This window comes from Gymnogyps californianus, chromosome 8 (genome assembly GCF_018139145.2).
Source record: "Gymnogyps californianus isolate 813 chromosome 8, ASM1813914v2, whole genome shotgun sequence".
NCBI lineage: Eukaryota > Metazoa > Chordata > Aves > Accipitriformes > Cathartidae > Gymnogyps > Gymnogyps californianus.
This window is the reverse complement of record NC_059478.1, coordinates 18,765,220-18,909,398: the sequence shown is the minus strand read 5'-3', so window position 1 is coordinate 18,909,398 and position 144,179 is coordinate 18,765,220. Positions and strand designations below refer to the sequence as shown.

Below are 144,179 nucleotides of genomic sequence, written 5' to 3'. Positions count from 1 at the left end.
CTGCTGTAAGCTGGCCTGTGTGAAGTTACTAATAGGAAACCAGTACTAAAACAGATGGAAGAGAATCTGAGATATACGAGACTATAGTATTTTGTTATATACTGAAAAGACTGTTTATGGGCCATCCAACACTCCATTCTATCCCACCGAACACATTTAATATTAGCATGTAAATGTGGGGGGAAAAATAAATGCTATTCAAGAGGATTTCCTGTCAACCACCACAAGTACTTCACATTGTGCTCTTTCCCCAGTCCCTCATATGGATTTGTACTTGGCATCATCTCATGACTCCTGTTTGCATGCTTGACCTTGCATTCTGCTGCTACAGAATAGAGCCAATGTGACAGCCTAGCGCCAGTCACATGAATTTTCAGAATTTCTTAAATATTTCTAGTTTTTAAAAGCAACATACTGGGGTAGTACTGGTGGACCTAAAGCCAGTTCATCATTTTCTGAAACTAAAGTGTTTTTTAAAGCAACATAATACATACCACTCCCGGTAATTAGAGATAGGCTATAGCCAGAGTGAGCATGTGCCCCATACTAGTACATGCTCAAACCCAGACTCAGATCAGTTTCTGCATTCAGACAGGAAATACATGGAGAAGATGTTACCAGTGAAATCATACCCAGTCCTGTAGTTAAAGTCCACACTGGAAGTCCAGTGCATTGGCTCCAGTGTGTCACAAAGTCCTGTATCTATCTACCTCAATCCCTGCCCTCTACCTGTCTACAGACACTGCACTGCTGAAGAGTAGTTCACAGGCTCTCGTGCACCATGCACAAAATATATCAAATTTTGCACCTTAAGATTCTCTTTCACTTCAAAAAACAGTTTTATTCAAACAGAGACTGCAATATCTAGATTCATGTCAATAAGCACAGCATTACTACAAACTAATACAACCCTCTGAAGCCCAGGTCTCCATTAGATCCTGCAAACCAATAGGCAGGAGGTGTGGTATTATGTTAAAATGGTAATCTTAATCTTAAAATATTTATTAAAAACTGACTCCAAAATTTTTGGGGTTTGAGGTACATAACATCATTAGATTTTGACCAGTAGTTATATGCATGATTCAAACACAACTCTAAACATCTGAATGATCAATAGCTTTACCTTATTCAAGTATTCAGAGTTGATTTTGTAAGAAAATGACCAAAACTCACAACACAGCAAAGAAATGCAGTGCTTTTTAAAATGATACAATGGTTATAAAACAATTCACAGTGATGCATATCACTACACATAAAATGTGTATTTTGAAGATTTGTACCGTCTCTTCAATCACACTCATAGTAAGCAAAATAATACAAAAGCAACAGTACAGCATTTAGATAATATTGACATTAAGTTATATATCAGCTGCCACATGTATTATGAAGTAAACTTAAACCTACAACACTAAGGAAATTCAGCAGTAAGAAAACAGTTTTCCTCTGATGAGTATAGAAAAACTTGGAATAGACATTTATCTCACTGAATTAACTTCTCCCTAGTTACGACAGTCCAACTGCAGTGTCAAAGAATGGCTTTTGTAACACACAGGCTCAATCTGCATTCAGGCAAAACTCCCATCAAAACAAATGGGAATCTCTCCTACAGCTCTGATTCTGAAAATGCTTACACATGTGCCTAAGTTCAGGCTTAAGTAGCCCTATTGAAGTCCACAGGACCACATGCTTAAAATTAATCCCACATAAATTTGTGAGCTCAGAGCCTAAAGAGGGAGTACAAAACTGAGCCTTACATGAACAATAGCTCAGAGTTTCCAAGAGGAATTGCTTAGGAAAACTTACATTAAGACTGCAATGCCTAACTCTTCTACTCTCCTTTGAAAACCTCTTCATTTGCCCCAGCTATTTCCTGAATAGTTCAAGGCACCTGTGGGCCAGGCAAAAAAGAGAACAGAAATCCTCACTGCCTTAACTAACTCCAGGATTCATGCACTATATGAGTAGTTTTGATCCAGATGAAGTTCTACACTTTATCAAATGGCATAATTCTCTAATATGATAATGCTAGACCTGTATTCATTAGTGCTGTAGTCGATGGGGACATATGTTTATAATGGTAACACACTGTCACTTAGGAGGGAAAAGATCATTTTGTGACAGGCAAATTATTGCTAGATCTCATTAGGAATGTTATGTTCCTGTGCTGAGTTAAGACATACCAATTGCAAAGTGGTAATCATCATAATATCATCAAGATATTGCTATATTTGAATATGATATGAGCTCACCACCAGATCAGCCCATTGTCACCTACCAGCTTGGAGTACAGGGAAGATACTGCTCTACAGTGACTCATGGACAGAGAAAAAAAGTACCTACTATGACAACCTACTAGGAGATGTATTTAGTAATTTGTTTCTAGAAGTCTGTGATGTTACAATTGAAGAGTGGAATATTTTGAAAGTTTCTGAGCCTGCAAGGAAAGGTATCTGATTTATCCAGTAATGCGATCTGTCTACAGCATCTTATTCTCATTATGTGATAGCCGGTATCTGCAAGCCTGAATCAGTTATACTAGACCATTTTGCTTGACTCTGATAGTGGCAAAGGCCACTATACCCACTTGGACTCCTTTTACTGCTAGCCAGCCCAGTCAGTCTTTGTTTAATGAAAAATTGTGCCCTCCTAATGAACAAGTCTTCAGATGCAACAGAATTGTCTCTGACAAACAGAAGTGCCACAAAGGGTTCAAAGTCTCCTACATTTGATGAAATTCTCTGTCACGTTAGGGGGTGTAGATATCTAATACATAGAAATTTGGAAAAATTTCTTCTCAATTATCTTACTGTAATGGGAGTTCTTCAGTTATGAATGGCTAGAAGGTGTTTCTAAATAGATTCTAAGATGGTGCCATGTGACAGAAAGTATCTCCCTTGTTAAATGTTACTCACAGAACTGCAAGTTCATTTGTGACATTAAAAGACTGGGTTTTCATCTGCCCCCTCAATGTCCTTGAAACTCCCGCAGACACGGTGACACAGAGCTGCACAGTGATCCCCAGGACCTCACAGATCACTATGAAAGGAAGAAACGCGTTCTCTTCTTGGCAACTCTACGGACTCAGGCAGTTGTGAAAGTTGGTAATTTTCTCATTACCCTTTCTCCTACACAACAAAATAACCTAATACATACTGCAGAGTAAGCGTGTTTTCCTATGCCCAGAACAGCACAAGCACTTCAGTTACATTGGATCCAAAGACAGGTGAGTAATTTCTTTCCTGGAGACCCTAATACAGTCGTCTTCATTTCTGCCTAGGCAGGGGCAGTATGGCTCCAAAAAGATCATATCAAATTTTAATAATTGGACTGATCTAAGCAACCTTTGTTTTAGCCTGATGATTTGCCTGGCTTGCATCTGCAAATACTTCTTTATATATACTTAAATTTCAATTAGATAAGTTAAAGTTTTACATTTTTATTTATATGCAAATGATGTTTTCATTCACCTATCATATATTTAGCAATATCTAATGATCAAACAGAAATTTTAAGATTTTAAAATTACAAAGAAAATTGTCATTTACTAATGTGTTTGGCAATCATTCAGCTTCACAGCTGAATGGTGGTATTCCAAGCTTTCTGGCTGTGTCCTATTCTTCCTCCCGTGGACAATCTCATCTAATTACAGATCCTGCATTTTATTGTTTTAGGCTTTCTCCTCCCTGAGCTACACCTGTGGAAAGTTAATCACAAAATAAAATGAAGAAACACAGAATTACTAATCTGGTCCTAGATATTTCTCCACCACTACCAAAACAGTTTCCCATGATGAACCAGAGGAGCCTACTGCCATTATAAAAGTGGAACCAGCACTTCCTTTTCCTTGAATATTTCCTCACAAGTAAAAACAAAATAGGAAAGAAAGAACTGAAGAAATTGGTCTCTATTCTTCTAAAGGGGAAAATATTTTTAAAATCTGTATAAAACTTTCATTAAGGGAATCTAGAAATGAGAAGAATGTGTTCCCATTGGGTCTGCATGGAAATTTCAGGGCAATTATCAATACTTTGCAATTTATTTCTGCTATCCTTTCTCTCGTAAAAGCAATGGTGCACACCTATACTGAAGAACCAAAGCTGTCTTTAGATGGGCAATTCTTCAAGATCCTATGCTTGTAGATACCTGCTGTTTCTCTAGTACAGAATCAGCTGTGTTAGTATCGTCTCATTCAGCAAGGAACTCTTAGAAATGTCTCTGCCTGGTGCTAGGGAGCGATGATAGTTCCATCTGACCGAAAACGGTCCTGAACATCACTTGAGAGTTCAGTTGGTCTTATAAGCAATTCTCTGTCCCTGCACTCTACTGACTGTACCAGTCTTATATGGGATTTTGTTGGATCCATACTGAAGAAGACAGAAACTTGGGACCTCAGACTTTAGATTAGGAATACTGACATCCTTTCCTCCTGCTGACACAGCTAAAATAAAACACAAGTAATATCAATACTTCTAGTATCAGGCATTTTAAATGCAACTAAAACTTCCTGTAAAAAGGAAGTCAGTTCTTTCACCCTGATTTACTGCACTGACAAAGGAATCTCTCCTGATTTACATTACATTATGTGAATGAAAAATTTGTATCATATATGTCAAAATGTTACCTGATAAATTTTTTAGAATATGTCACTTCTGGGGGATTCCAAAGGAATCTGAATTTTTCACCAGAATTTTAGCATCATAGGAAAATGTGACAGTAGTAATAATACATGATATTATATACTGCTAGACAAGTTGGACAAATTACATCTGCTACTGAATAGATGTGGAAAGAGTCTGTATTAGAAAACTTCCTGCTGGGTCACAAACATGTATACATCAGTAATGGTTTGTTTTCAGCAAAGAAAAATTGCCATTGTCATATTCCAAAGTGAGTGTAAATTGTTTTATTATAAACTCCCTGTTGGTCCCTGTTTAACTGAGAAATCATTCAATCTAAATTTATCTTCTCTCTGCATGGCATTGCCGTGTGTTGGTATCACCAAACTCTGCCTCAGTAACAAAAACAGTATTCCCTCAAAAGACAGACTGCACTCTTGATCTTAAGCAACCTTGCCATACATTAACTCTTGTTTTGCCCCCACTTTGATTTGTAATCCAAGGCTCTCAATTTCACAAAGTCAAGGCTTCATTGTTATTGATTCACAAGACAATCTCTACAAACTTCCACTGTGCTTGACAATTAGACATTTATATTTTACATGTACGTATATTAATATATAAATTTTGAAAACATAAAACTATTCTCTATTTACAAGACTTCCTGTAGCTTCAAAAGAGGGAAGATCCTAGTCCAAATTAGCAATGATAGATATACCTATTCCTGCCATACTCCATTCAAATCACGTTTTAATTTGATTTCCAAGTAAGCTGACCTGCTTAAATAACGTCACTTAAATGTACACAAAACAAATATGTAGCCTTTGTGGTTCTCCTTTGCATTTTTTACTCTTCCATCACATTTTTAGCATATGATGGAAACAGGGTAAGTGACAAAGACTCAAAGAGAACCGTGAAGCAACTACTCAGCCATCATAGAGGCTCTATTTAGCATGAGAAGGTCTTATTGTTGTCTCCAAGAGCTCCACCAAGGAAGGCTTTGTTGAGGATGTAATTTTTCATGCTTAGTGCCATGAAATGTCAACCTGAAGCAAAATCAAATCCACCACGCTTACTGTCACAAACAGCTCTATTATATCAACAAGAGCACAGCTGAGAAAAGCGAATGAATCTGGGCCCCCAGTAAATACTTCTCTGCTAAAGATTAAAAGTGTTACACTTGCATTTCTTTGTATTGGAAATATTATAGGTTTGATTTTCATATGTAAACATCTGCCCACATTCATAAGGGGACAGAGTTGTTCAAAACAAAACAGGAGGATTTCTTTCATTTTCCTTAATTGGCGATTACAAACAAGCAAGGCATCAGGCAACACTTCCTACCCACTAATTTAACCTCTAGGGAATAGGAATATATTTTGTATCTTACCACTCTTCACTGGAAACCTGGAGCAATTTGTATATTTTCTTTAAGAAAGGAGATTGAAAGACAGGATGTTACTAGAAAATTAGGTGATCCAATCTTTCCTGTATCCAGCTTCTCCACATTCTCACTGCCCAAAGTGGCAGCCAGCTCAAACGGTATGACGTGCACAGGCAAGCCAAGCCAGGTGATAGGTGCTGTCTCAGAAGAAAGCAGGAAGGCAGAATTGCTTCTCTAATTATGCTAATCAAGGGCATCCTTAAAGCCTATAATTCATTCCACTTCTATAGAGTTTTCCAGAAGAGGAAAACTGAGGAAGGGCATAGCAGAAGGGTGACTCTTTCCTTCTGTTACTTTTTTTTTTTTAAAAAGAATCCATGATTTACTGGGTGGAAAAAACAGCAGTCCTTCCAAATCTCTTTTGATAATGGGATTTTTCCAGTTCCTCTTCCGCACCAGGATATTTTGCATATCTGGAGAAAGTAGAAGCCGCAAGTGGTGAAAAATGATAGTTTACTTCCAGGTGACTGTGAGGTCTTCTTCCAAATTAAGAAGGGAGTTTGCCTATTATTTTTCCACAGTATGCAGAAATTTAGGCGGTTATCTGGAAAGCAGGTGTTACAACATGGCTTTGACTCAGCTAAAACTGAGTAAGGGTTCTTTCCCACAAGAGGAAAGAGAACCCGAGTTTGCCACTGCCCTTCTCTTGCCTGAGTGCTGTTTTTCAGTTCAACAGCATGCGATGGAGAAGCTGTGAGTGTTCCTGAAGCAGTCTGCCACTCTCCACTGGCAGCTAGTAGGTCCCAGCTAGTCCAGCTGTGGCTAATTTAAGAAGTCACAGGTGCAGCAATAATCTCGCAGCAGGAACTGCGTCATTGTGGATATTCTTTTGGATATAGAACTGCAGCTACAGGCTGAGATCTGTCTCGGGTATGAACTTCCATCAGATCCTGGAAGATAGTTAAAGTAAATCTTCGGCAGGGACCGCAGAAGTTAGAGAGGGACAGAAAATTTAGGTGTATGCTGAATTTTGGACATGTGTGGTATACTGTATTATTCTGGAGTTCCCCTAGCCTAAAATGAGATAAAAATTAAGACTATTTGTAATGAAAAGCAGTGACAAGTATTCCTGCTACTGGCTTGTCTTTCCTATTGGGAAAAGCAGCATGTGAAACATTATTAGATAGTTTGCTGTAGCTGCATGATATCTGTTTATTAGAACCCATTGATGTAACTAGGAAGCATAAACATTACATTTGCCAATAAAACTATTGCTACAGAAAAGCACACATCATCACAGTTATTGTCTTCACAAGGGTATGTTCCAGAGAGGCTTACATTGGGCCAATCAATAATTTGTGGGTTTTCTGTTAAAAAAATCAGTGTCTCGTGATATTCAAGCATAACTTTAATCTTCCTTTGGACAAGCATCTAAAAACGAAAGAAGAAATGATGCATTCAAATATAAGAGCCTTACATAAAAAAAGATTTTCTACTAATCCAAGTCAAGAGCAATGAAATGCATCCAAAATGCGGTACACTTAGTGGTAGGATCTCACTTATTCCAAAGCTACCAAAATCAGAAATCTCTTAATGAAGTATAACTGTATAATTCAGATGCAAAAATGAAGAAAGTGTTCACCTTGTGAGAAAAGCAGCACAGAGACCCCATTAAAGGAGAGATTAGAGCTGGAGAATGCAAGTTAGGAAACCAATACAGATAAAATAGGAATAAAAAAGAACCAGTGCACATTTGATTTCTAAAAACTTTTGAAAAAGCACTAGTTGAGAAAAACAAAGGAGAAGAAATCAAAACAAAGTTTGTTTTCTGACATTCCCCTGCCAAGAACAGAAAAATGCAGATGATAGAAAAAAGAAAAGCAATATCTGAGGATGATGTGAACACACTAACTGGCAGGCTGGAGAGTGAGTAACTGAAGGGACTTACAAGGTGAACAACATTCTGAGTGCCAGGAGAAATTACTTGTATGTTAATCATTCACAATCTGGGAAAGAATTAAAACGCCTACCCACTCCTCAATGATCATCATTTCTGGGTTTTATTTTGGTGGGAATATTATTTAAATGAAAAAACATGAAAAGGGTTAAAAAAATAAATTTTATGTTTCACAAAACATTTCAGTACGATCATTATTCAACTAACATGAAGTCCTAACTAGAAAAAGTCCTTTTATACCTGAATCTCTGGTTCCATTTCAAAATTCAGCAAGTCAATCTATTTATTTCCATCTGTACATTTTAAAAAACATGTTTTGAATCAAAAATGTCCTTAAAGATAAGTTTCATGCCATGCTTTCTAAGGCCTCTTTCCTCCCATCTCCAATTTTGTTAATTCTAGCTGTTTGTTACTGCATAGCAGTAGTGCACTATAAACATTGCGGGGTGGGGGGCGGGTTGAAGGGGTTTGGAAAGGGCATCTGGTTCAAGGTTAAGCTGAGATAAAGCCATAACTTGCTTTAGACTTATCTATGTCTCATCTCAACTGTGCGATATGACCCTCTCTTCTTGCTGAGCTGCATTATCTGATTTTGATACTGTGTATCAGCTGACAGACTTCTTGTTGAGCTTTATTCTTGCCACTGTGGTTTCAAAAAGTGGCTGAAAAGAAGTATGGACAAATATTTAGCATACCTAAGGAAACTTCGAAATTATTTTACTAGATAGGTTTATAGTAAACTATTTGACAACAATCAGTAGTTTTCAAACACAGGAGTCCGCTGAACCTGCTTTTTGTACAATTATTCTCAGTGAAATTAAGGTTTCATTCATTTCCAGTTCATTCTTAACAGTGTCTTGCTATTTTTATGTTAATCCAGACCATTTCAAATAGACTCTGCTGTTTGAAGTGTCCTATGAAACATTTTCAAAAGTAACCAATTGGAGAAACAACAGGAGCACAAGTTAAGGTAGGAAAAAGCAGCAGCAGAAGAAAAGGCTTTAGGACCTTTATTTAAGACACCCAAACACTGTCTGAAGAGCAGGAGATGGCTAGAAAGTGTGGAGCAGGTTTTGAGAAGATTTCAGCTGAATTCTGGAACTAATAGGTAGTGATATTATCCAAGCCACCAAACTTCAAGGGGCTTTCAAAGGTTTCAGCTTTGGCCCACTTCACTGCAAAAGCAATAATGTTGATTCTAGAATACTTTTGACTTCCTGCATTACAGAAACAGCTAACAGTGCTCTACCATTAAACACTGATTAGAGCGTCAAGCTTCAGCTTACATCTGTTTTTATACTTCAGTGACCACTGAGTCTCAGTAAAGAAAGGTAATAGTTTGGATTTTGATCCTGTTCTACTCTCATGCCATAACTGTTAAAAGAAATCCTTGTCTTCTGTCTCCCACCAACCATTCTAAAATGTCTTCTCCTAAGCACATGTGTTTATTTATGAGAACAGCTTCAAAGAGTTTAAATTTTGTGTTCAGAACAAAGGACGCTGTGTTTACCACTAGATTCCACTTACGTTGCTTCTACAGCACCCATACCTGACATGCTTTGTCAGAGCTTCTGATAAAACTTAAAGTTATACCAGAGGACAACCATGGGCCCAGAAATACCCTAACTGTAAAATACTTGCTTCTGTCTGATTTGGTTTATTCAATTTCTTTGATTAAGCCTTATTAAAGGACAGTTAGGCCTTCATTACGAATGTTATGCAATATGCAATATCTGTAGGTTTTGTTATTCCACTACCTTTTTGATGGGAAAAATAAGTTTTCCTAAACCAAGACTAAAAATTATTTATGGACTATTCCCTGCTCTGTTTTTCATTCAGCATCTAAATATTCAAGGTAATCCAAAGCTTAACTCCACACATTATGAAAACTACCATTTAAAATTAATTTATGTTTAAAATGACCTATAAAACCTTTCTTCTAAACCTCGGTTGAGATATCAGTTGCTTAAATATATTCAACACCTTTAGCAGAATCCTGTCACCTCTCCTGTTCTTATTTAATTAAGAATTACTTTTGCCAGCCACAGGAGAATCAGAAGAGCTTTCTTTTGAGTTATTCACAAAGTGGTAAAATAACACATGCAGATACAGCAGCTGACAACATAAGCAGGGTCAGTATTAGGACAAACTGGCCAAAAAGAGCAGCTTTTGGTGTAATTTTAATCAGTCCTTGGGTGCATGAAATGTCATGGAGTTTCATATGAAATGAAATTATCCCTTTCTCTTAGCTTATTTCTGTTCCAACTAATCCTCTAACTCTTTATTAAACATTATCTTTACCATCTGCTCTGGGTGAATGTTCAACACCTTGCAGAAGAACTCTGGGCTGATTGGTTTTTATGGGCAACATGATCTGAGTTTTATGCACATACTTAGGATTATGTCAAGGACAAAGAGGATGAATAATCCATTAACTATAATAAGCAAGAACCCATATCAGTGCAGCTAGAACATGTGTTATGTTTCAAAAGCAAAAGATGAATTGGAGATTTGTGCATCATAAAATACCTATAACTGAGGACCCTCTCTATACTAGGACATCATTTCCATACATACACACTCCACTAAAGAACATTTCTGGAAGTGACGTTTCAGTCTTCATGAATCAGACTTTCTAGTGCTGAAATGGCATTTCCAACCCTACAGCATGCAAAGAAATAGCTCTGCTGAATTGGACATTTCCTCTAACATGGAACAGATGGTAGCAAAATACCTGCCCCATGCATAGGTCTTTCAACCACACCTACATGGTCAATAATAGAATGTTACTCTATTTTCATACTTTTTGTAAGCCTCTAAAATAAATCATCAAGGAACTGCTACCGTTTAAAGTCACAGTCTAAAAATTTACATTTAAAAAAGTAATTGTCAAAGGTTAGTTAAATGTTGCTATCAATTAGATCCAGTTATTGCTTCCACTCTTTGATAATCACAAACATTAAAACAACATTATCACTATTAATCATAATATTTAGTGTAATGTGTATCATCCTACCAAGACCTCATTTGCTGCAAAACACATAATTGTAAGAGTTTGGTTCCTTGCTCACAACATTTCATGTAATTACTCACCTCTTTCACCTTTACGCATCTGTTGCAATAATTTGTCTTCCTTTGGCTAACCTTTCAGACCAAAGTATTTACCCTCTCTTCCACTATAAAGGTTTATGATCCCATAATGAACAACAATTATGATGGTATCTGATCACAGTGTGTATATTAACGACAGAAAATATCTGGACAATATGTCTTTACTCATCTCCTTGCAGAAGGTTTGCACCAGATATCTTTGCGGTATGCCCTAAGATGTAATGACAGACTACTCTTCTAAACATTTTCAGCAATTTGCAGAGAATTATTTGACCCACAGTGAGCAGTATACTTCACTGCTATATCATTCTATACATGAAGGGAAGGATCAAGGTTTTCTACTGGCGTAGGTCATCTGGATTCTGTTGATTTCAGTAGAACTATGTTAATTTAAGCCAACAGTGTGATCGATACACTTTTAGAATCAGTGACACAGTAAGGACTCTGAGAGAGGTGGTTGTGGTTTAACCCCAGCCAGCAACTAAGCACCACGCAGCCGCTTCCCCCTCCCCCCTCCCAGTGGGGTGGGGAGGAGGAAAGGAAAAAAAAGTAAAACTTGTGGGTTGAGATAAGAACAGTTTAATAACTAAAGTAAAAATAAAAATACACTACTAACTAAGAATAATAATAATTGTAATGAAAAAGAATACAACAACAACAACAACAACAACAAAAATAAAAGAAACCAGTGGTGCACAATGCAATTGCTCACCACCTGCTGACTGATGCCAGAGCCATGATCCATGCCTCCCGGCCAACTGCCCCCATTTATATACTGGGCGTGACGTTCCATTGTATGGAATACCCCTTTGGCTAGTTCAGGCCAGCTGCCCCGGCTCTGCTCCCTCCCAGCTTCTTGCACACCTGCTTGCTGGCAGAGCATGGGAAACTGAAAAGTCCTTGGCTTAAGATAAGCGCTACTGAGCAACAACTAAAACATCAGCGTGTTATCAACATCATTCTCACACTAAATCCAAAACACAGCACTGTACCAGCTACTAAGAAGAGAGCTAACTGTCCCAGCCAAAACCAGGACAGAGGTAGACATTACTAACTACTGGATATGCTGCTACAGACTATGAGGGTTGTCCACCTGAGAGCTTTGACTGGCAACAGGAAGCTGTATTAAATCCTGGTATTCAAACCTCAGTACTCTACATGCTTAGGCTGACCAGGGACCTTGACTTCTTTCCCTGCTCCTCTAGTACCCACTAGGGCCAAAACAAGTAAGAAGAGAATCACTGAAACTTTCCACTATGTACCGTGCTCCAGACCACTGCCCTCATAGCTCATGGGATTAGAGGGAGATCAGATTAGACCCTAGGTCATTTATGATATGGAAACCTGCTCAAGTTGCATACCCTAATCTAAATCTCAAGTGTGCTAGGCAGCAGATGAAAATCTACACAATAGTTGCATAGCTTGGGTTCTTGGTAAAATTATTTTCCTAAACTTCAAGACTAGTGACCAGCTTAGAAGTACAACCTATTAATAAAAAAAAAGAGAATAACAGAGCTGAAAGAGCCAAAAATAGCATTATATTAAATGACAAACAATAACCTAGTATCTTCCTCTCCAAGTCCTCTAGCCATAGGCAGCATTCAGTGGTAGTAATAGGTAGGCAAGGAAGGATCCAGATACCAGATGCAACACTGCACATTTCTTTCCTCTCCCTTTTCATCTGCAGGAGTCCTCCACCCAGGAATAAAATAAAAATTCACATTCCTACTTCATCTCAAACACAAGCACAGAAGCCCTGAGGGGTGAAGAAGGAAGTGAAGGGGAATGGTATAAGGAGTCCTTCTATAGGCATTTCTAGCTGAGATCCCAGCCTCTAACTGTCATCATATTTTTACCCCTGTCAGAACCACACTTCACTACTTTGATTAGTTTAAACTTGCAGCCTCCCATTCTCAGATTTAAACAGCCAGTGCATTCTTCAGTTCAATCTATTATATCTTGGAATCCTTCTGTTTCACGGGAATATGTATGTACCAGTGCAATAAATGTGACATAACATGGCACATATCCTGAGTGTTGTCTACATTTCTGTCGCACATTTATGTCACAGAATTTCTCATGTAAATAATTGGCTGCTTAACACACACACAGAGCTCTTCTTAGACTAACTAGTCTTTGTGAATCCCCCAATTCAGAATTCAATGAGAGAAAGTCTTTCGAATAAAGGTATACGTAATATTCAGAGTAAATACCATTTAAGATAGGATACTCCTATTCCTGAGAAGACAGAAAAATGGGTTCCAAACACTCAAGTCTGGTCAGAGGTCTAGGCCACTAACCAGAAGGCACTCCTATCAGCTCCCATCCTAACCATTCAACTTCAAAGACTCTTAGAAAGTACAGAATGGAGTTATTTTTTTCCTGCTAATACTTCCATTAAACCTCTTCATATGAATGAAATTAAAGTTACTTTTCAGGTGTGCCTGTTGAAAAGCGCCAATTTTCAACCCAATAGGAATTTTAAAACAAAAGATAAACTTAGTATTCATTCTTATCTAGAAAGTGTCTCTCCCCTCCCCAAATCTTGTTTATGTACATACATACATGCGTGATTTACCTGAGGTAGAAGGACAGTGGGAGATGTAGAAGAACCCTCTCTAAAATAAAAACCTTGAAAGTATAAAAAAAGGAAAGCAAAAGAGTTATGTAAAGTGTTAAAGGGAAATAAAGATTTTTTACATATCTTAACTATTAGCATGAGTAATACACAAAATGGATTTGGTTTAGGTTACCAGCCTTTATCCAGATTATCCAGACTATGAGCATCTGGTTTAAGTCCCCTATGTAACCATCTGTAGTAACGTCACATGAAGGATTAGCCTTATCTGACATTTGTAATGAATATATGGATGGAAGAAGAGGAAGGAGTGTGAAATGGAGTACAATTGTTAAAACGTAAAATCAGGTGAAATCACATCTTTATTTGCTGATTCTGATAATAACTGTGGGGGTTTTTGACTTTTCAAACATTAGTGTATATATTAAAAAACCAATATATCCTTACTGATTTTTTAAAGAAAAGCAGGCATATTAAGAAAAAATAATTTAATGTATTTTTATATTTGACTTTTTAAACGTAACTAGAACATTAAATAAAAATAAAGCCTAATTCTCCATGTTCAGTTATGACAGATGGGTGTGATCACAAAAACATCAAAGGCAGGCTTATCCTAATCCTGTAAAGTGGTAAGTGCCTCCTGAAAGGTCCTGAGTGCCTTCTAATCCTACTGAGGATAGGCTGCAAGTGCATCAAGAGGTAATGGGAATAAGTAACAAGGGTAATAGTGGGCTTTCCTGTCCATAGGAGGAACAATATGTATCAAAAAGATCTGATATGTTAAGAAATAACCTGATTTATCTAAACATAGAGATCAGAAAGTGGGAAGATGTGTGTTTATTTTCCACACTCTGTGAGCTTATATTGTATGTATAGCATGGCCTTAGGCACCGAGCATGCGGCTCTAATTCAGAAAATCTGGCTTCTCTTCCAGGCTCTGTTATTTGCACGATATTGCACAGTGCCCCAGGCCAGTATCTTTACCTCCTGGCATAAGCGTCTTCTTTCCACAAACGGTGAAATTGAAATGACCCCTTCTCAATAGATCACGACGTTGTGCAAAAGTGACAAGACATAAAAATCTATTACCATGATTACTTTTAATGCATCAGAATATATGATGAAAAAGCTAATTTTTGAAGCAGAAAGAGACACTGAAATTAAATCCTAAAAAAGTTTTGATTTGGGGGTTTTCCCTTTGGGTGCAATCAAATATTCAGGACAAGGAAAATGAGAATAAAGGATCCTATAAACCTGGGGCAAGTAGCACTACCTTTGGAAGAACAACTGAATTGGAATGACTGTCGATCAGGTCAAGTTCACCAAGAAAAATCTTTTCATCGTAAGATGGCCAGGTGAAAGGTCTAAATGAAGACTGGGGTGAGCATTTTGAGACTAGGTGATATGAGAACATAGTAAATAGTACTGCAGTGGAGTGTAGCAGCTAAACAAACAAGCTATATTGTGACAATGCCAACCACTCCTCCCCAGTTTAAAACAAGCCTGCTAAGTCACGCAGCAAAAGTACCTTGTGCAAAGTCACAGATGATATCTAGGGTAGCTTAAGAGCTAAGTCTCCGCCAGTTTTATTTCATCTCAACAAAACTCTAGGATGATTCCTGTCAGTCATAGAAGACATGGATATCTCATTTGCTTTGGTGAAATGGCCACAATTAATAGCTGATACTAAAAAAAAAGGCTTCTTCATATGTGGATTATTAGATGTCACATGTCCATGAGGTACCTTGATGCTTTTTTGGTTTTTTTTCAGATATCCAGATACTGATGTTACCAGGCAGAATGTCACTAATGACTACATTTTATAAATTTGTGTGAGACATTTTTATAGCACATGCTGTATTGGCACCATTGCCCAATACTGCATGCAATTACTTTGTTGTTGCTGTTGTTGCTGAGGGCCAAGCTCTAACAAATTAAATTTAGAGAAGGGAAATAGGCTTATATGCAAATGGAATTAAATGCTGACACAAGGATAAAACAGCACTGGATTTAGACAGGGCTCTCCCCCCGACTTTTTAACCAATCATTAGATTTAAATTGAGCAGACAGATTCATCTTTGATTTAACTCCACTGTAATCAATGGAACTGCAGCAGGGATGAACCTGGAGCAATATGTTTTTGACAGTTTTTATGCAATGGCTATCCAGAATGAAGTAGATGAAAGATTTTTTTTTTTTGGCTTATAATTTATGAAATTATTTCCCCATCCCCAAATCCCTACATCAAGGAAATTAGTTAGTACATAAAAATGGATAAAGTAGGCAGCTGCACGCCAAATACCAACTGCTGACCACAGGCTCTGTACCCATAAACCCAAAGCCAAAATATTTATCTGACTTACCTGTGATCCAGAAAGAAAGTAAGTACACCTGTGATCCTGTAAGTACAGCTGGATAATTGCATGGTTTCTCCTCAATATCACTTGCACTGTATAAAAACAATGAAGTACATTTAGTGTTTCTATAGTATTAGTATCACATATAAATAATTGCTGAATTTAGAAAATTATGTTCTTTGGTGATCTATGGAAGACCTAGGAAGAATAACGACTGTTGGTCTGATCATTGCATTAGACGAGATCCATATTTCAGTAAACTTTTAGAATCCCTGGTTGCATTTTGTGCCTTTACTACGTGACAGCTCCTATACATGGCTTCCTCCCTTACCTGTCTCCACTGGCACTTCTCGTGGAAGAATAAATTGTTTATCAAAATACTTTGTAAATTAATGTAGGACCAAAGGACTCTGGCAACATGCACTGTATATGGAACTAATGAGGAACTAGGGATCATTGCTCGTACCAATCTGACAGACCCTGATTTTTTTGGCACCTTGTTTTTTGGCACCTAATCCTCTTCATTTTTCTCTCTCTTTCTAGTTTTTCATTGCTTCTTTTCAGCTGACAGCTCATTGCTTATTCATTTATTCATGGGTCTTATTTTTTTGGTTTTGAGGATTCTTTATTCAATGGTAAGTTCAGAGGAATTACAGTTTGTTATTCCACACAGCTACTTCTCTGTATTAAAGCCATCAAATGATACAGAGAACTTCTGTACAGGCATGAAATTTTACCCTTATTGTGTCACAGTTTTCACTCTTACATTACTTTCTCCCACACAAACAAAGTTCTAGCTTCTTTTTCACTGTAGACATATAATGTTATTTTAGGTAACTGCTAATGGTTAACCACCTATATTTGAGGGAAGCGTAACAGACTTCCTACTGGCTCCTATGACACGGTCACCATCAGCCAGAGTTTGCAGATGATCTGGCTGAAATATTAGAGTAGTACAGTGCTTTTTACTTTGAGGCCCATGGAGCCCCTGGGTCCACAATAGGTAATTAAGAGAAGTCTGTTGTCAAGAAATAAGTCCATGCATCGAAAACATTTGTTAACTGCTACAGTAGAGTGATCCTCAGCTGGCAGAGTAGCCTTGGGACTACAGGTTCTCTAGGCAAAAACAGCAAAGCAGACAAATTTCAAAAAGCAAAACTAATTTCAAAGCAAGACTCACTTCAGATCAAATAGCCTTAGCAAAACATCTATTTCCTTTGTACACCTTGGCTTACATACATAAAAACAAGAGGTAAGAATCAAACAAGACAAACACCTAGTATTGCACTTAGAATGGTGGGCTTACTGATCTTTGTTTACATTTGCTGTTCTGTAGCAAATCACTAGGGACTTAGTAAAACAGTGCTTATCAGTACTATTATACTAAACAAAGGTGCTAGAATCAGGTCTGAAGCATTCGAAGCACGTACAAACTTTTTTCCTTTCCTCAAACATATGTATTTCTTTCTTCCCCATCCATCCATCCATCCAAAAAAAAAAAAAAAAACCAGACATTTGCTACCAACGCATTTTGCTTACTGGAGATTTTTGAAAGCGTAATCAGAATTACTTTGGTAACATGCAGTCCTATCAAAATATGAACAACCAAGAATTACTGTAGTATCATGTATTTTAATGAAAAGCTAATTCCGAAAAAAAATTTAACTAAGTTATGAAGACATAAGCCAATAAAAAGTGAGGAAACCAACTGCTTTCATAATACACATCCAGCTTTAAAAAGCAAGAGAAAATACTACCTTTGCAAGTACATAACTGTATAACTTACAGGAAAATTAAGATTTTACAGTTCAGCTACTAGTACTTTCCAGAACTTGAAGCATGAAAACCTGAGTATTCCTCTTTTTTCAAGCCGTAAAGGTTTCAAGTTTTACCCCGTTCATATTTGTTCCCACCTTCCCATCATTTATATTTCATTGATTTCAAAACACAGAAAATGGTCCATCAAAATAAAACATTTTATAGATGTTACAAACTGTATTACAATCCTTCTAAATTTTCACCATGGAAACTACAGTAATTTTCAAGTAATACAACTTTATGCTTACTTTCTGGAGTTCTAGTTCTACACATTTTGTTCTGTTTAGTGATTCAGTATGATCTGTAGAGTATTCATTCTTCTTATGTGAAGAAAGCAGAGTTAGAGATGGTAACTAAGATTTGCATGAATTCAAGGGTCTAAGCAAAACTAAGATACAGGATGTCTGTTACTTAAGAAGTCAAATCTGCATTAAACTGCCCCTTTGAATATTACTAATATCAGTAAGAAAGTTTTCAACTCAAGCATTATAAGGATAATTTTTTTCCTATTCTTTCAACGGATGAAAAACAAAGAGCATTTTAAGGAGAAAAACTTGCATCAGGTCTTATATCCAGAAAAAAAACTTGCTGGATTACTATCAGCCTCATAGAGTAACATTAGCAGCTTGCCTTGAAACTTCAAGGTAACTGGTCCATTAATTTTTAGATCTTTCTTCTACTCTAGCTTTGAATTTCTCCTTTTTGTCTACCAAAATACCCAAATTGATTTGTAGTTGCAAGAATGTTATTCTCCACGTGCTTCTTATGTCTGCAAAGAATCAGTTTCAAAACCAGTTAGGGCATTCAAACTGAAAAGAGGCTGTCCATATAATGAGTTAACCAATTCACAGACATATTATAGGGTTTTACGTTGAAATAATAAATAAAATCAATCTATTTAGTGATCTTTAAAATGCCTTTCAGTTCTGCAGGGTGACTGGCTGCTGTTCAGTGCAATCTCTCTGCTGCTCTGGAGCCCCCTGCCGTAACGTGAATACATACCTTGCCGATGCCAAGGCAACAGGGGCGGCTGCCTTCGCCTGGCCCCTTCATCTGGAAGAGCTAGCTAATTAAATCCACAGCTGCGAATGGTGCACAGCTCTCAGATGGACATAACATCTTGTACTCTGAATATTCCCTCTTCATTCTTCCCCAATGCTAGAACCTTATCTCAGTCTCTCACCCAAACTAAATGATATTCCTAAAGAAAGTTTTATATTACTTTGGGAAGAAAGTAGTAAAATGGTGAGTCAGAAAAGAGTCTTTATAAAAACAAAAGGAAAAAAAAAGGATTCAAAATATTCAAGTATGTAAACATCATAGTAATTAAATGAATATCCAAAATAGAATTCAAAAATGAGTTCATTGTGAGAAACTGCCCCATTAATTGGTGAGCAGCCACAACATAGATAGAAAAAACACATACAAGTACAAGGAATCATCCAAACACAGAATCTGAGAACTATTCAGTGAAAGCATTTTACCACCTCTAATATGATGAAACATCCAGCTTGCAAATACATAGTTCAAACAGTGGGGGGAAAATAGTTACATTTTCAACTCAAGTTAAAATGAACTGTTGGATGGCACTGAACTGTGAAACAGGAAAATCTGGATTCTGTTTGCAGTGCTGTGTCTGACTTATGAAATTTGAAGAGGTCACTACTTGACTCTCTGCCTCAGTATCCTTCATTCCTATTCTCGAGACTGGTGAGCTGCAGAAGGTACGGACCAGTTCTCACAGTGGGCACATCTATGCCAAAATCGGAAGAGTGACAGAGCGGTGTAAGTGAAAACATTCCCAGACTAGCTTTACCCTCACTGGCCTGCTCAACTATCCTAGTGAGATTTAGTCACCCCAATAAGCACTCGGGATGTCCGGCAGATTTTTGCATCCTGTGCTGTAGTCCATGTTTCCTGTCAAAGTCCCTTGATAAAGTTTCTTTCAGCTGTGCCTACCAGTCCTTCACTCCCACCACTTAGTTACAGTGTGCAATAGTCACTTTGTACAGGTGGCACCTGGATCTCAGCTCGATCTCTTAGGTACCACTTTACAACACACAAAACTAGGTGCTGCTGAAATACAAGGAACTTTCTTGCACTGATGATTTGTTGATGAACTAGCCCTGTTTTTCTTCAAATTTGGTGTTTAGAAGCATTTCCTGCAATTCTGAGCAATTCATACCCCATCTGCCTAGAGTGTAGGTCCCTGCAGTTAGTGTATTGAGCAGTCAAAGAGCCAGTCTGTGCTCTCTACACCAGTCCCTGCAGCACAGACACATACCTGTAACATGCCAGGTAGCAGATGTATTGCCTCCTTGTGCAAGCACTGCAACAGCCACTGCACAGGTGGTTGGTTAATGCCAACAATATGATGCATATTTCCTGTGCTGAGGGGAACTGCATCTTTCAGGAATTGTATCGGGCTCTGGCAAAAAAATAATACAGCTAGGGAGAACATATTTCAATATGAGTGAGCTAATTATAATTTTGGCTCCTAAAGCTTTCTAACAGCCAAAATATAAAGTCCAGCTGGCATGTCCTTCCGCCTGCCTGAAGGAAATAATCCCAATTTATAGCATAATCAAAAATCATGTTTCCATATTTTGCGGGTTTTATAAGTTACTGCCAATACATCAGCCTATGGAAAAGCCTCAGATTGCTTTCCAAGTGATGGAGTGCCAGGAAGAAAAAGTTTCAATGTATACACATTTTACTGCCTCTGCACTGGTTTAAAAAGCACACAGGATTGCCTGGCTGGAAGTGAGGGGAAAAGAAGTATCAGTCAAGTAAGGACTTTGTGAATCACATAGCCCTGTGCAATTAAGGAGCCATTGTTAATTTTCAGATTGTCATAAATCCATTGGAGAATTTGAGACAATTCAAAAACCAATTACAATAGAATGAAGAGGGGATTGGGCAATCAGCTACAATGAAATCCAGCCCACAGAAACAAAATGTTGCAAGAAACCAGCCCAGAAATATGCTGGGGGAATAAGAAGCATATGGAATTGAGTGACTGCACACATATAGTCTTTTAAAGACCCAGGTTATTTGGTATGAAGGCAGAGGGTGTTGCATAGCTCTGAACACTGTTTTGCTAAGTACATCAGGTCTTACTTGTTTCAGTCAATTATACACTAAAAACGTTGAAACTACCACAGATGTACAGGGAAGCAGCTGTATGGTTTTCACTCACTATACCTGTACTAATAAATAAATAAATATCTCTCGGAAAAATACTATAGCACTACTTGCCCTGAAATAGCATTTTGAGTATGCACCTGCAAGGGCAGATAAATTTTTCTACATCTCATAACCAAAACATTGCACCACAAATAGCAGTTTGCAATGATCAAAACAGCATTCATGTGTCTATTTTTAAGTGATGTTTCTTTAAAGATATAATTACGATTTTGATTACTTGTGCACCAATGTAAACTAAATGAAACATATTCTAGGTTTTATTGAAAAAATGTATGGGACCAATCCTACAAACTTCATGAGCAAGTCTTAAATGATCAACAACATAGGCTTCAGTATGACTCTTTATGTATGTAAGAAGTTTATGTAGTAACCCTAAATGACTTAGAGCCTAGACATGCAATCTTGATTAATAATCTTGCAAATCAAGGATAGGAAACCACATTTACTCTTCAGGTGATACTCATCTTGTGGGATCCGTAGTACTTGAAGTGTTGTAAAGCTTAATGTTGGTTCAGATTCTGAGATTGGAAGTCAAATAGGGTACGCCTCCTGCATTCTATGGTGCATTGTGATTTGAATGCAATTTTCTTCGCCGCACTCATCCACTCTACATTTATATGCTCAGGTATTCAAATTCCTTCAGTTTAAGCCAATGCTTGTCCAAGCCACTGTGTCTAACACCAGAATCTAGATGGAGAGGGCTTTGCTAGCTAAGTGCCTGAAGAAACTGCTGGTTTCAGCAATTTCTGCAGTTGCAGAAATTCTGTAACGTTCTTTCAGTAGTTCAGAAATGTGCAAACTTAAAGCATGCTTTGGATGGCAATGAAGACAGAATGGAAACCTGCCTCTACACACTTCCTCCTACTTCAGCCTTTGGCCTTTATAACACCTTTGGCCTTTATGCACACTGAGAGAGGCACAGGGAACAGCTGAAGGGTTCTTCAACTGTTCCCTGTGCTTCTCCTCAGTGTGCATTACATAACTACACTATAAAGGGTGTAGTTTGAAGTACCAGTACTTTTTGACCTTCTAGTTCAATCTATTGCTGCATTATCACGACATACATATCTGTTAAAATAGCAAAGCACCTATCTGTACTAATACCTAGTTATTTACTAGCAACTACTGCCAGAACCCTAATTTTCTCTCAGGATCCCTGAGGATTTTCTCTCTTATAAGTTAAATACAAAATTCCATACATCTTTATACCTTGACTGTCAAGGTATCTTAACTACATGTCCTTTTGAGATAACATTTCCTTGGTAGGGATCAAGTTTGTGGCCAACCAAAGCTGAGGAATAGCAAGCATTCAGGGACAGGAATCATATAGCAAATTTACTGATAAGATTATACAAGTGAGGGCTACCAGCACCACGTAGCAGTGAAAATAGCCTTCTGCATCCAGAGAAAGAAAATGCCAGGCCACTGAGTCACATGTTTGGTGGTAGTGGCAAGGATAGGGGAAGACAGAATATTCAAAAGGCCATCACTGTCACATGGTAGGAAGGAATGGACTGGTTTCCATATGGACAACAGCACCAACTAGAGCAACCACCCCTAGCACATCAGAGGTCTTAACTCAGATGAGCTCCTGAGGGAGGATGCAGTTCACCAGGTCTGGGGCTGCAGGGATTGCCAGGGTCCTCTCCCTGGGGCTGGGGCAGGTGGAGGCAGTGTCCTTGCCTGCAGCAGTGAGCTAGCAGTGTGTCTGGCAGTGAAGACAGCCCACACCTTCCTGGACTGTATTAACAGCATAATCAGCAGATTGAGGGAAGGGAATAGAGACTCATCACTTGTTAGACCACATCTACAATATTGTATTTGGGTTTGGGATCTCTACCACTAGAAAGACACTGGTAAACCAGTGAGCCACCAACACGGTCAGGGACAGAATATATATATATATATATATAAAAATATATATATTTTTTTTTTCTATTTTTTTTATATATATATAAAGGAATTCCATGGAGGGTAACTAACTGCACAGAAACCGTCATAAGCATTTCTTGACTCACAAGTGGATGTAGGCTAGAAAAACATATAGGTCAGATATTTGATGTATATTTTCATATTTTTCTCTAGATGGGGTTTTGGGGGTTTTTTTGCTACTGTTAGAAATAGGATACTGGGCTAGACAGACCTTTAATGTGATTCAATATGAAAGTTTTTATAAAGATTATTTTCAACTGTTTCAGTAACATGCTAAGTTTACTATCTCAAATATCCACACAGCATAACTGAAAAGTATCCCAATAATTTAAAGGGGTTTGGATTAGCTCCTGTTTTCCATAAGGAAAGTATGAGGTTCAGGAGACTGGAAGACAAGATGAGCCATAAGAGAATCAATCTGCAGACATGGTCCACAAAAGTTTGAGAACTACCAAATCACTAAGTACTCAAAATTGTGTGCAAAATATGAATAAAATATTGATTTCATTAAAAATGTTAAGGACTACTTAATTCAACAACATTTTATATGTTTGCATATTTATTTCCAAATTTGCATATCTGTTTGCATATATCTTGTAAAGCTGAACGTTAATTATACTTTAAAATCATGTATAAATTGTAACCAAGAATGTTGTATGAATTTTGGAAGTAAGAGACACACTCAAGTACCATTAATTATAAACTGCCATTTAAAGCACACTGAAGCAGACCTCATATTGAAAAAATATTGAGCCCTTGACAAATAAAAAAGGCAGCAAGAGTTATTAACTGGTCTAGCTGATTAAATGGCGTCTCCTACAAGCATAACACAGATTTTTTTTCTTCCTCCTTCTCCCTCCAGAGCATGGCTTACTTTTACTCAGAAGAGACACATGACAATTTGCTGGCCAAGATAAATACTGCTATATGCTGCAAGTATGATACACTGGTTTATAATTTCTGTTTAGGGCGATTCTCTTTTTGAAGTTTTCTTCATATAGAAATGACAATCAGTAATATGTAACAATAGACAAATAAAACTTCATGGGTTACTTTAATGGACTAGTGTCAAATGAAATAAGTTGAAGTCATTTTATCACATGCTAATTAGATTTGTGAAATGATTCTGAGTAATTCAAAAAGCATTTACACAAGGTCAAATCTCAAGCAGCTTGCAAAAACCTAGACTTGCTAAATATACGAGATATGGTGATCTGACTGTCACTTAAAGTGGCAATTAGAGACAGTCAAATTTCTAATAGTTTTAGATATAAATCCAAGGTCAGGTATCCCAGTAATCATGAAGAGCCAGGAGTTTCCTAAAAAACTGTTCCTTAAGAATATTGCAAAAGTATTATTTGCTCTTGTTAATTTTGAGAAGATGTATAGGAGATCCATTAACATTGAAAGAGCAAAATTCAAACTTACAGCTTGGATAGAGAAGGCTTGGCAAGTTTATTAGTGCAAATCAGTGTTGCTGCCCTTAACAGTTACCTGTCTCTGTGAAAGGTCATCCCCTTAAGCAGGGACAGCAGAAAGGTAAAAATCCACACCTCGCTAGTCACTCCAAACCTGACATCTTAATTTACATTAACAATGAAGCTGAGTTTGCATTAATCCATCAGGTTGGAAAGTATATAAGCAGAGATACAAACTCACGTATCTTGTTCTGCTAGCTTTGCCTCAGGGGTGGTAACTTCAGTGCACGGAGCAGAATGACAGCCAGGAGCAGTGAAGTCTCAAACTTCTGCATGCACTATGCATACAGAACCACCTCCATCAGCTTTAGTGATGTTGCACATACAGATTGAATTTGGCCTGCATAGGTCTGGTCTAACACTGGCATGTTATCAGCCATTCACACTCCTCGGTCAAGCAAAGGGAACTTTCTTCAAATCTATGGAAACTTCTTTGCGTGATCTGTATTTCCCATTAAAAATATAGACCACTACAGCAAGAGGGAGAGCCAAAAGATGCGTCACAGAGATACAATTCTGTGGTTACTACTGTGTTAAAGTTTGATTACAGGAAAATAGCTAAAGAGCAGCCACATTATACGCACAAAACTCTCATTTAATTCTGTGTTCTGTGAGACGCCTATTCTGCCCACACATCCTTTCTTCTTCAGCCCACACTTGAGACTGAGCAAGTGGTTCCATTAGAGGACAGACATACTCTAGCACAGAGGACTACGGTTAACATTTAATCTTGCTTCTACCACCATGCAACCACTGTTCACATTTGCAGAGCTGAGTTAGATCTGCCCTAAATTTTAATAGCTGTGGATTCATGGTATAATATGTCAGTGGTAAAAAATCAGGGCCAATTTTCTTGCTCTCTGCAGGAAAATAATGTGAAGCCCCATGAGTTTTGACTTTCAATTTTTCATGATTTTCTAATTTTTCTGATTTTTCTTTTCCTTTTCACAAAATAGTCTGCAGAAGGAAAGAAATGCCCTGACTCCTGTGACCTTTCATAAAATCACATGCCAACACTTCTAACAGTAACTGATTCTTGGCCTTGGTTCTTTCTCCTGTATCAGCCATGTAAGTATTTAAAAAACCAAAACAAAACAAAACAACAAAAAACCACCACCACCACCAAGCCCCAAAAGCACAAATGAATAAAGTATACTTTTATCAACACAGCTCTGAGTTGTTAGTGAGTATTCATTAACCTGTTTAGATCCTGAGGTCAGCTGTATTTATATATATATGTGTGTGCAAAGTAAAGCAAGATAGTAAAGCGCAGAGCTTAGAGAACTTAGTTTTTAAAATTAGCAACCAGCACAGCATTAAGCATGGCTGTAGAGAGCAAAAAACTTCCACCATGGTTAAAAATGTAATGACTAAGTTACCAGCCATGTGATGATTTTCTTCCAGTGCCCATGTCCTTCACCTACAACAGTGGAACATTTATTTTGAAAATAGGGAAAAGGAAAAGGGTACTTTGGCTTCTTGAAACTAAGACATTCCTACAGATAGGAGAGAAGAGAGGAACGTGACAGGATCCTGTAAATTTCACGGCTGTAATTTTCCATTCTAATGAGGATCTATAGAGAATGAATTACTATAGCACTGGACTGGCAATAAATAGTTCTTCCTCCTGATAGATTACACTCTAACGGCAACAAAATGTCATGGTTGAGGCACTAATGAGTATTAGAAAAGCCATCTGTTTGTAACAGTAGCATTCTGTAGTTCCTGTAATAGAAGGACATCATATTGATATTTTGTTACAGAAGGGTCTAGAACTAGATTTTTTGAAGAATCGGGATCCAAACGCAGGTCTCTGTTGTAAAAGTGCCAGTTGCAGGGATAAGCCAAAATCCTGACTCAGTGCTATGCACTCCTCAAACTCTGGTATGACTTTAGGTATCTAAGTATAGAATCCATTTCTTTTGCTGAGCTTTCATGATTACAGTTATCTATTCAGGTAAACATGGAAGGAATATGGCAGAATGATTTAAAAAGATTGCAACACATGCTAAACTAATATAGCTCAAACTTTAATTTCCTCTGTTCCTTTATTATGGTTTGCTACTTTGACACAAAACAGCAATTGTATCAGATTTGGGACTCTGTAACTAATGAATAGGTGGTAGTAGTATTAGTTAATAATGGTTCAGAAAGAGTAATATACCAATTCACAGTTTGTGTCATCTATGTTTAATTTTAGTGTAAGTAAGTAGGTAATTATTTAAGGTCCGATGATAATCATTGTAGTTTGGCATATCCAAGACTTACAAGACTAACAGAGGTAAGCTAATATCTAACTAAAATCTTTTTCTTGATTTTTCAAGACTAATTATCCTCTCAAGTGTTTTAGCAGCAAATGAGTTTCCTAGCTGAAAGTAGTATATCTGCAGCCATCAGTTCTTCATTTATGCAAAAAGTACAAATACCAGTGTAGTTGTTGGTGATTTTCATATGCAGCATGCCCTAGATGGCTTCTTTAAAGTATGAAGCAAAAAGTGGAAGACCTGATAAATGTACTAACTCCATACTATTTAGCAGTCTAATTTTCAGTGTGATTCCCAATCAGTGAAAGAAATGGAGACAGAGGAGAGAGAAATGTAACTTTCTCCTTTTTCAAATTAGAATAAAGAATAATTAATATAGAAAAAATTCCTGTGAGAAAGTAGAGGGAATTTTTTAGGATGATTGCTGTACTTTGTCATTGTAGTCTTATGAACAGACCATATTCTGATCACATTTCATGAAGAACTGTGCAAAAGTAAGTTTCAAATTTTACAGGACATTTTGGTCTCATTGATATTTGTAAAAAAAGGTCTGTACTTATTGCAAATACACCTTTAAACCATTAAAATGTTAGGTAGCTGAGGTTGGAAATGAGCTACTACCCTGTGCTTTCAGGTACTCTACAATGTGTGTCTCCTAGCCTTGGTTCTTCTAAAGGTGCAAAAAAGGCCATGGGCCTTAAAAGATAGCCCATCAACTTTTGGACTAGCCTGCTGGCTGCAGTTGTGGCCATGATAAAGAGAGATCTCAGGCAGAGTTTTCTGCATTGCTTCCATTTTACAAGGAGCCCTCTGAACATAACAGTGATCCACAAAGCAAAACATAGGGGTTGTGCTCTTTTGCTGGTTTTATATATTTTACAGAATGCCAAGACAATGTTGTTTTACAAGATGCTTAAAAGTTTATTTTTTGCTTGTTGAAATACAAGGGAGACCAGGTTTTGCTCAGCGCTAATCAGAGGGGATGGTAGTGCTGAACCTTTGTAATTTTTTTTTTTCTCACAACTGTTTTTACTTAGCATTTGAGGCATACTGAATATACTTTTGTTATGCTTGTTATAAACTTGAAGACAACATTTTATGTAGTGTATTATCAATTACTCCTGCTCATCTCTGTGAATTCTGCCTGGAAAAATATAAGGATATAATATATAGACAGTTTGTAGTGGCAGTCCACCTTTTCATGCACTCTCACATGCACAGAAAGCACTAAACCAACAAAACCCCATTCAATAATGTCAGGAAAGATAGTCTCTAATCTTCAATAGCTTGATTTTTGCAACTACCACACACTAATCTAAGTGTGATAATACTACTTCATCCTTGAACACCCTGTTCTATAATGATGTCAGTGATGTCAGCATTGCAAAGGAAGGGCTGTAAGGCCATTTTAACGATCCTATCACCTGCTTTCCAGCTAAGTGTCACTATTTCAATGGTCGTAGAAACACTCACAGCAGAGCCTGTCCAAAATTCAGTAGCAATCACCTGATATGCTTAACTTTGTATAGCTTTGAGGTTTTTAAACTGACCATGTATTACATTCTAACATGAAATTAAAATGAGGCTAATGGAGAGAGAGAGAACATGAGCAATAAGAATCATTCATGAGCTGGATACGATAAAACTTTTGCTGAATGTATACAGGGTTGGCAGACTGAGAAATTCCTGTGGACAGATTCCTGTGGACAGATCTACTCTGAGCAATCTGATCAAGGAAGGGGCAGAATCAATGCCATTGTGTGTATGTAATAGAACAATGTCTTAACTACATAGAAAGAGGTTTTCCTTCTTTTCTTTCCCAATATTGAAATGTCCAGTTTGATGAAGATAAAACAAATGTTACTGGCTTATTCAAAGATCAGTCAGTTGTACTAATAGAAAAGGCAGAGTTCTCTTGCTTTCAGAAGTGCCTGTGCAATATATGACACCAGAGAAAGCACAGAGCTCAATGACACTCGCGCTTGTAGGATCGCCTAATTTGGCTCTGACATATGAACGCATTTACGGCTTTGTAATCTAGTTTTCAGATGAGTTTTGCAAGCTAACTGTACACACAGCCTCATATTTCCAAATGTTGTACCAACCTAATTAAAAAAAAACAGAAAATGAAGATTGCTTCCTTAATGCAAGATACTTTTCTAAAAGGATCAGTATGTGAACATAAATGTATCCATAGATATACAGATATCCAAATGTATCCGTCCTTAGAGTAACTGCTTGGCTGAGTTGAAACCAACGCACAAGGAACTCGGAAGGTGGGATTCCCCCCAGCTGTATATTGGAAGCCCCTGGATACCTTTGTCTTTGTCATGTTCTGAAAATTATTTCAGCTAGGGGGCGTTCAACTAACATTTTTTACATGGCTGCACTTTTGACATTAACCTGTTAACAGCAGACGTGAAAGAAGCCTCCTGATGACGACTATGAGAGAAAAACCCTAAAATCATCACCTATTCTGTGCCGATTTTAAATTTCTCCATTAGTCTGTATTCAAGGGCCTCAAACTTCACTGTGAAGTTGTAGCAACACAAGTAAATAAGTATTAGTATCTCATGCAGAAACATACCTGCCATTTGTTCATGCTATAGCCATACTAAAGGCACTCTAATACAGGGATACCCGCAAAGTTCTCCTATTGTCAATGTGGCAGTGATGTGCATTATACCAATACAACGAAGCCATAATCCACAGAACAGATTACAGCAGCAAAAATTTTGCCAGTATAACTCCATGTACACAAAACTTCTACTGGCATAAAACAGAGATCATACCTCATGTTACCCCAGCTTTCCTACTTGTAACAAGTGACAGCAGTAGCATAACTATAACCTTAAATATTTACCAATGCAACTATTTTAATTTGAGATATTACATTTGGGGTATTTATGGGGGCAAAAGCTTCATATCAGTTAAAGCTTGGCTTCCCTGACCACATGTCACATGTGACTCCAGGGCACCAGCACCTCCACCTTGCTGCTTACATTTCCTTGGTGGAAGGAAGTCAGAGGCAGTTTCATCACGTGTCCACCCACCAGGCTCTGCAAGAAGAGAACATTTATTCCTGCCTCTTCAATGTAGGCAAGATGAGTGCATCAGCACCTTTTAACTGGCTGAAATAAGGGACCCAGAGTTCAGAGTGTTGGACCCTTTCTAAGCATCTATAACCTGGACAATCAACAAACAAGACAAATACAGGTCTATAAGCATGGGTTAGCTAAGGGTAGCCAGGCACTGACGTAGGGCTAGTTAAACACTGAAATTTGCTTACAGAAACTGTAAACTCTTCAATACTGGTAATTCTCTGTCTGGCATGTCATAGGTTGAGCTGACTGTGTTGGGGCAGGGGGTCTGGTTAAGAGAATGCTATGAAGTCCATATTGTAAGAGATTTCTTTTGCCGCCACCTCCCCCTCCGCAGATTAAGAATACAGGAAAATACACATTGCAGCAGGTGACTCATTACATTAGTAGATGCCCTGTATTAAATTTTATATATGGAAATTTCCATATTTTCATGGGTGCCACTTTAAGAAACAAAATACGCTGAACTTTCATTGTGCTGTGGGAAGCAAAGCTGAACAGCACATCAGCAGTTATGGTATTACATATGGACTTTTGCTTCCTCCTGGGAGTTGTCTTCCTTAGAAACAAAGCTGATTCCTATTTTCCACTTTCCTGATAGCTCTGTTCATGCATAGTTTGTACTATGGTAGGAACTATTGTGCACCCTTCCCTCTCCCTCCCACCCCTGCATACCCACACACTTCCTCTTTTCCAGAACAAAAGCCTTTTCCAATTATTTAAGGAATTTCACAAAATTATATTCCCTATCCTTATATAGTGATAAAAATTATGAAAGAATTAGTTCCAAAACATACTTTCAATAGGGAAAGTATAATTGTTACCCAGGAGCTATGTCCCTACCAACTTCATGTTTAATCTTAAAACAGTCATGAGAGAAAAGCTTTTGGGGAAGATAGGCTCCCATACCCAGTTCTGGTTGCACTACCTGGGGGTGAACACAATTTGATTTCAGAGGATTACTTATGCAAGGATTCCGTAATCAAAACTTACTATAAATTCTGGTTACCTTCAGATATTCCCAGTTACTGTCTTATGGACCTACCATTTGGGATTTAGTTCACAGTTTGCAAGCAGTAATGATAGAAAATCAAGACAGGGCAGGTTACTACAGCTTAGCTATCAGACTCCTTGAAAATACACTCTATAACCTTTAGAAAAACAAACTTCCAATAAACACAAGAAGCAGGTTCCAGTCTATGATCAAGAATTCTCTTATCTCTTAACCCTGGTTCACAGGCTAATGAGACTACTTTGAGAAAACTGTCTTTAAGTGTCTCCCCTTTATCCTTTCCAGAATTCTGCAGGCTGTAGGGCTCATTACATGTTTCTCATAATACTGACTAGCCCCTGCCATAATCTGTCTCCTTGCTGCCTGAGTGCAGGAACTCCTCACATGAAATTAAAGGGCCAGAAGCACAGGACGTTTCAAGAAGGGCAAGGAGGTGGCAAACCTCACTGACTCTACAGGGAGCAATTGTTATACTTTCTTAAGGGAAGTATTTCATCTGCTCAGGAAGTCTGGAAGATATACTTCCTGGGAGAAGGTGGTTCAGTGCTGATAGAGGTGCTAATATAAACTGTATATGACTACTGTTACAATTTTAAAATTAAGAAGTATATGGCCAATCTTTCAGCCCTTGCCCTCTCCCAAAGTCAGTATTTTACTGTTTTTAAAGCTTTGCGTTGACACAGTGCAGACCAAAGGCAAACACTACAAAATACAAGCACAGACCTAGCATGTCACTTTGCACAACAAAAATAGAATGGGGAAGAAGTGCTACAATGCCATGCAAAACATTTCCAGGTCTAATTAAAAAAGAAAAAAGAAGACAATTTTAGACTGAGTGAATTCTCCTTATGCTAGAAAAAGGAATGGATTCAGACCCAGGCACTGGAAGAAAAACAGTGCCATACAGTATTACATGGAAAAAAATGCCTTAGCTAAACTCTGTAGCATTCTGTAAATGAAGATTGAATGAAGAATTGCAAGCACCTGAACACTGAAAATTACTGTCTTTTGTTACAATCCATAAGAAAATAGCACCTGAAACTGGAGGCAGAATTTTTTTTGGAACATCTTATGAACTATTAACTTGGTTTAAAACATCTAGCCACACACACAGAACAGGAGGGGAGTACTTGAGATGAGGGAGTTGTGGGGCACTGTACTACAAAATACACACAGAGCCACAAACTGATCTGTGATTAGCACAAGGCAGTGGAATAGCCCTTGATAATCAAGCCTCAGAATAGGATCAGACTAAGACCAGAGCTCTTCTTGCCATTAGCAACCTTATTAGGCAAAGCACCACCATTCCCCCCATTTCTAAAAAAAAAAAAAAACCCACTTATTTTTATTGATTATGCCTTTCTTTTTGAAGAATAAGTTTTCAAACAGCATGGTGGAGCTTAATCAGTGCTCACTGTAAGCCTAGTTCAACCTTCAGTGAACTCAACAAAAGGATTTTCCTTTTACATTAATGGAGCTGAGTAGGCCTCCCTGGACCAAGTTTACAGAGAGTACATCTCTGTAAATGCAGTCAAGTTGAAAACAATGGCACTGCTCATATAAGTAATGACAATTTTGTGCAAGTAATGCTCATAGGAAGGAAGGTGTTCAGGATACAGCCCTATTGATAGCTTTTGTGGCACAAAATCACCTCAGCAAAAAAGAATAAGGCTGCATATACTGAAGTTTAAAAAAAGAGGAAAATATACTTTGCTATATAGCAGACAAAACTAGAGTGTCTTTGGATACTTCCTTATCACATAAACCCCAAAATATCATGGAAAAATTCACTCAGCAGTTTCAGTCATTCATCCAGCATGAAAATAAGTGTTATTCAGTTCATAACAATTTGTGATGGTTCTGAAACAATAAAGAAAACATGCAAATTACACTGATACAATAAAGACTTGATTATGCAACTGCTTTGCCTATTTCACTGCAGCAATAAGCAAGCAAATAGAGACTGAATGGAACACAATTTAGCAATCTTTACTGCAAAAGAATATTCGCTTGTGTTACTGGTTCAGCTACTTAAAATAAATAATTTTGGTAAATCATTATCATTAGGGGACCTTATTTAATGAATTTTCACAAGCTATGTCACAAACATCCTGAGAGTAGTTTCATCGTGTTTGTGCTCCACTTCCAGATTTTCAAGACAGAATTGTTTTGCTCTCCAAAGAAGGCAGAATACTTTTTACAAAACGTGTTCAATGAATTTTTAAGGGGTCAGCATTCCATTTTTCAGAACTAATATTTTGAAATAATCTTTCCTAAGTACTTTCTAAGTGAGAATACTTAAGCATATTAGAATTTACAAGTATATTTTAACTTCATTAGAGCCAATGGAAGTTAAGTACAGGCTTAAATGGGGGGGGGGTGTGTGTGTCCTGAATCAGGACATTCCATTGTATTTTAGATTAAGAATAAGACAGAAGAATGCTGATTACACTTCAGGCAGCCTTCAGGGTACACATACAAGATATTCTATACAAAACATGGCAATATAATATGCTAATAAACTCAGTTATTTTTTTCCTGCTGTGGCAAGAAAAGACACTAACAAAGCTGTTTATGGGGGTGATACGAGGAAAAATGTATCTTCTATTCACCTACACGAAATCTAAATTTAAGAGAAGGTTTCTCTTCCCTGATTCCTCCTCCTCAGAGCCATGGACCTTCCCACACCACTCTGGGTGAGAATCCACAGTTAAAATTTGATTCATTAATGCTGCTTGAAGCATCATTAACTCATCCTTCATGCGCTACGAGCTGCATCAGAAAGGATCACAGAGTACTGGTGCTGGCCAGCAGCCAGTGACAGCATGGAGAGCAGCCAGCCATTCTGCTATGGACTGGAGGGGGTTCCTGAGAGAACTTTAGGGTTCTTCCGTATTTCCACCTCTATTACAGCCCAAGATCGCCTACTGACTTTGCATGTACAGCCTATGGATACAAAAGGCTATGCTCCTCTTGCTGTATTTATGTTGTTGACTAACAGTTATTTGTTCACTAAATGCTTTCATAAAGTGACCAAATCAGCAGTAAGATTTTTATAGAGTTTCATGCAGCTTAAGTGCGTGAACTTCTTTTGGCCAAATCATATCCACACATGACTTTGCAGAATTGATAATTTAAGGTAATTCCTGCTTTCCTTGCAAGCTGAGAAAAACAAATAGAGGAATTAACAATACTATCTTGTCCAAGTTCCCTTTTTAGGAAGAAAATAATCTTCTTTGTCACAGTTTCCTGTACTTTAACATACTTACCAATGAATTACCGGATTCAGTCCTGAAGCATTCTGTAGCAAGATTTGGAAAATTTGTACATACATTATGAAATGAAACCAAGTTACACATGGCTTCCAAGAAAATAAATTAATCCGAGCTTGTATGTAAGAGAAATAGGCAGTATGGGTTATGGAGAAAAAAAATGCACTTTGGCATGGTACAACAGAAGTAGGCAATATTACCAATACATCATTCTCTCATGCATATTTATAAAGATCCATATGTAAAAGCTCCCACCCACAAATGCACAACACACAAAAATGCATAGTTCTTTGGGAAATGGACTTTGTATAATCTGATAGAAAAACTTTACTGCGGCATACTTGAAAATAGATTGAAAATTATTGCCCCACTTTGAACGTTTCCTGAAATGCACTGTAATATCAGTACAAAGCTGACAGCATCAATCAGGAATCTTCAGAGATGCTTCATTTGATTTTTCAGAGAGATGAGAAAGCAACAAAGTGACTGGACCAAGCAATTCCAGATACTTACAGCACATTAATCAATTTGAAATGAACTCCTTTTGTCTGCAGCTGTAATGGTTTAGAAGACATTTCCTAAACAAATAGATAATATTTTCTTTTCTATTACAACTTATCAAACTCTGAGACTTATATAAGAATTTAAAAAAACCACCAAACAATAGTAGTATTTTTTTATTAAAAAGCATGCTTACAAATGTGAAATCATGGTTACAGAAGTTCAAATAAAGCTTATTTTTTAAATTCTATCTGACCTTGGATTTGACAAAACTGTATACGGGTCAAGATTATGAAAGGGCTTCCATTATGTGAAGTTATCTAAGTATTGTTCAGACTGGTTTTCAGGATGAAATACTAGCTGAAGTTTGTATTTACTCCATGCGCAATCACTTTAACCTTGCTATTTGCACAGCAGATGTCTTCTTCACAAGACTACAGAAGCTATTGACTATAAATCTTGATAAGATAAGCTGTTCATTCCTTGCTTGTCAGAGTGCTCTAAAAAGTCGCATAAAAGAAAACAATTACTGAACTGAGGCAAATACTAAATGCTGATCCTAGACTTCTTACAGGGACTTCAATAGGACTTCTGTCCAAGTAAAACCAGCAGAATTAGAACCATTGTAAGAAAGTCATTATACAGAATTCGATTCACTTGTGAAATTTAAGTCATATGAGTGCCAAAACTGCAGTTACAATTTATTCTAATTGGCACCATTTCTGAAATCTCAATAGTTAAAAAGAAGATGAAATGAGCATAGTAATTCAGTTACCTCCTTTATCCTTGCATCTACCCATTCAGTCATCAGTGACACAATGCGTGGCTAAAGCAGGAGTGAAAAAGCTTGTATTCCCCATCCTGGGGGGGAAGAGAGTGGCCAAGACTGCCAACTCAATAGTTTAAATTAACAAAAGCCTCCACTGAGTGCCTTCCACTACCTCTGGAAATAGTTTTGGAAAGCAGGTTCCATCCATCTTTCTGCTTTACTGAGTTGATTAAGGAAGTTTGTTCCACTTATAAAAATGACACCAAATCAACACAACAAGAAGGATTGAGGTCTCAGACCTCCTGTTAAGAACAGAAAGGTATGAAAAATACACAGCAGATGGTATTTGGGGCACGTCTTCACAACAATGGTTAAAAAAAACCAGATGAGGTGGACTACCCTGCAGAGATGGGAAGATTGTTCCTTCATTTGGAGAGTTATTAACATGCTCAGGGCAAATTTTCTAACTGATCCAAAAAAAGTTTGGCATTTTTTAATTTAAATTAGTTGCCTTCAGAGAACTCACTGAAGGAGAAAAGTCTTATCTTCTTAATCTCTGCCCACAAGGTGAAACAGAAAACTACCACTCCTGTTATTTCAGTTGTCCTCTACAAATGAACTTTCTAGAAATACAAACCTGATTCGACTTCTACTTATGTGATGCTAATGAGCCGCTCCTGACCTTTCTGAGAAGCAGTCAGGCTATTTTCTAGGGCAAAATTGACTTTCTGTGGGACAGTAATTCACTAATGCTAACCATCAAAAGATGCATTGTGATTGAAGTTCTTTTTTAGAGGATTACCATGCTTTGGCTTACAATATTCTACAGCCTTTAGACATCTGGGAATCTCAGAACAAACAGAAAAGTTATCTGCAATCCTACATTAAAAGAAGACTTAATGGATAAAATAACCAAATAATTGGCCAATCACACAAGAATGCCATATGATAGTACCACCTTTAAAGCATATGTACATAGGGACAGGCCTCAAAAAACATTAGAATTACTATACATATACTATTCAGATAATCTGTGTATACTCAGTCCAATAAACTGGATTTACTCAATTCATACAGGTGATTCTGCACTGGCAAGACCACAGTCACCATTTGTGTGCTGCAGTTCAGTCTCCTTTGCCTGCATGCTGTTGTCAAAGCCTTCTGAAAAGCAGAGACTCCCTACTGCACTGTCTGAATTAAAAGACACAGAAATTACAGAAGTACGCAATCTCTACTACATCCCCTTTAATACTTAATTAGCTATCCAGTCAAAGAATGAAACCAAGCAAGATGATATGACTGACTGAACTGATCCACTTGGATTGTTATTTATCACATTGTTCTTCTCCAAGTGACCACAGAGACTTAACACAAGTAATGAAGAGAGCCATTCTTTGGTTTCTTAGAATCAAAGTTTAACAGATCTGCTGGTGATTTTCCTAGCTCCCCCCTCAGCCTTCCCAAATTTCTTTTCAGCAAACTAATTCCCATTCATTTTTGCCAAGTCTTCAAATTTTTACTAAGTTAGAAAAGCACGATATATCTGTTTTCAGAGACCTCAGAGTCCACAATTTTCCATATCCTCATATGAGCGGTAGACCCTACTATCTAAGCACCATGACCCAAGTGTTCTTTCATAATTGCTGCACACAGTAAAGCAATTGTTTTGAGGCCATTTCAAAGTCACCTCTTATATGGAAGAGAAGAAAATAGTCATGAGATCAGATATGTAACTTCCTGTCCTCAGAAGGTTACATGGTGACAATGATGTGGGTGAGCCATAGAATTAGGTCTGTAACTGGAAAGCATTCCTAATAGACCTAAAACCAGCAGACTGAATAAATGTGATGGTGCACATGAAATTCATGATGCAGACCTATTTGCAGGAGAATATACGCAGAAGTGATTACTGTCTTACAGCAAATAAACATGACATAACATCCTTAAAGGAGACAAATTTCAAACTAAGTTAAACATGATCTATCCATCCCTCATGGCAAAGTGTCATATCAGCCTTAGGAAACAATCTCATTGCTAGAAAGCCACAGATGTTGTTTCTATTTCTCAGTAAGTCAGGTGCATTTCCTTTAGCCTTGTTGGACTGCTATACTGCCTCCTGGTACGTTTTTGTAATGTATCACAAGTCTGTTACCTGCTAACAGGTACAAGATCATATGATCCAGATGCATCAGCCTTCCAGACTCCTAAATTGTTCAAATACAGTAATTCCCAACTTTTAACTTTGGTTTGCACAAGACATACTGATAAATATACAGCTGTATCTGTACATATTTCTCTGCCTCAGTTCCCACAAAGGCTTTTTTGGGGCTTTTAATCAGAGGTTAAATCCCATCTCTTGCATGTTGTGGGCACCATATATAGACTTTTTTCCAGAAAAGTGTTATTAAATAGGACCTGTGTGCTTCAGAAGCACATCCCTTCTTTCTGTTGGAGCTTCACCTGACAAGGCTGATGACAAACCTTTCTTTTTTTAAGCACCATCTTCTCCCCCTCTCTAGCACACACACATACTTGTTACAACATAAACAGTAAATTATTTTCATGCAAGCTGGTCCGTACCTTTTTCCAGAGATCTGGATACTTCCTACAGCATGTTCACTTCACTGACTTAATTCAGATGTTAATGCTTCCAGATAATACTTCTCCAAACCAGATAAACTTCCATGATCTTCATGCTTAGTGCATGCTTAGCTCACAAATTTCCTCTTTGAAAGAGCTCCCACACAAAGAAGTAAATTCAGACTTCAGCTGAAGTTTCAGCTGAAGCAGCAGAAGTTTCAAGGGAAAAACTAGAAAAACCCCCAAACATTGCTACATTTCCTATGAAACTTAATTCCCCCATGCATAGTAGTTGCTGTGGTTTAACCCCAGCCAACAACTAAGCACCACACAGCCACTCGCTCACTCGCCCCTTGGGGGGATGGGGGAGAGAATCGGAAGGGTAAAAGTGAGAAAACTCATGGGCTGAGACAAAGACAGTTTAATAGGTAAAGCAAAAGCTGCACACACAAGCAAAGCAAAACAAGGAATTCATTCACTACTTCCCATCGGCAGGCAGGTGTCCAGCCACCTCCAGGAAAGCAGGGCTCCATCACACATAATGGTTACTTGGGAAGACAAACACCGCATCTCCGAACGTCCCCCCTTCCTTCTTCTTCGCCCAGCTTTATATGCTGAGCATGATGTCCTATGGTATGGAATATCCCTTTGGTCAGTTGGGGTCAGCTGTCCTGGCTGTGTCCCCTCCCAGCTTCTTCTGCACCCCCAGCCCGCTCCCTGGTGGGGTGGTGTGAGAAGCAGAAAAGGCCTTGACTCTGTGTAAGCACTGCTCAGCAATAAGGAAAATATCCCTGTGTTATCAACACTGTTTTCAGCACCAATCCAAAACATAGCCCCATACTAGCTACTATGAAGAAAATTAACTCTATCCTAGCCAAAACCAGCACACTAGTGCTCAAACACACCTCTACAGTCCACAAGGAGCCATTCACAATGTCCAGTTCTACACTCTAACACATAAATCTAATGCTAAAACTAGAAAGTAGACTGAAATCTGCTGCTTCTAGTGGATGTTTGCCTCCATTGTAATCCCTTGTTCTTTTCTATTCCAAATCAGCTTGCATATTGTAAACCACCTCCTACTCACAGGAGAGGAGGGAAAACTTAAAGCCCACATTTCTACTTTGGGAGAGTAACAGGACAAAATTCAGTTCACAGAACCAAAAAAAAGAACAGAAGCAATTGAAAAAGATAAGAGTCCTTAAACACCTAAATTTTTTCCTACTATGCCTGGTTCATATCTCCAGCTGCCAGTCTGTCAAGTCTGACAATAACTGCTGTGATAGAAATCTGCTAAAGAAAATAGGATGCTACGAACAGCCTGTTTAATGAAACAGTGGGAAGCGCACATTAGCAATAAACACAGGAAGTGTGAGAAGTCTTCGCAAAAGCCAAGTAAAGTGCCACTTTTCTGCTCTGTACTTCAGCAGTCCTTTTTATTGGTTATCTTTACGATGGAGCAGAGAAATTCAGGACTTCTACATGTGGATTTATGTTAACGTAATACCATGTAATTCCACCTGTTCCAGAATAAGAATGCTTTATTCTGATTCAGATGTTCTTCTTCTAAAGCTTTGATTCATAATTTCATGGAAACATGAATGCAGACATGGAGAGCTTGCTGGACTGGAAATGTGTCTTTCAGTGTGCACTTCTGCTTTGGTAGCAGTAAATCTGGAAAGGAGCACCAAATAGTCCATGATCTGTTTTGCAGTCACAGGAGAGATTTAATGGAAATAATTTCAGATTAGCTACAATATTGGGACTGAAATTATTCCTGAAGACCACACGGTATCAGAGGTTAAAAAACAAAACAAAACAAAAAAAAATCTGAGTAGAACAATTGAGTAGAATGCTTTTTATCTGTCAGTATGGAAATATGCATAAGACAAGAAGTCACATACTGGTTTTCTTTGCTCAGAGTACACACCAGTGAAAAGGACATTGTTTACTTCTGATTAGAGGTGGATTTGAAAATCAGTCATTTTCAGTTAGCTTAGAGGAGGCCAACTATGGAAACACTGCAGCAATTGGAATATCGTACTCAATAAGAAATGTATGAAAAAAGGTTTGGGATGGGGTTAAACCTGACTGAACTAGAAAAATGCATCTATGGTAAGAATACACTAAAACCAAAAAAATCCCAAAAATGTTTGCATTTGTTTCTTTTGGGGAGATAGCACCTATGTGATGAAAAAGGGTTGAATGATCAGTAAGATTAGATTTTATTACAATCCAAAATGAAAACCTTTAGAGGTTAGCCATGCTGGGAGATCTAGAATCACTTTCTGATGAAGTAGTTAGAATCATAGTTATTTGCCCAATTAAGTCACACAATCCAGCATTAAGCTTATGAAATAAGCAACCTGATATGGTAAACAATTTAAAACCCAAAATGCCACAGGACAGATTGACAGCATCGAAACTTCATGGCCTTGGTCTCATTAAGAAGGTGCATGAGACCAAAACCTTTAGAAATTTGGGAGAAAAGCAAGCTCTTCAAGTCCAGAATAAAGCTAAAAAAACCCAACCACTCTGCAAGTCATGAACTGTCCTATGGCAGCTGTTCAGGGAAAAGGCTCAGATGTCTATGGATCAGCAGACAGGTACTCTCAGTAATTTGCAAAAAGATAAAAAGCCCAACACTTCTGTATACACCCATAACATTTTCAAAAAGACATTTTCTGCTAGAAACCAAGGAAGCATTATAGGAGCGAGGATGAAGAATAAAGAAAAAGTGGTCAATACCAAATATTTATTTACACTGCATGTGGGTAACAGCAAGGTTCTGATGAGTACGTTTTGGAAAAAAATAGAAGAGTATACATTAAATATCCTCTCCCTCAATGCACACTTTGAGACACTGTTTCCTGAGACTGCTGTTGTTTGGCTCAGGCTTGAAACAAATATGTTTCATCAGAAAAATAAGGCATTTTGGATGGGATGAGGAGTACAATGGTTTAGACATTTTTCAAGATCAAAATCAGTAGAAAAGCACAACAAAGCAACTCTAGAGACGAGCAGAATCACACCAGTACAAAGCATCGTAAGGCATACTCTGACAATGTATCTGCCTCAGGAAACAAGAAAGAGTGCAAAGATTTCATATATATATTTTTAATTCATTCAAAGGAAGTTTCTACTGTTTTAAGATAAAGCAATCTCAAAACCCTGGAGTGTTCAGTACCATAGTATACACTTAAAAAGTTGGAAATCTAAATAATTAAAAAACATCCCTCACAGCTGAGGACCTCACCAACAGGAAAAAGCTAAGTTTTCCTTGGCCACCTCCAAGAAGATACCTTACCATGCAACAAATATGACCAAAACCAGATAATCACCATTTTTTCCTAGCAAGAAACATGTGCCAGACAGAGAAAATGGGCATTCGTCAGCTGAACCATAAGCCATTTACTGTTACTGTCTAACATTGCCTAGCAATTCCCTCCAGAGAATATAGATCTAGGTTTGTAGCATACAGAGACAAAAACTTGCCAATTGAATCTTGATAACAGATTAAAGATGGGTACTTTTTAAAATATGATGTCACTAAAATGGAGTAATCGATGGCTAGATAATATTATGAAAAACCCTTCTTTCAAAATAAATACAGAGAGACTGCTAAAGCAATCGGGGCAAGAACCTAACCCCTCTCAAAATTACAATAGGCATTAATTTGTTTCCAACTAGTTGGAAGAGAAGATGAGTCCTTCTAAATTAGTCTCACTTCCCAATGAAACCTTTGTTCAGAAATACTAAAAACATGCAATTGTGTATGCCAAATGATTTTTCAATAGGCAGGATACATATCTGAATTGGCAATACTTACCAAATTCCAGTAAGGTTAGTGTAAAGGGATCACATAATTTCAAGTGACAAACTGGATGAAAGACACTATTCCAGACTAAACTGTCTTTGGGATGTGTATTCCAAAGTATTTCAAACAATGTGATTATTCAAGCAACTCTTTCTTTTCTCTTTTACAAATCCTTTAGTAGCTACCCCCCTGCCTTGAACCTTGAAAGTCACCAGTTTAAAAAAAAGAGGGTCACTGATACCTCTCAGCTTCCCCAGTCCAACAGAAGGAGGTGCAAAGGCCAAGGCTTTTTGTTCAGTTTTCTGTCAGTACTGCTGTGGATGCCAGTACCAGGGAAGGAACTCAACCACAGCAACACCAATAAAGATTATCTGCAGGAACTACACTCTTCAGAAAGAATAGCCCAAAATCCATCAGGCATTAGAAAAAGACAGAGATGGGGTACACCTAACTGGCTTTATTGCCTGAGAAGGCCTCAGCTATGTAAGAACCACAGAAGATGAAAAGCACCATTCCAATTCACAGCAATGGTAATTATTTGTTCATGCACTGTTATCAGGATGTGTTACCTTGTATTTCAAACACTGCAAGTTCAGCCCAAAGTATAACAGCTGAGGTTAAAATGCATGCTGCAAGGAAACTTTAGTTAGCATGTAGGGAAGTTATGCAATTGTGATATTTAACGGGTTCATTTGCCTGGGAAAGGAAGATAGGAACAGTGATCTGCAATTTTAAGTGACGAGCCTAAATGGGGAGAAGAAGTCTGGAAAAGTGCACTACAAGGTTTATGTTCCATTTTTCAAGTGAATAATAATAATAACAACAGTCTTGGAATAAAATGCAACTCTTCTAGTGTTATAGAGCAGTTTCTTAATATAAAAGGAGTATTCAGACATGGACTGAGAAGTAAGAACTAATCTACCAGGAAATTAAAGGTGTATAAATTATTTATGTAGCAGATTAACCAAAACTGAAAAATGAATGACAAAAGCAAAGGATAGGGAGTCAGCAAGTCCAGTGCATCTGTTACATTCTCAAGAACAGTCTTTTTTTTTTTTATCAAATACTTGAAATACTTTAAACTATTTTCTTTTCCTTTTTCTTGCTTTTCATTTTCAAATATTTTTGTTTTTCTGCAGGACTTCAGCTGCTGGCTGCACAGTTTTGGGCTCCATTCAGAAAGAGAAAAACAATAGCATGCAACCACCCTGAAACTGATTTATTGTTCTACGATTTTGCATTCTGAAGCGCCTGAGTTCCCTTTAAAACCAGCTGCACAAGGGATCACAGCAGTGGGCAGAGGGAAGTATGCACGCCTCCTCATGAGCTCCCTTCTTTTTTCTCAGAATGTGTCTTTTCAAGGTGTGCAAAGGAAGAAGGCATCAGAAATGCCTGGATTAAACCTTTCCTTGAACTTTTTCCTTTTGAATTTTCTCCTTATTTTCATATGACTGGGAAACACAGGGGTTTTAATATTGATTGGCATAAGAATTCCAATTGCTTACAAAGTATATTGACATTAACAAATCAATTAGTTATTATTATGAAAAGTACAGTATCAATGCCAGTTAAGGTTTGAATGAAACAATCTGCAACAGAAATTTATCTCATGTTAGAACACAAGATCCATCTCAGTATGCTGTACTCAGTACATGATTCACTGTGTATTTTAACTTTTTGCCAAAGAATCGGAGACATCATCTTTATGGTATTAATTATTTATGCAATCCAGCTTCTCCATTTTCCCTCCCAGCCCCAAGTAGAACTCGAACCAAAGGTATTAAGGCACTAAGACCAAGTTCTCAAAAGCAGTTCAGACACTTGGTGTCCTGGTTTTGGCTGGGATAGAGTTAATTTTCTTCTTAGTAGCTGGTACAGTGCTGTGTTTTGGATTTAATGTGAGAATAATGTTGATAACACACTATGTTTTAGTTGTTGCTAAGTAGCGCTTATCCTAAGCCAAGGATTTTTCCGTTTCCTGTGCTCTGCCAGCAAGCAGGTGTACAAGAAGCTGGGAGGGAGCATGGCCAGGGCAGCTGACCCGAACTAGCCAAAGGGGTATTCCATACCATAGAATGTCATGCCCAGTATATAAACGGGGCGGGGGGGGCCGCAGTCAGTTGGCCGGGAAGGGCAGATCGCTGCTCAGGCATTGGTCAGCGGGTGGTGAGCAATTGCATTGTGCATCACTTGTCTTTTCTTGGGTTTTTTTTCTCTCTCTTTTTGTTATATTCCTTTTCATTACAATTATTATTATATTGTATTATTATTTTATTTTAGTTATTAAACTGTTCTTATCTCAACCCACGAGTTTTACTTTTTTTCCTGATTCTCCTCCCTGCTCCCAGTTTAGCTGCGCGGTACTTAGCTGCTGGCTGGCATTAAACCACAATACTCAGACATATAAGTCTCGCTTCCATTGAAGTAAACAGTAAAAATCCTCAGAACTAACTGGAAGGAAAATCAAGGTTTGTACCTTGTCACATGTGAAGTTCCCTTGGCAGAGGACTTCCCATGGAAAAGAAGAAGAATTCAGTCTTAAATTCTTAAAATAATCATTACTGAAGGATAATAATCACTAAAGAAAAATTATCAGTTTTAGCAGTTTGCCACTAGATGGAGCAATTTAATATTAAAATTTCCATTTATAAAGAAAATCCTATTGAAGTTTCAGCTCTTTCACTAATACACCTTTCCCATTACCAAATTTTTTTTTTCTTTTTATGCTAAGGACACTTAGAAATACTGTGTCCTTGCAGATTATGCAAGTAAGAAGAAAGTTGCCTATGAAAAAACACAAATGTTTCTATATTTTACCTGTATTGCAGCAAAGACTGGAAACAGTGTGAGGTAAACTGCAATTCTAAAGCACTTCAGTTAAACTATTAATTTCATTTATCCACCAATCTACACCACATAATCTTCAGAAACATTAAGCATTAAGAAATATTAAGCAGTTTATCAGAGTATTATGCTCTCTATTCACCACAGACACCAGAACGTTTTGCTAGCAAATATTATTCCAAACTAGAAGCCTTAAGCCTACCCTGAACCTTAGCCTAACTATTGCGTATTTAGAATTCTTCTATATTTCAATATCAAAACTGAGAATTAAGGAGATTTTGTACTGGCACACGAGAAAAAGAAACTCGACCTCATTAGCCTGAGCCCCAATTTACATCAGTTGTACCTAAGATTCCTGTAGAACTACAGTGTCTTCTGTCAGTGCAAGACCAAAAGCTGAACTTACGTCCACCTAAATTTCAAATGTTAATTTCAAACAACAGTTTACAGTTGTTGCTAAAATACTTCCTGGTAACATCCATCTGTACCTTGTAATGGTGATGTGTATGTTTAAAAAACAAATAAAACACCAGTGTTGTTGCTGAACACAGCTCTGAGGCACCTAAGGAAGTAAATCCTCAATGATTACATGGGTCTTACAATCCTTCTTAAATACTGGATTTGCTGGGAAAAGGGGAAGCAATAAACAGAGTTAAGGACAGCCCACAAATGGCAACCCCCAACTGACCTCAGCTTCACCTTTTTCTTTTAAATGACTTCTGTTGTATTATACTTATGAAATATTCATATTTTTGAAGTATGATTTGATAATCTGAATGTTATGAAAACAAGTTATAATATACTGTCTGTGGTATCTAAAGTCTGCATGCCTCATAATACAGTATACAACTTTATTACCCTGTCTATTATTGCACTTTTCTAATGTTAAATCAACTTCTACCTGCATAGCAGGTGTAAATAACAACTGGATTTACTGTTGTGTTTAGGTCCATGGTGAAAATACTTGCTTTTAATATCTAGATGTGGTGCTTTCTTCTAATAATTGTTACTATTATCTACCATAATTAATAAAAAACCAAATATTAGGCTGCTTATGCAACTCTTAAGGTAATTATGCACTTCTGTCCTACAGAATTCAGCCACGGTTCCAAAGATACTGCGTACACATCATTGATATGTCCCCATCATCTCCATCATTATTATGACCACATTCAGCTCAGGTCCAATTAAGCTAAGCTCTCCTACCTCAATCAAATAGTCTTTAAGGACACTGCAGTTCAAGATTGGCCTACTAGATGGATCTCAGGATGGAGAGAAAGAATATAGGACAGGAGGAGGGTAAATCTTATTATTTTATTTTTAGATTATTACACTTCATTTTCATGCTTTGCTCCATCACTGCACTACTTCCAGTAAGGGGGTGGGGGAGCGGGGAGGTGGAGTGTGTGGTATGTGTAGGAAACAGACAGAAGAAAGCAAAGAACAAGCCAAAGAGGGAAAGAATGAGAGCACGCTGAATAAGGCATTCCATTAGAGACATTTCTAACATTTGTGTAAAAGCTGCCTTCATTAAAGCCAACATGTCAACATTGCAGCAAGCAAAGAGGTAAATCAATGTAAAGAAAATCCAGGTTAGCATGTTTCAAATATCAACCCAGTACACTTCAGCTCTCTCCTCCATTAACTCCACCTCAGTGTTTGCCTCTGGCTGACTGCTCCTTGACAGCGTAGATACAAAAAACAGATCAAGGCTCCAAAACATTTTTCCACACGTTCTTCGGTAGCTTCTAGCCTCATTTTTCTTACAAAGAAGAAACAAGTTCACTAACTACAAACTACCTGCTAGGCAGCAAACTAACTTGAAAGTGACTTATATTTCTACTAGACTATTTCATTGCGTGATTATAATAAATGGTTCAAATCCGAGGCCATACTGACAGTGCGAGATCTCAGTGAATGCATTTCAAGATACTTTGAAGCTACTTAACCCAAACTGATTCAGCTTAGCCCTTTAGACATCCAGTGTTTGCTCTATAACATAAAAACAGGCTAAACCATAACATTAACTGTTTACAAGAAAATGCATTACACTTTAAAAAAAAAAAAAAATCACTGGCATCTATGTACCTAAGCAAATTAAGAGAAGCACAAGAATTAATTGTTGTTGCTCTTTCAGATACCTAACCATTTCTCTTTTCAGTCAGAAGAGCCACTCCACAATTAACTTTGCAACTAGTCTCCAGTATAGAAATCTCATCTAAGCCTTTCTACATTGTGTGTATTTTGAGGCAACACGACAATGCCAGCAGCTTTATTCACACAAGAGAAAGTGCCTTTGAACATCCTGAAGATGCGTGAAAGTTTCAGTTACAGCTAGTTAAAAAGGTATCCCAAACGGAATGTGTGTGATTAACTTCCCTGCTCACCCCTACTATGACCATCCCACTCCAAAGTGGGGGGGGGGGGGGGGGGGGGGGGGGGGGAAGTAGAAAGAAAAAAGAAAGGAAAAAAGAAGGAAAAAAAAAAAAGAGAGATACTATTGTTACTTCCTCACTTATGCTTAAACAACAGTTTATTAAGTGGAATACACTGTAACAAGCCATCTCAGAACCACAGGGTTCAAAAGCAGTAGCACATGAATCAATGCAATGTGAAGCTGCACTAAATTACATGAGAGTTAAGTTTGTTTGCCATAGCATCAGAATAAAAGAACTGGGGTGGGGGAAGACAGGGAGTGAAGAGAAGGAAGAGAGAAGGGGAAGCAGTAACATATTTGGTATCAGCACTAACATTTTTTGAATGTGTCTTTCTCTTGATATTATTTGACGCAATTGTCATTTTCTCTGAAAGTTGTTAAGCTCTCTCCTCTCCTGGGGATGCCTCCCAGCAGAGCAAGGAGAATGCAATTAGAGCTAGCTATAAACCTGCCTGGTAACTCTCTTGTTTTAAGTGTTCATTAGATGAAGATAGATCTGCCCTTTTAATTTGGAGACATTGCATACTAAGTACAAGTTAATAACTACTTAGGACTTCAGTCCCTGACAGAGTTACATATGCAGGCTACTGTCTCTGAGAGGAGATAAAGACATGGAGAGAAAAAACAGCCATCAAGTTAATCATGACCAAAAATCATTACCATCCAAGACTGAGTGTCTGATGAAGTTTGTTTCAGGATCATTTGGGATAGTTGTTTATAATGTCCACAAACATATTAGAGCTGAAGAAAACTTTGATGTATGGACACTACTTCACCAGACATGGCACTGCAGCTGTACATGTTTTCAGGCAAAGGACTTAGTTCCTACTTCTGTCAGTCTTTGCTGTAGATTTCAAAACAGCAAACTAAAACTGGTTGAGGACAACCAAAAGTTCACGAGTCACACACATCAACTCCCACAACACAGGGTGAGACCAGTCTGTCAGTACCATGATGGAGAGGAGAATGGACACAAACTTCTGCCTTTTGCACACCCTGCTGGGAGCTGCTAGAAAATCCGCAGTCTAGTATTGCTGGCAGCAACAGACTTTCTGAAGGCGGGTCAAATCCCACCTTAGAAGCATGCAACAGAGACATCCTTGCAGCAGCCTTTCAAGCACAGACCTCCTACTTAGCAAAGACTTCTCTGGGGATGCCCATGTCTGACTCATCCTTTGCAATACGTTTCCCTTTCCTCGAAATGCAGACTAGGACTTCAGCTATGTTGTGACTCTCAAACTCTTTGTTTATTTTATATTTGTAAAGCCTTTTGTAGGAATTTGATTTTCCTAGAATCATGGAAAGTTGCACATCCTGAAGCTGCATGTGAAAATCCTTCAATTATCTCCAGAGCCCCAATTTTCTAATGTCTATTCATAGCGACTTCAGGTCACAGCCACCTACATTTCTTCAGAAAGTCAGTCTTCTTCATAACAGGATAACATGTTTTGAATCACTCTTGAATGCACCTTGCCTTGTTTTTGTAATGAACTAAGGTACTTTAGATCAGCCATCATTTGAATTAATGTGCTTGCAATTGACAGAAGTAAAGCAATGAGACCAGGAACTATCCAAAGGTACAGTTACTTTGCTTGTACTGATCTCTTATCTACATTCTTAGAAAATAAGGCCTTGATGTTACCAATGCTGCACCAGGCCCTGTTCACTTCAGTGGATTCAATGAAAGCACAAGAGTCCATCCGTGCAGAACTCACTGCAGAAACAACACCGAGGATGTTAAGCTTGATCCTATAATCAAGTTTAATTAGAATCACTGGGACTTAGCATAGGTGTAAAGATCCATCATGTTGATCCACTTGTAGGATCATAGCCTTAATGTAAAGACATAAAGCATTTTGCTATTACTTCAAAGAATCCAAGTTGATCTCCTTTAAAGAAATGAGGTCTGATCTCACAGCTGGTTCTGCACATGTAGGGCACTTCCTCTCCACAGGGTTCCACTGACATTAACTGGCATAAGGCAGATTTTCCCTTGTAAGAGAAGGAGGGAAAAGAAGAACAGGAGGCAGTAACAGGAATGAACCTCCTTCCCCTGGAGCAGTCTTTTCTCACTGACTGCAAGTCTTCCCAGGGTCCAGAATTAATAAAACAGATAGTAAGATAAGGTTTGTTGTACTCCACTCCTCATAGCATCTGCCGACTTGGCTGGGTGATAATATGCCTACACCTAGCCCTGGGTAACAGTATGTAACTACAGAAGACAAATTTTAACTAGAAAGTGTGCAGCAATTGCTAGCAGGGTTATGATTACATCACAGTAATCCACTCAAAAGTTGTAAGATTAGCTGTGCAATTAAAAAAGTAATAAAGGAATAGTTTAAGAATATGCAAAATTTGCAAGCACCACAAGAGCTAAATAAACTTACACAGTCATTTTAGTTTTCTGTTTATGACATGTCATCATCTTGTCCTCTTCACTGTCAGTGGTACATCAGTAAGAGCCTCAGAAAGCTCTCATGCTCGCTCTCAGGAGCCTTTTCTTACACGGAATTCCCTTTAAGAAACCTGAGTGAAAGGCAGGTAATTAACTTCTAAGAAATACTATGGAAGAAGTGAGTTTTCAAGAAAGGAAACAACATTTTCAAGTTAAACACATTAAAATTATCCACATTTTTGATTTTTTTTTCTCCTGTTTGGCATTTTCTTTAATAAACACCAGCAAGTTGCTGGTCTAAGAAAGATTATTATATTAATTTATTTTTTATCTCAAAGTTTAACCTGATCTAGACACATTTCTTTCTAAATCTATTGCAAGACTTATTATTGGAAGCTCTTTAAAGCAAAGCTTTCTCCTATTCCCACAATCATTTGAGAAGCAAAACAGGAAGATGAAAAGTACTATTCTTCATTAATATACTATTTTTTTCAACATCTCCAGGCTGAAGTAAACAAACAAAGAAGGCAAAGACTTATACATTTTCCCATCTCATTTTTCCTGTGCCTCATAGCTCCAGGATTTCATAAGGTTTTCAGAGGATCCAACATAGAAGGACAACTATGGGAATACAAGAGTAACACTGCTATGTCTAGAAGTCAGGGAGAGCAAATGGTTACATTATTAAAAATCTACTGTGTTGTTTGTTTTTTTCTTAAACTAATGTTGGGTCTACATTTCTTTTACATACTTGTCTTTATTCCTAAGTGAAAGAACTTAAAGAAAATGCTATCCTAAAGAAGACTTGAACTGTGAATTTTAGCATTCCCACTCAGAAAGGGGGGGGGGATTTCCTTTAACAAGTATCAATATTACTTGCAAAATTAAATAACCTTTACCGCACTCCATCAAAAAGGTCACTAATTCCTAGAGCTTGTTCTGTGCCTAAAAAGGTGGTGGGCTGGCCTAGTATTGCTCTGCCCCCACTCACCTACTAACACAGTGCATGTAGAATGGTATCTAATTTCTTCCTTCCCAAGAGCTTCATTTAGCCCATACCCAAGCATGTCTCTACATTGTTGTCCCTCTAGAATACATCACTAATTTAAACAAGCAAGATTAACCAGAAGCTTAAATAAAAACTTACTTTTTCCTGGTAGGGTCTTGCTGCTAGTAAGTATAATAATATAATAATTAACACCTATCTGGTGTTCTTCACATGTCCTCAATCTTCATTTCTATATGCATCACCAAGTGAAGGCAAACTCTTCCTTAGATAATATATAGGACTAGTTAGACTTATTCTAAAAAGTACTCTAGATTTTGGTTACAGTATCCTGGATATTTTGCTAAAGAGTTCTGTACTATGCTCAAGGGTTCACAAGGTGTGCTTTGCACCACCTGGAACACTGGAAGTCTCAGTTATTTACTTTCCCAGGTCTTTGGGACAAAGACTTTAATAATACAAACTGAAGAAAAGAAATAATTAAAGGCATTAGCCAATGGTACTAACGTCCCTTTCATTCAGTTTGCTTTTCTAGCATGTTAATTGAGTGTAGGGAATGAGCTAACAGAATAATGGCTGAAGAAATAGCATTCAGATATTTTAAGGCACAGGCTGAACTCAGGATTCCATATAATGCTAAATTCTCGGACTTACGTACTTAACTGCCTTCTATTTTGGGACTCACTCGGAATGTTCTCTCTTGCTCAATAATTCACTGTCACAGTACTTAAACGTAGCGCTACAGTTGTCCAGCACTGCCTTGTGTTTTCCAGACTCTGAAGGAAGAATGATTAAGTATCAGAGATTTAGCTAAGCTAACGTTGTTTTTTCAAACCGGTTCCTCTTTTGATTCCTGTACCACTACACTTCTGTCAAAGAATCTAGGACTTTGTCCTTCCAAGTTGTGTAAATAACATTGGGAATACAAAAGAGATTATAGGCCCCGTCTTGACAGGGATAACAATATGTTTTAGGCTACACTCAACAGGCAGGCTAGGTTAAGCACAAACTAAAGTCAGCTGCCTGTTTTAGACAGAAACACAAAGCTTCACTAACTTTGTTGACAGCCACTCATATATCCATGAATTTTCTTTGGGGCACAATCTGTGTTTCCCTCTGACTGCATCTTGTAAAATATACATGCTAGCACATTGACTCCTCCTCCTTTGCAGTGAGAGCAGGCTAGTAGATGAGCTGCAGTAATAGACCACATACATACACACTGACAAGTACGTGAAGTCACCAAGTCACAGTAATGCAGCCATTTCTGATTACTTCTATATATCCTTAAACATCTGTTCTCAAAACTAGTTCCAATGAATTTTAAATACAGTTTGGCATCACTCTATCATGCTCAAAATGAGAAATTATTGTATAAATGTCTGTCTTTGCCCCCCCCCCCCCCCCTTCTTCCACTATGTGCCCAAAACTGCACCACGCTCCACAAGTAAAGCCAACTCATGCCTTTTGACATGTGACTGCTAAACTAAGACCACTTCATACAACTGACAGCAAAGCTGTGCTAGCACAAATTTTACTGGATAATGTGAAACTTTGGCTATCGGAAAAATTGAGCCAGGAAGTCTGGTGAAGAATAACTAGGATTCCCCCACACAGCCTTTTTCACAATTGAGTCATATGCATGATTTCTGAAATGCTCCTTCTTTATAACTGTCTAAGGTATGAGTTATGTACCTTGTAGCTCTTGATCACATAAAGATGTTTACCTGATGCCCAGACTCAGAGAAGTGACCTACATGACCTCCAAAGTTAGCATTCTTCAGGCAGTTTAAAATTGCACAGTAGGTAAAAAAATCACTCAAGAACCCAAACTGCATTTGAGGAATTTACATTCACCACAGAAGGTGTACGCTTCAAAAATTTTATCCAAGTGCTGAGCCAGTTCCTGATACAATTTAACACACTTTACAATTTAGCCTCAGATGTTGTATATTCCTTTGTGATATCCAAAATATGTTTTCCTCACTGGTTGCTGTCATGTACCAATACAGCAGTGAACAGTAATTAAAATCTTGCATTAAAACTCTGTTAACCCCAGATTTATGAACTTTCGATATTCTTTGTAAAACAGTGACTGTTAGACAACTGGCAGGTAAAGTTTTCCTCCTCTCTACCTTCCCCTTTTCCTCCCAGCCTGAAATTGTCTGGCCACACAGAACAGAAATTAAGCCATTGGCTTCAAGTGGGTTAAGTCTATATGTCAATTTGGGTATGTGCAACATTATGAACTATATCAACACAGTTACTTAGGCATAAGTCAGTGAAAAAGTCTAATTTCTGTGAAGATGTGCATTGTTACTGTAGAACTAGCTTAATATTTCTTTTATGTGAAATTAACTGTGTGCAGATGTTCATAAACTTCTTTTGTACTGCATGATAGTACTTCAGATTGTCTAGTTTGTTTGGTGCTCAACAGTGGAAGTATAAGAACACTTAAAATGATTCAAATTTGCTAGGAATAGTAGTCGTAATTTCATGCTTACTTCTCCCATTCCCTTTTTCCTCAAAAAAAACCCCAAAACCAAAAAAACAACACTCCAAAATTTATCTTGCAGTTCTAGAGCAAACAGACTGCTATTGGCCTGTAGCCATACAAAGATGCACTAGCATAAACAGAACAAATGCTGATGCTTGCATGAAGATGAATCTATTAAAAATGTCTCAGCTTATAGGAGTTTGACATGAACTGCACAGATAAAAAAAACAGTTTTAATTGCTTCCACACAGCGTTTTGCATGAGTTCAATTAGCCTAATGTAACATCCAATATTAAGCTGCAATGAGAATGCATGTGTGTATAGACTAGCCAACTGAACGTACATGTTTATGGACAGGTGGGGGGGGGGGGGGGGGGGGGGGGGGGGGAGGGGAACCGACACAGGCAGGAAACTGAGAATAAACGCTAGTGTCACATGCTGCCAAGAGGGAAGAGAAACCATTTCCTCCCAGACACTCCAACTGACTTTGAAGGTCTCAGAAGCTTATTAGTCTGCAGACTAACTGAACAGTGCCAACCCTCCCCAAAACTCACCAAGCACCCCAAGTACATATGTTTAGCCCTTTAAACTAACAAGAACGGCATTAACAGCCCCCACTCACCACAACCTCCTGGGCCACTGCTCCAGGTCCCCAGGGCGGCAGGTGGCTGCCCTCTCTCCGGGCGCTTGAGACAAGCGTGACCTCTCCTTCCTGAGCTAGCTGCTTTTGCTAAACGACGGCCAGAAGGTTTTACCTGTCTCCTAGGCCTGGCGGAGCCGAGCCCCAGCAACCCCCAACACCAGGGATGTGCCACACGCCCCCCTGCCCCCGCCCCCACAGGAGGAAACGACAGGACTCCCAGCGCTGGAGCTTTACAGACGGGGGAAGTGCCGCCCGGGGAGCGCGGCGAGGCGGGAGGGAGGCGGCGAGGAGACCGAGGGGCTGAGGGGGGCCGGGGGCCGAGGACCGAGGCGCGCGCGCCCAGCCCGCGCTCCGCGCCTCGCGCCGCTCTGCCCGCAGGGGGGCAGGGGCGGGCTGCCGGCCGCCTCCAGGGAGCCCGCTCTTCCTCCCCACACACACCATCACGTGCTCCGGGAGCCGCAAAGCAGCGACGCTTTTGCGACAGGGTGACAGCCAAATGGTGCGACATCCGCGGCGGCCGCAGGAGCAGCAGCCGCGGCGGCCGAGCGCTGCCAGGGCCGAGCGCCGCGCCTGGGCGGGGAGCGCATCCGCGGCCCGGCGGGGACCGCACCGCACCGCGCCCCAGCGCCCGGCGCGACCCCCATGAGAGGAGGGGGAGCGGCGGCGGCGCCCCCTCCCGCGTCCCCCTGCCTGCCTGAGCACGGAGCGCTACCCCCGCCCCCGATGCGCCCTTAGTCCCGGCCCCGGACCCGCCTCCCTCGCTCCCCTCCCCGCCGGCGGCGGCGGCAGCAGCAGCAGCGTCCAGGTGCGGACTTCAAACCCCAGCGCAATGGCGTCCAACGCGGCCGAGAGGGAGATCCTCTTCACCGAGCTCCAGGTAAGCGGCGGCAGCGTCCCTCCGGGCGCCGCCCCAGCTCCGCTCCGCTCCCCTCCCTCGCGGGGAGGATGGAGCCGCCGCCGGCCCCGCCGCGCCCCGCCGCCCCCTGCCCGCCGCTCGGCGCGGGGCGCCCACCCCACCCCGCGGCCGGGCCGGGCCGGGAAGGCAGCGGAAGCCCGTGCCCACCCCAGGCCTCTTCCCGCCGCTCTCTCCCGAGAGCGGAGGCGCCGCCGCCCGGTCACGGCCCCACCCCGCTGCCGGCCGCGACCCGCTTTTGTCTGCTCTCGGCTCTCCCTCCTTCCCCCCGCCGAGCGGCCGCGTCCCTCCGGCAGGGCCTGCCCCGGGCCGCGCCCCCCGCCCCGGTCGGGGCCCCGCCGGCTGGGGAGCGCCCTCCGCCAGCGCGGAGGCTGCCCGCTCCCGCCGGCGCGGCGGAGCCGCTGCGGTGGCTGGTAGCTCTCGCCCCCCCCCCCCGCCCCCCCGGGCACGGCGCTCGTCAGGGCCCCGGCCGGAGGGGCTCCCGGTAGCCACCTCAACGCCTGCGTCGGGGTCAAGCAAAGAGCTTTTCCCCTGTACATTGCACCGCGCAGGAGTCGGAGCAGCTTCCTTTATGTAGGCCTTGAACTCGGAGCCTGTGAAGAGGAGAAAATGGTCCGACCAACGTTATTTGTCACACGGCAAGGGTTCTTGTCACTACAAAATACTCAAACAACGCCCCAACGCTGTAAAAGGCCCTGAAAACTCAAGGGTTGGTTGTTTCCATCCCTGTAGTTTGACCAGTTTCGGTTGCCTGTGCAACTGTTACTTTTCTGCTTGTCAGCTGCAGGGTTAGATGCAATTCGGGAGCTTCACATTTGTGCTCTTATCTTTAAACGTCAGCTCAACCTGCTAGCTCTTCCGCTTCCTTGTCCAGAAGAAAGCTTGCTTTTTTTTTTTTTTTAATTTTTTTTTTTTTTTAAATATACACCGCTAAATCTATGCAAGTTGTTATGGTTAACCAGGCAAAGAATGTGTCTCTGAATTTATTAGTTGGACAATTAGCCAAAGTAAGAAGTCCATAAATGGAAAGCATTGAATTTAATGCTTGAATAGAAATTAGAAAGGCATGCTTTAAAAAGGAGAAATTTTATTTCCTGAATGCTGGTAAATTCTCCTGTAATTTTAAATGTTAGCGATGTGCTCGCTTGAGTAACAAAGGAAAAGAAAGCACAACAGAGATGTAGCAGTCTACTTAATATTGTAGCACATGAGATGGCTGAAGGCTAAGAATCCATCTAAAATGCTGAACTTTAATCAGTGGCTCATAAGTGTCTAGGAAGAATCACTATGTTAATACGAACTTGATACGATGATATAGAAGCTGGTAAACCTGTTTGAAGTGGTGAGCTGTGTGAATAAGTAACTATGGTAGTGTTACAGGTAAGCTAAATGGAAGCAGAATTTCTGTAGAAGTACTGAGAGTGAGGTTCGGATTAAGTTAAACAGAAATGACTGGGGTTTTTTGTTTGGGGGGACTTTTTTGTTGTTGGGAATGAGGAGGGTTGGTTGTTTTTTTTTTTTCTTGGAAGATGAGACCGACAGTGATACTAATTAAAAAAAACAAAAAAAACCCAGGATGCAACCGAAGGATCTAATCCACTGTCTCTTCCATTATATGTGGTAACTTCTGTATCGATAAATACAGTTCTTTGGGCAAGACAGAAACGTTACGAAGTTAACATGGAAATCCCAGTAGGGCTTAAGCTTTGTAAATTGCTAACTTTTAGGTATTTTTAAGAGGAACTTCCATATCAGGAAGAACCACTGTAAAGGTGGTGTTTTGCTTGCAGTGGCATATATTAGCAGTGGAATGCAAAGGCATCAGAATCATTTTTCTTGGGAATTCTTCAAAACAAATTACTCTTCATATACCTGTGCACAGAAGCTAGTTTAGTGGCATGTTCCCAAAGTAAAGGGAACTACAGTGAAGTGTGAGATACGCCATTTCACTCATGTTTCTTCAGGAGGAAACTTCCTCAATCTAAAGAACTCTAACTTAAAAAGTGCTTATATGTAAGATGGGCTTTTACTTGCATATTGCAATCTTGTGCAGAAAGATGAGGAAGTTGTAGAATGCATGGCTACAGTAAAGGTTGAAAGCGTCACATGGTTGGGTTGATCTAGATCGTGAACGATATGTGGTTTAGATGTTTTGCTAATACTCATGAAAACCTACTGGACACAAGCTAAACCTAGTGTTAATCCCAAGCTTGATCCTGACATGGAATCTAAAGTGAGTATCAGTCAGTGATCAATATAACACATTGCTTATTGATATCGTATGTTCTGCATGCTCTTGGTTGTGATAGCTCTGTGTACTCCAGCGTGCTGTAAGTAGTTAAGTGTTAGGTTTGGATGAAGTTAATAAAAGTGGATCAGTAGTCACGAATCAATTGAACTCTCCTGATATAAAGATTGGCAAGCTTTCACAACTACTGACTAACAGGATGTGAAGTGGGTTCTGAGAAAATATGAACAAAAGGGCAAAATAACTAACAGCTAAGAAGAAAGTGGTAAAGCATAGATGTGGTATATGTACTTGTTTCAAAGTGTACTGGGTTTAATTAAACAGGCTTTAAACAGGCCTTAGATTGCACTTTTCACAGTGACAGTTTTATGTTTTAGAAAAAGTGACTCCATATCTGATAGAGCAGTTTCTTAAAAACCTCTGCTAGCAAATATCCAGTAGACATTTCTGTCCTGCTTTTTTACAAAATATTTTCTCCATTCTTCTGTATCTTACTTTAAACATTTCACAGACAGTTAATAGAATGTGGAAAGTATATCTTGCTTCTAAGCAAGTTTTCATGTAAGTTTGTTCAAGGTGAAAAATGCAACGTTTGTTCCTCAGTAGTTAGCAAATGCATAGTATGAAATAAACTTGTCAGTAAACAAATCCTCTTTTTAGTTTGTTCTGTTAAGTAGCTTCACCAGCAAAATTACCTGATTACCAAAGATTGAAAGATTACATAAAGCCAGCTTACCTTTTTACCTCCTTTTATCTCCAGTACAGGTTCTTTTGTAGGAGGGGGAAGGAGCTTGGGTAAGAACCAGTATTGCTGATGTTGCCTTCCCTTCCAAAATTCTGCTGTCCTTCTCTGGACTTGCATCCTTTTAGAACTTTGTCCAGCAGGTAAACTAGCCTCTCCAGTGCTTGCTTTCAGGTTAATTGCACAGCCTTTAACTCTTTACTTCCTGGTGGAAGTGGCAACTCTTTCCTCATAAAATTAAACTTTAACTTATGATGCTGTAGGCTATAAAATAAGGCATCCAGGAAATAAAACCTTTTAAGTTTTAGATGGAAAAAAAGGTGTTGGGTTTTTTTTTTAACCATTATTAAAAAAAATAAGAGTTTTTGTGAGGTGGTGTGTATTTCCAAAGATGTGTGCTTTCTTGGCAGTGATGATAGATGTCAGCATAGTAAGTTGATATGGCTGGGGTAACAGAAATTATTACTTAGAGTATTTAAATGAAGCTATTGTGTATGCAAAGTGATTGCACTTTTGTACTTCTAGGTGTTCTCTACCATTTCTTTTCTAGACAGTAATGTAAATGTTTTAAAACTTAGACTTTTCTCGTTAATGTTACAGGATTTATTTGAAGAAAATCTTTGGTTCACTCAAAATAGTGCTTCCAAAACAATACCTGTTTAACACCAGAAAAAAACAGTATATTACTTGGTTTTATTTGCTTAAATGAAATTGTTTGGTCAAGATAGAGAACTTGGGCTATGCCCTAAAGTAAATAAGTATGTAACAGACCCTCATTTGCTTCAAATGGAAGTGTTAAAGGCTCTACTTGGAATGAGTTTTTCAAACTCAGCCATAATACATATTTTTAAAATTACAAAACATTAGCAAAAATGTCTTTATTTCTGTATTGGTCAGAATAAAGGGATTTTTTAATGGATATTTTGTTTTAATGGAAGCCCTAGTCATCTGATTTCCTAAGATTCTGTACTCAAGGATCTTGAAGCATAAATTTCATGACAGAATCGTGTTTAAGGGCCATTGGTAACATTTTGTTGGTTTTTTTTTTTAAAGTAGTGATGAACAGTACCACAACTGAAATATATGTAAATTATGCTTACATGATAGCACATCCGGTATAGTTTTTAGTTTGTTTTATTTTTCCATTTCATATCTGGGACAAGAATATTCATAAAGTGAATATGATTGAAAAATGCTCAGTATTTTGTTAGTCTGCATGATATAAATTGGACAGTTGAATCTTAGATTACACAACTACATTTTGTATATAAAGCTATATAAAATTAGGCACTTGTACCTCGCTGTGTTGGGTTAAACTACTAGACGGGACTCTGAAGACCTGCATTTCGTTCCTGGCTGCTCTGCTCTCAGCTAGGTGACATTAGGCAGATGACTTTGCTTACTCACATCTCAGTTTCCTCATCTTTAGAATAGAGGTAATGATGCTTGCTTCTTTAGAGATAAAAAGTACGGGGTATTTATTATTAGCTGTGGTCAAGTGCCTAAGGACACCTTAAAAAGGTACAAGTAACCTAATTAATCCGTTTTGAACAGACATTGTAATTAGGCTGAACACTCAGCAGTAAGACTGCCTTCAAATACTGTTCAGCTAGGACAGATTAGCCTCAAATAATTTTGAATTACTCTTGTTTCTTCAGAACAAGAAAATGTCACATTCAAGTTAAAATATCCTGAACTAGTCTACTGCAGTTTAGACAGGAAAATGTGCATACAGCTGCTTGGGACTTCTCAGGTCTCAGTAACAAACGCTTCCAGAACTGGTGGCTTTAGGGAAGCACTTCAGTTTTTTTCCATTTGTGGATATATATTACTCTTTAAACAGTACTCTGTTCAAAACTTGTATTAGTAAAATATACATCCTGTTCTCAGTGGAACATAAACAGTCCTTAAAATACCTTTAGGTAGGTGCATGGGTGGGAGTTTTGGTTTTGTTTTGGTTTGGGGTTTTTTTTCATCTTCTGAATTCTGTCAGTCTGCCTGTTAACATAGGGACTTGTATATGATGTAGACTTGTATACATTTGACTGAATTTTCTTTATCAGAGCAGATGTCTTTCCAAGACCCAGATCTGGTATTTTAACTCAAGGTAAATTATTCCTGAAGGCTAGCAGAAAAGTATATTTAGTTACAATATGTGTAATAGCTCTGCTGGAACAGTTTTATACATTGTGAATGGTCATTCATTACAATGTAACCTAAAATCTGTAGTAGAATAACTAGATAAACATGTCCTTGACATTGGGAAACGGTGGTTTAAGGGCTTAATGATGGGATTAAGAATCTCTTCGTCAATGTCTCAGTGCTTTGCTGAATTAGAGACTAAGACATTACATGGCCTCTACTTAGATTCAGAGTAACAATGCCTTATGGTGTGTTATATGCTGTGCGAGGGTCTCAGTCTGCTTTTTCTTTTTGCTTTTTCTAGAAATCACTTGTACAACTGGTACAAATTGGTTGATGGTAGGCTTTTTGTTTGTTTTGTTTTGTTTTGTTTTCTCTGCATGGATCCAGTAAATGAATGGGTTCAGGAACAGACTGAGCTGAAGTGTCTCTCATGAGATATTGCTCTGTAGCATGGGCAGGGTATTTGTGTGGTACTTTGAAGCTTTAATTATTAATGCTTGTTCTGCGTTTCCTGGCACAAGCAAAGTAACTTCTTTGCTAGTGTTTGGGGGAGGAGTGTTTTGTTTTTAAAGAAATGAGATTTATGTTGTAGGACCCGATCCATGACTTCTGTTACTTTGAGATATGATTCGGAAGTACTACATTGAAACAGAAACTAGTAGTGCCATTAGTTAACAAAATGCCTTGGGCCTGTCCTTACAGCAACATTATATCTGACTAGTTTGTTTATTTGAACTGCAGCAATATAATTATGTCACACTGACACAAGTCCACACCATTTTTGTTACTGCCATTTTACAGTTACTGATTACTTACTGTTTGACAGCTCACCAGTGAATTGAACTACTTACATGGCAGTCTGGGCATGCATCCTATGGAGCAGAGTTCTGCTTTGTGGGTTTTGTTGTGGTGCTTTGTGGGGTGCTTTCCCGAACCTTCAGGAATTCTGTGACTGTTGTGTCAAACTAACGCAGTTTTGTGGCATCCATCAACTTTGCCAGTGCAACTTCTGGCAGCTGGTGAGGAGGATATGTCTGAGTTCTGTGATGAGCAGACAGTAATATGAACAGGATAGTAGTGTGCAGTTGCAGGCTTATGTTCAGCTAAATGGACCAGCTCTGCTGGGAATTCTCTGCTGTTGTACCGTGGGTAATAGAAGAGGCTGAAACCAAGCTATTTAGGCTAATGCATTTAACTTCACAAACAGGGTGAGTTGAGAGAGTTCACATGATCAGTTACTATGGCTCAGTTGTGGTACCACCAACTGTGGGTAGTGGTGATCTGATTGTATTTTAAGAGTAGGCCACACCTATTTTTCTTGATATTAGGTATAGATGCAGTTTCCTATACTGTGTATCAACATTATGCCCACTTTGGCTCTAGTTCCTGTTTGCTGCTACAGTGGTCTACAGAGCACTTCTGGAGTGGATGCACCATGATGTCAAAACTGTGCTCTCATCAATGTAGTTTGTCGCTTCTGCTGGGCAACCAGGGAAAAAACAGGAATATTAGCATAAGTATATTTTGCTAGGACAACTGCATCTATACTAAAGGCCTTTGTTATTTTATTATAGATATGTAGATAGCTATCAGGTACCAAATAAGAAATGATTGACTGGGAAGGGTTGGGTTGGGCTACGAAAGGGTAATATATGCAGATTTTTCCTGTTCTTTTTTTGTGCCATAAAGAAAAGTTGATAAGTGGCAGGACCCAGGGAGGGTTTGCTCTGCCCCATTATGCAAATCAGGAAAACTGGGCTATGTTGGTAAAAACTTTTAATGTGGACATGACTAAATTCGTTAGCTTTTTCTGCCTCCAATTCCTGTGGATTTCTTTAAGCCTTATTTTCTTCACTGGAGGTGTATTGGTTTTTAAATGACAGAGAATTTCTGACTTGTTCTCTAAATAAGTACAGATCAGAGAGCTTGAATCAAAAGCCTATCTGTTTCATGTCTGTAGTGTTATGTATCGTAGTCCGGTGCTGAAGCAAACTGGTTTTTCTGTTGAGGTTTTTTCAAATATTTGCTATCCGGCAACATGGTAGTAGGGCTTATAGATTTTAAGTTTCCATTAAACACAAGAACAAGTTAACCTGAAAATGAAAGTAGCAGAACCAGTGCTATTTCTATTGAGAAGAACCAGGGGGACAGCTTTCTGCTAACTTTCCACAACTGTTATTAGAGTGTCACAAAATGCAATAGGCGGCAGATCTGTAGCCAGGAGAAGGCATAATTAAGTCTGCAATACCAAGGTGCTAATAGATTGTATCAAAGTTCTGAGATAAATCACGGGAATAATGTGAGGCTCTGTCTGTTAGTGTGATAGAAACACTTGCAAGCAGATCAGGTCAGAAAGGAGAACTTCTCATGTGGATTACTACAACAGTAGTAGCTTTCTGAATTAGTGCTGGGCCTTAAACCCAGAGAATATTGCTCAATTCAAAAGGGTTGATATACCTTTTTTGTTAGCTTGTAAAAGTTAATACTCAAAGTACTTAAAGATCACTATCATGTACAATTTCTTTATGAAATTTAAAAATAAAATACATGTACATGAACATAAGTACATATGTAACATCCTTCTGTGTACTCACATTTGTTAGACTATTGGAATAAGTAGGTTATTGAAAGGAATAAGAGCTAATAGTAAGTGTAATTGTTATTTACCTGATTTAGAAATAGTACTTGCAAATAATTGTGGTGCATAGCTGTTCTGAAATTATTTTTCTATCTGTATGTATATAAATTTTTTTTCATATATAAACTTTATGTAACTTTTGAGGAGAAATTGAGAGTCAATGATTAAAAGAAGCAGAAAAAAGTCCTCCTTTTTTTTTTTTTTTTTAAAGTCCCAAACACAACCTGGCTAATTAAACAGGAAATAATATTAATGATATGGTTTAGTATATCACTGGCACTATAGTTTGCTTATGAACTTAGGAATTTTAACATATGTATTTTTGAAAACTGTCAAAAGGTATATTCAGTTTAGGTTTTTGTTGCAGATCACTAAGACGCAAGGCAGGTCTGTGATGTAAATTTAGGATGGAAAAGTTCTAGTTGGTTCATTGACCACGCCGTGTGCTGGAACTGGAAGCTTTGCCCATACAGAGGCTGTTTTTCAAAGAAAGTGTCAGACTTTGTCAGCTGGTACTGCTGCTGAAAACGAGCATGTGCCATGTTGTATTGCTTTACATTTGCACAGACAGCTATATGGTGAATAGATTTTGTTGTTAGTTTTGTTTTGGTAGGTTTTTTTCCCCTCTAAATTAGTTTTCAGCCAGATCAGGTTCACAATCCAGTTCACTGTGTGGCCATATAAAGGTTTGTACTGGCATATATCAGCGAACGGTCTGGGGCAGGAACAAACTGTCAGGGAGGATAGGACTGCTGGTTCTTTAGGGTGCTTTTTTTGCCTGCAATGCTGGTTTATGCAGTAAAATGTTTATCAGATTACAGGCTGAGATTTACTCTCATGTATGTGGCTTTCAGCTAGGGACTGTGAAGAGTCCAATTCTACTGCAGATGAATATACAGATAACAAACAGTCCATGCACTGTCTATGGCAATTCTTTTCTAGCTTTGCATTGTTCAAGCAGAAGGTCTCACAATATGCTGCATGTGACAGTAAAAACCTGTTTGTCTGAAAAAGCATTGAAAATAGAATTGTTTTGGACATCATGCATGGATGGAAGAGGTAGTTTCATTTAGTTTGATGTCAAAGGTTGAGAACAGTGTTAAGGTTTTGTAGCAGTACGCTAGGTGAATGTGGGGATATGACCACAGTGTTATTTGCTAGCTTTCAGAAGTTGCTGTTAAACCTTTTATGCACTCCAGGCAAGGAGTAGTTTTGAAAAAGCTTGAGTCTTTTTGTTATTTCTCTAACTTAAGTGAAAGAAAAAGTGAGTATACAATTCAAACAGATAGGATCGAATTTTGGAGTGAAGACAACTTACTGTGCAAATAATACTATAAAATTACTGTCCATAAAGATAATGAGGAGTGTGAGGTATTACAGTTTGGTATGAATGCATTTGTCAGTTATTGAATAGTTCAGTAACTGTGAGCCATTTGAATATTTAGTAGGAAAAAACCCTGAGCAATGATGAGTTGAACGTTTGCAATAACAGAATACTTCTTAATGGTCACATGAGCTTCAATTAAAGCACCACTTAAAGGACTTTGAACTACAAGATTGATGCTGTGCTTCAGAGGTCTAGCCAAATTTGGGGGGAAAAAAGGCCTGAAAATATGGTGCAGAAATAACAAATTTCAGGTAACAAAGTGATTGAATGTTTTCAAAGTTCTCATGGTGTTGAATTAGTTTTCAAAATTATCAATTCTTTCTCCTTCTCCTTGTACACATTGACAAACTCTGGGTGTGTTATCTTCATAATTCAGCTATGCCATTAGAATCTGGGACTTTTTTTTTAATTTGTGCTGTTGGGGTGAAGGATTATCTTTAGAATAAACAAGGAGAGTGTTTTTGCTGATTCCAGATGTTCCAAAGCTCTCTACTAACAACTGGCATACTTGTGTAATGTGGGCAAGAAACTTTATGCCAATCCTTAGATAAATGGAAAAAACTTGCTTCGTTCTGTTCTTCTGCCTACCTTTCTTATTTCTCTTCCACAGGAAGAGGAACATAACCTGTTTTATGATAGATTTTAGGACTTACACTGTTTACATCACTTAGGTTATTAGATACGAGATTGGAATTGTTCTTTCATCATTGTGATGCATATTATCTTATCACTTAGATTTTTAAGTAACCTAAGTCCAAAAGCCTCCAAAACTATTGTTGAGAATTTACGAGGAATGCAAATTGACTGTGTGGCCTGTTGCTTTTTACAAGCATAATATGTAAAACCATCCACTGCTTTTCTACTTCATGTGTTTGTTTATACGGGAAGACTTTGCAAAACAATTAAGTGGAATGTGTTTTAAGAGGATGTTCCCTTTATAGACAGATCTGCATATGACATGACAAGATTATTTCTTCCCTAATTCTGAAATCATGTAGGCTAAAATTATAAGACAAATGATGACAAAGAAGTGTCAGCTTTTCTTAAAAATAAAAGACAAAAGTAAATTATTAACCTCTGAAGTTGTAAGGATGTGTGCTGCTGACAACCTGTCCGGAGCACATGGGGAACTACATGGGCACAATGGGATGGGGAGACAGAATACAGGAAATTAGAGTCTAGCAAAAGATTGTAGAAGATAAGAGTCAGACTGAAGGCAGGGTTTCGAAGACTTGTATTAGAAAGTACCAAAATAAGCGTACTACAGATCTACAGAGCATTTTAAAATCAGCAAGACCTTTTTGTAGGACATGTTCTAAACTTAGTGGCAGCAGTAGAAAAGTAAAAGTACTGTAAATCGTACATGTCTGACTACTAGCGTAGCATTCTTGAACTGCTGCCCATTTAGGACTGTGCAATCTCCTTTAATGGAAGCATGTTTTCTTCAATATTTGACTTTGTTTGTTGCTTATTTATAAGCTCATATGAAGCTGGTGTTTTAGGCCGAGAATGACTGGATGTTAAAAGTTATCATTTGCAAATTATAATATCTGTATAATCAGAGATGCTTGGGAAGATTATTTAAATTTTGTTCCTGAAATTTAATCCATTATTTAATGATTTTTCATCAAGTTGCTAGGATTTGTGTCTTCGGTCTCTTCTCTCCTGAAGAGATGGAAACATGACATTTTGAAATTTAAAACAGATAGTACTCTAACATTAGAACAAAATAATTTATTTCAGAGGGTTTTTTAATTGTTGTTCTCTGCTTCTTTATTCAGATCAGTTAGTCTGAGTCAAACTAACTATTTGTTGGGAGAAAAACGTAATCAGTTTTAACTATTCATCTTTATCAAGTTGGTTCAAATATGATTCTTCATCACATAAGCCACTTCACAAAGCAATATCTAAATCTGGGTTTTTTCCTTTTCATTTTATATGTGCACTTTTCAAATAAAATGAGTATCTATGGCAAAGTACATGGCATGCAGCAGCTAGTTTTTGTTTTGGGGGGCAAACTCCTTTCTTGAATTCTGCCTTTTGTTGTAACATACTGCACAATGCAGAAACAATTTATGATTATTAATTTAAATGGTTTAGAAATGGGCATTCACCTGTATTAGGATTCTGTACAAGAGAGTGAGTGAATGTAGTCTCAAGCTTTAATTAAACTATGTTCTAACAGATTTACAAAAAAAATCCTTAGAAGTTTCTTAAGTGCAGGAGGAAAAAACATCAGTCTGCTGTAGAGTAGTATTCAGTATTGTCTTCTATTTTTCAGGTTAGCAGCCAGCACTAATATTAAAGTGTTCTTTTTTGAAGTGTTTCTTTTTGATGGGAGTAACTCAGTGACACAGTCAGGGCAGCAGCTGCCATGCACGTGGGAATTGGTTTCTTTAACTCCAGTTTGATTCTTGAACCAGATGACCTTGGGTATGAAAGAAAGGCAAGGGAGATGCAAGTTCTGCAAGTGGTCTCCCATTTTTGTAACTCTTTCCTTTCTATAATAGACAATACTGTTTTATGGACACAAAAGTAACATTTAATTTCTTTAGCATTTGTCTGCCTTCCCATCTGTTGCAATTACTTGAATTAATTTACTGTCAATTTAAGGTTTATACAGTACTTCAAGTAAACAGATTTTTAAAACTTACCTACAGGCATCCACATTCTGAATTTATTCACATACATTTTCTGAACTATGCAGTTGAATTATTTTCTTCTTGATTTCCATCTAGCATGTAATATTTTCTGCACATTTCCTTCACTAATTTTTGTCTTGCACTTTGCTAACCATGTATGTTGAAAATGTCAGATGTTTCCAATTACTTTTATGAATTTTTCCACTGTTATAAAGTAAGCTGTCTACTGTCCTGAAGTATTTAAGTGTTTCTTTATCACAGTGAATATACTTGAAGATTAGTACGTAGTTGAGTACATCTACTGGGAATTCCTGCAAATCTGGGTTACAGCAGCAATGAACATTTTGGTGGCATATACTGGGAAGGATCAGAGATGCCACTTCCTTCCTCAGGGTTAGCAAAAGGAGAAGGGAAGGGCTTGCTGTGGTTCTGGCATCTTCAGAAAATGGGGAGAACCTGTGTCTAGGCAGAAGCATTGGCTGTACCCCAGAATGTTTATAATAGTGCCAGTTCATTGCGTCCTAGCTAGGTAAAACAGTGGGAAGGGTGTGAAAAAGAAACCAGTAATGCTCAGAGAGGTCAGAGAAGTGTACAGTTAAGAGGATGCTAGCCTGAGCTAAATATAGTATCTTATTTTGGAAGATGGTGTAGACAGATTGAGACTGTACTTTATTTTTGTGTAGTTTAATTTCTTTTTTTATTATAGAGACTGCTTTGTATTTTTCTCCTTTGACTCTTGACATCTTAATAGAATGCTTGAGAGAGCCTCAAAAAACACACACCCGCCCCCCCACACACCCTCCACCTACAAACCACCCCCCTACACCCCCCTTTTCAAATACAGCTAGGAAATAGCCATGACCTCCTAAAATGTAAGTTTCTGTCAGAATATGCTGGTCTCTTTGATCAAGTAAAAGAAGTCTTCGTGCTGGTATTTTTCAGTCAAAATTTAGTTTGTGTATTTTTGTCTCCTGAAGATGACATGCTTTAGATTAGATAGCTCATTATAGAGGAGTACATAGTAGATACTCTTGGGAATGCAACAGGTTAAACTTCAACCATAAATAGCTTCCGACTGCAGTAATTTCTTTCTTTAGCTTAAAGGACTTCTTCATGAAGGTTTTGCTGAATGTCATATCTAGAGTATTTTTTGCAGCTCTTGGTTATTAATAAAGCAGAATATTCTACTTCTGTTTAACGTATTTTTCATGCTACAGTTTCGATTACTAACTAAAGGTTTTTCTCAGGCTGCTCACTAAAATGCATCTGAACTGGAATGAAGTGGAAAACTTTTAGCTTTGAAGAAGGATGTCTTGAAAGTTATGAGCATATCAAAATCAGTTACACTGGAATATTGGCAACAAATATTCCTAGAACGTTTTTTAAAATCGTGTGTGTGAAAACTACTGTGTATATATGCCCTGTAAAATACAGTGAGGCTTTTAATATTAAAAAATGGATCAATTTAGGATAAACAGAGGTTAAATACCACGTTCAAGATTCCATTCACAGGATTGGTGCTGGAAAACACATAGAACGCATGTGTAATCTTACCCACTCTGAAAAAGGAAGGGCATTGAAATCACTAACAAATATGCCTCATTGTGGGCTTTCTGAATACTCAGCAGTATAAAAAGCACCATATCATTCCCCTAGTTTAATGCAGTTGTAAGGTGAGAATTTTTTGCCATTATTATGTAAACTTGGGTTTATAGCATATCCTTTAAGATTCACTTTTATAGGCATATCTATACATGATGCATTGAAATGCAGTTGGTTTATGCTGCTTTATTTCTCTTATGTTACAGGTCTCATTGGTGCATTGGTTATTTGGAAACTGATGCTTCCCATTTTCAATTTAGCTGCTATTGAAACTGTGCTGGTAACAAGAGCTAGATGCAAGAGAGTCCTACCCAAGTATATATGTAAAACGGGAGACAACTGACTTGGGAGATGATACTGAGACTGAACATAAAAGAGTAAAACTTGTTAAATGAGCATTAAGAAATCCTTCAGCTAAAATCCTAGACTTTATTCAACGCTTCTCACTGTCAACTTCATATAAATGTCAGAGGTTCATTTTGGGTCGTGAGAAGGTAGATTTGGATTACTGTACTGCAGGTCAGTGGGGGATCAGGGCTCCTAAAGACTAAGAAAATGTAGAAAGTTTTTAAAACCAAAACTTTAAGCAGATTTGTATTTTGAAATGTAAATGTATTAAGAATTTTTTTGTAGGCCACTTAATCAGTAAGTGAAATCACTTGCCTCTTTTTCATTGCTATTGCATATAAAGCAGTTAAGTCAGGAAATTTTCTTTTTGCTTGTGTTGTAGGTTAAGACGGGCTTCTGTTTCTTCGTTTCTCTAATACCTAGGGAATTCTTAAATAGAAAATGGACATTAAGAGCCAGTGAGAAATTTCCTACCATATTTTAAGGGTCAGAGAAAGACGGGTTGCAAAAACACTATTCAAATGTATCACAGCATACATCAGTGATGCTCTGTAAAAAGTCTCAGACAAATGGGGATGTGAAGTAATGCTTCTATAAATAACTCTGTGTTCATCCATAAACTTTTACTGGAAAGGCATGGAATGAGATGCCTGCATCTCTGCAAGCGGAATTTTGGGTGTGGCAATACTTATCCCCAATACTGAAAAGTGATCTTTTCTACTGACCACCTGTAAAGATGAGGAGAGGATTTAAGGAGGCTTTTCCATCCGTCTTTTACTGCTGGAGACAAAAACAGGAGCAGCATTTCCAGCTGGTTGGAGTGTAGGGTGTGAACTTACGTAACTTCAGATGTAATAGCCAAAACTACTGTGAAAGAGTTCTCAATCCTAGAGTATAAAGACATAGTTCCTTGGTATAAGTACAAACATACATCCCTTTCCTGTAATAGCAGATTCAGCTACCAAGCTGGGGAACCCATAAGCTGTGCTGAAGGCACAGTTGCACAGTCCTAGAAAGCAAAAAAAATCTGGTTCCTTTACCAAGATCTAGTGTTTAGCCACTTGGCCTGTTGCCTGATAAAACAGATGTTAGTATTATCTCTGATATGTATTGCTGCATTTATAATGTACAAAATAGTTGGCTGCTAAAGATGATGGCTTAATTAGAGTGGAATGTAGACTCTCAGCTCTTCCATTAGTTTTGCAATGGCTAAAAATAGCTCCTGTAAAATATAGTACAGTTAAATGGACTAACATATCAGTTGTCTGTGCTGAAAGCTGGAATTGCCAGAAACAGAGGGTTTGGGTTTTTTTCAAATCATAATTATCTGTCCCAGAAATGGAGATTCTCATACATGGATCACTTTGTTGTGCTTTTCAGATTAAAGAAATTAGTGTATTGTTGTTTGACAGTGTCCTGACACTTGTATGTGTTATGGAGAAATTCCTGTTTACTAGGATTTCTTTTACATCATTTCAATGATTTAAGATTTTTAACCTGCACTGAAAGAACAGAGAAGTCCCAAATTGTGCTGACTTGTTTTTGTAGTAAGGGGTTTTAGCATTCTTCTCCTGTAGGTTAGTTAGAATGTGTAACACTTTAAGTACCACCACTTACAGATGTGGCAATAGCTAATACTGTAATTTGTGGATGAGCAGAATGGTCAATCTTTTGCATTATCTGAGATAGATAATAATACCTTTTAATTAGGTAATAGTAGCTACTATCTAATTCATTTTTATCATAATAGAAGAAAACCACCTTACAAATGGGACTGGACCTGTTTGTCATTAAGTATTAATAACTGCAGTTTGGGTTCCTTGGGGTTTTATTTTGATATTTCTGCATAGTGATTAAAACTTCTTCACAAGCAGAAATTTAACCACACATTTATCTTAATGTTAACATTACAGCCATTGGAAATGTATAGTTGCAATGTTAACTTTATGTTAAGGTAAGTATATGTTTTGGATGCATGCCCAACAAACTATCACCTTTGTCCAGTGTGCATTGTATTTGAGGAGGCGTTATCAAAGTCATAAGGCATGATTGTGACTCATGTCTGTTGACTGACCTTTTTACCTTTGAAAATCTCTTCTACCAAATTAAGTATCATATCCTGTAGCTTGGATAATACAGTAGTATTATTTTTTCCAACATCTTGAGCTATATGTGTAATATTATTCTGCTCTGAATGTTAGACAAAATTAGGTAAATATTTTATATGAAAAAACCAATAAAAGTATTTATATTGGGATGACATGAAATTATACTAATTTTCTGTAGCAGCAGAAATGCTTTATTTTAGGTGTTTGCTTTAACACATACTTCAACAGATACCTTACTAGTTATGTTTTATTTGGGGAAGGGGGAGAGTGTTTATCTGTTGTGGACAGATTACTAGTTTCTGTATTACTAGCACTTAGAGGCAAATTCTCCACAGAACATTTGCACGACCATAGCTTTATCTTAAATAGTTCTGTTTCTTCAGTAAGTTATGTTGGACTTAAAGCATTTCAGAGCAGTAAAACAACTGCTTGCGCCAAACTTGAGCTTAATGTAACTACAGAGAAATCAATCAAGTCAAACTGAGACAAGTGTAGTGATGAGAATTTCTCTCAAAACCCCCCTGTTTTAGTCTCTAGCAGTAATTCAAAATGAGTGTATTAATTTCTAAAAGAAATGGATACCATGCATACCCATATGTAGTATTTGGCAAGAATATTAAAATATACACTTTATTTTAAAAGTACGTACTGTATATATTCAAGAAATAATTCTAGGCCATTAGGATGAAGTTGTTTATATATTTACATGATACAGAAAATTACAGATATTCCCATGAAGAAAACAATAACTCCATGTTTTTTTTAAAGTGTTTAAAATAAACAAACAAAACAACCCCAAACCCCACCAAAACCTAAATCCCTTTCAATGCTTACTTTTGCTATCAACTTTAAAATTTAAGGTTTTTTTTTCAAAGCAGCCTCAAACTGTCAAACACACAAAAATAGTAATTTCTCTGCTATTTACCAGTCTTCACATTTTTATTTGTGTAATGGGATCTTAAGAATTTTTCCCCAAAGTGTGTCTCAAAAGGAGACTTAAATTTTCCAGATCAAATTTGGAAAATGCAAAACAAGTTTGTGCATGGAATTCCTGTGTTGGCAGTAGGAGATATGACACACATGCATGTCCGTTTTCGCTGCCCAGTCCAGTGCATTAAATGTACAGCTCCAGTTCAGGATCTGTGACTAAGGGACTTCTTTTCTTAAAATATATTCTGCTTCTTTGAACTTGCTTCTCTTTCATTTATTGAACTGTCATTTAATCTACCTGGTTTTCCTCATCTCTTAAACAGGAGTGTGTGTATTTATCACATTATGAATACATGCTATGATAACGTTACAGGAATTAGAAGAGAAATTATCACTTCAGTGCTTCTACTGCATGCATCTAGGTGAGGCTGCGTTTTAGGGGGAATTACTTCAGTCTTTTTGGCACAGTTCTATGATACATCATTATTGGAGATACTTCCAACATGCAGTATGGTATTAACAGTTCATAAAATCTTTTTCCCTGTATCTTGAAAGAGCTCGTTTATATTTTGACATTTAATAGAGCTTCCACTACTGTGTGTGGTCTGCTTGAAACCATATTAATTATGTAAAATGCAGTTTTCTTCTGAGTATGTATTCTGCTTCTTTGTTATACTAACTCAGTTACTGTAGCACCACTGATAATCGTTGGTACTTCACATGCACTTAAAATGAGAAGCTAAATTAAAACTAAGACAGCAAGGTCTCATAGAGAATGGAGGAATGGCATTGTTATAGACATAACTTCATATGCTGATCTTGTTCCTGGACACATGTAAATAAAAGTTGTGACAGCAGGCCCCATTCATCGTAATGGGGATTTGTGCTGTTTCTTTTGCACATCTGAAACTAGAGAGGGTAAGGTTTGTTTCCACTGTGCTGGGCTCCGTTGGAATTTTTTGGCTGGGAGTAGGAACTTGAAGTTATAGATAAAAGTGTGGAAACTGCTGAAGTGTTTGTACCACGCCTGTTGCCAGAATATCTAGTCACGCTTCTTGGATACTGTAGCCATCTGTTGATCTCGCATTCAGGTGCTCATTACTTGTGCTGTGCCATAGCCTCCCTCGAGTCCTTGTGATCATGAGAAAGGGGATTGTGCAGATTTTCTTTTAATGTCATATTTCTTTGCAAGCCTCCTTGCAGGTCTTTCTCCTAGCATAAAACCATCAGGAGCTGCTACAATGAGAAGCAGCTGAAGGCAGCATTTCTTAAAATGTTTTCCTTCCCTCACGTGGCAAGGAAATCTCTCTCTCTTAATGCCCCTTTCTGTAATCGATGTTGTCACAGTACTGCACGGACACAACTTCCAGTTCTGTAAGCAAGTCTGTGCTGCTCTTGGAGCACCTTTTGGGGAGTGTGCTCTGTGCGTTACTAAACGCTGGCCTAATCAGGGGTTGTTTGTGGCTGGAAGCCTAGATGTTAGCAAGGAATCCCCAGGGAATTTTATTACCTGTTTAGGTGCAATGTTCTGGCTGAGGCAGGCCACACAGCTTTTCATACAGGTGCTGTAGGACTGAGTACTGCAGCCCAGCAGCTATCGCGTGATTAAAAGCAAACATTCCTCTTGAAGTGTTCATCGAGGCAACAGCTGAAACTGGAAGAGAGGGGCAGAGGGGACCAGCTGATTGAGGACTGTAGGTTGGACATCCCTATTTTAAGGAACAGGGTTGGTTGGTTGTTTTTTAAATCTATTTCATCTCTTATAGATGCAGCCAGGCACTCACTGTTTGCGCACAGGAATTGAACCCCATTTAATCAGTGTCCTGCTTGAATTCATCCACGTATAATGCAATGCACTATGGATATTTGTGCCTTAAACAGCCTCTTGTTACAAAGTAGAGAGCTGTGACTTAGATTAAAATTAAATCCTGATTTGCGACATGTTAACACAGCAAACTAATGCCAAAATCTATTAAGCCTCCAAGGTTTTTTTTGTTCTTGACATTGGGTGAGTGCTGAGATCTTGACCACAATCACATTTGCTTCTGGGCAGGAGGAAATAGTCCATGTAGTTCCAGTAATCCAGACAAGCCGTCACATCTGGTTTTATGAATGACTTCGGGGGGGAAGGGAAGTTTGCAATTGATTAACATTGTTCTTAAAATCAAAGACTACTGTAGTTTCAGGAATTAATATAGCGAGCTTCAGGGACCTTGGCAGTTAGCTCAGAAAAACAACTTTTTTTTTCTTTTTTCTTCTCCTCCCCTGCCCCCCAAGGTTATTCAGAAAATTATACTAAGAGACCTAGTAGTTCCAAATCTGTACTTCCAGCTCTTCAAAATGAAATGAAAAATTAATAAACATCTAGTCTTTCTGGATTATGGTAATTTTTGAAATCATACATAAGATGAAAATCCTATTTTTATATTTGAAATGAGTATGCTTATATTAAATAGCCAAGCATTTTTTACTATACCTGTCAAGCAGGTTTTCTTATTGTTTAATTGTCTATTATCGTCTATTAAAATGGTTACTAAAATTCAAGAGCATATAAAAATGAATGCTAATATTTTTAGGAAAAAATATACACAGTTTTACTGTGAGTTTTGTTATGGTCTTTTTTTTTTTTTTTTTCCTAAAGGCAGGTTGAGTGCATGCTAGTAGCAAGTCAATGTGAAGTGTAAATAATATTGCGCACAAGTACTCATCAGCTGTTAAGCATGCTGTAGTAAGGCTTCACTTACCTTTCTATAACAATTCCTACCAGAAGTAAGCAATGTGAATTCTTGCCCTATTCAATATTCTCTGTGGTGCGTACATGGTATAACACAGTGCAGCTGTACTGTGTTCTTAGGAGCAAGTCTTTGGGAGTTGTTAATGCCCAGGATTTTAGCGTTGTCTCTTTCTTCTAAGAGGTGGCAATTCGAGAATCTCATTTTGAATTGGAAGTCATTTAATTTACACAACTGAAGCAGTTTCTCTGATATGTTCAGCTTCGTGGTAGTCTCTTCTATTCAGCAGTACCATTTCCATCATTCAGCAATTTAGATGTTTTATTCTTAAACAGGAGTTTGGGTGGTAAATGCAGTTTGGCAAGGCACCTGCTTCACCAATTATTTGGCTCAGAATTGACCTGAGGAAAAAGTGCAGGGCCCCCATGGGTTTTCATAAACAACATTACTACTCTCTTTCACCACATCAGCCAGAATAGACTCTGTGTTATTAAAAGACGTGCTCAGACCACTACCCATTATTTTCAGCAACTATAGTTAAAACATTTCCCAGGAGTACAGAAATTGAAGGCTGGCATCTTGAATTCATCTGAGTAAATAGATAGTCTTTGAGCCAGCAATCAAAGTGAGGTTGAGTCATTAGGCCATTGCAGTAGAAAAGCTATATATGTGGGTTCCTTTTTCTTTTTTTTTTTTTAAGCAGTAGTATCTAATTTGTGGTCCTTGATAGTTTATTGTAGTAAACATAGCTTCAGTTTCATTACATGCTGAAATGTTTCAGAAATCTCCGGTCTGGCTCATAAACATGTATTTTCCCATTGCAAAGAAGTATGCACCACTGCCTCTAATTGCTTTCCATACAGCCCAGAAGCAGGTTGTTACGAGCAGCACCGGGTGCCTGCTGCTCTTTTCTGCTGCTGGGGCAAAGAACTAGGTCACCAGCAGTCTGTTGTGGCGCAAGGGGGAGAAGGATGCTATGCCAAGTGGTCCAGTCCTGGGACCACCCAACAAAGATTGGCTCCTCTCTTTTAACCAGCAGTCAAAACACTACCAGAATTAAAAAAGAAACTGAGAATCAATAACTGGCTGCCCATTCTTTTGTCTTAGATTTTAAAGCAGTGAGGCCTGTTCTCTGTTTTGCCAGCAGGAGTGGTTTAGTCATTATCTGGTTCAGAGCATTTCCACTCTTAAGATATTTTGTGTTAAATGATTCTGGGAGGGAGAGTAAAGGAAGTGGCTGTGCAAAATCCATTGATGGTTTCTTGGCATAGAGAACGTGAATGATTTCTTCTGTCTTTGCACCCTGCCTGCTTGAGCAGTGCAAAGGAAAGGACCTGGCCCCCACCTCAAACTGTTGTTTCTTTTGGCGTACTTAATTTTCAGGTTGAGGGGACAGAACACCTACGTCCTAATGGATGTGAGGCTCAACCTGGGATGGAGTTTATCCAAATGGGAAAAAGAATTTTTTGAAAGAATACTCAGCTCTAACAAGAGACTTATAATAGGTTGTCATCAAATAAGGTTGGAATATCCTGTGTTTTAAGTCACTTCTCAGTTTAAAAGTAGAGTTTGAGTTTGGCATTTTGGGAGGTGCTTTTCTTAAAGAAAAAATCTTACCTCACTTCTCTTACTCAACTATTAGACGTTCTGTCCAGTTGTGTCCATCTTGGCATTATCACCATTTTAAAATGGAACGTTGCTGAGCCTGCTCGTCTCTCCGGCATGAGGATCTGTATCAAACCTTCGTTGCATCTCAGCAGCAAAATGTGTCTGCGCAGGACCAGAGCAACTTCGCTTGCAGAACACACTCTTGTTCTGCATTCACAACGACCTTCAGGGTCACTGAGTGCATGGTTGCCTTCTTGGAAGACTGTTTATTTCACAGTGACCTTTGCGCCAGGTGACATGTCTAGGTAACTAGGTGACAGGATACTTTTAGTTCAAAAGTATAATTAACTCTGGATGTCAAGAGAGACAGAAGGAGTATCGTCTGTGGCTTTTGAGGGGATTTAAAGATGAATGCTTAAATGCATAGGCAATGTGACCAGCTTCCAGTGTTAGCATCCACACTATTGAACTCTTAGCTGTCTCAGAAGCAGATTGAAGAAGACGACTCTGTATCCTGAAACCCTTAAGTCCAGGGACAAAGATGCTGCCTGAGACTGCTCAAGCTGAGGAGAACTTTAACTTAATTAGTGGAAATTTGGAATGCAAATTACTAATGATCATGGAGATTTATTTTAATTGAAGACTTGTTATAGACTCTATATCTGGAACAAGGGCTCCAAAAACCTGTTTATGGAAGAATGTAACATCCCTTTAACAGGTGGGATGTAGGGCTTGTAGAGGGATAAAAACCTCCCCTGTAACAAAATAAGTTATTGTTCAGTAGATAAACAATTAACTGAAGTCTTTTTGGGAAACCCTAGTCAAGAATATTTCTGAATTCTTTATATTTTAATTACATTGTTCTGTTTGAGAAGTGTACATTCTTGGCATAATTTTAGCATACTTCAGGTGCTATTGGAATACGGAATCAAGGTTTTCTTTTGGTTTTGGGGTTGTTTGTTTTTGTTTGGGTGTTTTGTTGGGTTTGTTTTTTTTTTTTTTTTACATTTACCACTTGTCTTTCTCCTGTGAACTCTGAAAAGTGTAATATCATGCTTTGAAGGAGGTAGATGATGAGTTTGTTTCTAGGAAGCTTGCAGAACAAGTGCAAAGGATTATGGTTTAAAAATACACACTTTTTTTATTTGCAAACACTGTTTTGATCTCTTTTTTTTTTTTAAAGGCTAAATAGTAGTATACTAATCTTGAAACTTTTTTTACATCCTAAATTTTTATGTGTTAGACAAACAGGGAAATCAAAAATCTGAATCTAATTTGGATATACTTATTACTTAAACAAATAGTTTGCTATACAGTTGCTATATGGATTTATTTTCAGTTTCAGTTGTTTCTCAAAACAAAACACTCAACACATGATGGTTGGTTTCCTTCATTATGGATATGAACCTTTGTACTAGTTGCTCATCACTATTGATTATTTAAAAAAAAAAAGTTGATTTTTTTTTTTATATGCTATATATGGAAACAATGTCATGTATTTCCCAGTACAACTATTAATAGCCTCTCTACATATGCATAATAAATTATTTATTTTAATCTGCACTAACAGAAATGTACTGACAGGAATCACAAGTGCACTTTGAGTATAAATTTGCATGATTTTTTCCCCTTTTGTTTCCTACTCACATTGTCATTTCTAAATTGCTTGTTTGTTGTCTTTTTCACTGATAGACAAATTCTGCGGCAAGATGGTGATTCTGACTACTTTTAATATTTAAGAATCTTTGAGTTGCTAACTTTTTGTACTGAAAGTAGCAGCTATGGGTAGAAATGTTTTAATAAGAGGGGTTTAAAGATGATTTAGTAAACTTGTAAAATTATAGTTGAGGACTAGTAGATTGGATCTTGTTTATGGAAGGCAGTATCACTGGAATGTGCATAGATTGAAATAGTTTGACCAGCATTATCTGTTGACAGGTATGGCCCAGGCACAACCTTCGTGATCCTTATTTCCCCAAATTCTTTCGAAAACAAACAAGTCACAGTGGACTATTTCTAGAGATCGTGTGTTCTGGGACATTCTTACAGTTTATTAGCCCAATGCTGTGCTTCTTGAACTCCTTCCTGAATGTTTTCTTCTACTCTTTCCTCTGCTGCATTGTTAGTGTTTCCAACAGCAAATAGTGATGACAACTAATTTTACACCCAAAACTTTAGAATTTTTAAGCATCTCTTCAAATACCTTACAGTCCACCCAAATATTTCAGAAGTCTAGGCAATTTCTTCATTGTATTTAAGAAAAATTACTGGAATTTTCTTCTTTTGGGTAGTTACGTACAGATCAGGCCACACGTTTACTAAATACATCCTGAATTACGACTGGAACAGATTCTAAGTTCAGGAGAGCCCTTCTTTGATCTTCACTCACTTAGCTCTAGCTAAGACTTCTTGGGTAGGACCTAGTGTCTACTCATTTTACAGGGTCCATGTATAAGACACACAGGAAGTGTTATTACATATGTAATTAATTGTATTTGTACTTTATTAATGTAGGTTCTATAACATACCCTTTGTACTCTTACTTCTCGGTGATATGTAAACATATACTAGGTACAAGCATGACCTCATATGTACTGGTGGTCTGAAGACTTTTCATCTCCTGCTCCCCTACTACACCAACTCCTATTCATCACTGCAACTTTTTTTTTTTTTTTTCATTTCAGCCTAGCTTGCCTGCAAAAGAAAGTAAGATTTTTTATTTATTTATTTATTTTATTTTTTAAAGTGAAAGGCTTTACTTGAGGGATTTCTTAAAAAATCTAGCAAATTTATTTTCCGGTAACATCTTGATAAATCTTTATAAAGTTGCCAGTATTTCTTTAAACATTTGCAAACATCACTTAGGTTTTTTTAACTTTTTTTTTTACAGTCTTTAAAAGGAATCTATTCTAATGAATGTATAAAAATTCATCATAGATAGTAATTGTTAGAAGTTAGTCTTATTTCCTATATCCATTTGGTCTATTAAAACACACAATTAAATCTAGAAAATTACAAATGTGAGTCATTAGCTCTGAGGCATATAACTGCCAGGCAAGCAGTCATGACAAATCCAGAAGTATTTAAATCTCTTGGTGTTAAAAATAGGCATAGTAAAGATGTCACTGTATTTAAAATAAGCCTGTTGTAAAATGTAACTCCAGTTAACATGTAATGTCTTGTGAGATTGTTGCTTTAGGGCAACATGAGTGTAGACCCATGGTTAGTAAATGGTCTTACAAAGTGAGTGTTTAATATACAGAGGCCTAAAGCCTCCTCGTTTTAAGCGTGCGGCATGCGTTGTCAAGAAACAGTGCTTCCTGGTAGTTATATTACTGTTTTTCTTTCTAGGGGGATGCCAAAAGTCTTCTAGCCTCTGAGAATGTGAGCACTGGCCAAAAGTTGGACTTTTCAGATACAATGGTACAGCAGAAGCTGGATGAAATAAAGGACCAAATCAAGCGGGAAATAAGGAAGGAACTTAAAATCAAGGAGGGAGCAGAGAACCTCAGGAAGGTCACAACAGACAAAAAGAACTTGGCATATGTGGACAACATTTTGAAAAAATCAAATAAGAAGTTAGAAGACTTGCATCATAAGTTACAGGAGTTAAATGCACACATTGTTGTAACGGATCCAGAAGATGTTGCAGGTACCATACGTTATTATGAAATCAGTTTTTCCTCTTAGCGTAGATAAGCTATATCGCATTTCACTTGAAAAAATTGCTCTGGGAATGAGCAAATCCATAGCCGGTGACTTTGTTACTTATGTATGCCTATTTGTTTTGATTCACAAATAAGTGTCCCGTCCCTTTGAGTTTTACATTGTTTTCTGGGGAGTACTGTGTTTCACGGACTGTTTGATGATGCTCTAAAGACTAACTGAACTTATACCAGTTCTTCACTTTCAGTTATTGCTATATTAAAATATTTTTTCAATCACTATTATTTCCTAATAGCTTTTCACTGTATAAAAGCAAATTTCAGTGGCTCTTCCAGTGACTTTCTCTGCATTATGCTGTAGGCATCAGCGTTAATACACCTTTTTATTCTATGGGGAAAAAAAATTATAACATTTGTACTTAAAAGTTTTGGGTGGTTTTTTTTAAACTTAAATCTAACTTTTAAAAACTGTTTTTCTGTTATGCTGTTTATCTGATTAACTTATCAAACATCTATTACTGTGGCAACGATTTGTTAAGTCTTCAGGCTTTTCCACAATGAAGCTACCATTTTAAAGACAATTTGAAATTGTTTTCACAGAATCACAGAATGGTTGTAATTAAAGTTTTTAATTAGTATTTTCTGTGGCATGGCAGTGAGTCAATACTAATTTTGAATGTATTTTTTAAAAATACCAGGCTTGGTATTTTAAAATGGAATGTTGTGAAAGTAAACAGTCCTTTTTCAGCTTTGTGGAATGACTTGGGAGATATTGCCAGCCTCATGTTTTCACATTGCACAGACAATGGCAAAAAGTTAATAAATGTGCAGAAGCCATCGAAGGTGTTTGTGAAGTGAATGCCAAGCCTTAAGAAGCTTGGGCAGTAAAATAAAAGACTGCATCATCCTTGTGAAGAAAGGTTGGTTACAGTGAGAATTTAGGAAAATACTGGCAGGTGATGTCAGCAATTTGTACTATCTGGCCTTGTGACATGCTGCAAAAGTGCTCAAGTGTCCATGGTGGCCTGCACAGTATTCTCTGTATTCTCTGCGTTTTTTGCTTTTGATCTTCATGAGATACAAGGGGCGGAAGGGAGGGGACAGCTGGAACTAGTGAGGCAAAGTAGTTGCTGCAGCATGAAATGGAAATGAATACAATAATATATGCTTCATAGATAGCCATTGGGTTTTTAGTAGGCATGAAGCATTCTGTTCCATATCAGCTAAGGTTTATGAAAATCCACTTCAGTGTTGACAGTTCTGTGGCTTTTAAAGGGACGGGAAGATTGGAACAGAAAGAAAATTGTATACAAACTGTCTATAGACCAAATATGAAAATCTGTGTGGACATAAATTTGTGAAGTTCATCTAGTAGTAGAACTTGAAAAGTCGATGAGCACAGAATGCTCTTGTTGGAATGCCCCCTTCCAGTGTAGCATTTTAAAACTCTGTCACAATGGGTTAATAAGCAATATTGTCCTTGTGGGTGACTCAGGAAATGCAGTAGACCCCAAGAAAGCATTTACTAATTCTAAAGAGATGGTTTGGGTACAAAGATCTAAATAATGTTGTTCAGGTCCTTAGGACGCTTCTGAAAAGGCCAGTAGTGCCCATTGCTTTTGTGAGTAACTGTTAGCAGCTAGGCTCATCTTGCCTTGTGTTCAAATACCAGACACTTCATGAAAGGCTCAAGGGATAAAAGATCAAGGCTGATAAACTTATGTGCTTCAACCTGCTTTTGATGCATGCTAAACTTCTTAGTACTGTGGTTTTAACTTTGATTCCACTCAAAGTGTTATTGGTAGATAGCTTTTACAGTCTTACTTAATTATTGAAATATGCAAGAAAAAACTTACTAATTCTGCTGAGATCGTTATATTCTCTGTATAGTATCACATCAGGTATTCCTATATAAGACCCATTTTAATAGAATATATTGCATAACCTTCTGGAAAAAAAAGTAATCTTTAATTCTTTTAATATCTCTTTTTATATCAAAGATCTACAAGCACCCACCCTCCAAAATTGAAATGCCTGAGTTTTTAATACTGTTTGCCTTGTAATTTAATTGCCTGTCTCCTTCCTCATTCATGGTCACTAATGCATGGAGGGGGAGCACTATCAGTAAACATTCTGTCTTGAGACTAATGGGTGCAAGTCATCTAGGTGGTACTCTGATTTTAAATACTGAAGTCTTAGGTTTGACTTAAGGTATTAGTGAGCTTGGCCTTTGCAAAATAAGGTTGGTAATATAAAACTGTAAACATAAAACACACCAACTGTGTGTGTGTGGGGGTGTGTGTGTGTATATATATATACATATACACACACATAATGTTCAGCAAATACATAGACACATAGCCCTAAAGATCACTGCCATCTGACAGAAGATACCTCTGGAGAGGTTACAGGTATCTCAGTTTGGGAATTCTTGCTTTCGCTCAGGATCGACAGTGAATTTAATAACCATTTACTGATGAATATGGGAGCTTCCCGAATAAGTGCATTGTTTCCACAGGTTAGCTTTATTCTGAGGTACAGCTTTTCACTTTAGCTCGTGTTTAACCTTTTTCTGATGTCAATTAGTGACAAATGATTTAAAAGAGAGAAGGAAATATGTGGGAAATTTTTAGACTGCAGAGCATGAATGCTGAAAGTAAGGTAAAGAGGGTTCAAGAGCTGTGGGAGTCAAGGTCTGTGTTCTGTTTATGTACTTTAATATTTTTTCAGGGGTGGCCCTATGTTTTTCCCTGTCTTCAAGAGAACATTGTGTAGGTTTTTGCAGGTTCTACGTAGCAAAGTCAGGACTGAGATCCATTGAGAAGTAACACTGAGAGAATTATTGCCTACAAGATGATGATCCCTTTGACCTGTCAGGCCTGAACTCTAAAGATTTTTGGACTGTTGCTGTTGAGTGGTTGAAAGGTCATTGTGGTAACTTGGAAAAGTAATTTAATCTTTCCTTGTTCCTGTATCTGAAAAGTGGGTGTGAACATATATTTGTAAAGTGCTCCAGACTTAGAGCTGAAAAGTGCTGTGCAAGCTGTTGTGACTCTTACTATTGCTTATGGTATCAAGCAGTAACTTACATTACTTTTTTAACAAACCACTAATTTGTAGTGTAACTTCTTTGTAATCAGCACAGTGTAATCAATACATGTTAAAACCATTAAATGTAGTGTTAATGAATCTACTGTAGAAAAATGTGTTTTAATAACATTCAATTTCAAGCAAGTTAAGATGTTTTGATGGTAGTTTGCCTAGAGCTGAAAGCTTTCCATGTCCTAATGCCATAGGAAATTATTTTCACAACTATTTGAAGAATTGGTATTAAAACTTAACCAAAAAGTGCAGTTTACCAAAAAGCTGTATTACTAAATGTGAGGGTAGATTTGGCAGCGGATGTGTGATTCAGAAACAACTTTTAGCATAACATAGGTATACTTTACATTATGGGGTTGCTGATGAATCTACATTTGTTTTAGAAGTAGGACTTTGTACCCAGGTCTGCCCTTATCATGCAGTGTATTAGTCATACTAGGACGCGGAGTTTTAAAATTTGTAGGTCGGCACTTAAAAGTGAAGCAGAATGCAGCAATACAAAATGAGTAGGACAAGCCTAGTGACCATTACTGCTGAAAATCTGAGAGATTTATTTTAATGTGTAACATGTGGATGATTACTTCAGTCTTAGAGAAGAAGGAATTTTGTATCTTGAAAACATAGCACAGATTAAATTGATGTTCTTTTCATGTGTCTAAAAAGTAGCAGTAGAGATTGTGGTTTTTAATATGACTCAGTGAGGTGTAAGATTGAAAGAGCTTACCTACAGCAAGTCACTGATTTAATTAGGCATATAGTTGATACAGAGGATATATATAAATTGGGAAATTAATCTGTTCCATAGAGCTGAAGTAAAGGTGGATAGGGAGGTGAGATGATAGGAAAACCTTTGAGGGAACTGAGGAGACGGGATAAAACATGGAGAACATAAAATCAAAAAGACAAGTTCATGCCTCTTTCTCCATTCTCCTAACTTCTAAGCTATCCACTTTACATCAAATTTGGCTGTAGGGGTCACAAAGAAAATAAATTATTTTGTTTAAGAATATGACTAGCTGACAGGGGAGTGAGAGAGACTGTTTTGGGGATTTTTTTTGTCCCTACAAATGACTGGGTTAATCTGTCAGACACCAAAGAGCAATTACTGGAAACTGGTAGAGGTAGCAACCAAATTGGTAGAGGTAGTGACTTTTTTAGACAGCAGATTCCACCTACAAGGCTCATATCCATAGGAATTTCATGGTAACTTTTGGGAACCTTGATGTAGAATAACATTATTGAAGCAATTTGAAACAATCTCTTGTCACTTGTTTAGTAGTTAAAATTAGCCGTTACGGAATTGAAATTCAATTGAACTTCAAAAGTTTCCAGGAGATCAGTGCTGGATGCTCTCTGAGTGCAGAATATCCACTGCTGCCTTGGACTTACTGATGGCTTAGTTCAAGTGCTGATGCAACCATCTCACTCCCTGAGAAAAGCCTGATAATGCCTCTTTCTTCCCTCTTCCAGCAATGCCTAAACGTGCATCACAGGTATTTCTGTTGGGTATGACACTGATGAGGCTAACTGCAATTAAATATCCTCAAATAAGAGTAAAATTAACTCTTTACAAAAGGGCACTTGCTGGTAATTGAGTAGCTTAGCAGCATGCTGCAGTACCGTCTGGGAACCCTAATTCAGAAAGTTACATGGGATCCTAGATTTCACACTGAGCTTATTGAAGAAATAGCGTACCTAGCATCTGGGGAAAAGTCCCCAAAGGAATGAGCAGCAGTCTCAGAAGAGTGGAGTTGTGTCACTACTCTAATAAATAAAATTTAGACGGGAGCGCTGGTAAAAGGCAATTTAGAAGCAAGAAGTTTTTGCTGGTGAGCACTATGCAAAGACTCAAACTGAAAAAGTTTTCAGAAGAGCAAAGATCACAGTTAAGTTAAACATTTCAGACTGAAAACTGCCATTGTCCTGATGCAATCCAGACATTTAAAAAAAAAAATTCAGTTAAACCATCACTATTAAGTTATTTTGAGTATATTTTCATGAAAACAGGATATTGCAGGTGCTGGGAAAGCAGTACTGCAGCTCTTCCAGCAGCCTGGATGTGTGCTAACAAGCCACACAAAACTCATTAGTGTTAAGCAACAACATTCATAGTTGTTCAGCAAAAATAACATGCTAGTTACTTGAAATGAAGTCAAATTCACTTGAAATACATCTGTTACTTCACTTGATATTCACTGTCAAGAAGAAAATGCCTAGAGGCACTAATCCATACCCCAGCAAAGCTTTTGCTGTCCTATGCCAAGCTGGACTTGAATGCTTCCAAAATGGGAAGTCTTGTACTGTCCTTATTGACCAACAAATGTGGCAAACTGGAGAATCTCTTATTTTCCCCAGTCCCTACTTACCTACTTGAGTGGAAATACCAATTTGGTATGAGTACTGAACTCTTGTTTAACTTTAAGCATATACATAAATCCCATTGATTGCAATTATCTGGATGAATTTATTACTTATTTTTATTATGAAGATGACTAAATGTCTCCAGATGAGATTTGAGCCCCTCTGTATAGTGCTTTACACAAACAGATCAGAGATAACTAGCCATACCGAAGTGATTACAACCTCAGTAGACATTGCAAAGAGAGAGGGAAACAGCTAATACAGATGTAGCTTGTAGTGCTGCTGCTAAGATTGTCAACGCTTTCCATAACAGGACCAGTTTGTCTGGCTGATTTAAAACTTTAATCTGAATTCTTCTATAAGAAGCTGCCTCAGGCTGCTTACTGAATTGTAATGGGGTCGGGGGGGGGAGAAGGAGTCACTTGGAAGCCATTTCTGAAAAGCTGTTGGTAAACTTTTTTTTTTTCCCCCTTAAAAAAAAAATAATAATAAAAATCTTTATTAAGAAACCATATTGTTCCATGTTTGGGAGTTCAGTGAGCAGCTATTATGCCTGAAGGCAAAACATGATTTCTTCCTAGCAATTAGTCCATACTGCAGAAAAGTTTCCTTTGCTGCTGGTTACTAATAAAGCATATAGTAGAACCATTTAAACTAAATGGTAGAGGGTAGTTTAGGTCCACAAGTGCAGACCAACTCTTGAGATGACCCAGGTAAGTGATGTGGTTACACCTTCACAGTGCAGACACGCAAAGGGAGATAATAACAGCTGCCTGGGCAACCTGAACCGTGGTATCTCTAATTAGTCCTTGACTTGCAACTTGAGTGTTGTTTTAATGCAAAGGAAGACTGCTTGTGTGCGTCTTTAAAAGCTGTGAAAACAGACTTCAGGAGCCCCACAGTCTTCCCAGGGATCATCAGAGGGCTGGGATCTTTAAGTGGTAGAGGCTTGCATCATAAATCTCAAGTTGGTAAATATGCATTTATACGATTAATCTACTTTTCAAGGAGACTTGACACTGACTTTCAAGTTTCACATTTGTTCTAATTTTGAATAGATTATTAGGTGAGGATTAGTTGAATGTGAAGACATAAGTGAGAGGAAAGCATGTTGTTAATCTTTGTTTTATTAATAACAGATTTAAGGTAAAGCTGTTCAAGTGCAGTTTCACAGAGAAACCAAGCCAAAACATTGAGGAGAAGATGAACGACAAAACAGATGAGGAATAACACAGATTTTTATTTTTTTAAAAAAAAAACATCTGGTATTTTCTGTACTACCTTTAAGTAGAGAGGATGCAGTAAGAGGCTTGAAGTGAAGAGTGAATTAGCAGCAAAGGAACTTAAAACTTCTCCTTACATGAAATCGGTATGTAGCCTCAGCAAAGATTGCAATTTAGGAGGAAATTACACAGCAAACTTGAAAGTAAAATGTATTAAATCTCCAAAACTAGTTATCAGAAGCTTCTACAGAAGACATATGAAATGGCAGATAAGACATGTCCTCCCCATGACACCTCATAATTAATAATTTGTAAGTTACTAGTGCAATGCCTGTGTTTTCTAATAATTGAGGATTTTAGGAACTTGATCCATCATCCTAGTTTTAATTCAAGGAAAATTAATTAAAATTGGAAAAAAAGACTGCACTGGAGGTATCGGGTAAATACTATCTTCCAGGAGACCAACTAATGTCATTTGCCCATAGAGAAGGTGTTCTCTCAGTTGTTAGGGTAGAAGAAATCAACAACAAAAAACATTATTACAGTGGACATAATTTATCCTCTTGTACAAAAAGTTTGAAAGAGAAGCCATTGGGACTGTTAGGGAAGACAGCTAAAAGGACAGTCATGTTGGAAATAGTTAAGTGCTAGGAAATAGTCCAGTGGCCACTTTTCAGTTCGCTAACAGGTCATGTTGCAGAAGCTGAAATATGAACCAGTGATTAATAGACTTCTCTGGAGGAGGATAGAAAAGTTAAGGAGTTTGACTATATAGTGATTGATAAAACTAACTTGCATTCCATTAAATTAATCCAGCAAGATGGAGATCTAAACACAGTAATATTGTCAAACAAAAAAGCTTTATCCTTCCCACAGATCGCAGTTGCTCAATAACCTGTCTGCCTATATATCCAATTATCCCAGGATTCTGTTATGATTCCAGAGCAAAAATCGTTCAGCGTTATGACTAAGGAAAAGGCTCATTTTATCTATTCTTAATTTTGACATAAACCTTTGTCATAAATTTGACCTAGTGTGTGCAGTGTTCACACTAGAATCGATGAGGATCTACTTAATATCTGTGTTTAGACCATGCTCATTGGTATTGAATATTTTTGTCCAAGTTTGTTTGTTTTTTAAAACACTTAGCTTTCTTACATTCCTGATTTTAAATCTTAATGGAAAACTGCATCTTTAATTGACTCAAGACATTCCAGAAGAAATAAATCTCCTTTGAAACGAAAATAGACCTAGCTGCAAACCTGCCTATTTTACCACTCCCGGAAGTGATTCATGTGAATTAGGACATGTGTAGGAGTCACTAGGCTTTCGTGAGGCTTTTCATCTTAAGGCGCATTTGCAGTGCTGTTGCAAAGTAGCTCTGGACAGGAGGGTCAGTCTTAGTACTTAAGTATGATGTTCCAGCTTTGTTTAATCTATAACTTAATAGAATAGAGTTTAGGATGTTTTTGGAAGAAGGGGTTTGGTTTTTGGTTTTGTGGGGTTTGGGGTTTTTTTCTTCTTTTTTTTTTTTTTTTACCTGCACACATTACATCTTACCTTTAATTCACAGATTGTCCTAGGACTCCTGATACTCCAAATAGCGATCCTCGTTTTTCTACTAACAACAGATTGATGGCCTTAAAGAAGCAATTGGATATAGAACTGAAGGTAAAACAGGGAGCAGAAAATATGATACAGATGTACTCAAATGGCTCTTCAAAGGTAAGGCTTTGGAATGCTTAAAGAACGTGAAATGACTGTGGATTTTCATATTGCTGTGGTGTGAGTGTACAGTGTATAAACAGTATGCAATTTCAGTATTTTTAGTTTGGGGTACTTTTTTTTTTTTTTAAATACTTATGTCAAATCTGCTACGCATTACCATTTTTTTGTTGTGGTTTGATACCCACTCAAGTGATTGTTTTATCAATTTGTCCATATGCAGTTCAACCTAAATAACAAATCCGGCTTACTAAATTTAGTACATCTAGTAATCTTTGATCATGTGTGATTCACTTAGCAGCAGAGCTTGGTATGACACTGACTGGTATCTGATGCTTTTCCTAGCTCCACTAAAAAAAAAAAAAAAAATCCATTAGTTTAAAGTTTTGATGTGCATGATAATTACACCGAAGGCAGCGTTGCCAAGTATGCTTCTGAAATGGTCATCTAGTTGTAGTTGGCAGTAAAAAGGTTTGTACCAAATATTTGTTTTAATAAGATGTGTATAGTATTCTGATAGAGTTGTTATGATCTGCATTAGTACACATGCACATAAAATACACATAAAGATACTTTGTTTTACAGAAGTGTGGTATTCTAGAGGTAGCATCTGATAGCATCAAACTGAAATTAAAAATAAAGCCACACTTATTTCTAGATCTGAATTTTAAACACATGCTTGCTTGCGCTCACTCTCTCTTAATAGCACCAAAAGTTCTCCAAGGAGGCAGAGGGGAAGTGTTTGCTAACCCCTAAATGGGTTTGACATACTACATAGTCCTAACTATGTAATAAAATTCCTCATACTCTAAGAGTCCCTTAACTCAACTGAAAGACAAGCCAAACCTTTTAAATGAATCAAAAAAAGAAACACCCAACCCAAAAACCAACAATCCCCCCCCCCACATATTTTATGAGTATAAGGGAGTGATAGTTCTCAAATGAGAAAGAAGGGAGGGGGGATCCTCTGCTTACCTGCCCCTTCACCCTTCATTAGTTACTCATTACCTGTTCTTTCCATTTACTTTTACTAAATCATTAAGGAGGTGAATTTCTAAACTAAGGGGAAACACAAGCATAGATCTAACAAATAGTATGTAGTAGCTTGGTTAGATGTTTATGTGTCCAGACCATAGTAAATAAAATTGAAATGTTTTAAGTTCTTAACTGACTGAGCCAACACCTAGCTAAGGTCAGTGAACTTATTAAAAAGAAGTGTTTGACTTGAAGAGTAGACATCTGTGAATTGCGTTGCTACCCCTTATAATTGATACTAACCAGAAAGTGTTGGAAAGAAACTTCATGTTTGTGAGTGAATTTCTGCGAGGGACTGGTGGAGAGGCAGATTACTTTGTATCTGCCTACAGTATGACTTTCTTATACCTCAGAAAAAATTACAGTGAACGCTGCTCACTCCCAGAAAAATGAGTTTAGACTAGATGGACCGTAGGTACCATCAAGCTCATTCTGTCCCAGCAGCACTTCTGTTGAACCAGCTGGTACTTTGGTAGCCTGATCCGAAAGTGACCTGTAACCTACTAGCCTGGGGCAGATGGAAGAAATATCTGGAGCGCACCTTATGACTAAGGGCCTGGGAATGCTGTCCATGCACCACAGTCCCTCAGCTCCTGGAAACCCTGGAGTCTACATCCTCTGGGGCCAAGTACTTAACATCAGGTACACTTAAAAATAGTAATCAGCTGACCCAAATGGATCAAGAGACATACATGAATTATGTTCCTAATAAACCCTCAGTAAGTAACCTTATAATAGCCTGAAAAAACTTAACTAAACACTCAGGCTATAATATTAGACATTGTTAGCAGGCTTTGATCAGACTAGGTAGAAAGGATAAATTCTGGCTTGCTTTTTGATTGAGGCATGTAATTGAAATTGATGATTGAATCTTGTGTTTGCAATTGGTAAATGCTTAAATCAGCCTACTAGATTGGGTGTATATAGTAAGTGGGCTGGGGAGAGCAAGCTGGAAAACACAAAAGCATTGCCAGCTGCTTCAACAAACAGGATGGAGATGGTGCGTATTCATTCTCATGTTCTTAATACTCAGTAGTGAGTTAATTTGGCAGGTTTAAACTGTAGGCTTGAGCATGGTGATTACGTTTTAAAAAGCAGAGCTTAAAACAACTCAAGCATCTGGATGAGGTGGGCAAAAGAGGCAGAAAATTCCCAGTTTGAATCCAACCCTGGTAATCCAGTAGTTCTTTAAAAAGTACTCGCAGGACCCTCTTTAAAACATATTCAACTCTTTTGTGACCTTTATTCAAGTGTACTGTATGATCTGATTTCAAATTTGTTGTATTATTTTCAGACCTAAATTTAATGGAGGGAGATCATCATTTGTTTCTTAAAAATGAAAAAGCAGTGTGTTAGTAGTAATAAACCCATCATCTCATGGGAAGGTTTTCCCTTTGTACTTACTCTACTTCTTCAGTAACATTCAGCTCAACCTATTTGGACTTAAGTGTTTCTGAGATATTGATCACCTTTCCTTGGACTTGTGTGCATTCTCTGAGATCCCACAGCAGCTTTGCAGATCAGTTTTACAGACACTGTCAGTTCTTCTATACTCTGGAGATGCCTTGAAATACTTTGTATTCAGCCTCCAACACTAAAAGAGCTGCTGAGTATAACACATCCATTTTGATTCTGAAGATGGGATTTCTGTCTCTTGAAAGCATAAGGATATCTCTATAATCCTGAATTACCTCCATTCTACACGTTGAAGGGCTGATGTTGCCCCTGAGCAAGCAAATCCATTGCAGTAAGAGGGTATGACGGACAATCAAGAGCAGCAAGATCAAAAATAAGATAAAAGTGAAGATACAGACAAAGAAACACTTACAGCGTATTTATACATCAGAATGATGCATGGATAAGGTTTAATACAGGATTCTAGAGTTGCTTGTAATCTGTTACTTAGATCCTATACTCTGCTGTAGGCAGTGATTATTTCAAAAGTTGACATTTGTATTTGAGAAGGCATTTATTTAGGAAATTCAGTGTACTCATTAAATAATTGGATAGCTAACATGGAATCTTAAAATATGAAAACTAGTGGTATCTCTCTGAAATGTTGATTAATACTAAAATGTAAAACCAAGAGTTCTGAGGCTATGGTATACAGAGGGGGCACAATTTCTCCCCATGCAGCCAAAGCCTTTTTACGTGTATATCTTGGTGTATCTACCCTGCAGAACACAGGGCAGCGTTAAAATATCTGAGTGAGTAATACATTAGGCGCAAGGTCACAGAGGAGCTCTATGAAGGTAAATTTCTCTCTTCTCAGCATACTGATTTTTCTCACAGTATACTTCATGGTGCCAGTATTTCTACCTCTGGGTATCTGTGCTACACTGCAGTTCTTTGTCTTGGTTGTGGTAAGGGGAAGAATTGAATTTCTTTAACTTCTTAAATAATTGATAACTTCATTATAAAATTAAAAATATAAGTATAAACCATGTCCATGGGAAAGTAACTTATTAATGAGGTTATAGAGTGACTACAAAATGAGTTAACCAAAATACCCTTTGGGCTATAACAAGTGTGATACTCATCTACACTGACTACTATTAATTACTGTGATTGATTGGTACTGCACAGACAGGACAAATAGACTGCCTTAAATTTTCTTATACCCCTTTTTTTATTCTTACTGCAAGTCAGATCACCTTTAAGTTATCTGGTAATTCCCAGAACATATATTGAGTGCCATGCAGCAGCCATAGAAGCACATGCACAGTTCCACATCCAAGAACCATTTGATAATCCTTTGTAAGTCAGATCTCCAGTAGCTGGAGGACAAAAAATGGTATACCCGAAAAACATGTGGATGGCTGTTTGTGCTCTTGACCATGAAATGGTATTATCAGTTAGTTTGAAAGTTCATCTTCAGAAATGTTCTCTTCTAAACTGCTCCTTGTGTTACTGCTTTTGAAAACAAAAATTGGTTAGCTTAGTTTATTTAGATGAAAAGTACTGTACTTTAAGTTGCTGATGAAATAGCTAATGAAGTAACCCTCGTATATTATGTATTTATTAATGCAAAAAAATCTTCAGCTTTGATTTGTTCAGAAGAACATACTGCAGACTTATTTATAATGTGCTGTGTAAGCTAACTTCATATTTCTAATTTCAAGATTGAAAATCAGCTCAAGTGAATTAGTACAATGATTTTCATACGGATTTAGTCTAGCAAATTTGTCTATTAGAGTTCTCATCATACTCACAGTAAATTTGAGTCATTCTACATGGGGTGGAGGTATTTTGCGCTTAATATCTTGTCCTTTCTTTAGTATCAGCTTACAAAACATTAATCTGCACGTGTAATGTTGCTAGATCATGCCTCCTTTACTCAGCTTTAAACAGATACAGTTTCCATGGGAGTGGCTTGTAGTCTTTAATCAACCAGAATATGCCTCTGTCCTAACTTAATTTCCAATAATATCCTAATGTGGTTAGTTGAATTGGTCTGCTATACTGAATGAACTACATAGATTTAGTTCTTGTTGCTAAAGCATGTGGGTTTTGAAGCTTTCAATGTGTTTTGTTCCATGAAGAGTTTACAATTTTAACTTGTTTGTTTCAATAGGATCGAAAACTTCTTGCCACAGCTCAGCAGATGCTCCAGGACAGCAAGACAAAAATAGAAGTTATAAGGATGCAGATTCTTCAGGCAGTCCAGACCAATGAGTTGGCTTTTGATAATGGTGATGGAGTAGAAAGGAAATATGAATCATTAATGTCAGAATGCCATGTAGATATGTACCCATATGCACACGGAGTTATCATAAATTTCTAGTAGGAATGTTAGACAAAGCTTGCATGAACCAAAAATAATCGGAGACTAGGCATACCATTGTGTGTGTTAGGATGCCAAATACATGTGACTTGAAGCAAAATACCTTAAGCTTAATGAAGAGAAATACAATCTCTCTTCATCATCCTTTTTATACCTTATGCAGTCCATTTTTGCTTTGTGGTCTTCGTTCTCCCTTCATGCATGCTTTCTTGTGTCTTAACAATAACTAGTAATTTTCTTTAAAGCCTATAATCTTTTCACTGTCCTAAAAAAAAAAAAAAATCTGATGCAGGTACAAAGCCTGCTTGTCGTACTTAAATAGATTGACCTTACTATTACTAATGGGAGCACAGACGGAGGCGAGTTTTTGCTGTCTTTATGGGTATTTAGGCTAGATTGTGTAGTAAACAACTACTTTAAAAATAAACAAAAAAATCAGTGTTTTTAAAACGATCTGATTTGAAATACTCATGCTGCGTTTCAGAAGTAGTCTTAAACTTGCATTTCTTCAGAACTCTTTAAATAAATTTAAAAAAAAATTTCCCCTGAGCTGTGATAGCATGAGTGCACTATAAAATTGTGAGCATATCGGTACATCTCTAAGTCTTGAACTTTATTCGTATGCATTTCTGAGTATTGAAGTTGTATGACGATGCTCATAATCAGGGCCCTAGATAATGAAAAACGTGTGTGTGTGTGTGTGTGTGTGTGTTTTGGGGTTTGGGGGGGGGGTTGGTTTTCTTTGTTTTTACACTTAGGACACTTCTGGCTTTTTTTAACACCCCGTCTTAGCACATGGATTATATAAATCATTTGTTCAAAAGAAAAAAAAAAAAAGGCATTCAAGCTAGAAAGGACTTTCAAATGCCTTTTTGTGTTCCTACTACTCTTAGAGCTTTAATCAGAAAGGAATATATCCAGGAAACTTTCTAATTCTGTTTAGGAAATCTAAGCACTGTAAGAAGTGGACATTAGAATGGTTAACCCAAACTATTTGGGGAAGGCTGTGTATGGGACCTCTTACATTCTCTGTGCTGGCAGAAGCCAGATTCCCTGGGATTTTGTGTGAAGCAGGAGAATTATCAGAAACCGATCAGGGGTCTACTTAGCTACAGAGTAGTTTGAAAGATAAATTCAGAAATGTGGAAGTCTCAAAACCTCCTTGCCAGCTGAATGATGTTTGATTTGGGAGATTTGGGAGATTTGGCTTTTGTCCCTTAACTCCCCTGAAGATACATTCTTTTTCTTGCATCCTCTAGCAATTATAGCTCTTCAAGGAGTAGGACCTGTTTATTGGATTGAAGCCCTGATCAATTATTTCTTCCTTCAAATGCAGATGCTTAAAATTTCACTGTTGCTTTTATGACATACTTCAAGCTTTTCTTTGGACTATCAAATCTGCATCTCTCACTCTTTCTTTTTTTTCTTTTCTTTTTTTTCTCCCCTCCCCTCTGTTTATATGAGGGAGGGGTTAATATTAAAGAAATTAAACATGGGCGTGGTCTTCAATGAAAATTGTTTGTTTATGTCTCTTTGCAGCAAAACCTGTGATAAGCCCTCTTGAACTCCGAATGGAAGAATTACGGCATCATTTTAGGATAGAGTATGCTGTAGCAGAAGGTGCAAAAAACGTGATGAAATTACTTGGATCTGGGAAAGTTACCGACAGAAAGGCACTTTCAGAAGTAACTTACGTCATTACGATTTCTGATACTTTATTTTGCATGTTCTTTCAAGAAAAAAAAAATCGAAATATTTCAAATTTTTTTTTTTTAAATTTTATTTTAAAAAGGCACAAGCAAGATTTAATGAATCAAGCCAGAAGTTGGACCTCTTGAAGTATTCACTGGAACAGAGATTGAATGAACTTCCTAAAAACCATCCCAAAAGCAGTATTATTATAGAGGAGCTTTCATTGGTCTCTTCACCCACATTAAGTCCTCGTCAAAGTGTAATATCTACTCAAAACCAGTATAGTACACTGTCCAAACCCGCAGCTTTAACAGGTATGATTTATGGAGCTTTTTTTTTTAATTTATTTTATTAAATAGTTTAAAACAAGTCTTTAATGCCAACTTTATTTCTTTCTGGACATATTTCATTGTTGTTCTTTTCCTAGACAAAGGCATTTAGAATTTCCAAGTGTCTATGCGCCAAAAAAATGTAGATAAGTTTCTTTGATTTATTTGTTGACCTTTTTATAATCCTATTGAAAAAGTGAAGTTCTGGCCTTAAGTTAGGTCACTATGGAACAATATTACTAGCGTTTACCTAACAGCTTTCATTTTTAGATTATCAAGCACTTGAAAAGGTGGGTAAGTATCATTATCCCCATTTTACAGATGGGGAAACTGAGGTGCAGAAGGGTTAAGTGACTTGCCCTGGTCATACAACAAGTCAGTGGCAGAGCTGGAGATAGGCATCCAGCTTTTCTCCCAGTCCCTATTTTACCCACTGGACCACACTGGCTTCCTAGAAGGTGAGATTTATGCTACCAAAACATGCGTTATATTTCTAAACCGAAGAGGGAGATCCTAACAAACGTGCATGGAACTATTGAAGCCTCTGTTTATTGGTGTGAATTGTTTTCCTTGCAATTAAACATGGAGAATTTGGGTCTTTTAGAGACTTAGCCTACTGTGAGGGAACAGTACATTTATATATAAATATAAGACTTAGGAGCTTCTCATAGTTTGGATTCACCTGGAATTGTTGTCCTTCATTGGAAGTAAACTGTTCCAAGAGATGAACCATACTTTAACAAAGCTCTTAAACATTTGCCTCCCAGTGTTCTTAAAGAAAAGCAATTACTTTTAACTACTTGGGGGTATGTTGCTTTACTAAATTTATTTAGTAAGTGGTCGTATAATAATTACTGTTACAGATAGGTTTGTTTTTTTGTTTTGTTTCCTAAAACATTTTACATGTAACTATTAAACCAACTACTAACAGAGTAAGTTTATTACAAAAACAATCTGTAATTCAAATGTTACTCTAGTTATACATGTATAACTGAAACCAGAATTTAGTTTTGAAGTACTGTGGGGTTCCATTTTAAAACAAAAAGAGGAACTCTTCTGCTGAGCTGCAATAATAATAAAATGGAGTGAGTCTACTTGTCTTCCATTTTGGTTCAGTAAGACACGTAGCAAAGGGTAAAAAGCATGAGGACCTCAGCCGAGAGCCCTTGTAAAGTTGCAGAGTGGTGAGGGGAACTTTTTTCATCATATGGAATCTCAAATGATCAGTGACCATGGGCAGGAAGTATCGTGCCTTGGTTTTGAAACAGGGTTGGTTTTGTTTGGTTTTTTTTTTTTTAAATTCTTTTCCTGTAATACATAATCATGGGTCAGATACATTATAGTGATAAATAATTCCTCTTTAAATGTTATTTACTGATACATATGAACAGTTTCTAATAGGAATTATCAAAACAGAGCTACATGCTTGTGAAGTTATTAATAGTTTCACTTTCATATTGGCTACACAAAGAGCTTTTGTATTGAACTGGATTTAAATGAACGGTGTCTTTGTGTTTTGCTTCTAACACTTTGTGAAAAATAGATCAGTGCTACTGTCATACTTCTTAAAGTGCATCAACAGAACTTTCTGATATGCATCCAGTCCTTATACAAGATTATAGCCTTTCTGCTTATTAATCCATTCCCCCCCCCCCCCAAATAGAGTTTGGGAATGAAGTATTCTTTTACCTTTTAACCTGTTTTGGGAGCCAATAGCATCTCTTTGTCTTCATAGCCTAATGCTTAGCTGTCACGGCTGTTAGTTCCCTACAGGATGGGATTTCTTCTTGGTGTCTGTTCTGTGAGCTATAATGTTGCCAGACCGTTTTTAGGTCAAGTCTGACTAGTTTCTGTTACAAAAGAGTACTTTTAAGTTTCACAGTTAAGTACATTTGCTGTCAAAAGAACACTGCATTTAGGAGCTGCGTTTCTAGCTGACAGTATGATTATGAACTGGCTAATTTCACCACTTCCAATAGTTAATTTCGTTAGTGTCAGCGGTGTCACAGTTTTACAGATGCGATCTTGTACAGGATGAGGTAAGCCTACCGTTCTTGTAACCATCTGTGGTATTCAGATGTTTCTGTGCTGCTGGAGGAAACTCTCTTAAGTTAGAACAGCATCCTCTTATACCTCATTTGGTTAAAGATACAGAAGATTTTGAAGAGTAGCTTCTTGTCTCAGCTTTTATAATTCCAAATTCAGTGAAGTTGGAACAATTCAATGATTTTAAATTATGTACTAACTCAAATTTGACTTTAGGATACAGCAGGCAAATGTGATTTCTGAATGTATCTTAAACACATTTGTAGTCTCAATAGTCAGTGTGTTCATTTTAATTATCGAAGCAATGTATCCAATATTAATTGGTTATATAAAACTCATGAAAAATTGTTATTGTCCCATCTGTAAGATCTATCATTTTAATAGGAAACTTAAGATTTGTCATCTTAAAAAATGACATTGCTTACAACTTGAACCCAAGTCAGTTAGGTTCTCAAGTGAAGAAAAGATACTTCTGAGACATGGAACAAAAACCGATTTTGTGTTATTTCGGTGAACTGTTGCTCCTTCTAGAAGGTTGCGTCCCACATATTTGACTTCTAATGCTTATTTTCAGTATACTTATCTGTCTTAGATCTGTCTTTTGATTTCATCTGATATTTCTGTTATATCCTGCCAGGGTTAGAATGCGAGCTATTGCCATAAATCGATCATCAGTCATTCACTTTGTTTACTTAAGAGCAGAAATCTTTGATAAATCATTGTCTGTCTTGTTCTAGGTACTCTGGAAGTTAGGCTAATGGGCTGCCAAGATATTTTGGAAAACGTCCCTGGTCGATCAAAAGCCACATCGATTACGCTACCTGGTTGGAGTCCAAATGAAGCCAGATCATCTTTCATGAGCAGAACCAGTAAAAGTAAAAGTGGGAGTAGTAGAAACCTTCTGAAAACTGATGACTTGTCCAGTTCAGTATACTCTTACTTCTCTTATTTTTATGCATATCTTTTATTTACATTTTAATGTATGCCATGTTCTGTAATTTAAAATACTAAATTGATTTGAAGCTTTAAAATTATCTGTTTCTTCATCTGTCAAGTTTTTAAAAAAAAAAACACAAACAAAACACAACCATACTATTATGCCCATTGCATTGTGCATCACTGGGTTTTTTTCTTGAGTTTTATTTCTTCCTTTCTTTTCCTTTTTTGTTGTATTTCTTTTCATTACTATTATCCTTATAATATTTCATTATTATTGTTATTGTTAGTATTATATTTTACGTTAGTTATTGAACTGTTCTTATCTCAAAAAACCAAACAAACAAACAAAAACTCAAGGGGAAAAAAAAAAAACAGTGATGCACAATGCAGTTGTTCACCACCTGCTGACTGATGCCCGAGCAGCGACCCACACCTCCCGGCCAACTGCCCCCCATTTATATACTGGGCATGACGTTCCATGGTATGGAATACCCCTTGGGCTAGTTCGGGTCAGCTGCCCCAGCTCTGCTCCCTCCCAGCTTCTTGCACACCTGCTTGCTGGCAGAGCATGGGAAACTGAAAAGTCCTTAACTTAGGATAAGCGCTACTTAGCAACAACTGAAACATCAGTGTGTTATCAACATTATTCTCACGCTAAATCCAAAACACAGCACTGTACCAGCTACTAAGAAGAAAATTAACTCTATCCCAGCCGAAACCAGGACAGAACCAATTAAATATGAGATTACATTTTTGAGGGAAACTTACTGAAGATGTTTTTGTTTGTGGAAAATCCTCTTAAAGATTTAAGCTGAGTTTGTGTACTTTACTTACAGATGAAGTCTGTGCTGTACTGAAGCTGGATAACACTGTGGTTGGTCAAACTAGCTGGAAACCTATTTCCAATCAGTCATGGGACCAGAAATTTACACTGGAACTAGACAGGGTAAAAATGTGGTCTTACTTCATTGACAGCTATAGTCGATTCTTTAGATTAATTTCATGTTGCTTTTTTTTTTTCCCTCCTGTTGTTGTGATGATGTTCAAATTTCATATGTGCAAGTATTCCCATCCTTAACAGAATGAGCTCCCTGGGGTTAAGCTGTTATGCTGGGCTGACATTCTAGAAATTTTACCTTTTCTGGCCTACAAACTGACATAATATTTTTATCCAAGAGCTAACATTTAGCATTTTTTTAGTCTGTGATAAATGGTGCCTAAATTTTTATTAGGATCATCAACTTCTCGTTATTTATCAGTAAATTCTAATATCAGATACCGTTTGGACATTTTGGTAAAGCTATGTCATAGAATTTTTACAGTGCTTCTGTAAAAGTGTTCTCATGTCAAGCTGATCAATTCTTCAGGAATAATAAATAAATTCAGTAATAGTTCTTTCCTAGAACTTTAAATGCTACTTCGAGGATGCAAGTATCAAAATGATACTTGATGTTTCTTTCCTCACACCTTTTGAAGAGAATTTGTTATATAGGTTTAATCAAGCATTTGGTTTTTAGATACCTGATAGCCATAGTATTTTAAGGTACAAGGATTTTTTTTTTATCAGTGTTTAAAATAGACTGAAAATTAAACTATATTTTAGGAGCCTAAAAGTCATCTCTAGTATATATTTAAAGCAAATGAGAAAAAAAAACCAAACCACCTTCCTGTTTTTGCTCTCTCCCCACCGAGCCCCACCCCTCCGAGCCCCAAACCAGATTCCTTCCATCTAGGAAGGAAGCAGTTTTAGACCTGCAGGTAGAGCAATTCAGGTTCCGGTTAGTAGTGCAGAACAAAACTAGCAGCTGTGGAGTCCTGAAGCCTTGATTACTCTCAGATCAAGACTAGAACTAGTCAACGTTTAGTAGCTGCTCCTACCAGCCTAGTACGTGTCATGTTCACTATTTAAGAACTCAATATTAGATGCTTTTTGCTGCCAGAAAAGGACCTTGCTTCTGCTGAGCATGACCATGCAGCCTTCCGTATTTGAAATGCACATTCCAAACCCCATCTTTTTCTTTATCTGTTGCTGCTTCTTAACTTTTGTTTCTTTTAAAACCTACAGCTATCATATAAAGACAGTAAATTGATGCATCATGATGGAATTAAGCTATGCTAGCTGAACTTAGTAACATACGATGCTGCTGTTATATTATATTGCAGGATTTTTCACATTTTGTAACAAGCTTTTGTAACAAGCGTATAAGGCACCCTAAGAATATATTAAATCCCACCAGCAAGATACAGCAGTAGTTCTTGTTAGTTTAAAGTTTTTGGCCCCTCTTCACGACCATGTTACAAAAACTGTATGTATTTCTAGAGATACTGTATGAAGTCTTGCATCATGATGCGTATGCAGGTACTAAAATGTCACTACACAGCCATGAAATGCAATTGATACGTGTAAATAACATGGAAAACTAGTAAAGTTGAGGTTTTTAAACACAGGTAAAAATTTGTTGTCAGAGCTTGAGCTAAAATATCTTGAACTAGCACTGTTGTTAGACTGACTCAAAAAGTCTGGTGACTGTGACTCTCCTACTCTTGGGGGAATTTTACACTTATGCTTTTGTTTGGACACTGGCTATCACATCTGAACTGAAGTGAAATCCTAGTGAGAGCTTGTTTAGTATGGCTAGTTAGCCCTTGCACTCTTTTAAAGTAACAGCTCTGCATCTTGATCCTTGAGTTGCTAGATCTTATGATTGTACAGAGGTAACTCTTGCAGAACAATTACTAATAAGTAATTTCCTGTGTCTATGTTTCCTGTTGTAGTCACGTGAATTAGAAATATCAGTTTATTGGCGTGACTGGAGATCTTTGTGTGCAGTAAAGTTTCTGAGGTTGGAAGATTTCCTGGATAACCAACGGCATGGCATGTGTCTCTATCTTGAACCCCAGGGCACTCTGTTTGCAGAGGTAAGAATGTTTCGTTGAAGCACTTGAGCATACTTGCAAGTATTGTATTGCAGAATAGTTTAAGAAGTTTTTCTTAAACTTTTAAGAATGCATTTTGTTCTGAAACTTGGATTATAACACACGTTATTTGAACTGCAGGTTACGTTTTTTAATCCAGTTATTGAAAGAAGACCAAAACTCCAGAGGCAGAAGAAAATTTTTTCAAAACAGCAAGGTGATTGTTTAATATAAACATGTAAAGCTTAAAAATTGTACAGATCTGTGATTTTTTTTTTTATACAGAGACCTAATATTTGCCTGTGAATAAAGCTGTTAATAATGAAGGATTTGGCATGGCATTTAGAAATGTTTTGTTTTCGAATTCCTTATTATGCGTTAGCATTTAACAGTGAATAATTAGGAATTGCTAAGGAATATGACAAATTCAGTTTGTTCTTCATAAACTATAAACTGATTAATATGAATTTTTTTTTAATTATAGCTTTTGGTAATAAGTAAGGAAATTACTTGCACTCTATTTCCTTTTTTTCACAATATCCACAGGCAAAACGTTTCTCAGAGCTCCTCAAATGAATATTAATATTGCCACTTGGGGAAGGCTGGTAAGAAGAGCTATTCCTACAGTAAATCACTCTGGCACCTTCAGCCCTCAAGCACCAGTGCCTGCTACTGGGCCAGTGGTTGATGCACACATTGCTGAACTAACACTGCCAGCCAGGTAGGTGGTATCTACAATTTTTAAGTACTTTTAAGAGCAAGAGTAACAGTGAGATGCTTATGCCCTAATGTATGTAATGTATGTCAAACCTGTTTATTCTGCAATACTGCAGACCTTTCGATGTTTTCATTTTGGACATCCATTTTATAGACAGATCTACGCACACAAGATTTGTTTTAGGAGAAATCTACATAACGTGCAGTTTTAAGTTGGTTTTCATACTATTAAAACAGTCTCTGAGGAGTTATTTATTTTCTTGCTAGTGACTCTCCTGTAGCCAAATTGGACTTTGAACTTGAGCCTGAGCCTCCACCTGCTCCACCCCGTGCATCTTCCCTTGGGGAAATATGTGAATCTTCCTCTGAGATAAAGGCCTCTGATGTGCCATCTCAGGCAAGTAACTTTAAGAATTTCAGGCTATACAGTTTAACAAGGTTGTAATATTGGCATCTTTATGATGGATTTCTTCCCTTATATTTCAGTATATGCTCCCTTAACTTACACATACAGAATTGTCTCAACAGAATGCTCCGATTAGTCTTGGTGGCAAACTGTTTCCATGGTTGGTGTGTTTAACTCTCTACGTCATTGGTTCCACCACAGAAAAAACAAAAGCCCGAAATCATTAGAGTATTCAGGAAAAAATGGTTTTATTAACAAAGAGCAGAATGACTGCAGCAATACGTTTCATCAGTCTGTTAAAAGCTTGCTTATCTGTATTGTCTTAAAGTATACCATTTTAGCTTAGGTAATTCTTGTGTTAAGAATTTCACCTGCTTATAGTAAAATTTCTCCATTCATTTGCCTTCACAATCAGTTTTAAATTTTCAGACTTCATTTTCTTCGCAGGATGAAGTAACAACTTTTGATTTTGAAAATGGCAGAAATAGTATTGTCCCAAAACTCCAGCCTGAAATAATCTGTGAGCCTGATGCCCCCCATTCAGACATAAAATACACCAACACCCGAGAGCCTGAAGATAGAAGGTAAAAATGCAGTGGTTTTGCTCTTGATAGGAATAATATTTCTTAAAGTTAACAAACTAGAAGATTTTTGACTCGTTTTTTATTTACATAGATCACAACAAAGATTTCAATTCAGTCTGAAGGATTTCAGATGTTGTGCTGTACTGGGCAGAGGACATTTTGGAAAGGTAAATGTCAAAAGGCTATATCAAATGTCAAAGCTATATCAAAAACTAGATATAGCTCTTAAATGAATCGCTTATCTTCTGTTTTAGGTGCTGTTGGCAGAGTACAAAAACACAAATGAGATGTTTGCTATTAAAGCCTTAAAGAAAGGAGATATTGTCGCTCGTGATGAAGTAGACAGGTCAGTTTGTAAAATATAATACATGGACTCCATAAATCAATTGTGTTTTCTTTCTGCATGCAACACAACTGTGAGCTCTACCAAACAGTAGTTAAATTCAGTGAAAGAGCAAAAGAAGTTGTCATCTCCCTGCTTAGTTGGCTGCTGCAGACATGTAGTCTTCGTTCTGGGGCAAGGAGGGAGCAGTGTAGCCCAGGAACACTGATTTGTTTTAGTGCCCCCCTTACCGTGCCTGTACTACAGCTCTGACTTAAAGCTGATCCTGTTTTTCATTTAGGTTCTCTTGCAATTATTTAGTCTAATTACTTGTTCTATAGACTTCCATCACATTTCAGGAGGACAGTGACTATGTTTCCTTTACTGGCAGAAACACCTATGATGGTATTTCCCAACCTATAACATACTGTCATACTTTGTCTATCACGTTTTCCCTTAAGTCCTGTGTATAGTTCACTGTTGTTTTGTTTTTTCTTTTTTTAATCTTTTTGCCCCAAAACTCAGATTTTTCTTTGCTTGGAAGTGAAGTGGCAGTTACAAACCTGTCTAGTTTTCGTGCAAGAAGGTGCTTTTGTAACTGTTTAGTAGTGACTATATTCATTTGACTTGCAGGAAGAAAGGTAACTGTATTAAGAATAAGCTACAAATTAACCAATTGGCTTAAGGAGAAATAATCTGGAATTACTCTAGATAGATGTCTATAATATTGTTACTGTTTTCCACTTTATGTATTGTACACAATTAAAATAAAAATGGATTGAAGCTAATGTCACATGATATCGATGCATACTTGATGCAAGTCTTGAGTATTTGGAAGGAAAATTGGCAGGGCACAATTTTCATGGACTGCTAGGTTTCCTTTTTCATTTGTGAAAGCCAAATGTAACTTTGTGGAAATCCTGGCATCAACTTAATGTGTGTGCGAGTATTAAAACCTCTCTCTCAAAACAAAAAATGTTCTTATCTTATCCAGAGGAACAGAGGAAAAAACATAAGGTATAAATTCCCAATAGTTTCTGAGAGTTGAAAAATTGTGGTTCAGGATTCAGCTTTAAATTTTTACTGATCTTCTGTTTGCAGCTTGATGTGTGAAAAGCGAATATTTGAAACTGTGAATAGCGTAAGACATCCCTTCCTGGTGAACCTTTTCGCTTGTTTCCAAACCAAAGATCACGTTTGCTTTGTAATGGAATACGCTGCTGGTGGGGATCTGATGATGCACATTCATACTGATGTCTTCTCTGAACCAAGAGCAGTGTGAGTATCCATCCCTTTATCTTCAGAGGCTGGCTAATAAAAAAGATCAATAATAATGGACTTCACATTCTGAAAAGCAGGACTAAAATCCATTGAAATTTTAACTTTTTCAACAGATTCTATGCTGCATGTGTGGTTCTTGGACTTCAGTATTTACATGAACACAAAATAGTATATAGGTAAGTAGTCATTGACCCATTTCCAACAGATGAATTTCAGCTATTCTGAATAGTACTGAAGAAACATCAGTGATGCAATTTTGTTCTCAAATGTTCATTTAGAGATTTGAAGTTGGATAACTTATTGCTGGACACAGAAGGCTTCGTGAAAATTGCTGACTTTGGTCTTTGCAAAGAAGGTAATGGCCCTTAAATTTTCTTTCTAGGGGAATTCCATAGTCTGTCTTACTCTTGACTGTTCCTGGAGACTTTTGGACTGCCAAACATGTATAGTGTATACTTAGTCTGTATCATTTGAAGGAAAAAATACATCTCTGATTGTACAAACGTGGAGATAGGAGGAAGTTCCTTAGTAGGGAATTATCAGGAGCATCTGAGCATAGCCCGATTTTTTTTTTTTTTTTTTTTTTCAGTTGTGAGCATCACCTATTCTGATTCTTACTTCATCCTATCTCTGCTTATTAGTGAGGCATACTGCTGCATTTTACAAGTTAGCAGAAAAACCATTAGGTGTTTTTCCTCATTCTAAACATGTTGACACTGTACAATGAAATCAAGTACCATTATAATCCATCCCTCACTCTTACTTTTTTACAAATGCATTATCTATTTTTTTCAACTCTGAAATAGTTGCAACTCTAAGTATATGGAAATGACATGCAAAGTATACTATAGCTAAAACAGAGACATTTATCCCAACAAGGAAGCCTAGATGCTAGAAAGGTACTTTCAAGCATCCCACTATTGGCCACTACCTTTCAAGTAAGACATAAAATAGAGGTAGCAACTGAAATTGCAGTGTCTTTCTTAAACCCCGTTGGGGGGGAAGATCTGGAAAGGTCCACTTCCTTCTCCAGTTCGTACAGCCTGTCCGCCTATCTTTTCCTTTTACATAGCCTAAGAGGGAATTTAGTAAATTCAGTAGGCATTCAAACATTGCTGTTGTCTTTAATATCCTAGGGCAAGTCCTGTGACTTTAGCTACAAACAAGTTCCATAAGTGACAAAAGGAAACGAGGACAAGGAAAGCTCTTTGGTTTACTGACTACTACAATAAATGGTTTTCTTAAGCTTTCTGCAGCACCTCCACTTGGAGTGTCACATCAGTCCTTGTGCTGCTGCTGTCACCAACTGTGCCCCTCTTGCAAATACACAGGGCTTATTTTGCTCGAAGTTGTTTCACTACACTCCGTGTTTTACTTTACTATATGTAGTTTTGCCACTACAGCAGCATCCACAGTAGGCATCTTTGACTAAACTAGTGAACCACGTTTTCTTCTACTAGCCAGTGGAAACATAGCATAAGATTGTTTGTATCTTTCCAAGCAGAGACAACTGGGTGACAAAGGTGTAAATGGAAGCGTAATTTGGCTCATTGCATACAGTTAGGGATAGAAAAACTTACACTGAAGCACATGTGGAACAAGGGGGTGGGAGGGGAGAATGGGGGAGTGTTTTACCTCATTGGCCTGAGCCTTCAGGACAGGCCCTGGAACTACAGTATCGGACGAAGGTGCTCTAGAGAGAGGTTTTACTTGCTGGAGGAATAAGTTGTAGAGTGGCAGAAAATACTGCTTGCTTTTCATTAACTGTAACTTTTCAGGAATGGGATTTGGAGACAGAACAAGCACATTCTGTGGCACACCAGAATTTCTTGCTCCAGAGGTGCTGACAGAAACTTCCTATACAAGAGCTGTAGACTGGTGGGGTCTTGGTGTACTTATCTATGAGATGCTAGTGGGTGAGGTAAGTTCTAGTAAGATACAATGGAGTCATAAAACTAATATATGTTAAAAAGGTTACAAAACTCAATATACCAGCCTGTCAACATTTAATGTGCCCTACCTGTCACAGTTGTGTCAATACTTGTATATACAGTATGTATAAGCATACCTAGTTTTACAGTGAGCATCTTAATGTGTTTCATCAAGAAAAAGAATTATTAAATACTGAGCAGCTACTTACCTGATACTAGCTGCTTGTAATGCTATAGAAGTTGATGAGTCATGTCACGAGCTTGAATTATCAGCAATTGTGGAAGTGAATGAGTTGTAGCTGGTCCAAGACTTAACCTCTAGATTTTTATTTTATTTTGTTTTTAATGACATCATTATGCCTTTAATCAAATTACAGTAATGGCACATTAATATCAGTGTCTAAGCAAGAATCTAGCACATCTGGTTTTGGGGAGCTCAGTTTCCAGCACACATCTGTTATTGTCAAATTTGATGTGTACAGCTATAGCAGTCTTCTGCTTTCAAATGCTTTTGGGGAGAAAATAACCTCCTTCGCTCCTGTACCTTGAATGGAAGTGAACTTTAGTGCATAAAACTGGATAGTAGTGAAAGATTATGCCAAACGCAATGCTGTTTACTATTTGAATTGTCCATGCGCTAAAATAGAATGCCCCAGTTCCATGTAAATGAGCTGGTATAAATAAATTACTATTGAATAGTTATTTACCATTGCGTATATCACTTTACCTTCTGGTCCACTTCTTTGTTATAGTATCTCCCAGGTAGCACAGTGATGGCTTACATGGTAAAAACCAGAGAAAAACTATAGATTTGCTCATCATTTTGGTCTTTTTCGAAAAAGATGATCATTCAACTTTCTTTCACTTCCTTTCGGGTAAAAAAGGACAAAAAGCTTGTAGGGTGTCACCTACATCTGTCAGGCCACTTCAAAACAGTTTGAAAACCCTTGAGCTGTAACATGCTAAAGATACAAAAACAAATTAGTCTTGACCACGTTACTTGTGAATGGCAGCTGTCCCAAAGAAGAGCTGATACGTACTTTCCACATTCCCTGTTTTATCTTGTGTCATGGTTCAAAGAAGATCCCGGTTTTAGGTGTTTCTACTTCTAAAAGCTCATTTTTAAAGCATAGTCCTTCAGTAAGAATTAAGGGATAATACCAACTTGCCTTACTTTTCTCTTTTCCTTATGGAAAACTACTGTATCTGTTTCTGGGAAGACTTCCTCTCAGGGTGTCTAATTCCAAACTGTCAGCTGAATATATATTGTTTTCAATTGTAAGTGATTTTTAAGCCTGTTTAATAGGTTTTGGTTTTTTGGTTTGTTTTTTTTTTTACTTTCATTATAGTCTCCCTTCCCTGGAGATGATGAAGAAGAGGTGTTTGACAGTATTGTAAATGATGAAGTAAGATATCCACGATTTCTGTCTACAGAAGCCATCTCTATAATGAGACGGGTAAGAACATAATAATATTACTACAGTATTCCCCTCTTATCCTGTTTCCTCTCCAACATTAAGGAAATTAATTACTTTTGTGAGGAACAAAATACTTCAAGAGCCTACGCTTGATATTTTTTCTACAATTAAATTTCAGACTTGCTTCATTTGTGCTGTGCCATGCTGCCTGTCACCTTCAATGAAAATTGTCAGTGCCATTCCACTTTATTCAGGAGCAAGTTTTTCTTTTTAAAATGTAAAACACTAGAGGCTCTGTTTTCTCCTCCCTGAACTGAGTTTCCTAGTCATATCTAACTAGAGAAGTTCAGCTCTCTTCTCTAGCAGAACACGGCTGCATTGACCTATTTGGTAGATTAACATTGTCACATGAATATTTTAATTCAAAGACTTCTAAGTCTTTTTGGTTTCATTCCAACTGGGGCAGGGAACACTGTACACAGGGCATCTGCAGTCCCATTCTTGGCAAAGAACAGCTGATTTTGTTTATGATTGCGATTAGCGCTATTCCTCAGTGTAATGCCTCTACTTATCTAAAGAAGATGCTTGAACCTGTCTGAGTTAGCAGCTTATCACAGTTGATAGAAAGGCATCTACTGGAGGTGATTCAAAGCCTTTGGAAGCAGCCTCTCCACTTACTTACTTAAACGTGAATATCTGACACTGAGTATCAGTCTAGCACCCAATTCAGCAATGTGCTGCAGCATCTAAGTTAAAGCATGTCACAGTAGTTACTGTGACATAAGTATTTCAGTAATAGCATAAATATTCTATAGCTTAAAATGATTGCTTACTCCCAGGGAGAGAGTGTTTGTCTAGAGAAAGAAGGAAGAATACAGTTTTAAGAAGGCAGTACCTGGGGAGCGTATTTTCACTGTGAAAATTATCATGCCAACATCCACAGGGGACTGCTACATTGCACCTAGAGTATGTGTACCGTGAACTTCGTGCTTGCAATTTACTAGTTGTAGCTGTGTGTGCACTGTTCCCATTTGAGAAATTCTTACATAATATAGTAGACGTTATTTTTTGATGGCTGCGTCGTGAATATATCAGCCCACCCTGCTGCTGGGCACTCTGTCTGCAACAGGGGTCTGCTCACAGCAGTATGATTCACAAGTGGGAGCATCTAACTTCTGGTGTTAACTAGAAACCCCTTTTATTTGGCTGGGTGTGTAAAGCAGCATTCAACCCTCTCTTGGTAAGTCAGCTGCTGTGAAATAGCTGGGCGCGGGAGACAGCAGAGCAGCCTCTCTTCTGAGCCAAGCAAGAAATACAAGCCTATGTAAATTCTGTATCCTCTCCAGCAAAAAGCACACTTTCCACTATGTCTGTGCTGAACACTAGCCCACAAATCACCTCAGGTACCACAGATCTGCAGTGAGACAGATCAGTCTGCTCGCTCTCTGTTCATAGCTAGGCTGCTGGTGGAATTGTGCTAACGGGTTCAGGCATCTCTAAGAGAGCACTGCTGTCTCTAGCTATGTACATCTGAAGTTTTGTCTCCCTTTCTTTGAGGACCAAGAATTTTCTGTAGGTCAGGCAGTATGAATTTCACTGTCCATCTGATCTTGGTGTTGGCTCTTATACAGCAGCACTCATCCTCCCTAGTTCCTCCCCCTACCCCTGAATTTTTGCACTGAAATCTTGCATGTTTTGGCAGCTGCTACGAAGAAATCCAGAGCGGCGTCTCGGAGCTGGAGAGAAAGATGCTGAGGATGTAAAAAAGCATCACTTCTTCAGGGTGAGTACAAAGTAGTATTATTTCTAAGGCCACTACGGAGCAGAGACAGGAAACTAAACATCAGTTGGTTTATTTTACAGCTAATAGATTGGAATGCTTTACTGGCCAAGAAAGTGAAGCCTCCTTTTGTACCCACCATTAGAGGACGAGAGGATGTCAGTAATTTTGATGACGAATTTACCTCTGAAGCACCTATCCTCACTCCACCTCGGGAACCAAGGATACTTTCAGAAGAAGAGCAGGAAATGTTCAGAGATTTTGATTACATTGCTGATTGGTGTTAACTTCCAGACACTGTGAAACCCCAGCTGACTGGCTCACAAGAATGCCTCTCTCAGAAGAATACCGACCCTTCGATTGCTCTCTGTGCCACCTGTAGCTTCTGGTTTTTTTAAATCACATGAAGATCCTTTTAAGTACTGTTTTCACACTCTTGTGAAGAGTGGCCTCTCTGTATATAGTTTTTTAACTGAGCACTGGAAAGCAGGTCTATGGAGTTCTTAAGCTGAGTTGGTGAACCCAGGCTATATTAAGCTGCCCGCACACGGGCACACGTGCATTTGTACTGTTTCTCTCACTCTTCTACAGCAGATAACATCGCTTTTTAAAGTATCTGCCTTAAGTGGGAAAAGCAGACTTTGAGCTAGGTAATCACTTCTCTCTACTCAGCCACATTGAAATAGAAGCTTGGGATACTGATGACACTCACACAGAACACGGTTCTAGCTGGAGAAGGCAAATGATTTCAGTTAAATATCATCTTGTGCAGTCTATAAAACTACACATTTCTATGTATACCTTCATCTTGTGTTCTTAATGGTATTGAGAACAGCTATGCCTTGTTTTGTAAATTTTCTATGGTATTTATTAGGAAAAATGTTAAACCCCTTGCCTTTGCGATAACAACAGTGTAAGTGCTTCCATTACCAAGAAAAATCCAGAAAAATCCAGAAAGTTTACCAAAGCCACTTGCCAAACAGTTTTGCCTTCAAGCTTTTTAAGCACGGCTTAAAGCCCTGGTTGATATGAAGAATGTAACAAGGATGTTGCTCAGTCTAACCACAAAGAGCAAAGCATATGCATTTCCCAAGCCCATCCACTTCTGTACTCTAACTCATGCCTTTCCCGCTCACCGAGTGGACCGACCACCTCGATCATCCTGTATCCACTGTACAATATTGTATCACTTTTAGAAAACATAAGGATTTTCAATGTATACATGCTGTGAACATGTATATTTGGAAGTTGTAATGTATTCTGATGTCCAGGCAAGTAATTTAATTATACCACTTCATTAATTTTGCACAGTGGCCAAATGAACAACAATGAACTGAGGGAAAAAAATATTTGTATACATATAGGCCACTGAACTCCAGAATTTAGATTGGCAGTTACTGAGAGTAAAAGCAATATGTTGTAACAGAATGTATAAATATTTTTGATAAAAACAGTGTATATTTTATAAACCCCTTAACACTAAAAGCTGTACCTCAAAAGTTGAAAAATAATTTAGACCAGACACTGTGCATACTCATAAACCGAGACCTATTTTTGGCATCTGGTGTTCTGTGGGCAAACATTAATTCTTGGAAAATAACTTTCCCATGTGGTCCTTAGCTCTAGCACCATTCAGAGCCGATTGCGTAGGTAATCTACAGGTTCATCCTAGCCAGGAGTTTGCTGTTCATGGGCTACGACAGTGAGAATCAGCACTCAAATTAATTCAAAGCTTGTAATTTTATTCATTCAAAGAAGAAATGGGAACCCCTCGAGTGTGCAACGCTAAGGTGCTTGTTTAAAATCATGATGCTGGACAGACCGGCAGGGTCAGGCAGGGGAGAGGCTTGGGGGAGCGGGGAAGGTTAATCGGTCTAAATCAGGCATCCCCCCGCACACAAACGAGGACCAGCTCTTTACCAGTGCTACAAATCATGTTTGGCAGAGTGAGTCAACGTTTCAGCATTACTTGTTTCCAGATTCTAATTAATAGGAAACAAATTATTTCCTGTATCTAGCTGAAACCAATACTTTTGAGGTACAGTCAAGCTCACCCTTTTTGGTTCCCAAATATATATATGAGCATCTAACAGGGTGCTTAACACTTATGAAAGTATCCTCAAAAATACCTTTTTGTAACTACATCTTGTACAGAAATCTTTTTTTAATCTAAGTGAATCACTAAAAAAAAAAAAAAAAAAAAAAAATTAGAGGGCAGGGTATGTTCACCCAGTTAAGCTGAAAGAAAGCACTAATTTTATCTCTGTAGTTTTTTAAATATTTTTAGGCAGATTAAGATTTTAAACCCTAGATTGTAAATATATTTTGCTATACTTTATCTGTATGTGGCTGCTCAAGCACTTTGTAAGGAAATTAGGATATTTTAGAATGGTACACTATGCATTAAAATGAAATGTGCCTTTAACAAATGTCATTCTAAGTGTTTTGCAGTCATTAATATCACAAATTAAAGTTTTAAATAGAGTAATTTGTAAATTGTGTCCCAAACATGATTTTGCTGTTTCTTGAATTGACTTGTCGTGTTTTCTCCACAGGTAACTTCAGAAAAGAACTTGCAATCAGGAGGGGACTTACAGAAACCCAATCTCTTAGTGGTAGCTCAGGGTACTTCCATTCATTTTTTTTTTTAAATCAAAATAAGTAATTCCCGCTGAGCATACCTTCTTTCTGAGGCTGAAGGAAGACAGCCTCCTCTTGCTTGGGTGAGCAGTCCTTCTGAAGGGAGCAGGAGAAGACCATGGCTGTTGAAGTCTGGCCAGCTTGAATCGGCATTCTCCCTTCACAGGCTTCCTCTGAGGGCAGGGGGAGACAACAGTCGCTCCCCCCCTGGGTATTTCTTCATTATAGTCTCCTCCTTCTCCCCCCCCCCATATAGGAAAGCTCTGTAAACAAACACAAACCTATACCCAACCCACAATGAGCTTGTTCTTTAAGCAGAGAATGAAGCTTTGTTTTCAGATTGCATTTAGAAAAGAAATCTTTACTCCTAAGAACACATTAAAATTTCACATGAGACCATTGCCTAGAGACACTTAACTTCAATACTTAAGTAAGCAATCATTCCAGAAAGGGCTGGCTCCAAGTGAAGACACAGACAGTTTCAAATATCTAGTCTAAACTGCAGTGGAATTAACATAGGAAGTGCCTGAAGATACTGTGCCCTTGCCTTTGTTGTGTGGGGAACGCAATCCTTCAGCACTCCCTCTTCTCCCAGGCTCGCTGCTGAACCGCCGCCCAGCAAGGACATACAGGCATTAGCAGAGAACCCAAAACCTAGGAACACCTGAACTGTAGCCAGGCTCCTTGCTTGCACTTTAGGCTCTACTTGTCACACAGCCTTTGCTACCACTTAGCTTCAGTAACACAACAAGGTAATTAGCTAAAACAGGCTGCAGAGCTGCAACAACCTCCTACTCCAGCTCCCAACCTATCCCTGCAACCCCGAGAACTGCTGGTGTACCACACACACAGCTGCACACAGACATCCCCCACACCGCCGAGAAGTGCTCCAGCCAGGAACAAGGAGAGCTCATTTCTGAATGAGAAGCTTCTGTAAGAGAAGCCAAATTCCTTAGCTTCATCAAAGCAGCTTACTAAAAGGGTCGTAACTGCCTAAAAATGAATTCAGAGTTATACTAGTTTTGTCTCCTGGAATGCTTTATATTAACTGTAGTCTACTGGGAGCAGTAGTAACTGGTCTGCAGGATATACAGCCCCTTCAAGCATATTCCTGGTTCTGCCTCTCCGGGCTGCGCAGTTACTACCATCTCTACACCAAGGGAGGTACACGGACTGCTTGCAGAATTGCAGGAAGAGACAGGGTCAAGCCAGGATCGTACGTCCCTGCCTCCGTCTGCTGCACTCCAGAGCTTTGCACAGACGTCTTTCAATTTCAGTCCAGACAGCTTTTGCTGTATGCGACAATTTCAACTGCAAACACTCACCGCTCGCATGTCAAGTGCTCATGCATAATGCCTGAAAGCATTTAAAATAAGAGCATTATTGTAAATGTAAGTTTCAGCCATTTTTAACCTGCATGTAGTAGATTTAACATACTGATCTATGCTGGAAAGTACACTCACAGTAAAAGAACTTTGACCTTTACATTTTTGAACTGTAACAGCACATTAAAGGTCAGGCCCCGCCTATTCAAAGCATCACGCCTTCTCTCACAGAGGAGGTAGAGTAGCTCAGAGCAAGACAGGGAAAGCCCAGGTAATAGAAAATGTTGCAACAAAGCTTAAGGAAATCCATTAGACATTGGAATACAATCCCTCCAAACTACCAAGACCACCACCTTTAACATCTGCACCAGAAGTTTTCATGACTGCAACCAACAGCCTCAGCGGTGTAACAGACCTGTACACCCTTTGTTATTTGTTTACAGAAAAAAAAAAAAATCTTGAGCTGCCACATTTCAATAGAAGAGGATTAAAACTAAACCAGCAAGACAACGTGAGGGCTACTGACAATTAGTGCTACTAGCAGTGGACACACAGCCTTCCCTCTGGGTGGCTGAGGACCAGATGTGTAGCAAGCTGACCCCTCAGCTGTTCATTTCGGTAATTAAAATGAATTTGCACCTGTGATACAGAATTAACTCAGGCACCAGAAGCGTCCCTGTGAAGTGCATCTGTTGCTTTGCGCACAAAGGGACACTGTCAGGAGGCAACTAGTTTTCAAAGCTGTTAGTTTGGGGAGGGCTGAATAACTTCTGCCCTTCGCTCCTCAGCACCTGGCGCATCATCTCAAACAAGCAAGTGCTCACTTAGAACGTGACACTGCCAAAAGCTTAACCACTGGCCAGACTGCAGCGTGGGCTGACAGGCCACAACATTTAAGACAAGCTTTTCCTAGAAATGGTTTTTACCTTCCTTTCTACAGTACCAAGCATCACAAAGTTGTCAGGAATTCAACTACAGTAAGAGTCCTTACATTTCTCTTTAGCTGCTTTGTCATTGTGTCAAATTCAGAGAGGTGAAGCAGAGACACATCAGTGAAAATGAGGGACACTGTGCCAAGGATGTGACTAATCCTTTCACAACAAATTTGGAAATCTTCAGCAGCAGTTGTGCAAATATTCGAACCGCTTTTCAGCAACTGCTTGCATTCTGGGTTAAGTCATCCACACTCTACCATACAGCTAACTACAAATACCAAAGCCACACTAGAGATTTAAAATTGTCAAGAAAGCGAGCATTTAAGCAGCCTTGTGACCAAGTCCATAACTATGAAGCTAACTCTACCATTCTATGGACTGCATTCCAGTTCTCAGCATGTGGAACAGTATGTGCATGTCAAGTTGCACTCATATTCACAAGATGGTAAGTGTTTTTGGAAAACAGTTTATTTGGGAATTACATAATCTTTTAAATTTTCCAAAATACATCTTACTAGATCCCTACAAAAGAAATCTAAATAAGTACAACAATATGAAATTAAGTTTGTTGCAACAGTCATTAAATATTTACTTCCACTAATATATACATACAAAATGCCACACAATGAGCTTGTTTACCCTTGGAATGTGTGCTGCGTTCCAGCAGTTATGCTCCATCTCCATATCCTCCAGTTCCACAACATGAAGACTCAATATTAACACTTTGTACATCCTTTATTATAGGCAAAAATCAAACGTTTGTTGTTGTTGGGGAGTTTTTTTAATAGAAATTAAAAGGAACCCTCTGCAATTTCACAGCTGTGGTAGTTTGTCTACTGGAGTATCAAACTTGAAGTCTGCTGGGAAGAGATCTGGAGCTCGAGGATAGATCAGCCTGTACGACTGTCTAATCGTAACATCAGCCACACCAGCAATATCACCAATTTCTAAGACAAAAAGCAGATACATGATTAGTTTTTACTTTTGCAATTTGTATTGAAGAAACCAGAAAGCATAATTTATCAAGAAGTGCTATACACTTAGCTTAATTTGTAATTCTCCCAAAAGCCTGGCAGAAATGGTTTTAACCATAGTGACTAACATTTTGCATAAATAAGTCTGCCTTCTCACATGCCATAATTCAACTTATGCTATCAATCTTAGAATAGTATGAGTTTCAAATTGGCAGAGGGCCAAGAGTGCAAAAGTCATTAGAAACATCTCCTGCAAACTCTACATGTGCCCAGCAATATTCCAATATATCGTCATCAACATCAGGATCTTCATTTTTGCATGTTAATTAAATATAAGCGTAACTAGCAAAAAACTTAGGCATAGACAAAAAGCAATACCTTCAGCTAAACATGAAAGATATTTACCTTAAAATGCACAGAGAAATAAGTCAGATGCACAGGGCACTGTTTAACGAGCTGAGGAAACACTTGTTTGAGATGCACAGAAACTTAAATTTATTCAAGATTTAACCAAGTTTGGAATTTAAACCTTGAACTGCATGAAAGCCTTCAGCATTGTCTGAGGACACTGAAGGAGTATGGACTCGTGTCTGTATCCATGGCAGGCAGCTGCATTTTGTTTTAACTATCACTCTTAAGAGAGACATAATCCAATATCTCAAGGCGAGCAAGGATGAAGGCAAGCATACTGCTTGGGCTCTAGATCGCTCACATGCCCAGGAAACTGCCAACATGATGAAAGCTCCAGGGACAGAATAAGCAGTGATTAATGCAGAACAAAGCACCACAACCTGACAGATAAAGGCTATTCTTTACCAAAAAGCAGCTCTCCACTAAGAAATTGCTAGATTTTTAACATTTCTGATCTGAACTGGACCAGACACATCAGCAGAGCTTCCACAGCCAGCTACCACCAGCACTTGGATCCATTAGTCACGCTCAGTTGTAACCGCTGCAGCCTTAGCTCCCTTCCTTCCCCACGCACTGCCCCCACAGAGGCCTGATTCTCTTGAGCCCTGGCGGCTGATCCGTGCTGCTCTGAAGCTCAAGAACGGCCCTGAACTCTTTACTGGCTTCCTAAGGGCTACCCTACCAGAAGAGAGTAATGCCAAAGGTGATCTACGGCCAAGCCTGCTGTCCCACCACTTTCAATCTTTATCACAGGCTGACAAGAAGTCAAGGAACATATACTAATTTAGGTGATTCCCTGGCTGCTAGAATGATTAAAGACTCAATGCAATCTAAAACCATAATGCTACCTGCGACTGCCCCCAAGTTTGCATTTGGAGTAGAGCAGCATAATGTACACATGCAAATACTAGCATGGGTAAAGTTAAAATTACGCTAATTTGAATGCACTGGTCTATTGCATTCAAGAATCCAACGCCTAGTGCCAGAAGAAAGTGAACTCAGTTTACATTGAGCATAGCCAATTACTCAATTTTCATTTTGGCGAGTGGGAGATCCTGGTTTGGTCCTTGCTATATGCCATTAGAATGGCAGCTTATCACTACTTGCACAGACCTCATCCAAGTTTTACAATAACACTGAATTCTCTTTCAAGCAGCAAGACATGGGGAAGGAAAAAAAAAAAAAGAGAAAGAACAAAAAAAGTGAAGTTTTACCTTTTTGTGTCCTTTTCTCTGCAGAAGCTTGTGATGCCATGTAAATAGCTGCAGCTGCTACAGAGATAGGGCTTCTCCCAGGAACCAAATCTAATTCCACAGCTTTACGGGCAATATGCGTTGCTGCCATTTGTACTTGTTTGGGAAGACCCAGATTGGAACAGAATCTTGACATGAAGTCTCCAGTTGTAATCAGATCAACACTGGTTTCGAGAGCTTTCAAAATAAGTTTAAAACACCGGCCTATTTCCTTCTTTGAAATCCTGGACACTGCACATATTTCTGAACAAAGAGTAAAAATTAAACTAGGCTTGACAGCATTTGCTCCCCCAAAACAATCAAATTTGATTCTCAATATATTGAAGACCCACAAAGAAGGCCAATGTCATGAAGGCCACCATTTGTGAAACTTCCAAATCACTGCAGTCAGTGCACATTTTTCGTGAGGAGCTAATTCATACAGCTTGCTTAGTAAGGGAAATTTGGTACTCAATGCCAAAAAAAGTTGTATCCCTGTCAGGGAAAAGTTGCACGTATTTACTGCAGAATTGTTGGTTCAAATTCAGTTACAACAGTCCCCATCATCCTCCAATCAAAGCAATACCTTTTAAGGTTCACCAACACTCAGAATGACTTTCAAATGCTAAATTTTTTTTAATGCATTATGACCAAAAATCCCATGCCCGAGAGCCTACTCACTTCATGAATACAACAAATTTCCAGACTCCCTGCTGCTCTCCCCCCTAAAGGTAAGCTGTAGCTGACAACAACCAATTCAGCAAAGTCCAGGAATGAGAAAACCAACTTCCTACAGTGACAGTAACTAGACCTTTACTTCATAGCAAAATTGAATCTGTATCCCTGAAAACTTACCTTTAAATGTTCTTGGAACACCCTCTTGCCTACAGGCTATGTAGAGACAAGCAGAAGCAATAGCATCATTACTCCTTCCCTTCAGGCTCTTTTGCTCATACACTTGCTTGAATAAATTATTTGTTCGATCCTTCAAAGCAAAAAGACTAAATTTAATTAACTCTAGGCCATTTAATTAGCAGCAATATCAAAAATTCATGTGCTCATTATATTATGCTAACTAAGTCAATGCCAGAACAATTTAAGGAAGGGAGACATGAACTTACAACTATATTTCTAGGGAGGTTGATTCTGTCTGCCATGTTCGTAATTTCTTTAAAAGCATTCATCATTGCACGATCAGAGCTGCTCATAGTTCTGCGATTTTGGTACTTTGAATTCCCAAATTCATCAAAACTCGCTGCACCTGTGCCCTGAAAAGAAAAATTTTTATCGTCAATAAAACACAAGCAACTTCCTCCTCATTTCAAGAGCAAACATCTTCCAGCTTTATACATCTTAATTCAAGGCATTCAGTTCAAACAGTTGTGTAAATAAACATCAGTGAAGTAAATCATACAATCGAGCATTGTTCCAAACATCAGGTTCTATACTTTGCACAAGTCTCAAATCATGAATTGATTTCCAAGGACCACAGATTATGCAGGGATTTTTCTTTCCCAATGTAACAATAGTTTAAAGAATAAAATGAATAATATGTAGTCAATGTGCATGTCTCAATACTCCTGTCACCAATGCTGAGGTCCAAGATTAGATTTTATGCAACCCAGATGTCACTTGGGCTGCCATCGGCACTGTGGCAGACTGGCAAGTCAGAAAAACAAAATTTTCGGGCCAACTGGAAACCAGTTCTTACAATGATAACTCAAATATGAAAATAAAGGCACGGGCAAAGACAACATCCAAACCAATGACCTATTCAAAACCAATTTGATACTGCGCCTGCTAGCAGGTGCAAGCCTTAATCGTGGCAAAACTTACATATCCATATATTCTGCCTTTACAGGAAAGCCACGGACCTCTTAAAAGAAAAGCTTGAGGTCTTAGGAGAAGTAAAAGCTACCAACTCAATCTGGCAACTTCAAAACAAGCTTCCAACATGCTTTTTTTTTTGTACTTTACAACTGATAGTGCAAATTGCATACTTTATTAAATATACAATCAATTTTGCCCAACTAAGAGGGTCTAAAATGTTTAAGGTCTTCAATTAGCCATCAGTCTGAAACATGTCTTTAACAAATAATGCCACGTCAGATCAGTAATAGCTGATGACAACAGCATGGCCCGTAAGTTCAGAAGAGCAATGTCCGTAATTTATATTGTCTACTTATGTGTTTGCTGTCACAGCGTGTGGGGCCATGAGTTCTCTCAAGTGGAAAATACTTCTTCACAACAATTCCACATCATGAGTAGAAACCTGGATTCCCTGACTCAGCAAGCATTTATTCCTTGCTGGCACCTTCAAACAATTTAGCTGAGCAGGGGCATCCAGCTTTCATTGCGGATCCAATTTTCATCGCAGACCGATTTGGCCATTTAAACAAGCTGATACGGTGGCCACTGCAGACACAGACTACTACACTGTTCCGTTTTGCCAAAACAATAAGCATAAAGCAGATCCTGATCTATGACTGACTGCTAACCTGGCTATTCACATCCAGCACTTGCACATAGCGTTCTCAGGTTGAAGACTCAGCAATGTATCGGGATGCCCAGGTGGCACCGAGTGGGGCCAGGACACAGTGAACAAGGGGCAGACCACACCCTGGCACCACCTTATTCCTCTGAGCTGCCCAGATGGAGTCAGAGCTCATTTCTTCTTTCCTGATCCATGTTCTTGGGTTGCCCTTCTATTTTTAAACAGCCTCTAATTCTATAATCTCTCCCTAGTGCACATCTGCATTTAATACATGTTCTTTGGCTGACACTAGTAACGCTCACTCTTGACCATTCACTTACACTGTTCCACTTCCCTACACCCAAGGACTCCAGTTACACCCCATTTCTGACGAGCTCAGTAGATAACTCTACCGATGAGACCCGTATCTGTGCTGCACACACACTTTGATACTGCTGTGGAGATCAAGGACTCTGGCACAGAACCCTCCTCGCAACCTTCCCTAGCCCCTTGAATAGGCCCTCGATGCTAGATTCCAAGATCATTCCTGTTTTTTTCCTACTCCTTCAAACATCCTTCAGATGAAAGAACCACCCAGAAATCATTCTGGCACCAACACAGCAGACACCAGCTCCAAAAGCAATCCTACTTGACTGGATGAACACCTCCAACTATCCAAAGGTTCCCAGTAAAGTTTAAAGGTAAATAAAGAGCAAGAATCAAGCACAACGAAGTTCAGGCCACAAAGAGCATTACAAACGTATCTGCAACACTAGACCTTCCTTTCAGAAATTATGACAGAACAACTTCCCTTGGCCCAAAACATACACAAGTCTCAGGTCAAAAGGCTCCTTCCTGGCCATCACTCGTACCCCTGTTCCCTGCAACGCATTACAACATTCACGTGCATCATGGGCTCCTAGACAAGCGCTATGCACAAATGCTTACAGGAACTACATGTGCTCAGACTCTTGTAGATGCCAGAAGAGTGACCACAGACAAAGGCCTATCAACCCTGACAGCAAGTCCCCAGTCTCTGGCATGAAGCCTGAATAGACAAGTAGTCATTTACCAGGAAACACTGCTCTGTCCTGGGGCCATCTAGTGTTCCCCTTCACCACATGCATTTTCCCTGGTCCACTATACAGCACCTAACATTTGGGGTTTTTTTGGTAATGGTTCTCCTTAACTCTCATTTTTTACTTTCTTGCTGGTACTTATGGTTACCCTTTCCTTTGAACGTTTGCTTACGTATATTGAAAGTGCCAATGCAGCTATAGGCAAGTACTGTTAACCAAAGGATTCTACCCTGTTGGTACGAGCACTCTCCAAGAGCCATACCCAGTTGTCATGCTTTAACCCCAGCTGGCAACTAAGCACCACACAGCCGCTCGCTCGCTTCCCCCCCGGTGGGACGGGGGAGAGAATCGGAAGGGTAAAAGTGAGAAAACTCATGGGCTGAGATAAAGACAGTTTAATAACTAAAGCAAAAGCCACACGCACAAGCAAAGCAAAACAAGGAATTCATTCACCACTTCCCATCGGCAGGCAGGTGTTCAGCCATCTCCAGGAAAGCAGGGCTCCATCACACGTAACACTTAATTGGGAAGACAAACACCACATCTACAAACGTACCCCCCTTTCTTCTTCCCCCAGCTTTATATGCTGAGCATGACGTCCTATGGTATGGAATATCCCTTCGGTCAGTTGGGGTCAGCTGTCCTGGCTGTGTCCCCTCCCAACTTCTTCTGCACCCCCAGCCTCCTCGCTGGTCGGGTGAGAAGCAGAAAAGGCCTTGACTCTGTGTAAGCACTGCTCAGCAATAACTAAAACATCCCTGTGTTATCAACACTGTTTTCAGCACAAGTCCAAAACATAGCCTCATACTAGCTCCTATGAAGAAAATTAACTCTATCCCAGCCAAAACCAGCACACCAATATACAGCTCACAACTATAAAAGGGTTGGAAAATACTATTCCATCTCAAGCGCTTAAATAAACCACAGCAATTCTCCCTGCATTTGCTATTTAAATGCACCATCTACTTTCCTTCTGGAGCTTTCAATTGAGGGACAATGCTTTGTTTGCTGCAGTCCTCGACAACTATGTTAGGAGTCCCTTTCCCTTCATGGAAAAAACAGAAGCCATACAGTTTTAACGGAAATCAAATAGACTTCAAGAATTGTGTGTTTTACTGTTGTGGTGCTTATGAGACATTTGCTCATATCTTTCCCATCTCAGCAAGAAAGGTACCTGTCAAAGTCAGGAGTTCCACCTGTTTGGCTCTCAGAGCAGAAACCTCATGGATACAATCCTGGAAACAGCCTCAAAGATAGCTAGAGTGACAAAACACAGTCCAGTAAACAATGGTAATCTCTGAAGGGCGTCAATGGAGGTTAGGTTTACAGTGCTGGCAGCCAACAGCTTTGTACCCCAGTATATCTCCTTTAATAGCAGAAAGTAGAAGTATCACCAACATCATCCACATCATTGACTTGAGGTTATCCACAGCGCCAAGGAATGCCCCCAGATCCGGCAGTCTTCTTGCCCAGTACAACCAGCTCATTATACAGTCTGATGGATCCTTTCTTCTTTTTCAGTCGTCAGCCCCTGATATCTTGCCACTGCTTATCAATATAGCACTTACAGATCCAGGCCATACAGCCTGACAACAGCCAGCTTCCTTTCAGAGGCATCTGATCAAACAATAGGAATTCTACACCAAGAGATTGCATTAGTTTCTTGTTTGACCAACCTAAATTCTCTTGTAGTTGCAGTCACTACAAAAAGGAACAGATTAACTACAAAGGGTGGAATAAGCTGTCTTTCGTCACAAGATAGGTAGCAAACCTTCAAGTTTTCTTTTAGGTTCATAGAAAAGAGTTCTTCATATCAAGGCAGATCTAGAAGCTGCTTGTTCAATTATTTTTCTTGAATTTTACATGAAATAACTACAATATTTTGGCAATCAAGTCACAACTAATGCCAGACTTCACTACATCTCCAACTGATCTGCGTTGTCATCAGATCAACTGCAGCACACACTATCTACTTTCAGAGAGATACAGTTCTGTGCCAATAGCCTAAAGATCCACCTGAAGAATGGAAACCGCTTCCACCACAGCCAACTATGCTAGTCATCCTCCTTTTCACAGACAAATTAACCTTTCTTCCAATGCAGGCTGTTGCTGCCTTAGACAGATGGGTCCCTTAAGTACTAAAACCAATTAGGAACAAATCCCTTTGCATAGGCAAAGCAGCCTCTCTTTTGCTGCTAGCAGATACAGACCACGTACCCCCAACAGAAAGGAGTCTCAAAGCAGCACCTCCTGGTTTCAAAGAGGAAAGAGTGACAAACCATTCTGTGAAGCAGAACTAGCCCACTTCCTTCACTATGTCAAGGCACCAGCCAGTCACCAGAACTTTACTGTTGTAACTGGCAAGTTGTTCAGACTCCACTTCCACCTACATTCCCAGGAGTTTACAACAGATCTCCAATATGATGTGCCATGAGAATTATCAATGTCCTTCTCTTCTGGATTTTCATGGTTGTGTTTTGGGTTTTTTTGAGGGGTGGGGTGTTTGGGGGGAGAAGTGTGATGTTTTAAAGACTCTATTATCTGCAGCTCTGCCTCAAGTAGAAAGGAATACTTCTGTTCCCTGTCCCATGCGAAAGGCTAAAGCCATCTCTGGCGCACAAACCTGGGGTCCACTCCAGGCCATTCTAAGAATTGTTAACTGAGAAAATACAATCTTACCCTGCTTCATTCTCTGGAATTCATGAAGGCTGTTCTGTACTCTGTCGGATACTACTTATCTTCCTCATGACTACACCAATTTCACCCTTGTTCAACCACTATGCATATCTAGGTCAATCCTCATCCCAGCCCACTGCTGGCAGGGACTTCAGAAGACTGCTTGAGAAATGTACTACTTCCTTGGTTTAGTTATTTTTGCTGCAAAATTCATACCCTTTCTACACGGATAGGAAATTTCTTCAGCATCTTCTGATACAAGCCATTCTCTTCCTTCCAAATGACTGAGGAAAAATGCAGCTCCTGATATAGAGTTCACATCAATGAGCTGACATCCCAGAGCCCCTGCTCATTGGCAAGACAAACACAGGAACTCTTGTACAGAACACATCCTGGTTTGTCAAAGAGATTCCCAATTTCCTGTAGAAAATACTGTCTCTCTTCTGTGATTCCTCCTCGTGCAAATAAAACATCCACAGTAGGACAGACTGCCCCCTTTACATTCTCCAACACGATCCTGGGAGTTCCACTACTTGGACATTTTTACTCACAGTTCTCATAGGTTAAATCATGCCACACTGACGTTCCCGCATCTTGTCTTCACTAAATGGCACTCTTTGCTACAGCAAGTTTGGTCATGCCTATTCTGGGATGTTCTGATTAACAGCAAAACTGTTTCATTAGATGAATGTCCATCTCTGAAAATTTTTAGTTTTCATTGAAAAACAAACTTTTCAGACATTTCTTTATGTCTTTAATTCTCTCACTGAGGCTATCCCTCTTATTCTAAATGAGGATCTGAACCTCCAGAGAGAAGAGGGTTAACAGCACAAGTCACTGTTCACCCGGATACAAATTCTATCTTTAGCTGAAGTATCTTTTGTCTTTTCCAACATGCAGGTTCTAAAAGAGCTCAGATGGTCATCCCACCTACTGAATCAAACTGAGCTCCCAGAAACAAACTGTGTATTTCCTTGGAGCAAACAGTCCATTTCTCCATCCGTTTATATAAAGGTGTATTTCTGATCTTTATCATAGCTGACCAAATCAATGACAGAAATCCAAGCCCTGAGAACTACAATCTTTCTGGACCTATACAGGTGACATTAGAACTCTAGTGAACTTCTACAGCACTGCTTCACAGAGCTACTTGGCAATGCCAACTTTTTTAATGGAGCAGTGCAGAAATTTGTTTGCCTGAATGGATTCCAAAAGCCACCATAAGGCATCCTAAAATCTGGTGGACAGTAATGCTTGGAGTTGTCCAAAACACAAGCATCTACTTGGACAATCCTTTGAACAGAAGGTTTCTTTTTCACCAATGGTGAAAGATTAGCTGTCCGTATCAGTATTCACTAGTCAACTTCATCTCTGAAGAATTCTTGGTTGAGAAGTATGGTGCACACTCCCCTATATGTATCCATACATATTCAGGTATGTCTACTTCTTCATCCTAGCAACATCACTGGAACAAAAACTTCTGAGAAATCCTGGTGTGCATGTACCACAACACACAAAGCAGCAATACATTTTTTAATAGTTATTTATCAGCAACTGGATCACCTTTCATGAAACATTCAAGAAATCCACAAAAATCAATTTGGATCTCGCAGTAAGAAATATAACACAAAGTACAACAATGAAAACTTACCTGGGTCACTACTTCATTAAAGGCAGTGCATTTGCGCGATTAACCTTGCTTACTCTCTCATGGGAAACTGCACGATATGGCTGTACCACTGAATTTCAACTCAAATATAAACTGAATACTTTCTTCTGGAGCAATCACACCATGAAAGAATTCTACATTTAGTACTTTAACATTAACTGGAAGAACATGTACAACATGCATGTAGATCTCCGGGTTTCCAATATGAATCTGATACAGATTTCATTACAAAAAATAATAGTTCAAGTTGGGCAGTACTCGCTATTGAGACCTCAAAAGGAAGTATCTGTTATTTCAGAATCATCTCAAATACACATGCTAAGTCAAAGTGTTTCTTTAAAGATTGCAACATCAGCTTTTCTATTTATAGCAGCATACCAAAGAGTGGCAAGTAACTCCACAGCACTGTAAACGTCAGCCCTTTCCTGCTACCCCCAGGAAAGAGCCACATTTTACACACCATTGAAATGTAAGAGTTCAGTTTAGACAAAATCTCGTAAACACATTCTCTGAATAGCATCCCTATGGACATACAAACATGTACTTGACATAAAAAAAGTCAAACTTAGTAAAATTTAGTATTTTAAGTGTTACCTTGCCAATCATTGTACTCAAGTCGCCATCGCTCAACAAAGGATTCTGGGTATCCCCGACTCGAGATGGATCTTTTGTTGCTTTGTCATTGCTGAAAGTTCTCCACTCTGACCCTACATCTATGACCCGGTCACCTGAGTTCACAGAAAGCAATAGTCTGCATTAATGTAACATTACAAAATATTTCATGAAACATACACATCTGAGCTCTCCATTGTAAGAAGGCAGTCTGCTGGCATTCCCAAACAGCAACTTGCAGGACAATGTACCAAAATGTTTGGGATTTACAACTTCAGTTGAAGGTAATGGAAAAAAAAAAAACGCAACTAGAGCTGCACAGAAACATGAATAACTAGAGAAATGCATCCAGAACACAAGGAGTTACAGTTATCCTTAATCAAGACCTTGATTTCAAGGTCATGGTTGCCTACATATGTTCTCAGCACTTCAACAAATGAGTAAGTTATTGTAACTCAACAAGTTCTCTCACATTTGCCTTGTGTTCAAAGTGCACATGTGAATTATCTATCATGCACACTCTCATTAAGCTGTAGTAAATCACCTCTGCGCATGAGCTCCAGGTCCATGGCACTCTGAAATATACTACCTTCTAACCCACCATAATGACATTTTGCAGCTCAATTCTTGTTCTTGACAGGAGGTCTGACCCTGCCCAACTCTACTTCATTTATGATGCTTGACAGTATCAACGCGCGATATACATACACAACTACTACTTCTTAAACTCAATCTACCCTGTTATACCTGGAAGAGTTTAAATACAGATTCAGAGTAAGCAGAAAAAGCACTAAACCCACATTCTCTGAATGAAACAACTTTCCTTGCAGTCCTCTATTCATCTCACATTCATCTAAACCTTTCCTACAGCAACTTTTCAGATTGAGAAATAACTCTAACCAACATTCTGATGCAGGCAAAAGCCCTACAGTAATCACAATGATACAATCTTTAAAAAAAAAAAAAAAAAAAAAAAAACGAACAAAACAAAAAACCACCACCACCACCACCACCACAACAACAAAACAACAACAAAAAAACCCCAAACACAAAACCCCCCCACCCCCTCGCTGTTGGCAGTGCAGTCCATTCTATTCAAAGGTCTGGTAAAAGCTGCATCTCAAAGGTGTTGCCTCCAGAGCAATACTACAGAATTTTTAAGAATACATGTACAGAAAGGCACAAAAAGAACACTTTTCTTAGTGTTTTGCAGTAAAGCAGATTACCTATCAGAAGACACTTCAATATAATTGCCACCCTGCTTTGCTAAACCTGAGGAAAAATTCACTACCTTTATCAGTCTAAGTGTGTTGTGAAAGAAATGTCTGCAAAAAAAATTTCCGGTATGGAAGTCTTAGTATGAAACCACAGAGGCTGATTTAACCTGGTGAAAACATAAGCAGACAGACAAAAGTTCTCTGCAAACAACAGTAATACAAGATATGAAGCTGGAGAAAATACAAGAGCAATGGACAGAGTGGTGCAACTGCACAATTACTTGGGGCAGGGGGAATCTATTCTGAATTAGGAACTTTATTCTTAACATAAAATTATGAAAGGAATATGCTTGAAATTGAAAGCTGTGAATGAATCATAAGAAATCACCACAACTAAAAAGAATAAATTTAGGTTAGAGGTGTTCTCATGAATATTTGCCAGAAATGCTCACAGCTATGCTCCACCTTTATTTACTGCTCTAATGAATACCAAGAGGGGGAGTTAAAAAAAAAAATCATCAGAAACTAGAAGGTTAAGAGTATAGCAGAGTAAAAGACGGCACAGATCCCTTCGTTCTGCTACAAAGGTCTCCCCCCCTGCCCCTTGCAAGCTTAAATTAGCAGACAGCATGCTCCTCTAGCTCCTGGACTCTCTGTAAATATTTGACTCGGTACTGCTCCTTCTATGGCCTAGCAGTAACTTTACTTTAAGACAACCCCTCAATACTGTTTACAGCATCTAAAAAAAGCAAAATGTACTTAAAATTCTGGCATGGTATAAATAGAACACTGAGTACAGGGCAATGATGTAATATTTTTTCCACACAAGTGGGAATGACCTAAATGACTCACTCAGGGATCTGCCTCTTGTGAGTTATGAACCATTCCTGCTCTAACAAAAAAGTGTTATATCACTGCCTGCTTTGGCAAACATATTACAAACAGAGGACTGAGACTACTATTTCAGAGTGAGAAAAGATTAAGTAGAACAAATCACTGAATATAAAGCATTTGTGTAATTAAGATGCCGTATGCAAATATCTTTACTTTGCCAAGAAACCTCTTATTGCAGAAAACAAGTTTTCTGTATACTCTCAGTGTCTTATTTAAAATATACAGAGGTCCTAGGAAGCACATTCCACCTTTCAAAAGGCTTCTAAGTGTGACACAAGCTAGAAATATTAACAAAAACGGAACAAATAGGCCAAAAGGTTTCCATAGATAGAAATACACTTGGCTACAAGCAGCTAATTATCCCATTTGACACACACACACACAAAAAAAAGTGTGGCATTTATTATTTTTAGCGCTTCAAAACATAAAAAACACTTTGGAACTGTGACGTTAGTACAGATGCAATTAAGCTCCACCCTAAGTGATCGAAACAAAACCTTAAAATACTAAAGTCAGTCTTACAAAAAGCAGTGTAAGGAATCAGCCTTGAAGGCTGGCCCTCAGTTAACATTTCAAGTCCTAAACTGAATTTGCTGGGTCATACACTACTGACTGGCTTTCCTGAAGCACCTAGAAAATGTGTCTGACAGTCAAACATCAGAGTAAAAAAAGCTCCCAATAAGTACATTATAAAATCATCTCTGCTTTCTCACATCATTACTATATTGGTTTTGGCAACGGTATCGAGCCGCGATAAGTATGGGAGTGGCTGCATATTCCCTTCACTACTTCCTTTTGATGCAGTCCTTTTGAACAAAATAAGCTTCACTAGATATAGTTACATTAGACACTCCTTTATTTAATTTTCATCAAACAGATGAGTACATCTCCTCAGCTTCCTCCTCTGAAGTACATACAAAAAACACAGTTTACAGGACCAAATCTTTGTGGAACCCATCTCCAGACTGATACCCTGAAGCATCTTTCTGAACATATGAGTTTTTCTCCATTGCCTCATTTCATTTTGTAAACCATTCTTCCAATATTCAGTTACTCTTTAAAATACAGTCTAATAGACTAAGACACAGGCTCTAGTGGAAATACACACTGCAAACTTCACTGGCTCAGGTTACCCACCATCTGAAAAGCTCGTTTCGTAAAATGCAGAACTGTTATTCAGAACGGAAAACCTCAGACCAAGGTTACTTTTCTTCACAATTGCCAAACACAAAGAGCATGCGCTACAGAAATGCAAGAGTAAACTCAGGTCAGTATCAAAAATTAAAATATCATTTTGAACAGATTTAAAAATGTATTGGGTTTGCATGGCAAGGTTTTGGTAGCGGGGGGGGGGGGGGGCTACAGGGGTGGCTTCTGTGAGAAGCTGCTAGAAGCTTCCCCTATGTCCAATAACGTTAATGGCAGCAGGTTCCAAGACGGACCCGCCGCTGGCCAAGGCCGAGCCCATCAGCAACGATGGCAGCGCCTCTGGGATAACATATTTAAGAAGGGGAAAAGAAGTTACAGGGGAGTAGCAGTTGCAGCCAGAGAGAGGAGTGAGAATATGAGAGAGAAACAACTCTGCAGACACCAGGGTCAGGGAAGAAGGAGGGGGAGGAGGTGCTCCAGGCGTCGGAGCAGAGATTCCCCTGCAGCCCGTGGTGAAGACCATGGTGAGGCAGGCTGTCCCCCTGCAGCCCATGGAGGTCCACGGTGGAGCAGATATCCACCTGCAGCCCCTGGAGGACCCCATGCCGGCGCAGGTGGATGCCCAAAGGAGGCTGTGACCCCATGGGAAGCCCGTGCTGGAGCAGGCTCCTGGCAGGACCTGCGGACCTGTGGAGAGAGGAGCCCACGCTGGAGCAGGTTTGCTGGCAGGGCTTGTGACCCCGCAGGGGACCCACGCTGGAGCAGTCTGTTCCTGAAGGACTGCACCCCGTGGAAGGGACCCATGCTGGAGCAGTTCGTGAAGAACTGCAGCCCGTGGGAAGGACTCACGTTGGAGAAGTTCATGGAGGACTGTCTCCTGTGGGAGGGACGCCATGCTGGAGCCGGGGAAGAGTGTGAGGAGTCCTCCCCCTGAGGAGGAAGGGGCGGCAGAAACAACGTGTGATGAACTGACCACAACCCCCATTCCCCGTCCCCCTGTGCCGCTTGGGGGGGGAGGAGGTAGAGAAAATTGGGAGTAAAGTTTAGCCCAGGAAGAAGGGAGGGGTGGGGGGAAGGTGTTTTAAGATTTGGTTTTATTTCTCATTATCCTGCTCTGATTTGACTAGTAATAAATTAAACTAATTTTTCCCCAAGTTGAGTCTGTTTTGCCCATGACAGTAATTGCTGAGTGATCTCCCTGTCCTTATCTTGACCCACGAGCCTTTCGTTTTATTTTCTCTCCCCCTGTCCAGCTGAGGAGGGGGAGTGATAGAGCGGCTTTGGTGGGCGCCTGGCATCCAGCCAGGGTCAACCCACTACAAAAAATCAGCTTAAAACATCCACACATCACAAGTTATGTATGTTTACTCCCCCCCTAAAAATAGAAAGTGATTTCTCAAAGGAAAATATTTTCATTCAACAAGCCCTGAATTTGCAATTACATATTTATAGAGAAATACCAGCTATTTTAATGTTGCACTCCACTTGCAATAACTCATAATACACATGTATTTTATTCTCTTTTTGCATTTGGTCTTATCTGTTATATGAAGACAATATAGCTGCAAATTGAAGATGTTTAATCAAAACAAGAAATGGGATGAAATTCAAGCCTCAAGTAATGTTATCTTCCATATCCAGTCTTGAAACAGTTCTGAGAAGGTATGTTCTTAAGTCTTTTTCAGAGGACCTCTAATGTTAGCTGTACATTGCATCAAGTTCTACATATTATTAACTAATATTTTAACCTTAACATAAATATGGTATTAAAGTTTATTTGTGCTTTAAAGTACCAAAATACCTATCGTTTCTACAGAATGTTTCATTCTTACAGTTAGTTAAGGAATCTGCTGCCATCTAGTGAGCACATATATTATACTTTTAATTAAAAGCATTTTACGATGCCAAATTTAAAAAAAAAAAAATAGAGTTACAATTAATTTCAGTCAACTCCTTATTAACCAGAGTAATGAGGTGCTGAGACAAACTACAATGAAAAAACTAGGTAGCAGACTACAAGCTGAGGAGAATCATGAAGACATGTAACTGCACAGAGCCAGGCTGAACTGAGCCTTCTCTTTTCCAGGCTAACAGTCTCGGCTCTCAGCCTCTCTTTGTATGGAAGATGCTCCAGTCCCTAAATCACTTTTGCAACCTTCTGCTGGACTTGCTCCAGCAAGTCTCTATCTTTCTGGTACTGAGGAGCCCAGAGTTAGACACAGTACTCCAGATATCTACTCCTCCACATTCTATTTATTAGCTTATTTATTAGCACTGCCCCATACACAGTAGTCCTGAACTTTACAGCTTCCAAAATATAAACTCAACTTTTTTTTTCAGTTTTCAGCTTTAGAACTTCTATTTAAGACCAGATATATTAAATGTTACCAAAGAATAAACTCTTGGGAAAAGAACCCCACAATTTTACAGTCACAGCTTTTTCTACAAAATTTCCAGCCTTTTGTAAGATAGTAATATTCTTTGCAAAAAGTTATCTTGTTTTCAATAAATTGTCAACCCCACAAATGCATCATCACCAACAGCAACATCAGCCTATTCACAAGGCTCAGCTGAAATAACAAGCAGAACCAGAGCAGGCTTTGAGATGTTAAAAAAAAAACAATCAAAAACCCAAAAACCCCAAACAAAAAAAATCCACAGAAGGCTTCGACTAGTTTCCAGGCATCAACAAGATCATACCAGTACCTATAGGCAACTATGGATTGAAACAGACAATGTAGCACTGCAGGTAAATGACTGTTACAAGAACAAAGGCTTAGCAGCCTCTGCATATCAAAATGGTGACAAATTTAAAAGGACTTCCGGGCTTCCTAAGCCATCAACTTGTAATAATTTTGGAGGAAGCAAATGAGAGTAGAAATGTTCAACAACCTGGTGGACAAGTCTGGTCAGTTGAAGTTACACCTCTTCGGGACTTGTGGCCTTTAAAAGACAAACAGCTCAAGTACTTGCAAAGGATGCTCCAAACTACAGAATCTCAATGAAAAATGTTGTGCCTGATCTACACTACATCACAAAAATAAGAGGCTTTGGACTCTTCTTCCATCAGAGGAGTTCAGAGCATTTCTAGCCCTTATTTGCCCTAAATCACTTTGCCAATCTGATAAGGAAGCAAGTAAAAAAATATTCCCTAAATGGGACGATTCAAAACATTACTGTTATTCCACTAGATAAATCTAGTATTTCAACTAATGGAAGCATTCTTCATAGTGGCTCTCAAACACCTTCGGTTCCCAGTCTAGAACCTACTAACTAGAAAATCTCCTCCGCCCTCCAGGAAATTTCATGCTAAGACCAGTGCTTATTACAAAGCCTGACAAAAGATGCCAACTTTTGACATCTAAAGTCTAAGTTTCCACTGTTACAAGCGTTATTGCTGAAACAGCTAGAACCATCACCCTTGTCTTCAAAGCTGAAATGGGTTAGACTTAAAGCACAGACTACTTGAAATGCTGACTGAAAAAGGCTAGCAAATTACTGTCTCCATATTACAAATTCCCTGGGTAAATCAAGCATCCATGAATGCTCATGCAAAAGTCAACTATTCAGAATTTCTTTAAGTATCAGCATCCTTTCTAATTAGCTTTCCTGTGGATGCAAAGAGTTTTATTTGCAAGGACTAACTTTGTCAGACACTTTTTAGTGCTCTGGACACCAAGTGCGGAAGCAGTAACTAGATATAAGGTGCTAATACATCCACATCTAAAGATTTTTGCCTATTGGAGTAATACTTTAAATTGAGATTTCACATTTTAGTTTTAAATGTTGATAATACTCACAGAAAGTAACCATGAACGTACACCCAAATATGAAAAGATTTTTCACCATTTGGAGGTATAAAGATACTAGAATAGACTTAACTGCATAACTGCCCTCTACTGGATCCAAGTCAGAAGTACTTAAGCACCTTCCCCGCTTACAGGATACTACCAACAGCTGAAAAAAATAAAGGTTTCTTTGGTTTGCAGAAAACAAGCATCTATGTACAGACACAATCAATCTTATCCCTAATTACAGACATCCTGAGTAACAGACTGGCCAGCAGAGAGGCAATCGTGAAACCCCTTCCTACTCGTTTGTTATATCGTAGAGAAAAAAATATCTGCAGTATAGTTAAATCTTACCTATTCTTCATAGACCATACCTGAATTTAAGATGCGCCATTTAGATCTCACACTTTTCAGAAGCATTAGCCAACCAAATATTCTGACAGAATTTTGTAACAGCCTTACTGCTGACCACAAGCTATTGAACATTCTTCCCCAAAATTCTTTAACTGAACACTCAGGTATACACAGAACATGGAATAAACATCTGAATGTAAGTCATAATCTGATTCAAAGCTTTAACAAGTTGATACGTGTCCAAGGATTCTCATCAGCTCAAAACAGACTTCTGCTTTTTAAGAAGGCTATCCAAAAAGACTCCATACAAGAGCACTGTTCCTCTCTAAGCCATACCTGCCTACCGAAGCAGATAGAGCTAACCAGTTAGAGAAAATCACTTACTAAATGCTGAAAATAAACTCACTGCTCCAACTCCTGCACACTAAGACAACATTTAATGAAACTACACAGAAGTTTAAGGAAAGTCTTAGATCAGAAAGGTATTCCTACCTAGCTGAGATGCTACACAGCTGTACATGCCACTAGACTCATTCTTGTCCCCCTCTGAAATTCAGCTCACCACCTTGCTATATCAAGAAAATTCAGTGCTTTGTATTCCACTTCGATTCTACTTTCTTCAGCGCCCTCTGGCATATCAGCTGACTTCTAACCTTTTTTACTGCCTAAAAGGCAGTAAGCAAAATATTTACCTGTCAAGAAAGAGGATTTACTAGCCTTGTGTTCTTGAACAAAATGCTTCTCCCCCCACCAAGTCTGTCTGAAGAATGAGATATGGTCAACGTTTTAAATGAACACAGAAATAACTACTTCTCCAAACCCTAAGACCTCTGTTTGTGAATTCTCAAGCCAACACATGAACACTTACCGTACCGTACATCCTAGAATGATTTGAGAAAAGTATGTATAATAAAACACAAGAATTACGACAGCAGATAAACTTGGACATAGACTTCTAAAGTTTCAGATGCATGTCAATCCAGATTAATATCAAAATTCCATGGATAATTGCAATTTAGGTCTCTGATTGCCTTTCATGCAAAAGGCAATTAGCAGGAGGAAAAGTTAACAAGTTGGAAACAGTTACCATGAAAAGATGGAACACAAGCTAACCCAGGAAAGGTAACAGTGAAAAAGCAGATCAGAGTTTTTAGTAGACTGAAGCTATATTTTGAAGCAATAATAAAACAGCCACCAGCTTCAGTCATACTGACATTACAAGATTTAATTGTTTTCACACTGCACAGCAAAACAGCACAGTTTATTTAGAACAAGTGAAAAATGCCGCACAAAGAAAAAGCAGCATACTGGATTTAACTTAAAATTTCAATCTTACTGAGACACTAAAAACAAAGCGTGTGAGTACAAAACAACTTTGATTAAAAATCTTTCTCAAAAATCCCTTTAAAAAGCAGTACTTCCAATATACAGCTCAGTGTAAGACATGGAATTCAACTGTTAAAGAGATCAGCTCCTCCTTCCCCTAGCCTCCTGCTCCCTCAAACTTTTCCATTGCTTCACCCTATCAGCTACAGAGCTGATAAATGCAACATCAGTCATAATACTGATTTAACCTCATATTCCCCGAAGATTGGTTACAAAACCTGAAAATTATCTATGCACCAGCTATTTTATCCTATGACACAGTTATACATTTAATAAACTCACACTTTTTCCACAAATGTGAAACTTTAGTACTTTGCCATAGCAAGCAAGAAAAACATCAAGTGGAAATACACTTAGTTTAGTCAAAGACTCTTTGCTCTGATTTCAGCTGAGTTGTACTAAAAAAAATAAAAAAAAAAAATCAGTGAAGTCACATCACTATGTACTTTACAACAGTAAAATAAATGCACAAATTCAGCATTTACCATTCTGCCCCACGTACACCAGCAGTGCTCTGCAGACACCGAAATCACAATATTTTTAAACAAACCTGTAACACTTATTTGGCTACAGAGTATATTAAGTCTTTTAGGTTTTTTAAACTGTTCTAATTGATCCCCTTCAGTGATAAAGATCTCACTAACTTTCAGCCCACCTCAAAACGTATTCTCAGTGGGCCCTGTTCACATCAGCTACACATCATGACCCATGTAAGCCCTGAAACACAAATCCACGACTTTTCTATGTAAGAACAGGAAATGAAATCACTACTCTTTTAAGGGGAATATCTCCCATGGAATCTGCAGCAAATACATAAAAGTTTTCTCATTTGGAAACAAAATTTTGTCTTTATTCCTTTAAAACATCCACACTTCACACGCATCAAGAATTGGATCTGGTTTTCTCCTCCTCCTCTAAATTTCTTACCAGACCAGAAGAGATGTTGAATGTTCACACTTCTGTTTGGTCATGAACTCTTCAATTATTTATCTTCACCTGATTTAATTGGTTTTCCAAACTAGCTGCTAGATACCCTAGGCTAATGAATTGGACATATGCAGGTAAACTAAATTGCTGAAGGAAAGCAAGACAGAATGAGAACAATCAGCACAACGAAAGTAAATGTTAAAGCCCTTTTAGTGATAAATCCATAGAAAGGCCTGCTTAAAAAACACTGCATGTTTAAAGAAAAAACACTTTTTACCCTACCAGTAATGTCAGCTGTAAAAAGGACTACGACCATTTTAAAAACTCAACTCAGCAAAAGTTTGTATTAATATTCTAATGATCCTGCTCATCAAAAATGCTGACAACTTGAACTAAGGACATCTCCAACGCTACTGATTCAGAAGAGACCAGAGAGTAAATCTCTAAAGCAAGAATACCTTGTGACTAGGTAACAGAAGGTACATGAAGTGAGATTTCTGATAAACTCCCAAGTTCCTAAAAATGAAACATATCAAGCAAAACCTTTCCCTCTTCTTCTAAAGCCAGAATTATCTTAAGAGTTATGAACTCATCCAGATGGGCTTTTCTAAACTTTGGTTCAACTTCTATGGCAGCCACACAAAGAGCTGAACACAGACCAAACTTTTTAAGCAATAACGTAGAAGCCTACTACCATATTTCAACAGGAAATATTGCTGGGGAGATTTGAATTTTTAACCAGCAAATTTATTATGATTCATTTATCTTTATCAGAATTTATGCAATTTAAACCAGCCCTTCTTTTAACAAAGCAAGTAACAATCCTCCCCCTAGCCTTTTAAATGGTTTCATAATTTTAAAGCAAACTGGTACTCAAGTTTAAATATTTTAACATTTACTTTAATAAGCTATGTGAAGTTTGCTTTTTGCATAAACAAAAGACACATATTTTAGTCACCTGGCTAAATTAGTACTACTTTTGCTGCAACTTATTAAACCTTTAACTTTATGCTAACAGCTGTACAAAAATTTTTAATTCAGTGCAAGACAAGAGCCAAAACAAAATCACCACAGTCTAGGAGAGAAGGATATAAAACCATCTGAAATATTTAGCACCACTGAATGAATCACCTGAACATGCACACCCTCAAAACAGAGGATTTTCTTTTGGTCATGGCATGTCTAAAAAAAAAAAAAAATCTAATACAAACAAATGAGGTTTAAAGAATGATCATAACACGAGCATGAAAAGTTTCCCAGGCAAAAGGAATAAAGATGATAAAATGCACAATAAGATGCTCATCCTAGAAAAGATATATAAAAATGAATATGCAGCCTGTTCTATGACAACATGACTCTCTCTCCCTCTCTCTCTCATTCCAACAAAGACAATGCCTAAAAGGCCTTTAATTTTGAATATTCCATTATACTTAGAAATACAGTTTAGCCTGTGGAAGTTGCTGCCACATGAACCGTGTAAAAGAGGTCAGCAAAATTCCAGAGGAAAAACTAGATATTTACTTTGGATAGTATTAAAAGCCTTAGGAGAAGTAATTAACAAAAACAGGTGCTGGCAAGGATATAAAGAGAAATCCTTCAAGGCAGAAGATAACCTCTAACTAATGGGAAATTGAGATTTTTTTTTTTTTTTGTAAGCAAGTTATTTGACAAAGAGCTTTTATTACATTTCTTATACTTTCCTGACTGAAACAACAGTCATGATTAAAGACAAAATACTGGACTAGACAGCACAATATTATAATTCAATATTACAACATATTTTAAATTTTCAATCTTTAAAGAGAGTTTGATTCTTTTCATAATGTAAGAAGTTACCAGAAGACAGACTATTCAAAACAGCAAGCTTTTAGCCAATAGAATATCATAAAAGAAAACATATAGGTTTAGGCTGCCGTGGTTTAACCCCAGCCAGCAACTAAGCACCATGCAGCTGCTCCACCCTCTCCCCTCCCAGTGGGGCGGGGAGGAAGAAGAAAAAGAAGTAAAACTCGTGAGTTGAGATAAGAACAGTTTAATAACTAAAGTAAAATAAAATACAATACTAAATAATAATAATTGTAATGAAAAGGAATATATAAAAAAAAAAAGTAGTAACACCCAAGAAAAGACAAGTGATGCATAATGCAATTGCTCACCACCCGCTGACCGATGCCCAAGCAGCAATCCATGCCTCCCGGCCAACTGCGCCCTGTTTAAATACTGGGCATGACGTTCTATGGTATGGAATATCCCTTTGGCTAGTTCGGGTCAGCTGTCCTGGCCATGCTCCCTCCCAACTTCTTGTACACCTCCTCACTGGCAGAGCATGGGAAACTGAAAAATCCTTGGCTTAAGATAAGCGCTACTTAGCAACAACTGAAACATCAGCGTGTTATCAACATTATTCTCACATTAAATCCAAAACACAGCACTGTACCAGCTACTAAGAAGAAAATTAACTCTGTCCCAGCCAAAACCAGGACAATATAGCAAGAAAAACTTTTTAATACTTGAATTATCACATACCAGTTTTGTGGGAAAACAAATCTACATGCACAATTTAAGTTATATGGTAATTCATAAAAATATGAATAGCTACTTACCTACTACTAGCCCACACTCAGAACAAATCATATCACCAGCTCTGTAATCCTCTACTAAAATGGAATCTGGATGATTTGGGCAAGTCACTCTTGGAAGTACATCCAAACTACGAAAAAAAATTAGAAGTATTAATTACTTTTAATCAAGCATGCTGCATATCCAAAAATATGAGTTCCTTGCTGAAAAGAACACTTTAATAGAATTTACAGTGATTTGAATGATAAAATATTAACCTAAACACCTGAACTTCACCTTTTATTTAAATGCTGTAACACTACATTTGACAATCAAGACTTCAGGTCATCTTAAATTCCAAATTCTTTATGATGTATCTTGCACCAAAACCACTTCAAATTAAAACATCAAAAACCTAAATAACAGACTTGATTAAGTTTAGTCTAACTCGCAGTCTATCACTAAATGAAGCTCCCCAAGAATTAGGGGCGATTGCTTCATTCCAAATGAGCGTTCTCACTCATTCTAAGCAGATCAATATTACTTACCAGGTTTTTAATTCAGGAAGCAGTGCACACACAACACATATTTTTAAAAAATAGCTGATTCTACCACTGTTTTATTATTTTCAAGTATTTGAAGAAAAAGTCCCTTTTTAAATTAAGCAACTCATTTATTGTGAGATCTTCACAAAAAACAATCAGCTCATGAAGGGGATTATGTGACAATTGCTTCTGATAACAGGGATCTGTCTCTTTCACACCCATGCATCTTCAAGGGTTACAGCAGATATAAAAAGCTTCCTATAAAGCATTAGCACTATTTAACACAACAGCTTTAGTTGCTGACTAGAGTAATAACCAATTGCTTCTAACCAAACATTTTAAAAGTAAATACTTCATTCAAGCTACTAGGGACTGTTCAGTAATTCTGTTAAAATCGATCATTTCAAAATTAGAATAATAAATATTTACAATTGGGGTCCGTATATTCAACAAAGCCATTTTACTCAAGCTAAAAAGTAGAGGGTACAGAAGCTGATCACAAAAAATTTGTCATGAGTACCCACCAACCTCAATCCGATTGTGCCAAAAAATAACTTCTAATCCTTTCAATTGTAGAAAATATCCTATTAAAAGTTAAATTAATCCAACTTCCCCCCTTTCCCACTAGTCCGTTATTTCAGCCTAATTTATACATTCCATTTTAATTTTTACTTTTTAGATATTTCTCATGAGTCAAAAGTACAAAAAACCCAAACATTTTAATCCAGTGACTGTTCAGAAAAATATCTAAGATTTGAAACCAAAATTGAAAATCAACACCACTATTAATATTAAAAGTCTCCAGAAAGAACGTGTACGCACAAGATCTTCAGATGTAAATTATGTTCAAAATACTACATAAAAGCACTTTAAACTACTTTGCTTCTCACTATTCCCAGCCAGCAGTTTCATATGACAAGACAAAACTGTTGACAAAGCACATGTAATCATCTGACATTTGGCATTACGCAAAAGGCTAGCGACACACTAAGCAAAAGGAAAAAAAAAAAATCCAGAAGCCTGAAAGAATACTAACAGTGTTTTGTTTCAGACTTTACCTTCACAAAACATTGTAAAAATTAGTCTTCCTATCCCCAATTTAACTCATTTATCTAGACATATATACTATACTCCTTATAACATACAGGTTCATTATAGTAAGCCAACCATACTGAAGGAAAATGCACGGCACGTAGGTAAAGGTCTATCTCAGCAAATAGCTCCTGAGTTACAATAAGACTACAAGGAAGCGCTCCCTAGATCCTAGGACAGGTTTAGCAAGAGTAATAGAGTCGCTCCGCAGTCCGCTCCATGGGCCTTCCTTCATTCCTGACTCGAAAGAAAACCTCGATACATCTCCAGGGAAAAAAGACTAATTCAGAGCCCGAGACCCGTTTGGCCACTGACTAGTGCCGGTACGGATTTAGGGTGGGAGCCTAAAAGCTGTTTTCAGGACCCGATAACCTGGAGCCAAGCCAGGGAGCAGCCACCTCGGCTCAGAGACGGTGCTGAGCGTGAGCGGCGGCCGGCCGCACGCTGCCCGGCGCCGGGCCGAGCAGCACCGGGGGCTCCGCGCCCCGGCGGTGCCCACCCGCGGGACATGGAGGAAGGCGCTCGATACCCGTCCGACGGCCTTACGGCACTCAACACCCCGGACCGAGGGCAACCCTCCCTCCGCTACAGCCGCGCTCAGCGGCACGAAGATAAGGCACTGCCGAGGTAAGAGCCTGGCCCTACAGGAAAAAGGGCTCGATCACAAGCGCCGATAATACCGAGCTCACACTAACGAGGGGCCCCGGAATCAAGTCACAAATCGCCACGAAATCCCCTACAACGCTCACTTTCTCTCGGAGCGCTAGCGATTAATAACGACCCGAAGAAGCAAGGCGGCGAGCTGCGGCGAGCTCAGCCCCCCCAGCACTACCGACCTCCGGCCGCGGGCGGCCCCTCAGAGGCCGCTCGCCCAGGGGCCGTCCGGCCCGGCCCACACGGAGAAGCCCAGGGACGCGCGGCCCCCCGCGGCCCCCTCTGGCCTCCTGCCACCCCGGGAGCCGGACACAGGGCGGCCCTGAGACACGGGAAAACGGAGAGGGGCCGGCTGCGCCGCGAACCGAGAGTGCCGCGCCAAGCCAGCGACACCGGGGCCGGGCAAGGGCGGCGATAGCCACCGGTTCCTCCCCGGGTGGCAGCAGGGGCAACGCGGCCATTTTCTCTCCTGTGCCGCGGACGGGGAGAGATGGCGGAGCCCCTCCCGCCTCCTCCCTCGCGGCCCTCCTCCGCACGGGCCCCTCCGAGCGCCCAGGCCGGCCTCCCGTACCGGCTCGTCGACGCCATCTTGCTGCCTCCCGCCGCGACGCCTGTGTGAAGTCAGGGTGCTCGCCAACGCTCCCCCTTATATACCGACAGCGGTGGGCGGAGCCCGCCGAGCGCTCGCTACGGGTCGCGCGAAGGGACAAACGGATGCGAAGCGGAGGGCGCGTGAGGGCAAGCCCCGCCCTTCCTTTACGGCCTGCGTGGAAGCGGGGAGGGTGGTTCATCACGTGCGGGCGTTTGCGGAGCGGCCGGCACCGAGCGGCCTGCGCGGCTGAAGGCCCCGGTCCCCCGGCCTGCGTACGGGCGGGGCCCGGCCCCCCAAGGAAATGGCGAGGGCAGGTGCGAGCAGGGAGCCAGCCGGTGGCCTGGGCCCCCTGGCACCGAGGGCGGCGCAGGGACCAAAATCTTGTTCTAATCAATCAAACGATGCTGGGTACCTTGGGGCTGTGGGCTCAGAAAGCCCCTGTCACCTAAAACGCCTGCACTGTGGGAGGCTGAGCTGGAACCTTTCCCCGTCGGCGAGCCGCGACCCAACGCCCGGGCAGGAGCACGAGGAAGGCAGCCACGTGCTGCCGACAGGCCTTCCCGCAGAAACTCCCCCTTGCCAGCCTGCTCGTCCCCATGCTGCCAAAAGCAGAGCTGCCCGTGGGACGTGCCTCTGGTTCAGCTGTTTCTGTGCAGACTCCAGCAGTTTGGTGAAATACCACAGAAAATGAGTTTAAGCAAAACTGCCAGAATTTGCACAGAAGTGTCTGGGGCACAGCATGTTCTTGGCTCTGGAACTGAGACCAAGCAGCAACCAATTCCCAGAAAGGAGAACAAAAGACAAGAAAAGTTGAGTTCCCCCTTACTGGCATCATCTGCTACAGCTGTTCTGGTTTGCCACTCAGCTGATTTGACCATGAGAAAAACCTGGCCCTTCTGCAGGACCCGCAGGTGTCAGGCAGCCCAGCTGCGACTCACGGAAGCCCTGGGCAAGTGGGCCATGCACACACGCTCAGTGTGACTCAAGCAGACACACGCAAGCCTGCTGGTTTGTGTGCATTTCCCATGTCACCCTACACACTCCTGCATGATGTGATCAGCTCCCCTTCTGTCTCTCCCCCTCGCACCCACTGTGGCAGCAAACGTCAGGCCAAGGAGAAACGCACAAGAACTGTTGCAAAACCAAAGGCCCCCAGCACCAGACTCCAGTCCAGACTGTAATTCCCCAAGAGATTATCCATATGCAAAATTAGTCTGTATATTGAGCAGCAACAACAGGTTTTCGAGCCCAAGCTGTAAAACTGTGGAAAAAACCCTATTCCTTTGGTACGAGCCTCTCCTCATTGATAAAGAGAGGGATGAATAGGACAGCAGGCTCTACAGATTTTGGAAAGTACCAGTACTTCAATCCTTTAAAGTGATCAGTATTGAAGTCTCTGAACAGTTGTGAATTGGCTATCTATTAATCAGATACAAAGGACTGTTCACACCACTTAAGATCACATCTCCACTATACAACAAGAATATTTTTCAATTTGCTAGCTCAAAGAAGCAAATTTAGCAGGGTTGAAAAGTTCTCTTAATACTTGCTAATATTGAGTCAAATTCATTATCACACAACTTCTAAACACTTTTCTGCTGACTGAAATGCTGTGTGCTCGTTGAAAACGAGCTAGTTTGACATTGCCGACACATTCCTTAGATTTAAAAAAAATATATACCTTTTGGAATAAAAGGAAGCTGAACTATTAGAAGATACAGATGCTAAGATATAAATCTTAAGCTACTCTTTTTCCATTTGCAATTACCTTTTTCACAAATGCTCAATAAACCCAAAAGATGAAATAGTAATGAAAAAAAATTAACTGTCACTGTCAATGTGAATACAGCATGCGATATTAAGTTTCCCCATAACCTCTGAAATCTGTATGTAGCAGTGTCTGCAACAGATGTGCCCCATCAGCACTGTCAGTCCCATCAAGCTTTCCAGGTTTGTCCTGGCTTCTCATATAAGCTGTTCTATGAAGATGATCTTTGGCTGGCAATCACTGTCAACAGCGTGTCCCTCCTGACCCTATTCTCATTAACTAGAATTGAGTGAGTTTAATTTCCACCACAGAAAGACAATCATTTTCAGAAATGTTGCAAAAAAATATGATAGATCATATCTCAGCATTTCTTTATTCCCTGTCTGCAGCAATTTTTCAAGCGCTTTGTCCACAAGCAGCAGAAAAAAAGTGGTTGATGTGGCAGATGGGAATACCACTATTAACAGTCTCTGTCAACAACAGATCATTTTAATAACTTATGGAAAGTTCACCTTGCTGTCCCCAGCTGTATCTGTTCTTTCCCATCACTGTAGTTACAACAATAATCCTATTTTAAAACTTACTTCATTGGTCATTCTGGAGTTTCTTAAAATTTCACCCAAAGTATCTCATGCTAGCTACTGTCAGTAATAAAAACATGTAATTAAATTGCAGTTCTTACATTGCTAATATTACCAGCATAATTTCAACAATAATGCAATGGGATATTCAGATGCCTTCGCAAACACAATGAACAGTACCTTAATGAAAACAAGTCACTGGTTCTGACTTGCATGTCTAAAGGTCCTTTGTAATGGTTTGTTGATTTAGCCAACAGTCATTTTGTTAAAATAGCAGATGCCAGTCAAATGCCTCAAAGGAGCAAATGAAGGAAACCCATAGAGCCGCTGAATTATGCTTCAAATGTTAATTCATCTCTGTGCTGCATCTTATGTATTCAGACATTTGATGAAACAAAAAGATTACCACATTTACAGCACCTGGACAAAATAGGAAAAAAGAAATTTAAACTACAAGTCTAATACAATGGGTCCTGTAACATGAGGGTTGTGGTTTAATCCCAGCTGGCAACTGAGCACCACACAGCCGCTCACTCACTCCCCCACCCCCAGTGGAATGTGGGGAGAATTGGAAGGGTAAAAGTGAGAAAAAATCGTGGGTTGAGATAAAAACAGTTTAATAACTAAAAAGAGATAATAATAATAAAAAAATTGTCAGGAAAAGAGGAAAAAAAAAAAATCAAAGAGAGAGGAAAATAAAACCCCAGAAAGACAAATGATGCAAATTAAAACAATTGCTCACCACCAACCGACCGATGCCCAGCCAGTCCCTGAGCAGCGGTCCCCTCGTCAACCTCCCCCCCAGTTTTTTTGCTGAGCATGGTGTCCTATGGTATGGAATATCCCTTTGGTCAGCTGGGGTCAGCTGTCCTGGCTGTGTCCCCTCCCAACTTCTTCTGCACCCCCCAGCCTGCTCCCTGGTGGGGTGGTGTGAGAAGCAGAAAAGGCCTTGACTGTGTGTAAGCACTGCTCAGCAATAACTAAAACATCCCTGTATTATCAACACAGTTTCCAGCACAAATCCAAAACATAGCCCCATAGTAGCTACTATGAAGAAAATTAACTCTATCCCAGCCAAAACAAGCACACATGAGCAAGGCTCTGCACCCATACACAATGCAGAGCTACCTTTAAACATTGGCCACCTGTGTGACCCAACTCAAATTTGGTGCTTTAGCAAGTGAGTTATTAGCATATTAATGAGATATTTGAAACAGTCAAACATAACAATGGAAAAATTATTTTGCTATAGTTTTCTTAATTTCCTCTTCAGCCCTGCGTATCATTTTTCTTACACGCGTATTCTAGATTGATTTTAAACAGGGTATCCCACTTGCTGATCAGAGTAATACAAGCATGTTACATCAAGTCTTTTGGAAGCAGTGAGGTGCTTTTTTTTAACAGAGCATGAAAACAGTGTAAAGACAGGGGAATGGAAGAACCCTTAATACCTTACTACTGTTGTGAGGCCACATAACCCAATTATGTATGTGCTTACATGCTAACTACTCAGCTATCTCAGGGAAATCTTAGATTGTAGAAATAGGGTTTTAAAAGATACTTAGAGATTTGTGCTCTGTAGCTGTTATCTTCAAGAGAAGCATGATGCAATGATCTTTAAAATGTTTTGTGTATAACAATGATGAAAATAATATTACTTGCATAAGGTTTAATTGCATTGAGAAGCACCTGTTTCAAGGACAGGAAACCAAAATTCAAATATTCTATTATTTTGTATCATTCCAGAGGCTTAAGAAATTAAAAAATTT

The 144,179-nt window shown here is 38.6% G+C and overlaps 2 protein-coding genes across 3 annotated transcripts; one reads left to right on the top strand and one right to left on the bottom strand.

The window, feature by feature from the left end:
• The first annotated feature begins 54,280 nt into the window (after positions 1–54,280).
• On the top strand, positions 54,281–111,059 carry PKN2 (protein kinase N2). Of its 2 annotated transcripts, none has more exons than XM_050900993.1 (22): positions 54,281–54,453; positions 78,971–79,271; positions 87,544–87,695; positions 92,305–92,422; positions 94,054–94,199; positions 94,307–94,520; positions 97,319–97,456; positions 98,357–98,466; positions 100,296–100,439; positions 100,578–100,653; positions 100,983–101,157; positions 101,421–101,550; positions 102,007–102,143; positions 102,235–102,310; positions 102,398–102,489; positions 103,567–103,743; positions 103,860–103,922; positions 104,025–104,101; positions 105,525–105,667; positions 107,027–107,134; positions 108,798–108,878; positions 108,959–111,059. In XM_050900993.1, exons 1-22 carry the CDS (start codon positions 54,406–54,408, stop codon positions 109,160–109,162), a joined length of 2,910 nt encoding a protein of 969 aa, XP_050756950.1. In that variant the 5' UTR covers positions 54,281–54,405; the 3' UTR covers positions 109,163–111,059. The 2 variants fall into 2 exon arrangements, with proteins under 2 accessions (XP_050756950.1, XP_050756949.1); XM_050900992.1 differs by having other exon boundaries at positions 97,319–97,504.
• Positions 111,060–114,491: 3,432 nt separating this feature from the next.
• Positions 114,492–140,088, bottom strand: GTF2B (general transcription factor IIB). Its single transcript, XM_050900994.1, has 7 exons — positions 140,041–140,088; positions 137,223–137,329; positions 124,884–125,017; positions 117,514–117,660; positions 117,248–117,377; positions 116,375–116,656; positions 114,492–114,722 (listed from the first exon to the last, which is right to left on the bottom strand). The coding sequence occupies exons 1-7, from the start codon at positions 140,055–140,057 to the stop codon at positions 114,589–114,591; spliced, it is 951 nt and encodes a 316-aa protein (XP_050756951.1). The 5' UTR covers positions 140,058–140,088; the 3' UTR covers positions 114,492–114,588.
• Between the last annotated feature and the right edge of the window lie 4,091 nt (positions 140,089–144,179).

Excerpts from the sequence above, each read along its gene's own strand:
- PKN2 (XM_050900992.1), top strand. The coding sequence starts at position 54,406 with ATGGCGTCCAACGCGGCCGAGAGGGAGATCCTCTTCACCGAGCTCCAG. Across the intron at positions 92,423-94,053 it reads TGAGTTGGCTTTTGATAATG|CAAAACCTGTGATAAGCCCT; the intron begins GTGATGGAGTAG and ends GTCTCTTTGCAG. Across the intron at positions 103,744-103,859 it reads TTCTCTGAACCAAGAGCAGT|ATTCTATGCTGCATGTGTGG; the intron begins GTGAGTATCCAT and ends CTTTTTCAACAG.
- GTF2B (XM_050900994.1), bottom strand. Across the intron at positions 116,657-117,247 it reads TGTTCCAAGAACATTTAAAG|AAATATGTGCAGTGTCCAGG; the intron begins GTAAGTTTTCAG and ends CTCTTTGTTCAG. Across the intron at positions 114,723-116,374 it reads AGAGAAAAGGACACAAAAAG|AAATTGGTGATATTGCTGGT; the intron begins GTAAAACTTCAC and ends TTTTTGTCTTAG.